The sequence below is a fragment of the Macaca mulatta genome, chromosome 7 (genome assembly GCF_049350105.2).
Source record: "Macaca mulatta isolate MMU2019108-1 chromosome 7, T2T-MMU8v2.0, whole genome shotgun sequence".
Classification (NCBI taxonomy): Eukaryota; Metazoa; Chordata; class Mammalia; order Primates; family Cercopithecidae; genus Macaca; species Macaca mulatta.
The window spans coordinates 73,513,270-73,635,832 of NC_133412.1; the positions used below are offsets into that span (position 1 = coordinate 73,513,270).

Here is a 122,563-nt window from a genome sequence, read left to right on the forward strand (position 1 = left end):
GGCCTACGCAAATAATTTATGATTAAGTCCTCAAAAACAAATGCAATAAAAACAAAAATTGACAAATGAGACCTAATTAAACTAACCAGCTTCTGCACAGCAAAAGAAACTATCCACAGAGTAAGTAGACAACCTACAGAATGGAGAAAATACTCACAAACTATGCATCTGACAGAGGTCTAATATCAGAATCTATATGGAACTTAATTCAACAAGAAAAAACAACAACCCCATTAAAAAATGTGCCAAAGACATGAACAGACACTTCTCAAAAGAAGACATACATGTGGCCAACAAAAATATTTTAAAATGTTCAATATCACTAATCATCAGAGAAATGCAAATCAAAACCACAATGAGATACCATCTCACACCAGTCAAAACGGCTATTACTAAATGGTCAAAAAACAATAGATGTTGGCAATGTTGAAGAGAAAAGGGAATGCATATACACTGTAGGGAGGAATGTAAATTAGTTCAGTTTGGGGATTTCTCAAATAATTTAGAACTACCACTCAACCCAGCAATCCCCTTACTGGATATATACCCAAAGAAAAATAATTTGTTCTACCAGAAAGACAAATGTACTGGTATGTTCATTGCATCACTGTTCACAATAATGAAGACAGAGAATCAACTTAGATATCCAGCAGCGGTGGACTGGATAAAGAAAATGTGGCACCTATATACCACGGAATACTATGCAGCCATACGAAAGAACAAAATCACGTCCTTCCAGCAACATGAATGCCACTGTGGACCATTATCCTAAGCAAATTAACACAGAAACAGAAACAGAAAACCAAATACTGCATGTTCTCACTTATAAGAGGGAGTTAAACATTGAGTACATGTGGATACAAAGATGGGAACAATAGACACTGGGACTCCAAAAGAGAAGGAGGAAGGAAGTGGTGATGGCTGAAAACTACCTACCATGTACTATAGTCACTACTTGGGTGACAAGATCATTCATACATCAAACTTTAGCAACACACAATTTACCCATGTAACTAACCCACACATAAAAACTCTGAACCTAAAACAAAAGTTGAAAATAATAAAAACTAAAATGTAATATATTCATATTTTTGTCACTTTCTGTATTATTCTGGGACCTTAGACCTTTTTATTTCACTTACCTCAATCTCACTACTTGAGCCGGGACAGCCTGTAATCCCAGCATTTGGGAGGCCAAGGTGGGCGGATCACCTGAGGTCAGGAGTTCGAGACCGCCCTGGCCAACATGGCGAAATCCCATCTCTACTAAAAATACAAAAATTAGCTGGGCATGGTGGCATGTGCCTGTATTGCCAGCTACTCGGGAGGCTGAGGCAGGAGAATTGCTTGAACCCAGGAGGCAGAGGTTGCAGTGAGTCAAGATGATGCCACTGCACTCCAGCCTGGGTGACAGAGTGAGACTCTGTCTCAAACAACAACAACAACAACATCCACCCTCACTATTTGTGAATTTTTAATTCCCCATATATATAACTGAAGTAAGTGATCATTATGTAATTTTATAGTTTATTTTTCTTTAGATTTTCTCAAATATTTATTCTATTGTTCTTCATTTTGACCTGCATCTTGCTGTTTTTCTGGGATCATTTTCTTCCCACCTAACTAGTTCCTTTCAGTATTTCATTTAGTGCAAGTCTGCTGCTGATAAATTCTCTAGGTTTATATTTGTCTAAAAATTCTTTCTCTTTTATTTGAAAGATAGTTTGCTTTCGAATTTTAGGTTGCTAGTTATTTTCTTTCTGTTGATTAATCAGCTATCATTCTTTTTGCTGCACCTTTGAAGATAATGTGTTTTTTGCCTTCGTCTTCTTTTTATATATTCTCATTGTCTATGGGTTTCAACAATTTTACTATTATGGCTGCTGGGTTTTTTTTTTTTTTGAGACAGGGTCTCACTCTGTCACCTAAGCTGAAGTACAGTAGCACAATCACAGCTCACTGCAGCCTCAACCTCCCAGGCTGAAGTGATCCTCCTACCTTAGCCTCCCAAGTAGCTGGGACTACAGGTGCATGCCACCACTCCTGGCTTTTTTTTTTTTTTTTTTGTTAGAGACAGGGGCTCATTATGTTGCCCAGGCTGGTCTCAAACTCCTGGGTTCAAGTGATCTTCCTGCCTTGGCCTCCCAAAATGCTGGGATTATATGCACGAGCCACCACATCCAGCCTCCTATTATTTTCTTAGGAGTGGTTTTTAAAAATATATCATGATTGATCTTCAAAATACTATTTAATCTATGGCTTGATATGTCTCACTTAATTTGGTTTGCTATAACGAAAATACCATAGACTGGGTGGTTTAAACAGACATTTATTTCTAACAGTTCTGGAAGCTGGGAAATCCAAGATCAATGCACCAGCAGAGCTGGTGTCTGGTGAGGGCACATTTCCTGGTTTGCACCATCTTCTCACTGTATCCTCATAAGGTAGAAGCAGAGAAAAGAAGCAAGCTCTTGGCCTGGCACAGTGACTCATGCCTGTAATCCCAGCACTTTGGGAGGCCGAGGCGGGTGGATCACCTGAGGTCAGGAGTTCTAGATCAGCCTGGCCAACAAGGTGAAACCTCGTCTCTACTAAAAATACAAAATTAGCTGGGCGTGGTGGTGCGTGCCTGTAATCCCATCTACTCAGGAGGCTGAGGCAGGAGAATCACTTGAACCCAGGAGGCAGAGGTTGCAAGGAGCCAAGATCATGCCATTGCTCTCTAGCCTGGGCAAAAAGAGTGAAACTCCATCTAACAAAAAAAAAAAAAAAAGAAAAAGAAAAAGAAAGAAAGAAAAGAAAAGAAGCAAGCTCTTTTGTATCTCTTCTTATAAAGGCACTAACCTCATCATGAGAACTCTATTTTCATGACTTAATTACCTCCCAAAGGCCCCACCTCCAAATACCATCACATTGGGGATTAGAGTTTCAATGAATGAATTGGGGGTGGGAGGATACAAACATTCAATCTATAGCTGTATTGTTAATCAGTTTTGGCAAATTCTTGACCATCATTGCTTCAAATACTGCTTCTATTCCATTCTCTCCCTCTCATCATCATTTGGGACTTCGTATTAGATTTTTCACCGTATCTCACAGAAAAATAATACTAACTTACAAATACTAGCTAATACAAAGTTGGTGTGAGTATACTGTTCTTTTCTGGTTTTTCCTCCCTTTTATTCCTCTGAGCCTCTGTCTGAATATTTTTCCTTTTGATCCATCTTCCAGGTCACTGGCTCACTTCAGCTGTATCTAATCTGCTATTAAACCCTGCTTCTGTTATTTGTTTCTACGTAACAAAACAGACCCAAATTTTGTGGCTTAAAACAGCTGCCATTATTTACTTGCCATGGTCTGTGATTTGGGTAAGGCTCAATGATGGTAGTTTGTCTCTGCCACATAGTGTTGGCCAGGATAGCTTAACTGAGGTTGGAGGATCCAACATGGTTTTGCTCACAAGTCTGGCTTCCAGTCAACAAAGAGACTGGAAGAGTCGGGGACTGGTTGGGCCTCTTTCTCCTCTCTTTCATTTTTCATTCTCCAGGACCTACCTCTCTCCATGTGCCCCACTCCTTCTCCATACTAGCAAGGTATTTATGATTCTCTCCATGGTAGGTCAGCACTTCGAGAGCGTGAAATAAAAGCTACTAGGCCTCTTCATGTCTAGGCCTCGAACTATCAAAATATCATGTCTCCCACATTCTTCACTCTATATGGTGGCCCTTCAGATGGTTAGATATAGATACCCCAGCCTCCTGTAACACTACTTCATTTGGCATAGTTTTGATTCCTTCATTATTCCCTATGGGTCCTAGATCTAGAACAATGATGATACATAACAGTACTCAACAAATATTTATTCAATAAATGAATGAATGCTAATGAATAATATAATTGTAATCTAATGCTCCCTTCAGCAGCATATACACTACTACTGAAACAATACTAGCACAAATGGTAGGCAAACTTGCAAAAATCTTCAAACCTTTAATATTTTCCACATCTTGAACCCCTTCTCTCCAATTAGCTAGTAATTCTGTCAAATCACCCAGTTTGCTCCTCAGCCTGCCACACAACAGTGAAGAGGTGAGAATGAAAACAACCTCAATGAAATAGTCCTTAGGCTCACAGTCTCAGAACTCCTAGGACCTAAAGCAATCTCTTTTTCAATCCCCAAATAAGGTCCCAGGTAGCTCAAGCAGTGCCTTCCAAGATCATTAATATTTCTGGGGTTATGATTGAGGTGCCATCTGTATCTCTACTTAGTAGCCTAAATGCAGTTGCTGCTGTTACCCATCCCTACTCAGGCAATTCTGGCTGACCCCAACATTTAACCCCAGCCCTCTCCCTTCATGGCCCATATTGACTCTACGGTGCCTTTTATCAACTTAGAACTGCCCCTGATGCTCACACCAACATGGGAGTTGTCTCTGTCACTACAGGTAGTATATTACAGTTCTTATATTTGACTCTCAAGAGTTAGTATCTTACAGCCCTTTCTCTTTCAAGGAATGTGAGACCAGTCCCCTGGGGATTGGGTTAAAAGACATTTAAGAGATACCTCTAGTGGCAAAAGTAATGGAAATGGACTCTGATGCAAGGCCCAGGGAGCTCTCTTCTAACATGGTGAGTGAGTGTGTGTGTGTGTGTGTGTGTAACACCAAATTTTCCTGAATCGCTTTCCACAGTTCTTTTCACCACACCATGTAAGTAACAAAGATAACAATATCAAGTAACATTTAGTGAGCATTTACTATGTGCCAGACACTGTTCTAAGTATCTTATATGTATCACCTCATACATAACTTGGACAAAGGAATAGATTTGAGGCAATTAAAGCATTATGGAATGGGTGAATTTGGGGGCAAGATTTGAAGGAACTGTTAGAGTTTTACTAGGAAGCTAAGTGAAGATATGAAAGGAGAGTGACAACAGGATCACATCAACAATATACATATATGTGTATGATTGAGAAGAGGATGGCAAAAATAGATCAAGAAGCCAAAGGCAGGGAGAAGTACTAGCCCACAGGGATTTGAGGATGCTGAAATAAAAAGTGATCAAAGAAAGTTGATATTATCACCATTTGTGAATGGATTTCCTTCTACGTTTCAGAAGTAAAATTAATGTATGCTATTTTGATATAGTAAATAGAGCAGCTCCTGGGGCCACACTGACTAAAATAAATCAGACTCTTTTAATGGTCCTAATCATATCTTTAAAGAGTTACATATTATCTGTTAAATATTTGAATAGAGCATTGTTCTGGAATAGCCACAGCTTAGTCCTTTCCATAAAGTGGAAGAACCAGTCTGAAAGCTCTGTCTGAGTGAAAGCCACAGAGCAATGCTTCATCCCCAGTAGCAATGTGTTGACAAGGTGGTCTGCATCCATCCTGGCTGCAGAGACAGATGGGCTCTTAGCCAAGAGCATTAGGAGATTCCTGATGACCAGCCAGAGGGAGACCATGTGGGTGTATTATTAAGTCTGACTTGGTTAGATGAGAGATTGAGAGTCAGGCAAATGACGTGTGCCGAGCAAACCTGAAACCAAAGCCTAGATTGGGATAAATTTTCACCTTCTCAAAATTACCAAACTCCATCAATTATGCACTCTACTGGCTGCTTCTCCTCATTACAAACTAAAATTTCTCCTAGCCTCCACATTTTCACCTCTTACTCACATCTCAATCCACCACTCTTTGGTGTCTTCCCAATACCATTCAGTGAAACAGTTCCCAACTGTTTCATCAGTGATTTCTCAATCACCAGGTTCAACATACTTATCTCCTTCCGTATCACACCTGACCTCCTTGTGGCATCTACCCAGACATTTCCTTCCTTCTGGAAATTCTTTTACTCCTTGGCTCCTATGACACTACATTCTTCTTTTACCTGACCCTTAGATGTTGGTGTTACCTGGTTCCAAACTTGGGCACTGCTTTTCTCATTCTACAGTTTCCAGGGCATCCTCCGTTAAGGTTTCAGTGACCACTTATATGCTGATATCACTCAAAAGTCTATATTCTGTCTTGACCACTTTCTCTAAGCCATGTATTTAGCTGCCCACTAACTATCTCTCTGGATGGCCCATGGAAATCTCAACACATCCCAAACCACTCAAGATCTCATCTCCAAACTTGCTCATTCTTCATGGATTTCTACACCCTGGTGAGTGTCAAAACTAATCATCCTGCTGCTCCAGCCAGAAACCAGGGAATCAGTTTCTACCCTTCCTCCTTCCTACCCACCTGCCACCCAAAGAATCAGCAAGCTTTATCTCAGCCTGAAGGGGTGGCCTGCCCCTCCACACCTGTGGGTGTTTCTCGTTAGGTGGAACGAGAGACTTGAGAAAAGAAATAAGACACAGAGACAAAGTATAGAGAAAGAAAAGCGGGGGCCCAGGGGACCGGCGCTCAGCTTACAGAGGACCCACGCCGGCACCGGCCTCTGAGTTCCCTTAGTATTTATAGATAATTATCTTTACCATCTTAAAGATAAGGGAGTGGCAGGACAATAGGATCATTTTTAGGGAGGAAATTAGCAGTAAGACATAAGAACAAGGATCTGTGACATGAATAAGTTTAAAGGAAAATCCTGTGCCTTGAGATAAACCTTTTAGCAACATTGTTTCATCCTATCACATGGGGATAAACCTTGGACAATACCTAGCTTTTCTAGGAACAAAGTCACACCCTGCACGCCCAAAATCCATTAAACCTTGAGTTACCACATGTCTCTTGCAAGGACAAGGTTGGAGGTAGGGTCACAGATTAACAGCATCTCAAATACAGAACAAAATGGAGTCTCTTACGTCTACTTCTTTCTATATAGACACAGTAACAGGCTGATCTCTTTCTTTTCCCCACATCAGCCCTTGTTTTATCTCTCCTGGTGAGAGAAAATCAATGGAGGTCCTACTCCCAGCCTCTCACCCTCAAGTCTAGTCCCATGCTGGCCACCAAAGTGATGTCTAAACCTGAACTGTGATCATGTCCCTCTATTGCTTATTGCCCTCCTCTGGTTGGCTTCCAACTGACAACCTTTCCCCTCTCATTTCTCTCCTCTTCCCTACATCCACCCCGTGCCCACAGGGAGGCTGGACTATAGATGCAAGCAGGCAACAGCTAGGGCTTTGGTGGCTAGTCAGAGGGATCTGAGTTTGATATATGAGGATACAGAAATCATTCTACAGCTTCATGAGCAATGTGTGACATTATGGCAGCTGCATACGGTAGGTTCTAGAAGAGAGATGTTAGCAGATTATTACAACTGAAGCAAAGAGGACCTAGACTCATCTTCCACAGTGAGAAAAGAGGAAAAAATGAATCTGTAGGACAGGTAAGTACAGGTCAATACCAAAAAAAGAAAAACAAAAAAAAAAAGGAAAATCATGAGATGCAAGTAGCAAGGAAATGCATTGGTAAAGTAATGTAAAAGCACTACTCACAAAGTAAACAATCCACAGGAAATCTAGAGACTTTAAAGCCCCATCATAGGAAGCCCAGCACCACAGAACAAGAGCAGGGGTTAAAACGCACACACCATTCTACAGGGCCAGCGAGGGAGGCCAATGGTGGGGAAAACTTTAGCTTCTGTAAAAAGGAGAGAGGATAGACACAACTAGCAGAGAATACAGACACAAATGAGAACTGTCCTTGTGACAAGGTGAGGGCCACAGAAAGCCAGCAGCATTTAGGAGGTATGCCAGCTGACCCCTTAAAGAAGGTGGGCTACAGCATGATTAAAGAAGCAGCATTCATTCATTGGGCAGACTCTAAACGACTTATTCATTCTACTTACTCCTCACAAAGAGGGTGTTAGGAAGATTCTTACTCTCAAAATGTCTTTGAAAGCGCCCAGCTAGGAACTTTAGAGTAAAATAGTGGTAAATGAACATGTTGTTCTAGAGCTAATGAACTGTATACGTACATAAATCTTCAGAAAGGGATGCTAATTTCAAAAACGTTGTCCAAAAGGTTGCCAGGATTGGAAACAAGTGACGGGCCAGAGTAAGTCCTTTTCACAAACACTGCAGGCCTATGAAACGCACAGAGAGAAACATAACCGCTTATGGACTTTGGACTCATGTAGTTCCAGGTTCGAATCCCGTCTGTGCCATTCTGCAAATCAGAAAACCTCCCAGGACTCCAATTAAATAGCTTGCCCTAGGTGGGTCACACTGCATTGTTAAGGGCAGACCTGGGGCGAGAACCCAACAAGGTCGCTGACTCCGGAGCGGTGCTCTTTCCGGCAGCTTGGTGCCCAGCAAAGGGTCCCCCGGGCCTGGAGCACCTTTGTCCCCGACTCACCAGAGAGCACCCGCGGAAGTGGCTGACTGGGGGTAGCCAGGCAGGGGTCGAGTCAGTGGGAGGTGTGCGTGGGACCGGGGGGCGCGAGTGGGGAGAACCCCCAGAGTGGCGCGGACTGGAGGGGAAGGGGGCGGCCGGGTGGTGATTGGTTGGGCTGCGGCAGGCAGCTCCCGGCCAAGAACAAAAGAGAGCAGGCGGCTGGCGTCCTCCGGAGTAGGCGCTCCCGCCCGCCCGCCCGGCGCGGGCTTCCGTGCTAGGGAAGGACGCGCCCACCGCCCGCCTGCCGAGCAGCCGGGCTGGCGCGCTCGGTTTCTCCGCGAAAGCCGGCCGTGTACCTAGGAATTAACCGGCCGGCGCAGGAGGGGAGGGGAGCGGGAAGCGGGGTGGGGGGGGGATGCTGAGCGCGCGCGAGAACAATAATAAGATCGTGTTTGCGGTCGCTGCCCGAGGAGGAATTCGGAGCAGACGCGAGGCCCGGCGCTCGCGCTGCGCCCGGGAGCCCGGTAGGGAGGCCGGCGGCGGCGGCATGAGGCAGGCGACGCGGCGCTGGTAAGCAGCGCGCGCGGCGGCGGCGGCGGGGACCTTGGCGCGGCCGGACGCGGGCGAGCGCCGAACGGCCGGGGGCTCCCCTCCCCCGCTGCCGGGCCGTGATTTGCCGGGCCTGCTGCGCCCCCCGCCCACCCCTTGCCTCAGCCGCCGCCTCGCTGCTTCCCCTCGTCGGAGCGGCCGCTCGTCCGCCCGGCTTGAGGCCCGCGGGGAGTGCGGCGCAGTCCGTCGGCCCGCGGGGGGGCGGCCTCCCGGCATCTTCGCGGCAACCAAGGACTACCAGGAAGGGGAGCGGCTGGGATGGCGCGTCCGCGGCCCCGCGAGTACAAAGCGGGCGACCTGGTCTTCGCCAAGATGAAGGGCTACCCGCACTGGCCGGCCCGGGTGAGTACCGCGGCCGCGCGCGGGCCCGCCCGCCCACCATTTTCCCCTTCATGATGGCGCGCCCACCCCCTTTCCCCATCGCCTCAGCCGCGAGCCCGTAGCTCGCGGCCGGCCGTGGTGAGGGCTGAGGGCGGCGCGGCACCGAGAAGACGGGGCCGGGGCTGAGGCAAGGGCTCCCGGCCGCGCCCGCACTCCGCCAGGGCGGCCATCCTTCCGCCCACTTTCGAAGGCGGGTCCGGCCCCCGCAGGCCCGACGCTGCCTTCCTCCTGGAAAGCCGGTGCCGACCGGGAAGCCACGCCGCCGGGCAGCGGGCCTGGGATGGAGGCTTCGGCTTCGGACAGGGTCGTTAGTGGATACCCTGGGTCCCGGGCGAACGTCGGGGCAGATACGGCAGCGGGGTGAACGGCTGTCCGCGAGCCGGCGAGTGCCGGCGGGCAGTAAATCCTGGAAAGGGGTAGTGGTCATCCAGAGGCCAGCAGGAGCCTCTTGGCAGTTATTCATCCATCTCTTTGCTTTCCAGACTTGTTGAGTTTTCCCTGAGCGTGATTCCCGGTGCCCCGCCTGCCCTATCATTGTCCCGGGGTACGTGCCTCTCTGGTGCCTGTCGTTCTTTTAAGCCGACCTCTGATAGCCGAGAGCTAGCAGCCTAGCTCTGACTGGTGGGTCCAGCAAGCTTCTTGTGCCTTTCCACCTCCATATTTGTTTTAGGTAGACTCTCAAACCTTATTCTTGGCCTCCTACTACAGTCCACAATAGCTCTCTCTTCCTACATAACAAGGTTGTCGTTGGGCTGTTTTTCTAGAAAGCATCTGCATGTAATACATAGCATTCACAATTTTTATTGAGCCCTTTGAGGAAGACACGCAACACTGCCATGTATGCTTTGTGTTTTAGAATAAATCCCTTTTTTTTTTATTTTTGTATGGTTGGCAGTTGATTGCTTGAAATAAATCTTGTGAAAAAGAGGGTCAAGGCATTCTGGAGATTATATTGGTATCCTTTAGGAACGGAAACAGGCATGGAGAAAATTGGCATAAATATAGAGTGTGAGCTCTAAGGTGTTATATTGTAGTCAAGTGAAGATAGCAAGACCAAGGAAAAAAAAATACACCCATTCACAAAAGGAAGTGACATCACGAGTGGCCAGACTGAAATTTAGTGAAGTTGAAGTAATGGATGGACATAATCACTTTTTAAATATTTGGTTTGGCACGATTGTCAGATGGAAAGAACACTAGGCCAGGAATTGGGGGACCTGCTGTCTGGTTCATACTCTGTTATGGACTAATCATTTCAACTGTCTGCATATCTATTTCTGCAACTGTAAAATCATCTCTAGGATCCTTTCCAACACCAACAACCTCAGATATCAAGAGGAAAAAACAGTCTTATTCAGGTTCCAGTAGACTGAAAATAACTTCACATCTGAACTGTAGGTTGTCCTTAAAATAAGACAAAGTTTTTAAGGTAGAATAGCTGGTTATTTTTTATGCTGTAATACAATATTGCTTAGAGAGGCAAGATTTGTGACTTTAGGAGTCCCTGAATATATTTGTGACTTTAGAAAATCGCGGAATCTATTTGCCAAGTAAGAAATGTATAGCTTTAGGGCGTATGTGTATAAAGACAGCCAAAGCCAATTAAAGGTTACCATTACCAGTTAGTCATTTCCTAGTAACATAATGGCTTTTCAAATTTTTCCTTTGAAAAATATCTTCTGAGAGTCAAAAAGAAAATAGACTTAAAATTTCATTAACATGTTGCTTGCACAGGTTGGCCACCTGTAGTAATTTGTGAAACAGAAAAATCCTACAGAAGTGGTCCTAGTTGTATATCTAATTGTACATAAAATCCCTCTAAGTGATAATTCCAAATCAAGGCAAAATGGAAAATAAAGTGAGGAAACAAAATTTTTAGATAAAATAAGTACACAAAAGAAAAATCTGTATCCATTCACATTTAACGAGCTCTTCAAGAAACAACCTAAGACTCAAAAAAAAAAAAAGTGTTTTCTCTTGAGTGGCATGCTGCAATTTCCAAAGAAAGGTAAAGATTAGAAAAAGAAAAAGATTTGAGTCCCCTTTTTTACAGTGCATATACTTCACATATGTTTTCATTTTTTTATCCCAATTCTATGAGGCATTATTCCCATTTTACACCTAGTTATAGCTGTGGAGGTGATAATGTTATAAAATACTAACGGGGAAAAAAAAGTCTTGCTTATTGAAATTTCAAATTCTATCACTTGATATGAAGGCCAGTTATGTGGGAATTAGATACTCTGGGGCCCCAAGGACTCAAACTTAGGAGGAAAACCAGGAGGAGACAAATTTCAGAGTACAGGTTGTAGGAAGGAACTTTGTGTTAGAGCTGGTTCATGCAGGAATGGAGAAGCAACTTCCCTGCTCTAGGGAAGATGTTTGGTCCTAGGCAGCCCGTTGTGAGGAATGTAGGTCAAGAGGATTCAGAATTCCTACAAGTTGGATTCAGCTCTTGGCTGGGCTTCACACTGTGACCTTGTGCATGTTCTGTAATCTTTCTAAGTTTCCATTTACTCGTCTGTAAAATAAGGATAATTCTCACCTCACAAATACAGAGTATCTAAAAGCACCAAGTGATGGTACTTGTATGTTCCTACCATTTCCCTTTTTGAATTTCTTTTTTTTTTTCTTTTCTTTTTTTTTTTTTTTTTGAGACGGAGTCTCGCTCTGTAGCCCAGGCTGGAGTGCAGTGGCCGGATCTCAGCTCACTGCAAGCTCCGCCTCCCGGGTTCACGCCATTCTCCGGCCTCAGCCTCCCGAGTAGCTGGGACTACAGGCGCTGCCACCTCGCCCGGCTATTTTTTGTATTTCTTAGTAGAGACGGGGTTTCACCGTGTTAGCCAGGATGGTCTCGATCTCCTGACCTCGTGATCCGCCCATCTCGGCCTCCCAAAGTGCTGGGATTACAGGCTTGAGCCACCGTGCCCGGCCCCCTTTTTGAATTTCTAACTTTCCCTTGTATCACTACACTATTTTAAATTATTATTTGTCAACTTTCTTTTTTTTTTTTTTTTTTTTTGAGACGGAGTCTCACTCTGTCACCCACGCTGGAGTGCAGTGGCTGGATCCCAGCTCACTGCAAGCTCCGCCTCCTGGGTTTACGCCATTCTCCTGCCTCAGCCTCCCAAGTAGCTGGGACTCCACCTCGCCCGGCTAGTTTTTTGTATGTTTTTTAGTAGAGACGGGGTTTCACCGTGTTAGCCAGGATGGTCTCGATCTCCTGACCTTGTGATCCACCCATCTCGGCCTCCCAAAGTGCTGGGATTACAGATTTAAGCCACCGCGCCCGGCCTATTTGTCAACTTTCAACTCGTTATTTTTCCAATTTTTATCCTGAAAAATTTCAAATACATAGATAAGTTTAAAAAATTATACTGTGAAGACCCATTTATCTACCACCTAGATTCTACAATTAAATTTCATTCTACTTGCCCTTTCATGCATCTGTTTGTATATTCATCCCTCTATCTACATAATAGTTCCTCTTATTTTAATGCATTTCAAGGTAAGTTGCAGACATCACCATAATTTACTCCTAGGCACGTGCATACTGTTACCTAGTGGTTAATACTTTGAATGGATCCTTTTCTCTTTTGAGGTAAAATTTACATAGAATGGAATGTAATTACCATTCGATGAATTTGACAAACGTGTACATTGGTATAATATAAATATACCTCTGTATATAATATGTGTCTGATATATATAAGTATATGTGATACATATCATATGTAATATAAATACATGTAGATATACATTGGCATAATACCTACCAAGCTATAGAACAGTACCTACGAAAGTACTCTCATGCCTCTTTCTAGTAGATTCCTGTCCTCCTCCTTCCTTCTCCCCCACTGTTCAGATGTATTATTCTAACATTAAATAGCAGCTGGGCTGTTTCTCATTTAGTATGCCTAATTTTGTATGGCTTTAAAAATTAGAAGTTCCTCTGTTATGGATTATCTAGCTTAATACTAAAAAATGCTGAGGCTAAAACAAGAGTCTCTGAACTCTTCTGTTTGTGTACCCTGTTGGTAAAATAATTTGAGCATACATCCCTAATATATGTAAATTTTCTTTATGTATGCATGTACTTTCTGTTACTACTATATACAGCATAAAATAAACGCAAACTAAAAGGGATGACTTGATGAAAACGATGTTTTAAAATTTTCATTGCACAATATCGTTAACAGTAATAATACTTATTACTTATAGGTTAAATTCATATTTTTTAAAGTCTTAATTTTTGAAATATTTTCCACCTGCTTCTTGTGAGATTTGACTAGATGGATGGTCATAGTTCTTAACTTCTGAAGAGATTTTCTAGAATGGAAGTGTCAGTTTAGACATTTCCTTGTTGTTTGCTTGTATCTATGTTACTAATATTATTTTTGTGTAGGAATCTTTCTTTTTTTTTAGCCACCTGTTCCTTTGGTGAGAGCTAGTTCAGTTAGAAGTAGATATTCCATAATCCTGCTCACACCAAATGGCAGTAAATCACAGTATACCCAATGTGAATAAACATAACCATCTGAATAAGAATACTATTAGTAGTGTCAACTTGCATAAAAAATATTAGTAAAATTTACTTTTTAGCTAAAAGAGTAAGAAACTGAAATCGAAATTCTATTTTCTTCCCACACCCCGCCCAAACCATTCCCTGAGATGTGAGCACTCTGTTTATGTTACCCCCTACTCTAAAAGGTCAGAAAACAATATAAACAAAAAGCCTCAAAATTCTTGTGCCTCAACTAAAGCACTTTTTTACATTTAAAATGTTATATGAGAATTCTCAAACATTGCTAGTAGAGTGTATTGATACAGTTACTTTAGAAAACTGACTTAATCTACATATGCTTACCTTGTGACATAGCAGTCTGTTCTAGGCATATACCCAAGAGAAATGAGTGTTTATATTCACCAAAATACTGTATACATAACAACTTTCTTCATAATAGAACAGGAAACAACCCAAATGTCCATCAACAGGAGAATGAGTAAACAAATTTGTAGTGTAATTCACACAGTGGAGTACTATTTGACCATTAACAGGAATAAATATACAGTGGTCACTGGTTTGCGGTGGGTAGAAAGGAGTTATTGAACGGGAGAAGGCACTGGAAATGTTCCCTGTCTTGATCTGCATGGTGTTACATGGGTGTATGTATGTAAAAATGTATCAAGCTGTACATTTAAGATTTGTGCACTATACTGTATGAAAGTTATACCTCAATTTAAAAAACACATTTTAGATGAGTTAGGGAGAAAGGAGAACTAATACTTTTACATGGATTAAATTTCACTATTTTTAGCTTTCAGTGAGTTTTTTTTTTTCCTTTGAGTCCTCACTCCTACCAAGTGGCATCTTCCTATTCCCTTTTGACTTATTATAGAAACTTCATTTTCTACTTTAGAGTGTTCTCTTTAGACTTTCTTTGAGTTCTGGTTTCAGCCTGTCTGATTTGTTTACCTGCATCAGTGTCTTTCTCTTCCTTTAATACTAAATGACTGCTTAACATGTTTTTGATCTAGCTTTCTTCAGCCTCTCACTTTGTAAAACATGAGAATAAAACATTTGACCTTCCTATTTATACAGCTTCAAGAGCTGAACTCTTATTGAACTTTTGTTGAGCACCTACTCTGTGTGAGGCATAGGGATATAGTTTTTTCATATCTCTAGCAATAGATTAAATTTGCAGCAATTCTAAAACATGATTATGAAGGGTTTCCATACCCTTTATTAATATAAATATTTGTTGGGAATTCGGTTTCTGATCCATAGCACTTTCAGGTTTTTTGCATTTGACAATGATCTATTAGAAGGTGATAAATTTATTTCTGGAGACCAGGCCACGTTATTTTCAGAGAATCATTTGGGACTTAAGTTCTTTATAATCTCAACATAAAGTAAGGTGTTTATAATCTTCATTACTTTGGCCTAAGAAGTACCTCAGTGGTTCAGTCCTGGCACAAGCTCACTCAGTCTTTTTCCCAGGGACTACTTTCACTTTGCCAAGGAATTGGCAAATTGTCTCATTTTCTCCCTTAATCTGGGAACTAATAGGAACTTTAAACTTTTGATACCAATATGTACATTTTCCAATGCTCCCGTTTTAACCAGATGAGTCTCTATTCCTGGCACATCCCCTTTGGAATGCTCTAATGACTACTGTTCCTCCATAATTTGGAAAATAATATTAATTCTCTGAAGTCAGGTTTCTACTATTAGAGATTGTATTTGATTCTTTTGGAAAATAACTGATGGTTTAAAATTATGTACAACTTCATTGAAAAGCCTGTTCGCATTAGAAAAGCATTATAGGCTAGTAAGTACAATAAATATAATAGGAGTACAGAAAAGCATTATAGGCTAGTAAGTATAATAAATATATTATTATATAATATAAATTACATAATAAATATAGTTTGAGCTAGTCAAATATCTTTATTTATTGGAGAAAGTTTTCTATTTCAGAAGTCTCAGATGTTAGAATCCAACCCACTTGATGTAGTTATTCGTCCACTACAAAAAGATGTCCTAATCACTTGCAGTGCTACTGAAAGCATGTCCTGTGAATGTTACTTGTCAGTGACAAAATAGGTACAGAAACTGAAATAAGAGTTTGAAATTTTTTAGAGCAGTTTGATGGAGTAGCTTTGTTTGTGACTCTAATAATTGAGGCTTACATTTTGAATGTCTTTTTATTTTTCTCATAATTTATTTTTATTTCATAAACATGTCCGTTTGCAACTCATTAGAACTTTAAAAAAGAAAAAAACAACTAGTCATTCACTACAGGTAGAGTAGAAGTACTGACTATAAAGGATCTTTAAAGGTCAATAGTGGTCCTAGTACCTAAAACAATTTGCTCGTATGGTGTATTTAAACTATTGGCAACTATGTAAAAGGGGGAATGGGTTGACCTTCATGTTATAAATATTAATTTCTCCTGCACAAAAATACCCTCATTAAAATAGAAGATAGAGATTGTAAATTATTTTTTTCTGTCTTCTTTTTACCTAGATAAGAATTTACCACAATTAGTCTGGTAAATAACCATCTGTATGGTCACAGAGAGCCACACAGAAGTGGGAAAAAAAAAATAGAATAAAGTAATCTAATGATTGGTGAGCACAAGCCTTCAGAATGACATCCTCCAAATTTCTGAGGAAGCCCTGCAATGAAGAGAAAGAGAAGCAGACCAGGGGTTAAAAGACAAGTACTTCATTCCACCACTATCTTGGTTTGTTAGGCTGGGCATCTTTTTTATTGTGAACCTCTTTGTACAATAGGATGGATAATTCTTAGTCTTTCCCTTCTTTTTCCTAAGGATCAAATGTTAAAATGTATATGAAAGAACTGTTTGCTAATTAAGTTCCAATTAAGTTGCTAAATAATTATCTCCCAAGAACACAAAGCTTCTTATTTATACAGTGAGGGAATGTAGTCAAGTCTCAGTAACTGCTTCTGTGACTTGGAAGGTATGTTTTTCAGGAGCTGCTTTGTGGCTTTGTAATAGTGAGTTGGCTGTAGACTCTGGGAATCTGGGGACTTCCCATTGTTACCCATCCTATAGATTCCTGAATGTGATAGGCCATTTCTTTTTTTTCTTTCTTTTTTTTTTCTTGAGATGGAGTCTCGCTCTGTCACCGAGGCTGGAGTGCAGTGGCGCAATCTCCTCTCATTTTAACCTCCGCCTCCCGGGTTCCTGCCTTAGCCTCCCTAGTAGCTGGGACTACAGGTGCCTGCCACCACACCAGGCTAATTTTTTTGTATTTTTTTAGTAGAAATAGGGTTTCACTGTGTTAGCCAGGATGGTCTCCATCTCCTGACCTCATGATCTGCCCGCCTTGGCCTCCCCAAGTGCTGGGATTACAGGCATGAGCCACCACACCTGGCTTTTTTTTTTTTTTTTTTTTTTTTTTGAGACGGAGTTTCGCTCTGTTGCCCAGGCTGGAGTACAGTGGGGTGACCTCAACTCACTGCATCCTCTGCCTCCTGGGTTTAAGCAGTTCTCTGCCTCAGCCTCCCAAGTAGCTGGGATTATAGGTGCCCACCACCATGCCTAGCAAATTTTTTTTTTTTTTTTTTTTTTTTTTTTTTTTTTTTGAGACGGAGTCTCACGCTGTTGGAGTGCAGTGGCGCGATCTCGGCTCACTGCAAGCTCCGCCTCCCGGTTTCCCGCCATTCTCCTGCCTCAGCCTCCTGAGTAGCTGGGACTACAGGCGCCCGCCACCGCGCCCGGCTAATTTTTTGTATTTTTAGTAGAGACGGGGTTTCACTGTGGTCTCGATCTCCTGACCTTGTGATCCGCCCGCCTCGGCCTCCCAAAGTGCTGGGATTACAGGCTTGAGCCACCGCGCCCGGCCTTTTTTTTTTTTTTTTAAAGTAGAGACTAGGTTTTACCATCCTGGCCAGGCTGATCTTGAACTCCTGACCTCATGATCTACCCGCCTCGGCCTTCCAAAGTGCTAGGATTACAGGTGTGAGCCCCTGCACCCGGCCTGTGATAGGCCATTTCTAGAAGTTCCACAGGGCTTCAGGATTTGGGGGCAAGATAAATTGGACCACATTAACATAGAAAAAGGGTCTAAGAATAAGCTATTCTTCTCATCCGATCATTGAAACTCATATTCTGAGTAGATTCTCTAAGTCTGAATATAGAGTCTATACAGCTACCCAGAAGTAGAGGTGTCAGTGTAGGGGAGTCAGTGATAGCTGCCAGGTTGCCTGTATGGGGACTGGAAAATTTCTGATCATATAGTAGTGACTTCTCAGTTTCTATTGCAAAATACGAGATGAGAGTGGTTTTAAGTGATAGTTTCAGTAGTGGTTAGCACACATAAAAATAAGTTTCACAGAAGATTAAGGACTTTTTATGATGTAGACAGATCAGAAAATAAACTCAACTTCAGATCTCTATTTCCTTTTCCTTTGACACTGAGGTAGTACTTTAGTATTAATGACATGTTTGATTTTGGAGGAAATGCTTGTTCAGAGGGAGTAGTATAAATTCTCAGTTAGATTTTAGAGTTATATGTTGAATGGTTTGAAAATTAATTCACTCTAGACCACTATTTGACGTTCAAAATGAAACCAACTATTTTATTTTATTTTATTTTATTTATTTATTTTTTGAGACGGAGTCTCGCTCTGTCGCCCAGGTTGGAGTGCAGTGGCCAGATTTCAGCTCACTGCAAGCTCCACCTCCCGGGTTCACGCCATTCTCCTGCCTCAGCCTCCCAAGTAGCTGGGACTACAGGCGCCCGCTACCTCGCCCGGCTGGTGTTTTGTATTTTTAGTAGAGACAGGGTTTCACCATGTTGGCCAGGATGGTCTTGATTTCCTGTCCTCGTGATCCGCCCGTCTCGGCCTCCCAAAGTGCTGGGATTACAGGCTTGAGCCACCGCGCCCGGCCCGAAACCAACTATTTTAAAACAAGTTATAACTTTTCTTATCTCCTTCACTGGACTATTACATGATGATGAAGTCAGTAATTTTGAAAAAAAATATTTAGACTTTGGAAATGAGTTGTTGCTGATTGATTGCAGTCTAATGGCTTTCAGGTTTTTTGACTATAACCTACAGTGAGAAATAAATATTAATTCCCATCCCAGTATGTGCACATGCATGCACACACACACTCTGCTGAGATTTTTATATGATTCGTTTGTCCTCACCAAAACTCATGTTGAAATTTTATCCCCAGTGTGGCGGTGTTGGGAGGTGGGGCCTAGCGAGAGGTGTCTGGGTACTGTTGCTGGTCCTGTGGTAGTGAATTCTTCCTCTCTGAAGACTAGATTAGTTCTCTGGGAATAGATTAGTTCTTGCAAGAGTGAGTTATAAAGCAAGTTTTTTCCTCCTGTTTGGTTGCTTTTCATGTGTCCACTTTCCCTTTGACCTTCTTTGCCATGTTTTGACTTAGCATGTGGCCCTTACCAGAAGCTGAGCAGATGCTGGCACCATGCTTAGACTTTCCAGCCTGCAGAACCATGAGCTAAATAAGAGTTTTTTTAGCTCATGTAAAGAAAACTCATGGTAGAGTGATGAAAATGATGAAAACTCATGTGATGCATTCTGATATTTTTGTATTTCATTTTATGTAAAGTCAGGTTGCAACCTGCTAGATCAGTTTCATTACCTACAATTTGAAAAACGCTGGTCTGGTCAGTAGGCCAAAGGGAAAGTAATCTATGTGAGTTGTATGCGTTTATATAGAACACAAGTTGGATTTTCGAGATGATGATTTGTTAATAGTCCTGAGCTTTTTACTCTGCTGTGGCCACAGTCTTACATGAAGGTCACGCGAACATAAATTAAAGCAATAGTGTATTGGGTCATTGAACTATCCAGGCCAGTATTTCCTCTGATCCCAAAAACTTATATAGATTTTCATTCTCATCTTCCTTTTAATCTTTGAACTGCAAATGTATCAACAACTATATATATAATTAATTGGCTTCTTTTTTTCTTTTTTTTTTTTGAGACGGAGTCTCTCTTACCCCAGGCTGGAGTGCAGCAGTGTGTTCTTGGCTCAGTGCAAGCTCTGCCATCCTCCTCACCCCCACCGACCCCCGCCCCACAGGTTCTCCTGCCTCAGCCTCCCAAGTAACTGGGATTATGGGTGCCCGCCACCATGCCTGGCTAATTTTTCCTATGTTTAGTAGAGATGGGGTTTTGCCATGTTGGGCAGGCTGGTCTCAAACTTCTGACCGCAGGTGATCCACCCTCTTAGGCCTCCCAGAGTGCTGGGATTACAGGCGTGAGCCACTGCACCTGGCCTATAATTGACTACTTAAAGGTAGTAAGTTTCACACATTTGCTGACTACCCAGTTATATACACTGTTTGACAAACTAGTGTTCCCTGGCTGATGATATTGAGGCTGTGGGGTTTTCCTGGTTTGTGGGACTAGACAGTGGAGGTATCAAGCTATCTATGACTGAAGATGCTGAGCTTTTATGAAGGTCAGAAACTTGAAGATAGGACAGGTTTGTGGTACCCTTTAAAGTGGATGTGAAGTTTTTGCGATTAACGCATTTCTAACGGTTTTGTATTTCCTTTTTAATTATTTCCTTGCTACTATGAGATACAGCAATCTGAGTAGAGAGAACCTAGTATTGATGATAGGAAGGCATTCTTCGATTTTTTAAAATATACATTTCTGAAAAGTTATTGTAAGCACAGTTTTATGTCTTACATCTGGCTCACTGACTCATGTAAAATATGTAAAATTTTATTAGAAAACAGACCCACTGTACTATTATAAATGAAAATATTTTCAGGTAAAAGAAATAAGATTAGATTAAATTTTATGATACGCCAGGTGTTCAAGAACTCTGGCTATTCTCCAGCTCAGCACTGACCCTATCTTATGCTATGTGTGGTGTCAGGGGAAGGACAAAGCCTTTGGTAGAGTTATGAAATATCATGGTCTCCATTCTTCCTTTTGAGTAAGCTCCTGGGACAAAGATTTATTTAACTACAAAGGATCAGGTAACCCAGAACAAGTGTGTCCCTTATTTTTATATTGTAAAAGCAAATGACAAAAGTGGTGCGGCTTAACAAGAGTGGGCATGCCCTAGGTCAGTTCCTTGTACATCTTCCTCAGATGTTAGTAGATACATTTACTATTCTTTTTCAGCCTTTTCCCCTCATTTTCAGCAAATTGTTTTACCTTCATACTTCACAGAGAAAATAGATGCCAACAGGCTTGAACTACACCTTCCTGTCCTTTGCTTATAAATGAAAATCACCTCTCTCAAACCCTCCCTCCCTCCCCTCCCCTTTCTCTTTCTCTGCTTCTTTTCTTTTCTCTGGCTGTAGATCACATTTGTACCCCTCTTCTGGAAGACAGTAAGGTAGGGGAACAAAAGCCTTGTGGGCGGATGAAACCATTTCTGCATATTGCCTCTACCCCTCAGCAGATGAGTGACCTTGGTCAGATTACCTAATCTCTTAGTCTCTGTGGACTTACCTGTAAAATGGAGACAATAATGCCTTCCTTTCGGGATCTTTTCAAGAATTATGAAGATAAAGAGCCTGGAGATAGACAGTTGATCAGATGTTAGTTTTCCTCCCCTTTACCCCTTTCCTGTCCTCCTTACTGAAACCCTCTTCCTGTTGTTTGATGCCACCCTTTTCCTTCTTTTATTCAACATTTTATGAATATTTTTTGAATGTTTGATATGTTCCAAGCACTCTAATAGGTGTTGGGGTAGAAAAGTGACTCAAAGTCTGTTCTCATATAATTTAAGCCTCTTCCCCTCTACTAGCTCTTTCTCTTCAGACTGGAAATAATTTATCTCCTCTTTCAGGCACTGCCCTCTCTGCTTCCCTTGATAGCGAAGCTTCATAAAGGACTGGCCTTACTGTCTCTTTCTCACCCCTCTCCCAGAGGTCATCATGACCTGCCAAGCCAAATAACACATTTCATTCATTTTTGCCTGTGTGGAATTTAGTACCCTGTTAAAAAAATTCTCTTCCTTTGGCTTCCCTCATGTGTTTCTTTTTTTAATGAAAAGATTATTCCATTTCTCTGATGGTGCTTTTGCAGGTTCTTTGGCTTCTGCCACCACTCTTTAGGATGGTATCTTTCCAGATCTGTGTTTCTGGCCCAGACTTGCAATTTTTGAGCTTCAGATCCGTGATTTCTTGCAATAGACAGTTCCATCCAGCTGTCCTTCAGGTATCCCAAGTTTATTTTCAAAAGTAATCTAACTGCCCCTCCCCACCCAAGTATTCCTGCTTTAAAAGATAACTATCTAACCAGTCACTCTAAAAAATAAACACCTCAAATCATCCTAGATGTTCCTTTTACTATACCTCCCATATTGTATTGACTACCTAATGATCTCATGATTCCCATACCCTTGGAGGCCTGGTGGTAGTTCTGGTGGAGAAAAGTGGTGTGAGGTTTGTTTTATTGTATAGCTCAGGACAGCGTAAGGATGCTAAACTCAAAAGAACCTGAGGCATATTTATATTTTAAACAATATAATTTCAGAAGAACAAAGTTAAATTAATAGTATTAATTTGAATTTTATTGGTGTTATAATTTTGTTTCTATTTAATAATTCAGATTTTTGTCTTGGTTTTATAGTGTGTGGTTATAATATTAGGTTAGTGCAAAGTAATTGCACTGTAACATAAGAAGTTTACATCTTTTGTTATATTTGTGCATATTTTCGAACATTATGGAACTTGTATATATCACATACCACATTTTGTTTATCCTTTTATCAGTTGATAGGTATTTGAGTTGTTTCTACTTTGTCATTATTTGGTTGAATAATGCTGCAGTGAACATTCATGTATAACTTTTTATGTAGACTTAGGTTTTCAGTTCTTTGGGTATATACCTAAGAATAGAATTGCTGGATTATATGATAACTCTGTGTTTAACTGGTTGGAGACTTGCCTGACTCTTTCCCAAAGTGGCTACACCATTTTATCTTCCCAACAGCCTAATTGCCCTGGGTGGAACCACCAGTGCAATGTTGAATACAAGTGATAAGAGTAGGTATCTTTGTCTTGTTCTTATCTTAAGGGAAAACTTTCAGTTTTCACCATTAAATACGATGTTTTCACCATTAAATATGATGTTAGCTGTGAGTTTTACATAGATGTCTTTTATCAGTTTGAGGATATTTTATTTTATTCCTCGTTTGTTGAGTTTTTTTTTTTAAATCATGAAAGGGCATTTGTTATTATTAAATGTTTTCCTACATCTATTGAGATTATTAGTTTTTGTCCTTTGTCCTGTTAATACGGCATATTGCATTGATTGATTTTCATATGTTAAACCAACTTATATTCCTGGGATAAAACATCTTGGTCATTGTGTATAATCCTTTTTCTGTGTTGCTGGATTTAGTTTGCTTGTATTATTTTGGAGATTTTACATCTATAGTCATAAAGGTTATTGGTCTATATTTTTCTTATGATGTCTTAGTATCTGATTTTGGTAATAGGGTAATACTGACTTGAAAAAATGAGTTGGGGAATGTTTCTTCCTCTTCCATTTTTGGAAAGAATTTGTGAAAGACTGGTTTTAATTCTTCTTTAAGTATTTGGTATAATTCACCAAGGAAGCCATCTGGTCCTGGGCTTTTCTTCATGGGTAGTTTTTTGATTACTTGTGGTAAGTTTTTTGATTACTAATTCTCTGTACTTGTTGTAGTTCTTCGGATTTTCTGTTTCTTCAGTCAGTTTCAGTAGTGTGTGCCTTTCTAGGAATTTGTTCATTTCATTTAGGTTACCTAATAGTTTGGCATACAGTTGTTCATAGTATTCCTTTATAACCTTTATTTCTGAAAGATTGGTAATGATGTTTCCCACTCTGATTCCTGATTTTTGTTTATTTGAATCTTCTCTTTCTCTCTCTTTTTATTTTTTTATTTTTGTTATTTTTTTTTGGCGAGAGGGGATCAGTCTAGCTCAAGGTTTGTCAATTTTGCTGATCTTTTCAAAAAAACTTTTGATCTTGTTTATTTCCTCTACTTTTCTCTTTTATTTATTTCCATTCTAATCTTTATTCTTTTGTTCCTTCTACTTGTTTTAAGTTAGTTTGATCTTTCTCTAGTTTCTTAAGGTAGAAGATTAGGTTATTGATTTGTGATCTTTCTTCTTTTTAAATATCAGTGTTTCCAGCCATAACTTAAGCACCTCTATAAACACCTCTTTCACCACATCCCATAAGTTTTGGTAAGTTGTGTTTTAGTTTTCATCACCTAGAAATATTTTCCAGTTTCCCTTATGATTTCTTCCTGTCAGCGGTTGTTTAGAAGCATGCTGTTTAATTTCTACATATTTGACTTTCCCAAATTTCTTTCCATTGTATTGATTTCAAATTTGATTCTGTTGTGGTCAGAGAACATACTTTAAGTTCATTGAAACATGTTTTATGACCTAACGTATAGTCTCTCCTGGAGATTATTCCATCCTGCACTTGACAAGAATGTGTATTCTGTTGGGTGGAGTGTTTTATAGATTTTATTTGTTAGATCTCTTAGGTTTATAGTGTTTGTCTTATGTTTGTTTGTTTTTTGTTTTGATCTTCTGTCTAGCTGTTCTATTCATTATTTAAAATGAGTTATTGAAGTCTTCACCTATTATTGAATTGTCTATTCTCTCTTCAGTTCTATCACTTAAGGTAACTCTTTTTGTTTGATTTTGTTGTTGCAGCTTTGGTAAGCTTTCCAATTTTTAAATGCTGTAAAATGGTTAATATGTAGCAAGCAGTTATCAATGACTTCAAAGTTTAAGAACTCACTTTAAAACCACTTTAGGCCTGGGAACTTTTTGAGATTGCCTTGGGTATCCTTCCAATTAATTTCATGACTGTTGCCCTGTTCACATTTCATTCTTCTTAGATCAATTCTAACCATTTTCATTTTCGTAGAAAAGTGTAGGGATATGGATGCAGCTGGAAACCATCATTCTTAGCAAACTATCACAAGAACAGAAAACCAAACACCGCATGTTCTCACTCATAGGTGGGAACTGAACAATGAGATCACTTGGACTCAGGAAGGGGAACATCACACACCGGGGCCTATCATGGGGAGGGGGGAGGAGGGAGGGATTGCACTGGGAGTTATACCTGATGTAAATGACGAGTTGATGGGTGCAGCACACCAACATGGCACAAGTATACATATGTAACAAACCTGCACGTTATGCACATGTACCCTACAACTTAAAGTATAATAATAATAAATAAATTAAAAAAAAAAAAGAAAAGTGTTTATTTCATGTGCACTGTAAAACATCTAGCAGAGAGTGAAAAATACACTATTCTAATTTTTAAGCCTCAATAATCATACAGCTTTTCAGTACTAATTTTCTATTATTTCTGTTTTTCTATTTAATTCGATTTGCCAAAGGTATGTCAACTTTAATGGTATTTTTTCCTCCAAAATTCTAGCTCTTGGATTTTTGTTTCCCCCTTTTTTGTTAATCAATTCTTTTTTTTCTCTAAATCATTACTTTCTGATCTCATCTTCACTACCTTTCCCCAAGTATATTTTTCTTTTCTTCTATTTCAAACATAGTGAAATAAAGTCTTACTTAATTTCTTTGAAATCTTTTTGAAAATGAAAACTTTTAAAGGTAGTTTTCCTCAGGTCGTATTTGGCTTCATGATGTAGATTTGAATAATTGGTGTTTTATAGTCATTTTCAAAATAGGTTTTGTGATTTTCATTTCTAAGTTGGCCCAAGAAATGTTTAGGAGAGAATTTTAGGAATTATAACTGGCTAAAGAGTTTTTATGTAATGCTTTATTGTTTTTTAATATGGTTACCTTGTCAGATTATGTATCTTTTTAAACTATTTTTTAATTCGTTTCTTTTCATATATGATCAACTTTTAAAAAATGGTTTTTGTATTCCTGAAAAGAAAGCTGCTTTAGGAATCAATAAGTATATTGACTTAATAAATAAGTCAATAAATATAATGGACAAATATAAATATATTTATATTTACTAACATATTTTTAAAAATTTTTAATGTTTATTTTTTGTCAACTACTCTCTAAAATGAAGAGGTATATAAATCTAACATAGCTATTATATTTCTACATATCCGTCCCCTTTTTTAACTGTTTATTTAATAAATGTCAGGGCTTTATTTGGCACATAAATGTGTGTAACTTGTAACTTCAGGATGGAGTCAAAATATAGTGATCTGCTATTTCATACTTTCTAGCACATAAGTTATAGTACTTTGTTGGATCTTAGTCTTGTAACCTGTTTTCATTTTTGTTTATATTTCACTAATACGTCTTTATCCAGCATTTTACTCATAACTTTTCTGTTTTGTTTTAAAATATAAGTATATATAACTTAATTTTTTTAACCATTCCTAGGAGATTTTTTTCTCTTTTTTCATTCTTTGCCAAATTTTGTAAGAACCTGGTTTTAAGCAGGTTCTTATATAACATTCTTAATTTCTGTCATTGAAACTTTTACTTTTTGAATTTTCAGTTATTTCCATGTGATGGTAGAGCTGTGTGAATTGGGTAACATTAATGTTCTACCATTATAATCTCATTAGGTATTTATTGAGTATCTCTTCTGGGTTAGTAACTGTGATAGACTTAGCATTATAAAAATTAATAAGACATGATTTTACCGTTAAAGAGCTTGAGATAGATTAAGGAACAGAAACATGTACCTAGAGGAATAAAAGTGCAATATATGTAGATCTTGATGACAATATTTTTATTTTTATTTTTTTAAAAAGACATTCAGCATCATGATAAGACCATTACATTTAACAATCAACAGGATGGGTGCAAAAAAAAAAAGAAGTCTACATTAAAAAGCCTTTGTTGGAATGTTTTACACTTTCCACAGAACAGAAATGAAAATAACCTGTTATACAGTTAGTCACAAATACAGTCAAGTTTTTTGCCCAGTATTTGTCTGAAACATGATGACAAGATTTTTCTATCTTTGCAATTAGACTAAATGAACAAGAATGAACTAAACTGACTAAGAAAGAACATGGAAAAGAGAATACATGGAGACATTTTTAATTGGCAATTTGTTACAAAAAGACTGGGTTTCAGCTTTTTTTGGTCATAAGACATTGAAATGTAGTTTTTAGAACTGTCTACATTATTTGTAATACAACTATATAGTCTTACCATTAGAAAGAGATAACACTGCATCCTGAATGAACCCTCCTTTACATTTTGTTCTGTTGCTTTTTCCTTCCCTGCAGACAATTTCAAAAGTCTTCAATGAAAATTTAAATGTTAGTACCTTCTGAGACATAATATGTAAGATGATTTTCATTGTTGTTATTTTGGAATGGATGAGAAAGCTAAAATGCATTAATCTCTTTTACCTACTGACTTGCTCAGTTACAGGGCAAGTAAGTGGAAGGGAACTGCACTAAAATTCATTGGCGTCTGCACCCACCTCCATAGGATGCCAGGAGGAAGTAAAAGGAAAATAAGGAATTCACGCTAACCAGTTGGACAATTAGGCAGAAACCCTGAATTTATTTTAGGTAAAGAAAGGGTGAAAACCAGACTTGGAATAAGCTTTTTGTGTGCTCGTTGTAATTTTTTTAAAAATGTTTAATTGTGGTAAAAATACATAGAATGTAATTTATACCATCTTAATAATCATTTTAAGTGTATAGTTTAGTGTAATATTAAGTACATTGTTTTGTAACCATCACCACTCTCTATGTCCCGAACTCTTTTCATCTTGCAAAACAGACTATACCCATTAAAAAATAACTCTCCATTCCCTGCCTCCTAGTCCCTGGCAATCACCACTCCACCTTCTGTCTCTATGAATGTACTACTCTGCGTACCTCATATAAATGGAATTATACGGTATGTGTTTTTCTGTGACTGGCTTATTTCACTTAGCATAATATCCTCGAGGTTCATGTATGTCCAAATTTTCTTCCTTTTTGAGACTGAATAATATCCCATTGTGTATATATAAAACATTTTGTTTATTCATCCGTTGATGGACACATGAGTTTTTTTCACCTTTTGATTATTGTGAATGATGCTGTTATGAACATGAATGTACAACTATCTCTTCAAGACCCTACCTTCTGTTCTTTAAAGTATGTAGCCAGAAGTGGAATTACTGGTTCATATTGATACAGGACAGGTGAGTCCCCAAATTGGGGCTTAGCTTGGGAGGGTTCTTGGCTTTGCCCAGGAAAGAATTCATGGGTGGGGTGGTGGTGGTGTGAGTCAGCAGTTTTTATTAACATGGCAGTGTTTAGCAGCAGCAGAGGTACTGCCCCTTGCAGAGTGCAGCTACCCTATAGGCAGTGTACCCAGAGTAGCAGCTCAGGGGCAGTTCTGCAGTCATATTTATATCCACTTTTAATTACGTGGAAATTAAGGGACAGATTATGCAGAAATTCCTAGAAAAAGGATTTAACTTCTGGGTCATTGCGTCGTTGCCATGGAAATGGGCAATAACTTCCAGATGTTGTGCTGGCAATGGTAAATTGACATGGCACTGGTAGGTGTGTCCTACGGAGAGTTGCTTTCGTATTTTTCCTGTTTCTGCTAGTCTTCAATCTGGTCCAGGGTCCAAGCCCTGCCTTCTACTTCAATATGGTAATTATGTTTTTAATATTTTGAGGAAACGCCATACTGTTTTCCATAGGGACTGCACCATTTTACATCCTCACCAGCAATGCACAAGGGTTCCAATTGCTTTACTTCCTCGCCAATGCTTATTTTCTGTTTTTTTCAACAGTAGGAATCCTAATGGGTGTGAGGTGGTGTCTCATGGTTTTGACTTGCATTTCCTTAATGAGCAGTAATGTTGGACATCTTTTCGTGTGCTTATTGGTCATTCATATATCTTCTTTGGAATAATGTATATTGTCCTTTGCCCATTTTTTAATCAGCAAAAAAATGGTGGTTGTTGTTGAGTTGTAGGACTTAGTCATATGTTTTGGATGTTAGCTTCTTATGAGATCTATGATTTGCAAATAATTTTCTCCATTGCACAGATTGCGTTTTTTCACTCTTGATTTTTGTGCTTATTGTAATTTATTTAAGCAAAGAACGAGACTCTGGGAGATGTCCCAGGATAGTGAGTTTTTATGGAAGTCCATATGTGGTAAAGGCAGGAGCAATGAATTAAGGTCCTGTGGGTACATTGTGATACATGGAATAGAACAAGAGAGGAAGTTACTGGAAGATAAAGAGCTAAGACTGAAGACAAACCTCAGAAGTTTGCCCAGGCCTGTCCTTAAATGAGGCAGCTGGTTGGAATTGAGAACAAGGAAAGTAAGATAGTGTTCAGAAAATGCCTGTGTTTGATTATTTAAATGATTGAATCAGTTGTTGTACATATGAGGTGGTCAGATGGATTGGTTGAGCTACCACTTTTATTTAAAACAGGCATATCTTAAGACTCCAAAGACCCAAAACTTAAGATTTTGTTTTATGCCTAGAATTTTTCAAATTTTCCTGTGATGAATTTTGTCCCTGAGACATAAACTGAAGGAGATTATTTCAGAAAAAATTATCCAAAAATTGCTGTCTTTTCTGGACATTTTTGTTCCCAAAACCAAGTCTTAACCTGTACTTATGGAAATATTACAATTCGCTCATTCATTGTGCCTGTTTTCTTATTTTATTGGGAACTACATTGTCTCATCAAAAATTAATATTAGCTTCCTAATCAAAGTACTCACCACGTCTGCTCTCTTAACTGTGGCATATTTTTGGTGTTTTCTTCCTGCTGTTTACTTTCCATTATTTAATGTTTGTTTAGCAACCCTGTCAGGAGTGCATGTCTATCAAAATTTGTTTTGTTTTGTTTTTTATTTTGTTTATTTTTAGATTGGAACTTTTGGCAGACAGACAAAACTATCTTCATATCTGTATCCTTAGGAAGAGATAAGTTACAGGCCAGACACTGTGGCTCATGCCTGTAATCCCAGCACTTTGGGAGGCTGAGGCAGGTGGATCACCTGAGGTCAAGGAGGTTGAGACCAGCCTGGCCAACATGGTGAAACCCCGCCTCTACAAAAATACAAAAAATTAGCTGGGCATGGTGGCAGGCACCTCTGAGCCCAGGTACTTGGGAGACTGAGGCAGGAGAATTGCTTGAACCTGGGAGGCAGAGGTTGCATTGAGCCAGGATCGCACTATTGCATTCCAGCCTGGGTGACAAGAGCGAAACTCTGTCTCAAAAAAAAAAAAAAAAAAGAGAGAGATAAGTTACAATAGGATGCATTTAACAGATGGTTCTAAATCCTTACAGTGTTATTAATGCTACCATATGTTAAGTTTTTGAGATATTTGATGGATTATCGTACTTGTGCTTTGATTCGGTGATTTTTGCCTTTTGTCTGGTATCAGTCTAGGGTATACATCCAAGGGTAACAAGCAGAAGAATTGATGTTACTGAAAATAAATTAGCCAAATAAGTGACAGACTTTGAGGAACATTCCAGAGTATAATAAAAGAAAGTTTTCCTCACGTTAATAACAGACATGGTTGGAAATTGACAAGGCTTATAACATGTTAGATTCCAAGACATACTTTGGTTAAAGTTTTAAACTTACAATTTTATATGTTTCCAACCAAAAATTGGGACAAACAGAATTAGCTTGTTGAGATTCACAATTAACTGTTGGAATTTGGATTATATCTTTGGATTAGTATGGGAAGAATTGACATCTTACAATATTGAGGCTTCTAATCCATGACTGTGGCTTATTTTTATATTTATTTAGGCCTTCTTAAATGTTTTAAGATTGTTTTGTAATTTTCTGTACATATATTTTAGATATATTCTTAGGTATCTTTTAGTCCTTGCTGATTTTATAAATGTGTGTTTAATTATCTTTTCTTTTTATTTCTGTTCTTTCAAATGCATGTATAAAGACAGCCAAAACAAGACATTTCTGAACAAGGAGAATAAGGTGGTGAGACTTGTCCTATCAGTTATCAAAACACAGAATTGTTCAAATAGTAATTAACAGTAAATTAAGACCGCTTTTGGCTCAGGGAGAGATGTATTAACCAGCAGAATAGAAAGTGAATTGAGAAACCGGCCCACAGATAGATGGAATTCCTGATAGGGAATTCAAGATCAAGGGGAGGAAAGGAGAAACTTTTTTAAAAACACTGGTATGATTAGTTATCCATATAGGTTAAATATTCATATGAGTTAACTTTCATAGTGTCCATATGAAATTAGATCCCTAATTCACACCATGTACAAAAATCATTTCTACATAGATAAAAGTGTGGAAAGCTTTTAGGGCCTGTGGGAAAATGTCATTGTGTCCCTGGAGTAAGGAAGAATTTCCTGACAAAACATAGAAAGAACTAGCCATAAAAGGAAAGATTAATAAAATTGTGTACATTAAAATCAAGTGCTTTTGTTCACTGACAAACTCTATAATGAAATTGAAAAGATAAGCCACAAAATGGGAGAAGATGCTTACCATACATAGAACCAATAAAGCTTTAGTATACAGAATGAATCAGTAAGAAAAAACAAAAGCTCAGTAGGAAAATGGGCAAAAGACATCAACAGCCATTTCATAGAAAAAATACATAAGGCCTATAAATATATGAAAGAATGTGCCACCTCATAAGTAATCAGGAAATACAAAGTAAGATCAATATGAGACTGCCAGTAATTAAAAGGTTTGCCAGTATCATATGTTGAAGAGGATATGGGTGAACAGAAACTCTTATACAATACTGAAGGAGTATATATTGGTCCAACCCCTTTGGAAAACAATTTCACTTTATGTTGTAAAGTTGAATTTTGCATACTTTCTGACTTAGCATCTCTAATCCTAGTTGTACACTCTAGAGAAATATATATAGCGGAAGATATGTACAAGAATTTTATAACAACAGGATTCATAATGGTGAACAAAATTTGGAAATGACCCAAGTTTTTTTTTTTTTTTTTGAGACAGGGTACAGTTCTGTTGCCCAGGCTGGAGTATAGTGGCACAATCATGGCTCACTGCAGCCTCAAACTCCCAAGCTCAAGCAATCCTCTTACCTCAGACTCCTGTTCCTAAATAGCTGGGACTACAGGCACACACCACCACACCCAGCTAATTTTTCTGTTTTGTAGAGATGAGGTCTTACTATGTTGCCCAGGCTCATCTCGAACTCCTGGGCTCAAGCAATCATCCCACATTGGCCTTCCAAAGTGCTGGAATCATAGAACCCAAGCTTTTTGATGGAGGATAAAAAGTTAAATTGTAGTGTATTGACATAACAGGATATTATACTGCATTAAATATGAATGAGCTACAGCTATACATTGGTTGCTTTCAATGTAGTTAGAGAACCTTTGCAATTATCAGTGTCAAAAAATAATAAAGCAATATTTACCTATTATTAAAAAAAAATTATTGAATTCCCGCTGTATGCCAGATTACTGTTCTGAGTGCCAGGGATTTAACAGTGAACAAGATGGACACATCTTCTGTCTTCATGAAGCTTACATTTTAGTTTAGAGGGAGAGAGATGAATTAGTAAGCAAGCAGAGTAATATGTAATTTTAATGTAGCCAGGAGAGGTATGGAAAAAGATGAAGCAGAGTAAGAGGCTAGCATATATGTGATGTGTGTATGTTTCTGTATAATAAAGGAAGACTTTTGTGAAAATGTGACACTTAGCAGAGTTGGATGTTCTGAGGGAAAAGTAGGAATGAGCTCAGCATAATCAAGGAAGAGCAAGAAGGCAAATAAGGCTCAGAGAGAGTGAGCTAGGACCTGGGGGAGAAGGACAGAAGATGAATTCAGGGAGGTAGACAAAGCCATATCATGTAAGGCCTTATAGTTTAGTAACAAGTTTAGAATTTTTAAAGTATGATGAAAAGTCATAGGAGAGTTTTAAGCAGGGGAATTACATGATCTGATTTATATTCAGGGACTGAAGAATTGATTGTTGGGGGCAAAGGGAGGGGTGGGATAGGGGAAGGTAGATTCAGAGGTCCCAGTTGGGAGGTTTTCATAGAAGTTTGGATGATAGTGGAATAGACAGGGATGGGGTAGAGTAGCAGTGGATGTAGAAAGAAGTGGTTAGTTTGGTGACATGTGTTGGGGTATAACTGAAGGACTTAGTGATGAATGAGATATATCTGTGAGGGGGAAGAACAAATCAATAATGACTTCCAGGTTCTGGTAAGGGCAGCTGGATGGATGGTGATGCCCTTTACTCACATGGAGAATCTTGAAAGATAAGTAGATTAGACCACAAGATATTAAGAGTCCATTTTAGAAATGCCAATGAGACACCCAATGTGTAAGTCTGAAGCTCATATGAGAGGTCTGGAGTTTGAAGATAGAAATATGAGACTCATCAACATACAGGTGGCATTTAAAACCATAGAACCAGATGAAATCACCAAGGGAGTAAGTGTAGGTAGGTAGAGAAGAGAAGAGGGGCTATGAAAGGAGACTCATAAGAATTAGATGGTAAGATAGGGAAAAAAATATATTAGGAGAGTATGGCATCCTGGAACTCGAGAAGAAAATGTGTCAATGAATACATTACATAAAGAATAAATATGTATGCAGTGGAAATTGTACATATCAGATGAGTGTATTATAAATTAATAGTTGTTTTTAAAAAATATTGTGATGCCAGCATTTTGGGAGGCCAAGGCAGGTGAATCATCTGAGGTCAGGAGTTCAACCTGGACAACAATGGTGAAACCCCATCTCTACCAAAACATACAAAAATGAGCTGGGCATAGTGTTGCACACCTGTAGTCCCAGCTAGTCAGGAGGCTGAGGCACAAGAATTGCTTGAACCAGCAGGTAGAGGTTGTAGTGCGCTGAGATCACCACTGCCCTCCAGCCTGGGTGACAGAATGAAAACCTGTCTCAAAAAATAAAAATAAAAATAAATAACCCTCTAGGGAAGTACAAAAATGATATTAATAGGCAGTTTACTGAAAGGCCAATCTTAATGGCCAGTAAACTTATGAAAAGATGCTTAACCTCACCATTAATCTGGGAAATGCAAATTTAAAAGACCAATAATGTCTAATGCTGTCAAAGATTGGAAGGGAAGTCATTTTCATACTTTGGTTGAAATGTAAATTACGATAGCCTTTAAAAAATGTACTCTGGTAATATCTGCTAAAATGGAAAATACCTCTAATCTGTGATCCAGCAGTCTCCTAAAAGTCTATCTCATGTAAATAGAAGCACCAGTGCATAAAATGTAAGTGTGTTTATTGCAGCCTTTTCTTTTCTTTTCTTTTTTGAGATGGACTTTCGCTCTTGTTGCCCAGGCCAGAGTGCAATGGCACATCTTGGCTCACCGCAACCTCTGCCTCCCAGGTTCAAGCAATTCTCCTGCCTCAGCCTCCCGAGTAGCTGGAATTACAGGCATGCGCCACCACGCCCAGCTAATTTTGTATTTTTATTAGAGACAGGGTTTCTCCATGTTGGTCAGGCTGGTCTCGAACTCCTGACCTTATGTGATCTGCCCACCTTAGTCCCCCAAAGTGCTGGGATTACAGGTGTGAGCCACTGTGCCTGGCCACTGCAGCCTTTTTCTAACGGGAAAAGCACTGAAAACAAGGTAAATGCCCATCCCTGGGGAAAGGTTAAATAAATCATAGGTTATCCAATCACTGTATTAAAAACAAATTAATTAAATTTATGGCAATTGACTCCAAGGACTTTTCATGATGCAGAGAATTTTATAAAGTATGATTCCTGTGTGTATATTTGTAGTGGTGTGTGTGTGAGAGAGAGACACACACAGAGAGTAGTCCTCCTCCCCACAAAAAAAAAAAAAACCGGGCCAGTGTAACATCTGTATATGATTATGTATGTGAACATACAGAAAAGCATGCTTTGTTTTATAACAAAGTAGTGATTACCTGGGGAAGAGTAAGTCTGGGGGAAGATATAGAGGTAAGCCTCCACTTACTCAATTAACAAACAAACAATGTCTGTGTTTAAAAAAAAAAAAAAAAAAAGAATTTCCAAGATAAGTAGCTTCTGTGACATAAAGCCTGTTTATGTAAAATATATGTATGTATATATATGACATGAAAAGATAGTCACCAAAATGAGAATCCTAAAGTATAATTTTTAAAAGTAAAATGCTAAATTGGGATATACTTATCACCATTTTTTTTTCTCCTTTCAATGCTGGTTCAGATGGAGAATGCTAATAATGATCAGATAAATCCAATTTACAGATAGAATAAAGATAATTTTGTTTTTAAAAAGTGTATTTATTTACTTACTTTTCAGTAGCTTTATGGGGTACAAGTGGTTGTTGGTTACATGGGTGCATTATATTGTGGTAAAGTCTAGGATTTTAGTATACCATCACCTGAGTATGCATTGTACCCAGTAGGTGGTTTTTCAACCCTCACCCCCCTTCCACTCTCTTCCCTTCTGAACCTCCAGTGTCCATTATACCACTCTGTATGCCTTTGTGTACCCATAGTTTAGCTTTCACTCATAAGTAAGAACATGTAGTATTTGGTTTTTGATTCTTGAGTTACTTCACTTAAAATAATAGCCTTCAATTTCATCCAGGTTGCTGTAGAAGATAGTATTTCAGAATACAGAAAATTTTGAAATAAACTTAAAGGATTACTATTTTATGGTCTTCATTAACTTCTGTTTGGACATCTGTGTTCTTTTACTGTCTTAACTTTCCATCTTTAACCAATAGTTTGAGTATAAACTAAATGAGACTTAGAATGGAAATTAGAATAGGTTAATATCAAATCCATAAGCAACTACTAGTAGTGTTCAGTTGAGTGATAATCTTAACTGAATATCTGAATCATGAACACACTTGTATCTACTGCTTTCTTCATGAACTCTTTTTGTAATTTCTTCAGAGCTACTCCATATTAATTATATTTTGCTATATAACATGTTGCTCTAAAACTTAATGGCTTAAAACAATACACATTTAGTCAACGATTTCTGTGGTTCTGGAATCCAGGCATGGCCAACCTGGATCCGCTGGCTCTGGGTCTCCCACAAGGGCATTCATCTTAAGGCTTGACTAGAGGGTAGATCCTCCTCCAAGCTCACTTAAGTAGTTGTTGATGGGATTCAGTTCCTCATAGATTGTTGGCTTAAGGGCCTCATTTCTTCATGAGATGTTGGCCAGAGTCTACCTTAGGCTCCTTGCCATGTAGGCTTCATAGAATAACTGACAACATGGCAGCTGGCTTCCTCAGAGCAGACAAGCAAGAGAGCAAGAGTCAGCAAGATAGAAGTTACAGTTTTTGTAACCTAATCTTAGAAGTGGCATCCAATCCCCTTTGCCACGTTCCATTCATTATAAGTAAGTAACTAGATCCAGCACATACTCAGGGAGAGGGGATTTTATGGAAGGACATGAATATCAAGAGTGAGGATCACTGGGAGCCATTTTAGAAACAACCTGCCACCTCCATCGCCAGTGTTCCTGGGATTATCTCATCTTCACTTCTCAATACAGGCAAATGCATCTCTCTTGAAGTGGTCACTTATAACTCCCTCTTCCCAGGACATCTCATGGTATTTTTTCTGCTATGGTCCCCTCACCTCCAGGTGGCCTCTTCGACAGGATTTAAGATAACTTCACACTGTCTCTAGCTGATGGTCTGTGAAAAACTTACATTCTTTACCACAAGAAACTCTCAAAGTGCAGGCCAATCCCAGTGCAGTCACCCATTTCACTCTGCCATCAGACCAACTAACCAGAAAGTTCTGTGCTCTTAAGATTTCTTGGGCTTGAGTCAAACACCAGCATTCTATGACTTCTAGGCTCTTGAAGACTTATCTTAAGCTCTCCAAGCAGTTTTCTTAAAGCTTCTAGGCCAGGCGCACTTTTGGAGGCTGAGGCGGGCAGATTGCCTGAGGTTAGGAGTTTGAGACCAGCCTGACCAACATGGTGAAACCCTGTTTCTACTAAAAATACAAAAATCAGCTGGGCATGGTGGTGGGCGCCTATAATCCCAGCTACTTAGGAGGCTGAGGCAGGAGAATTGTTTGAACCCGGGAGGCAGAGGTTGCAGTGAGCCGAGATCGTGCCACTGCACTCCAGCCTGGGCGACAGAGTGAGACTCTGTCTCAAAAAAAATTTTAAAAAGGGTGCTGAGACCCACAGCGTACACATAGCTTTTTCCAGAAATTATTTCCTAATAACCTCCAACTCTCCTCTTACCTTCTCCGAAACCCTTTGTTGTTGTTGTGTGAGAGTGAAAGTTTACAAGGGTCTTTACCACATTCTTTGCAAGTCTGGCAATGGTTACCCACCTCTTATTGGAAATGTATTATCTGTTGTCTTGGATTTTCCCCTGCAACTGATGCTCGAGTAGTTCCAAATTGACATCCCATTTCATCTGCCATTTGCCTTCTTCCTGCTCTTTTTTTGAAGACATCTGTCCTGGGTAGTCTCCTGAAGTTACTGTAGCAATAAAAGTGATTACAGGCCGGGCACGGTGGCTCACGCCTGTAATCCCAGCACTTTGGGAGGCTGAGGCGGGCGGATCACGAAGTCAGGAGATCAAGACCATCCTGGCTAACACGGTGAAACCCCATCTCTACTAAAAATACAAAAAATTAGCCAGGCATGGTGGCAGGCGCCCGTAGTCCCAGCTACTCAGGAAGCTGAGGCAGGAGAATGGCGTGAACCCGGGAGACCGAGCTTGCAGTGAGCCGGTGACGCTGCACTCCAGCCTGGGTGACAGAGCGAGACTCCATCTCAAAAAAAAAAAAAATAGTGATTACAGCACTACCTAATTTATTACACAAAACAGTGGAACCTAGTAGAGAAGATGGAGGAAAGATTCATAAAGAATGGGAAAGGGAAGGGAAGAGAGGAAAGCACTGAGTACCTTATTTCAGATTGGAATAGATAAAATATTTTATAATAGTAATTATATTAATATTGATTATATTGTATAGGTTGTTATAATAGTGTTCTTGAAATATCTAATTATAGAATGAAGAATGAGGTGTCTGAATACCTTATTCATAGAATAAACATGAAGAGAAAAAACAAGCATAAAAAGACATCATAGTACAAGCATAAATGGATTCCATTTGGACTGATAAACAAAATCCAACAATATGTTGCTTATAAAACACTGACTTAACACAGATAGTAGAAGGCAAAAATTACCTCCACATTGGAAAGCCCTATTTATCAGTCTTGAATAAAACAAAGAGTTGAATAAAACAAAAAGTATTTATGTAAGAGAAAACAGAATTCAAGGGTAAAAAAGTTGATATTGCATATCATTTTTGTGTTAACAACTTAAAGCTCTCTGAAATTGACACCAAAAATAAAAGATGTGCCCAAATTGGCACAACTGTTATGAACTGGATTTACATGTATCTGAATTTAGCTTTCTGTACATGATTATCTTTCTTTAAATTTTTTGGTGGGAGAGGCAAGGCTTGGAAGATCTGAGTAAAGCAGTGAATTCTTTTCCCATTAAAATGAAATATATAAAATCTTGCATACAACTAGGGAAATTTTGCTGGAGGAGGGCCAGCTAAGAGTCATTATTGGAGAGATGGCAAAGGTAAGGTTAAAGTTCTGCAAATAAAGGTTCCTAGAAATTTAAACCAAGTTTAGAACTGGAAACCCCTACTGAACTCCCTTTGCAGTGGGAAAGGGTACTTTTTTTTTTTTTTGAGATGGAGTCTCACTATGTCACCCAAGCTGGAGTGCACTGGCGCGATCTCTCCTGACTGCAACCTCCGCCTCCTGGGTTCAGGCAATTCTCCTGTCTCAACCTCTGGTTATAGGTGCATGCCACCATGACCAGCTGATTTTTGTATTTTTAGTGGAGATGAGGTTTCACCATGTTGGCCAGGCTGTTCTCGAACTCCTGACCTCTAGTGATCCGCCTGTCTTGGCCTCCCGAAGTGCTGGGATTACAGGCGTGAGCCACCATGCCCAGCCAAGGTGCTCTTTATATTCAATCAGACAAGGTTCTCATTGGTTCAGTTTCTTGAGGGCCTGTTTAAAGGAGAAGTTGTAGACAGCAGTGCACAATAAATTTAATTGTCCAATTATTTAACAAGAATTTCACTCTACAATTTTTGTTTTTGAATGACAGTTTTTCGGGGGCAAGCCTTATGTATGTATATTATTGGTTTCTTTTTAATGATTTTTATTTTTATTTTTAATTTCAGAAGAAAATGTAGTTTTATAACACTACCATTTATCTCCACTGTGGTAACTGGTATTAATAATCTGGTGTGTACCCTTCCTGTTTTTCTATGCTTGTATAAACATCCATATATACATACACGGGTTTATGGAATTACCATTTTTTATTCTGCTGTTTGCTGTTTTTACTTGTCCTTGATTTTTTTTATTATGATTATTACTATTTTGAGATGGAGTTTGCCCTTTTTGCCCAGGCTAGAATGCAGTGGTGCGATCTTGCCTTACTGCAACCTCTGCCTCCCAGGTTCAAGCAGTTCTCCTGCCTCAGCCTCCTGAGTAGCTGGGATTACACCACGCCTGGCTAATTTTGTATTTTTAGTAGAGACAGGGTTTCACCATGTTGGACAGCGTTGTCTCCAACCCCTGACCTCAGGTGATCCACCTGCCTCAGCCTCCCAAAGTGCTGAGATTACAGGCCTGAGGCACTGCGCCCGGCCTGTCCTTGATATATTACTAGCTTTCCATGTCAATACATATAGATTTTGGCTGTGTGATATGCCATAGTATGCACCATAATTTAGTTAACCATTTCTACACTGATGGCCCTTGGGTTGTTTCTTCTTTTGTCAAGAGAGCTTCAGTGAACATCTTGGTTTGTTTATCTTTATATACTCATGCTTTTATGCAGGATAGATTTTTCCCCTAGAAATATAATTATTAGGCCCTGTGGCATGTATGTTTCAAATTGTATAATATATGCAGTCATATCAACTTCTTAAATGTTTATGGCAATTTACCAGTAATCATTTATGTGGGTGCCCATTTCCCTCCACCCATTATTAGACACATTTATATCTTAAGAATTTATTAAAACCACAGATGTTAAGAAAGATGTGGAAGAAGTATTTGATAATCTTGGAATAGGAAAGGTTTTTTAAAGCAAGATACAAACCTGTAAGCCACAAAGGGGAAAAATTGCTGTTATAACTTTACAGACAAAACAATTTCTGCTGACCAAAAATTTACAAATGAAGTCAAGATAAATAAAAAACATTTGTACCATATGGAAAAAGTGCTGATCTATCTATATATATGTGTGTGTGTGTGTATATATACATATATGAGTGTGTGTATGTGTATGCTTTTTCCAGACACATAAAAGACCACAACCCAGTAGAAAAATGGATATTGGATGTGAAAAAGCAGTTTATAGAAAACAATACAAATAACTTACTAACGTATGAAAAGATGTTCAATATCTATAATTAAGAAATTATAAATTAAAACATTTTTCACATAGTGAAATTAGATAAGATTTTCAAAATTAGGCCAGGCGTAGGAGCTCACACCTGTAATCCCAGCACTTTGGGAGGCCAAGAGGCAGGTGGATCATTTGAGCCCTGGAGTTTGAGACCAGCCTGGGCAACATGACGAAACCCTGTCTCTATAAAAAATGCAAAAATTAGCTGGGCATGGTGGCATGTGCCTCTAGTCCTGGCTGCTCTGGAGGCTGGAGCCTGAGAGAATTGCTGGAACCCAAGAGATTGAAGATGCAGTGAGCTGTGATCATGCCACTGCACTCCATCCTGGGTAGAGTGAGACCCTGTCTCAAAAAAAAAAAAAAAAAAAAAGCTGCTGTGGCTATAGTTCTAGCTACTCAGGAGGCTGAGGCAGGAGGATCCGTTGACCTCAGGAGTTTGAGGCGGCTGCACTGAGCTGTAATCGCACCACTCTACTGCAGCCTAGGCAACAGAGCAAGACCCTGCCTCTAAGTAAAAAATTAATAAAAAGATGTTATAAGATATAGGAAGATAGGGATTCACACATTATGTTTTAGAGTATAATTGGTGCATTCCCAGTAATTGGCAATTTGACAGTTTAAAAAATTTTTTAACATTTAGATTCAGGGTACACATGCAGGTTGGTTACATGGATAAATTGCATGTCATGGGGGTTTGGTGTACAGATTGTTTTGTCACCCAGATAATAAACATAGTACCCAGTAGCTACTGTGGTTTCAACCTGTACAGGGTTTTAAAAATCAACCTCAGCTTATAATGAAGCATAATAGTCTCCTGTCTCATGTTGATTTATTGACTAGATGATATCTGTTGACTTTACATTTTAAGAGAAAAGGATATAGCCAATTCGTTACACTACTCTCATCCTCTCTTCCCTGTTTGTATCAACATATTATTTTGAAAATACTCAAATATGCACAAAAGTTGAATATGACGGTGAACACCCATACACCCAAGACCTAGATTCTATAGTTAGCATTTTGCTAAATTTGTTTTATCACATTTCTGTCCATCTAACAATCTCTGTTCATCCATCAAGCTATCTGATTTTTTGTGTATTTTAAAGTGTAAATTGGCGTACATTAATTTACTTCATCCCTAAATACTTCAACATGCGTATAATTAACTAGAGTTTAATATTTATTTAAACTTTCGAGGTAAAATTTACATACAGTGAATGCACAGATCTTAAGTGTTAAATTTCATGAGACCTGTATAAAATGTTACCATTACCCCAGAAAATTCTCTAATACCCTTTCCAATCTCCAGAGGTAATCATATTCAGATTTTTTTCACCATAGATTTGCTTTTCCTTTTCTAGAACTTAATATAAGTGGAATCATCCAATATGTACTCTTGTGTAAGGCTTCTTTCATTTAGCATAGTGTTTTAAAGATTGATTCATGTTATTGTATATATTAGTAGTATTCCGTTTTATGAATATGCCATAGTTGATTTGGCCACTTTCATTAGGACACCTGGTCTATTTCCAGATTTAGGCTATTATGAATAAAGTTGTTATGAACATCCTTGTACAAATCTTTGTGTGGACACACCCTTTCATTTATTTTGAGTAAATACATAAAGCATTGTAACACTTTAGTTTGTTAAAAGATATCCACAGAAGATACTACTTCACACCTACAAGAATGACTAAAATTTAAGACTGGCCATAAAAAGCCATAAAAAGACTGTGAGAAATGGGAAATAATCTGGTAGAGAGTACAGGGAAACTGTCTGAGATGACTTAAATGTTCTGTACTTGATTAGGTATTGGTTATATAGGTATATGCATTTATCACATTACCAAATAATGAAATATACATTTAAGATCAGTGTATTTTACTGCATTTAAGTTTTACCTCAACAAAAGTAAAAGTAAACCTTAAAAGCAAGTGTGTTTTATTTTATGCCTGTTCAAAATAGAATCTATGTGGACAATTGCTTTGAAGACCAGGGGGGATTGTGGAGGAGGGGGGGTGCAGCATTGGGAGAATAAGCCAGATCAGACAACTCAATTTAAAATGAGACTCTAAGCGCCGGGCATGGTGGCTTATGCCTGTAATCCCAGTACTTCAGGAGACTGAAGCAGACAGATCAGTTGGGGTCAGGCGTTCAAGACCAGCCTGGCCAACATGGTGAAACCCTGTCTCTACTAAAGATACAAAAATTAGCTGGGCGTGGTGGCGCATGTCTGTAATCCCAGCTACTCAGAAGGCTGAGGCAGGAGAATCACTTGAACCCGGGAGGCGGAGGCTGCAGTAAGCCAAGATCGCACCACTGCACTCCAGCCTGGGCAACAGAGTGAGACTCCATCTCAAAAAAAAATGACTACAAGAATTAAAAAAAGAAAAATGATAAACCCTGGAGGTTTAAATGAAGATCATAAATCAAAATGCCTCACTTTTAACTATTTGAGCTGTGTTTTTTCAGTTGTCAGAGACCACACCTCTCCCCAGGTATACTATGAGACGGAGTTAATGCCCCACATATATTCTTCCTCCAGAGTCAGCAATGTAACATGCTAATGAGAGACCTCAATAAATCATCTGGCCCATCCCCTTTATACAGCCTGCATACCTCCCCTGTACATCCCCTATATACAACTTAGTTAAAAGCACTAAGTTCTAAGTATATTGTGACCTCTCAAAATTATTTATAGTTAAAGATTAAAATGACAATGTTTTTCAAGGTTTTATTGAGTGAAAAAAATGTCTGTAGCTATAAAATTGTTCTATCACTAGTAAATGGTCGTTTTTATATATTTGAAGATAACTCAGCCTGATATTTCATACATTTTTTCAAACTAGTATTTTGGAAGGTGTTTCCATATCATCATGATTGCAGTTCTTTTAACAGTGTTCTTTTCAAATATTAAATTGCCGGGCGTGGTGATTCATGCCTGTAATCCCAGCACTCTGGGAGGCTGAGGTGGGTGGATCACTTGAGGTCAGGAGTTCAAGACTAGCCTAGCCAACATGGCAAAACCCTGTCTGTACTAAAATTAGCCAGGCATGGTGGTGTGCACCTGTAGGCCCAGCTACTCAGGAGGTTAAAGCGGGAGAATCGCTTGAACCTGGGGAGTAGAGGTTGCAGTGAGCTGAGACCGTGCCACTCCATTCCAGCCTGGGCAGCAGAGTAGGACCCCGTCTCAAAAAAAAAAAAAATATTTGATATGTTTCATGTTTATTAAACCAAACAGACTCATATTTTTTAAATTCTTTCCCCTTTCTCCTGTATGCATTTCCTTTTTCATACTGTGCTTTCCCCTTCTGCCCCTATGGTAAATTTGTTGGCTGATTTGAAGACTTCTCTTTATCCAAGTCCATTTTTATAACAACATCACAAGTTTGGGGTTTTTTCCCCTTTTGTGATTTACCACACCTCATAAACTTTTCAATAGCTAAAATGCTTTTTCTCTGCATTTTTTGTCAGCTAGCCCAAAAAATTCTTCTCATTGGCATGCTCAGAGACAAGTTTGCTTGCCCTTCTCATACTCTTTTCTTATGCATAGAGACTCCTTTATTCTATAACCTCATAATAATTTCTTAGTAATTTGTTATTGAACGTTACTCCACAGCTCTCCTTTCTATTCCCCACCACAGCAGGGATTATGGATTCCCTCTATGTGTAAATGTGGGCATCGTCATATCCAGAGGCAGTCAGGACACTTTGGTCTTCCTTACTTTTTTTTTCTCCTTTTCCACTACTGAATCCTGAAACAAATTCCTGAGGCTAGGTTTGGCATCTACTGTTTCAACTGTAGTCTTGAATTTCCACCCACCACCTCCCTCTGCCCCCTGCCACACACACCCCAAGTGACATTCCTTATGCTTCACTACTTAGTTTATCCCTTTCTCTGTTTTCTTTCACACACAAAGAGTTGGCCAGGTCCATAAGACTAGACTTATAATACCATGCATTCAAGAAATATTATGCACCTACCATTTTGTCAGGTACTGCTTTAGGCAGTAGTGCTACAGTGATGAACAAAGCAAGTCATCCCCTCATGGAGATTACTCTAATGTCAAGAGACAAACATATACTGAATGTTAGAGAAATGCTAAAAATAAAAATCCATCAGAATAAGGGAATAGTGAATAATAGGGGAAGAGGTGCTACTTCAAGTTAGGTTATAAAGGAAGTCTCTGATGAGATGATATTTAAGCAGAGATTTGATTGGACTAAGGAAGTAGGCCATGAGCGCTTTTGAGAGAAGAGGCTTTGCCTATGGAGAACCTTGGTATCCTTGCCTAGCCCTCTGGCTCTTAGGACTTCTCACCTCCAACTACCATCTGGACTCCTACAATGAACAAAACCACTAAACTACCACACATAGAAGTTTGAGCCATGTGGAATTTCCTTGCCTCTGTTTCCTAGATTATCGTCATGTTGGTACCTATCCGTGTTTTAATCACCACCTATTTATTAGTAAAGGAGGGATTCCCACCGTATGGTTATAGGGATGGCTGAACGCACAACACCCAACACTGGACAGATGAGACAGACAACAGTTTATTAGTTACATATACTCACAACTCGGGAGAATAGGACACTGCATGCTACACGGGCCACATGGGAATTGCACTTCAAAACAAAATGCCCCACCAGGGGCTGTGGGAAGCATTTTTTGTAGTGTCAAGAGGGTAGGGTACCATCTGGTTCCTACAGGAGAATGTGATTGGCTTATTTGAATAATTCTACAGGCTGGCAGGAAACTGAAGCCTGCTACTTAGGGGTAGGTAGGAACTGTGCCTGTTCTCTTTGATAAGGAGGGCTTTTGGCTAGGGGTCTTTATCTATGGGAGATAGATAAGAGTAGGGAGGAGAACTTGCAAATAGGCTTTCCTAACAAGGCAACACTAATATCAAGCTTTAGGTCTTACACCACAGTCTTAAGCCTGATCTGTTTCCCAATGAATATTGTGAACTCAGTGACACTGGAAGAGTTATCAGAGAAGATTTGATCACTGATTTAAGGTAGGAGTATAGACATATGAGAATAATAAATAATGAATTAATTGAAACAACAATATAATGTTTTAAATAGACATAGAAAATGGTAACCCAATTTTTCTCAAAGAAACCTAGCTCTGTTAGAAGTGAGGAACTTACTGTTTTAATTTTTTATTTTTTGAGACAGGGTCTCACTCTGTCACCCAGGCTGGAATGCAGTCATGGCTCACTGCAGCCTCGACCTCCTGGGTTCAAACAATCCTCCAACCAAAGCCTCCTATGTATCTGGGACCACAGGCATGCACCACCACACCTGGCTAATTTTGTTGTTGTTATAAAGATGGGGTCTGCCTATGTTGCCTGGGCTAGAAGTGAGGAACTTTTGTTCATTTAAAAACAAGAGTATGATAGGAGTCAGCACAAAAGTTCAGGAGGTTATTCTAGTGAAATATATCATCTCTGCTACTTAGATTATTTAGAGGGTGAAGAGTAACCCTTACTATATCTTTTTAAGATCAGACAGAATTCTCCAAGGCCAATTTGTTATTTTAACACAGAAAACAAAATTCTAGCTTTGTATTAACAAATATTTGACATTAATAGATTCAGAAGCTTTCCCTTTTTAATCTTATGAAGAAATTCATTAAAACTGAGCCAACTTCAGCAATTTACTATTTCATTGTGTGTTTTCGGACTGTTATTTGTAGTTATTATAGTTCAAAGCAAATAAATTTTCCTTTTCCAAACCTTCACAGCTTTCAGTATTCATACAGGTTTTGTCCTTCATTATCCTTTTGCACATTTTGAAAGAAACCCAGATAGTTTATGAACAAAACTAATCTTTTCCCATTGATAAACAAAAATATATCCTTCATCTTGCATATGCAGTTGTACTTCTGTACCACTATTGTTTTAATATTGTCTCAATCTTCATGTTAATTGTAATAACCAAAGCAACTAGTTTCTGTTTCACAGAGTTAAGTAACTGAGAAATTATGTCATATGAAATTGTTGCAGCAAACCAGTAAAGTTCATGGACATGCATAATACACATATAACACATCCTTTCTGTATCTTCCTAAAGTGCAAAAATAGCCACTACATAACATAAAAATTAAAAGTAGATACAGATGACCAATGGTTTTATATTTCTATCTTAAAACTTCAAATATGCAAAGATTATCTGTTAATTAACATGACTTAATGTTAGTGTAGGGTCTTGAAGTTAACTAGGAATATTAGAAATTATGTTTAACAAACTACAGAACATAGTTACTGTTGAAATTTTTTAAAAGTGTGTCAGAATTCGAAGTTTATATTTTGTAATTCAAGTTTATATTTTTATTAATCATTAAATGGAAGTAATACTAGCTTAACAGTGTACCTTATATAAGAAGTTCTAAAATGTTATTTGTGTCTTTATGGGCAAACAACCCAAATCTTATTTTAAAAAATAAAACATTTGCTTATATTACACACTCCATGGCAATTAAATTCAGACAAGGACAAATAGGTGTTTTAAAACCAAAAATTTGTCAAACCAGTCTGATTTGTTCAAGAATTCACTTGGATTATTTGAATTTTGATTCTTATATAAAAATGCAAAATGGCTCACGCGTGTAATCCCAGCACTTTGGGAGGCCGAGGTGGATGATCACTTGAGGTCAGGAGTTCAAGACCAGCCTGGCCAATATGGTGAAACCCCATTTCTACTAAAAATACAAAAAATTAGCCAGGCATAGTGACATGTGCCTGTAATCCCAACTACACAGGTGGCTGAGGCGGGAGAATTCTTTGGACCCGGGAGCCGGAGGTTGCAGTGAGCTGAGATCACACCACTGCATACTAGCCTGGGTGACAGAGCAAGACTCTGTCTCAAAACAACAACAGCAGCAACAACAACTTCTAGCAGTTTTTGTGAGAAGGGGTTTTTCTTAAAAGGAAACCACATTTAATATAGTTATCCTTTAATAAAAAATAGGAAATTTGACATTTTTTACTTTTTTTCAAGATTTGGGGAAACCAACTTGCACCGATGCATTTTTGCAGTCTCAGTGCAAAAATCCTGCTGAGCTTGAGGATATGCACGTTAATTACAAGAAATGAAAGCAACCTATCCACAGGAACTCACAGCAAGAGGATGAAACTCTTATAATATGCATCAAAATCACCTGGAGGCTCCTAAAAACACTGATTCTTCCCCAAAGTTATAAGCCTGTTTTTGGACTGAGAATAAGCATTTCTAATGAGTCTCAGTGACACTGATGGTGAAGGTCCAGGGATGAAACTCTGAGAATAAGTTTTCTGTGGAAAATGAGGCTGCCTCCCCCTGGGCCCCAGTCCATGGGGCTGCAGATTTGCAGGCTGTAAGGGAAGAGCCTAAATTTCTAATCTGTATATCCCCTTAGTGTCTCTGCAGTGAGCAAAGCAAGCAAACAACAAAAATGCCACCACATTTTAAATATTCAAAATTCAGTTTTTTATTTCCTGAGGATTCTTATATTCATTTTATGTTAGATTTCTTAAGCCTTACCAGTGTCTATAAACCAATTAAAAACACCTTTTTTTTATTTTAAGAGATTTATATCTAATTTGTTAATACTCTTTCCAGAGGTAAGACAATGTTTCAAACTCAAAGAGGGGTGAAGGCTTTCTCAAGTACAGTCACACTGAGGCTTACCTTCAGGTGTGCAACTTCATCTACAAGTGAAATAAAACACAGGATACACATAGCAGTCTAGATCTCAAAGCACTTTTCTTCTTTCCAGTTGTTGAAGCAAGACATATTCCTCTGCAGGCCAAAAGACTAATGTATCAGATTATTTGCCATGCTGCATCCAACAGAGATTAGGTCCCTATCATCCCATTATAGGGAATAAACTTACTGTCTTTGCAGAACCAGAATCAGAACCAAACATGACTAAGAATCTGTCTCATCTTTCCAGTGTTGGCTGTTGTGTGTTCAGCCGTGAATGTTTTAACTTTTGTTTTTGTTTGAGATGGAGTCTTGCTCTGTCGCCAGGCTGGAGTGCGGTGGCGCGATCTCGGCTCACTGCAAGCTCCGCCTCCTGGGTTCACACCTTTCTCCTGCCTCAGCCTCCCGAGTAGCTGGGACTACAGGCGCCCGCCACCACGCCTGGCTAGATTTTTGTATTTTTTAGTAGAGACGGGGTTTCACCGTGTTAGCCAGGAGGGTCTAGATCTCCTGACCTCGTGATCCGCCCACCTCGGCCTTCCAAAGTGCTGGGATTACAGGCATGAGCCACCACGCCCGGCCAGCCATGAATGTTTTGTTGCATCAGAACAAAAGTAAAAATACAAAGTCAGTAAAACAGAAATAGTAGAGAAACAAAGTCAATAAAAGTTCTGTAGCCACTTGATAATCACTCTAGAAGCCAAGAAAAACTGTGCCTGGGAGGTGCACAGTTTAAGTGACTTAGGAAGTCACTTAAAGATGTAGATACTTAGGAAAATGTAGATACTTGAACATCTTGGTGTATTTCCAAAGTTGTCAAAGTATAATTTTCAAAAAAGTTAAAAACAAGACTTATAAAAATATGAAGTGAGTGCATGTCAAAACATTAAATTCATGAGAGAACCAGCGTAATGGCAAGGCTGACTTCTGTTTTTTACAATATTTGTTCCAGGGGGTACAAACTCAAATACTCAAAGGGGCTAAGCAAACCGTATAAATAAGGAAAGAAGACACAGTGTTACAGAGAGACTGGTAGAGAGTGTGACAAACTTGAGAGCACATTCTTTGTCTAAAGTGGGCAACTGTGGTTGACCATCTTCAGCTAATTGTTACCATGTGGGAATGCAAGCTTAATGTTGCTAGATTTTTTCATTTTCATATTTTTTTCACAGAAGTCATTAAACTGGATTTTAATGTGAACCTTCTAGTTTTTAAGTGTTTGTAACTAATTCAAATGTTTAAAAACACTGTATGAGCCAAACAAAACATATTTTCAGGCCATAAATGGCTTGAGGGCCACCAGTTTGCAACCTCTGCAGTAGATATTATTAGTTACGTAACATTATAGCAGAGGAAGAGCTTAACCAAAAGTTGTTTTTGTTTGAAAGAAGTTTTAAAAGATTATTTTAAAGCTTTCATTTTGTTTCTCACAAGAGTAAAATAAGTATATGATGTGATAATGTATCAACTAGTAATTCAGTGCCTATCACATAACCATGTACATTTACGTTTGGAGATCTGTTTCACAGTAATGTGAATATACTTAATACTACTAAACTGTACATTTAAAAATGGTTGATACATTTTATGTCATGTGATTTTTTACTACAATTTATATACGGATTCATTTTGAGTTTTTTTTTTTTAGGGTGGTACTCAATGTAACACATACAAGGTTTTTACAGAAGTTTTATAGTAGGTAATGGGAAATCCTGGGAACAAGGAGACAGTTTGAAAAACTGTTACAATAGCCTTGCCAAAAGATAACTTGATAGAGAACTAAATTTAGTAATGGGAATGGTGCTCACTTTGAGAGACATTTCAGGAGTTAAATTGACAGGATTCAGGGAACAGCTGAATGTGGAACTCGAGAAAATACTCAGAAGATCAGAGCATGACAATAATTAAAGTAGGAGGAAAAACAGATTCAGATGAAATTAATTCAGTTGTAGCCAAGCCATGGAATTTCAGGACTTGAAGGAAATCTAGAGGTTACCTGATCCAGCCATCTAATTTTACAGATTTGAAACTCAAGGCCCCAAGAGATTGAGTGATACCTTCAGTATCACAATTTAAATCAAAAGGAGGCTTACTTTAATAATAAGTTTCTAGACTCAAAGTCCATCTTTTCTTAGTACACCAGAGCATCTTTGCTCTGTGACAGATGGTTCATTCGGTTCAAAGATGAATTTGGGATGGTACAGTAATCCTCAGGCTGTTGCCGTATGTTACTTAAGAAGGCCTGCAGACTTCAAGAGGATGGATACCAGAGCCTTTTTCTTACTGCTTAAACTGTAAGTGTAAAGGAGATGGTTTGTAGATGTTTCTCATTTCATCCCTAGAGTTCAAAGGAAAATTTGAGGCTAGAGGTAGATTTGGGAGTCCATAAAAATAATGGCAAAGTTAAAATCATTTAAGTAAATGGGGTTTCTTGGAAAGAGAACATAATTTCAGAGTAGATGAGATCCTGGAAATGAAACCTAGAGAAACATCCAAAATCACTAGATTTAGAAGGAGAAAAACCGGAGAAACATATTGGTAAAAGTAGTTAGAAAATAAGAGAACCAGACAAGAGTACAGATGTTCCTCAACTTACAAGGGATTATGTCCTGATAAACCCATCTTAAGCTGAAAATATTTTAAGTCAAAAATGCTTTTAATACATCTAAACTACCAAACTTCTTAGCTTAGCCTAGCCTGCCTTAAATGTGCTGAGAACACTTAACATTAGCCTACAGCTGGGCAAAATCGTCTAACACAAAGCCTGTAACAGTGTTGAGTATCTCATGTAATTTATTGAGGCCGGGCGCGGTGGCTCAAGCCTGTAATCTTAGCACTTTGGGAGGCCGAGACGGGTGGATCACGAGGTCAGGAGATCGAGACCATCCTGGCTAACATGGTGAAACCCCGTCTCTACTGAAAAAAAAATACAAAAAACTAGCCGGGCAAGGTGGCGGGCGCCTGTGGTCCCAGCTGCTCGGGAGGCTGAGGCAGGAGAACGCCGTAAACCCGGGAGGCGGAGCTTGCAGTGAGCTATCTGGCCGCTGCACTCCAGCCTGGGCGACAGAGCGAGACTCCGTCTCAAAAAAAAAAAAAAAAAAAAAAAATTGAATACTGTGCTGAAAGCAAGAAATAGAATGGTCGTAAGGGTATTTGAAGTATGGTTTCTACTAAATGTGTATGAATTTAGCAACATTATAAAGTTGAAAAATTTTAAGTCAAACCATTGGAAGTCAGAAACCATCTGTAGTACTGTGGAAACCAAGAGAGGAGAAAGTTGTCCAGAATGATAAGGGTTTGTTTTAGGCTGTTTTGTTTTGCCACGACAAAATATATGAAACAATACAGTTGACTCTTGAACAACATGGGATTGAAGTTAGTGGGTCCACTTCGTGAATTTTCTTCCACCTCTGCCACTCCTGAGACAGCAAGACAACCCCTTCTTTTACTCCTCCTCCTCAGTCTACTCATTGTGAAGACTACAAAGATGAATACCTTTATGATGATCCTTTCCCACTTGACGAAGAGTAAATATAGTTTATTTTCTTTTTTTTTTTGAGATGGAGTCTGTTACTCTGTCACCCAGGCTGGAGTGCAGTGGTGCAATCTCAGCTCACTGCAACCTCTGCCTCCTGGGTTCAAGCGATTCTCCTGCCTCAGCCTTCTGAGTAGCTGGGATTACAGGCATGAGTTTTTGTATTTTTAGTAGAGACAGAGTTTCACCATGTTGGCCAGGCTGTTGTTGAGCTCCTGACCTCAGGTGGTCCACCCACCTCGGCCTCCCAAAGTGCTGGGATTACAGGCGTGAGCCACCACACCTGGCCTGTGATTTTCTTAGTAACATTTATTCTCTAGCTTACTTTACTGTAATAATATATAATACATATATAAAATATGTGTTAATATACTGTTTATGTTATTGGTAAGGCTTCATAGGGTATTAGTAATTAAGTTTTAGGGGAGTAAAAAGTTACATATGATTTTCAGCTGTGCAGGAGGTCAGTGCCCCAATCCCTGTTGTTCAAGGATGAATTGTGAAATTTATTTCTTCACAGTGCTGGAGGCTGAGAAGTCCAAGAGGAAGGCACTGGCATCTTGTGAGGGCCTTCTTTGTGTATCGTTACATGGCCAAAGGCAAAAGGGCAAGAGAGAACCAACTTCTGTCTGTCTTGGTCCAGCCCCTTTATTTATAAGCATTGAATTTCATTCATGACAGAGGAGCCCTCAAGGCCTAATCACCTCTGAAAAGTCCTACCTCTTAATACTATTACATTAACAACACCTGAAATTTGGAAGGAAGCCCTTCAAGCCATCACAGAGCCATAGAGAGGGCAAGATCCTTTCCCGCTTGACGAAGAGTAAATATAGTTTATTTTCTTTTTTTTTTTGAGATGGAGTCTGTTACTCTGTCACCCAGGCTGGAGCACAGTGGTGCAATCTCAGCTCACTGCAACCTCTGCCTCTTGGGTTCAAGCGATTCCCTCTTGGGAAGGGGAATGTTACTGGTGACCTTTGAGAGAATTACTTTAGTATTTTGGTGATAAATTTAAATTGCCATGGATGAGGAGAAAAGGGGAGATATTTAAAAAGAGGAAACCACCATGTTCATACAGTGTTCTTTTTTTCTTTTAATTTTCAACTTTTATTTTGGATTCAGGGAAATGTGCAGGTTTGTTATCTGGGTGTATTGTGTTATGCTGAGGTATTAGGTATGAATGATCCCATTACCCAGGGATCCAACGGTTAGTTTTTCAACCCTTGTCCCCCTCCCTCCCATCCCCTTTTGGAGTCCACAGTGTCTACTGTTCTCTTTGCATCCATGCATACTCATTACTTAGCTCCCACTTACAAGTAAGAACATGCAGTATTTTGTTTTTCGTTCCTGCATTAATTTGCTTAAGATAGTGGCCTCCAGCTGCATCCATGTTGCTGCAGAGGACATGATTTTGTTATTTTGTATGACTATGTAGTATTCCTTGGTGCATATGTACCACATTTTATTCCACCACTGATGGGCACCTAGGTTGATTCCATATCTTTACTATTATAAATAGTGCTGCTATGAACATGCGGGAGCAGGTTGTCTTTTTGGTAGAACAATTTGTTTTCTTTTGGATATATACACAGTAATGGGATTGCTGGGTCAAATGGTAGTTCTATTCATAAGTTCTTTGAGAAATCTCCAAACTGCTTTCCACAGTGGCTAAACTAATGTACAGTCCCACTAACAGTGTGTAAACATTGTTTTCTACACAACCTCACCAGCATCCGTTTCTTTTTAATTTTTTAATAGTAGCCATTATGGGGTGGGGGGAGGGGGTGGTATAGCATTAGGAGATATACCTAATGTAAATGACAAGTTAATGGGTGCAGCACACCAACATGGCACATGTATACGTATACATGCACGTTCTGCACATGTACCCTAGAAGTTAAAGTATAATTTTTTTAAAAAATGGTAGCCATTATGACTGGTGTGAGATAGTTTCTCATTGTGGTTTTGATTTGCATTTCTATGATGATTAATGACGTTGAGTTTTTTCATGTTTCTTGACTTGTAAGTCTTCTTTTGAGAAGTGTTTCTTCATGTATTTTGCCCATTTTTAATGAGATTATTTGTTTTTTTTGCTTGTTGAATTGTTTAATTTCCTTATAGATTCTGGATATTACAGCTTTGTTAGATGCATAGTTTGCAGATATATTCTCACATTCTGTAGGTTGTCCGTTTGCTCTGTTGATAGTTTCTTTTGCTGTGCAACTCTTTAGTTTAATTAGGTCCACTGGTCAATTTTTGTTTGTACTGCAATTGCTTTTAAGGACTTAGTCATAAATTATTTCCCAAGGCCTGTGTCCGAAATGGTGTTTCTTAGGTTTCCTTCTAGGATTCTTATAGTTTGAGATCTTACATTTAGAACTTTAATTCATCTTGAGTTAGGTTTTTTTATATGGTGAAAGTTACAGGTCCAGTTTCATTCTTCTGCATTTGGCTAGCCAGCTATCCCAGCACCACGTATCAGATAGGGAGTTCTTTCTCCAATGCTTATTTTTGTCCACTTTGTCAAAGATCAGATGGCTGTAGGCATATGGCTTTATTTCTGGGTTCTCTTTTCTATTCTATTGGTCCATGTGTCTGTTTTTGTACCAGTACCATGATGTTTTGGTTAATGTGGCCTTATAGTATAGTTTGAAGTCAGGTAATGAGATGCCCGCAGCTTTGTTCTTTTTGCTGAGGATTGCTGTGGCTTTTTTGGTTCCATATGAATTTTAGAGTAGTTTTTTCTTGGTAGTTTGATAGGAACAGCATTGAATCTTTAGATTGCTTTGGGCAGTCTGGCCATTTGAACAATATTGATTATTCCAGTGCAGAAACATGGAATATTTTTCCATTTGTTTGTGTCATCTGTGATTTCTTTTAGCAGTGTTTGTAGTTCTCCTTGTAGAGATCTTTCACCTCCTTGGTTAGATGTATTCCTAGGTGTTTTATTTTTTGTGCAGCTGTTGTAAACAGGATTGCATTCTTGATTTGGCTCTCAGCTTGAATGTTATTGGTATATAGAAGTTCTACTGATTTTTGTACATTGATTTTGTATCCAGAAACTTTACTGAAGTCACTTATCAATTACCAGGAGCCTTTTGATAGTCTTTGGGGATTTTTGTTTGTTTGTTTTGAGATGGACTCTTGCTCTGTCGCCCAGGTTGGAGTGCAGTGGTGCAATCTCGGCTCACTGCAACCTCGCCTCCCGGGCTCAAGCGATTCTCGTGTCTCAGCCAAGCGATTCTCGTGTCTCAGCCTCCCAAGTAGCTGGGATTACAGGCACGTGCCACCACTCCCAGCTAAATTTGGTATTTTTAGTAGAGACAGGGTTTGAGCATGTTGACCAGACTGGTCTCTAACTCCTGATCTCAAGTTACATTCCCGCCTCGGCCTCCCAAAGTGCTGGGATTACAGGTGTGAGCCTGGCCTAGGATTTTTAAGATACAGACTCTGTTGTCAGTGAAGAGAGATAATTTTGACTTCTTCTTTTCTTATTTGCCTTATTTAATTTCTTTCCTTGCCTGATTGCTCTGGCTAGCATTCCAGTACTATGTTGAATAGGAGTGGTAAAGGTGGACATCTTTGTCTTGTTCAATTCTTGAGGGGCATGCTTCCAGTTTTTACCTGTTTGGTATGATATTGGCTGTGGGTTTATCATATATGGCTCTTATTTTGAGGTATGTTCCTTCAGTACCTAGTTTCATGAGGGTTTTGATCATGAAGGGATTTTATCAAAAGTGTTTGAGTCTTTTGACTTGATCATGTGGCTTTTGTTTTTAGTTCTGTTTATGTGGTGAATCACATTTATTGATTTCTATATGTTGAACCAACCTTGCATCCCAGAAATGAAACCTGCTTGATCGTGGTGGATTAACTTTTTGATGTGCTGTTGAATTCGGTTTGCTAGTATTTTGTTGAGGATTTTTGCATCTGTTTTCATCAGGGATATTGGCCTGTAGTTTTTTCCTTTTGTTGTGTCTTTGCCAGGTTTTGGTATTAGGATGATGCTGGCTTTGTACAATGAGTTGGGGAGGCATTCCTCCTCAATTTCTGTGATTAGTTTCAATAGAATTGGTACAGTTCTTTGTACATCTGGTAGAATTTGACTGTGAATCCATCTGGTCTGAGACTTTTTTGGGGTAGGTTTTTTATTGCTGATTCAACTTAAGGATTCAGTATTGGTCTGTTCAGTGTTTCAATTTCTTCCTGATTGAATCTTTCCAGGAATGTACCTGTTTCTTCTAGATTTTCTTGTTTGTGTGCATAGAGGTGCTCATAATAGTCTGAGGATCTTTTGCATTTCTGTGGAATTGGTTATAATGTCACCTTAATTCACTTCTTTTTTTTTTTTTTTTTTTTGAGACGGAGTCTTGCTCTGTCGCCCGGGCTGGAGTGCAGTGGCCGGATCTCAGCTCACTGCAAGCTCCGCCTCCCGGGTTTACGCCATTCTCCTGCCTCAGCCTCCCGAGTAGCTGGGACTACAGGCACCTGCCACCCCGCCCGGCTAGTTTTTTGTATTTTTTAGTAGAGACGGGGTTTCACCTTGTTAGCCAGGATGGTCTCGATCTCCTGACCTCGTGATCTGCCTGTCTTGGCCTCCCAAAGTGCTGGGATTACAGGCTTGAGCCACTGCGCCCGGCCAGTATGATTCTTTATCTTTTATTTTTTAGTTTGTTGAGCCTTGCTTTATGGCCAAGAATGTGATCTATCTTGGAGTATGTTCTGTGTGCAGATGAGAAGAATGAATATTCTGTGGTTGTCTATTGAGTTTAAATCCAGAATTTCTTTGTAGTTTTCTACCTTGATGATCTATCTAATGCTGTCATGCTGACAGTGGGGTGTTGAAGTCTCCCACTGTGATCGTGTGGCTGTCTTTTCATTGGTCTGGAAGTTCTGATTTTACGAATCTGGGTGCTCCAATGTCGGGCATGTACATATTTTGAATGGTTAAACCTTCTTGTTGAATTGAACTCTTCGTGATGTACTGCCCTTCTTTGGACTTTTTTTGTTTTTTTCTTGAGATGGAGTCTCACTTTGCCACCCAGGCCTAGAGGTGCAGTGGTGCAATCTTGGCTGACTGCAACCTCTGCCTCCTGGGCTCAAGCAGTTCTCCTGCCTCAGCCTCCCAGATAGCTGGGATTACAGGTGTCCGCCACCACACCAGCTAATTGTTTTGTATTTTTAGTAGAGACAGGGTTTCACCATGTTGGCCAGGCTGGTCTCAAACTCCTGACCTCAGGTGATCCCTCTGCCTCGGCCTGCCAAAGTGTTGAGATTACAGGCGTGAGCCATCGCACTTGGACTTCTTTGTCCTTTTTTTTTTTTACTGTTGTTGATGTAAAGTCTGTTTTATCTAAGTATAGCAACTCCTGCTCTTTTATATTTTCCATTTACATGGTAGATCTTTTTCCAAACCTTTAGTTTGAGCTTATGGGTGTCGTTACATCTAAAATGGGTCTCTTGAAGACAGGTGACAGATAAGTCTTGTTTTCTTATCCAACTTGCCACTCTGTGCCTTTTAAGAGGGGCATTTAGACCATTTACATTCATTGTTAATCTTGATATGCAAGGTTTTGATTATATCATGAAGTTGTACGTTGCTGATATGGTTTGATTTGTGTCCCTGCCCATATCTCATGTCATATTATAATCCCAGTGTTGGAGGAGGGGCCTGGTGGGAGGTGATTGGATCATGGGATTAGATTTCCTCTTTGCTGTTCTTGTGATAGTGAGTGAGTTCTCATGAGATCTTCTTTAAAAGTGTGTAGCACCTTCCCCCTTTTCTCTCTTGCTCCTGCTCTGAACATGTAAGATGTGCCTCCTTCCTCTTCACCTTCCACCATGATCGTAAGTTTCCTGAGGCATTGTAAGCCCCCTGCAGCCATGCTTGCTGTACAGCCTGCAGAACCATGAGCTAGTTAAACCACGTTTCTTTATAAATCACCCTGTCTCGGGTGGTTCTTTATAGCAATGTGGGAACAGACTAATATAGTTGTTTTGTACTTTCTATTGTGTGGTTTCTTTATAGGGTCTGCAGGCTATGTACCCAAGTGTGTTTTTCTGGTAACAGGTATTATTTTGTTTCCATGTTTAGAACTTCCTTAAGGATCTCTTCTAAGACTGCTCTAGTAGTAACGAATTCCTTTAGCACTTGTTTGTCTGGAATATATATATATATATATATTTTTTTTTTTGGACATGGAGTCTCACTCTGTCGCCCAGGCTGGAGTGCAGTGGCACGATCTCCACTCACTGCGAGCTCCGCCTCCCGGGTTCACGCTGTTCTCCTGCCTCAGCCTCTCGAGTAGCTGGGACTACAGGCGCCCGCCACTGCACCCAGATAATTTTTTGTATTTTTAGTAGAGATGGAGCTTCACCGTGTTAGCCAGGATGGGCTCGATCTCCTGACCTTGTAATCCGCCCGCCTCGGCCTCCCAAAGTGCTGGGTTTACAGGCGTGAGCCACCGCGCCCGGCCTCTGGAAAATATTTTCTTTCTCCTTTATTTCTGCTCATGAAATTTAGTTTGGGAGGATATGAAATTATTGTTTGGAATTTATTTTCTTTTTAGAATGCTGGAAATAGGCCACCAGTCTCTCCTGGCTTCTAAGGTTTCTGCTGAGACATCTGCTGTTAGCCTGATGGGGTTTCCTTTTTACATAATCTGCCCTTTTTCTCTAGCTGCCTTCAATGTTTTTCCTTTGAGTTGACATTGGACAGTTTAATGACTGTCTGCCTTGGTGATGTTCATTTTGTATAGTATTTCACCAGTGTTCTCTGGATTTCTTGCATCTGCATGTCTACTTCTTTACTAATATTTGGGAAATTTTATTGAATTATTTCCTCAAATATATTTTCCTGGTTGTTTCCTTTTTCTTATTCTCTCTTAGGAGTGTCAATAATTCATGGGTTTAGTCATTTTATATAATTCCGTATTTCTCAAAGACTGTTCATTTTTTATAATTATTTTTTCTTTATTTTTGTCTGCCTGGGCTAGTTCAAAAGACCAGTCTTCAAAGCTCTGAAATTCTTTGGTCTGCTTGGTCAGTCTATTTCTTTTTTTTTTTTTTTTTTTTTTTTTGAGACGGATTCTTGCTCTGTCATCCAGGCTGTAGTGCAGTGGCGCGATCTCAGCTCACTGTAAGCTCTGCCTCCCAAGTTCATGCCATTCTCCTGCCTCAGCTTCCCGAGTAGCTGGGACTACAGGTGCCCACTACCACGCCTGGCTAATTTTTTGTATTTTTAGTAGAGACGTGGTTTTACTGTGTTAGCCAGAATGGTTTCGATCTCCTGACCTCGTGATCTGCCCGCTTTGGCCTCCTAAAGTGCTGGGATTACAGGCCTGAGTCACCGTGCCCAGCTCTGGTCAGTCTGTTTCTAAAGCTTTCAATTGTATTTTGAAATTCTTTTTGTTTTAATTCCAGAAGCTCTGATTTCTAAGTTATTTATCTCTTTTTTCATTTCCTGGATTGTTTTAGAAGTTTCTTTATGTTATTTTCAAACTTGTCTTGGATCTCATTTAGTTTCTTTACAATCCATGCTTTGAATTCTTTTTCTGTCATTCCTAAGTTTCCATTTTGGTTAGGGACCTTTGTCCTTTGGTAGTATCATTACATTCAACTTGTTCTCATGGTGCTAGAATTCTTGCACTCGTTCTTTCTCATCTGGAGATGCTGGCACTTCTAGTTTTTGTAATTATTTTCGTGTGGGTAGGATTTTTTTCTTTTTCTTTCTTTGTCGATGATGTTATTATTTTCTTTCCCTTTCCATTTTATCCCCTCTCTAAGGAGTATGACTGTAGAGTATGCTGGGTAGGGTTTTTTGGCTTTGCTTTTATAGCCCTATGCACTTCTTTTGGTGGGTTTTACATTGAGCTATGCAGTTTGACTTACAAGCCTGTAGACGGCACTTATAAGTAAGAGCCGGCTGCAGTCAACATGGCTGGGTATATACTTGATCCTTGTTTGCTGGTGGAAGCTCTCTGTTGCCTCAGGCAGTGGACTGAGTTGTGGAATGCACAATGGTCTGAGCTCCCTCAGACCACTGTGGGAGGGTCATGAAGCGGGGGGCTGGACCAGGTAGGTCCCCTAATGGCGGGCACAAGCACCAGTACAGAGGGAGAATCCAGTGGGCAGCCACCAAGCACCCAGAGGTATACCTAGGCATGGAGCTGGGAAGCCTCCTCAGCCCCAAGTTCTCTGCCCAGGAATTGAGGGTGGCCTAAATGCCTAATCCAGGGGAATGGGTGTTCCAGATGCCTGGAGATCTGCCTGGGTATGAAACAGAGAGGGCCCCCTGCACCACAGTCTCTGCACAGGAGGGATGGAGCAACTCAGGCTGCCGATTCAGGCAAGCTGGTGCTTCAAGTGCCTGGAGATCTGCCTGAGCATGGAACAGAGAGGCCCTCCCTGCACCAGGATCTCTGCTCAGGAATAGTAGGTTGGGTCAGACTGCTAATCCAGGTGAGTGGGTGCTCCAGATACCTGGAGATCTGCCTGGGTGTGGAGTAGAGAAGGCCATCCTACACCAAAATCTCTGCACAGGAGGGGTAGAGTGACTCAGGCTGGTGATCCAGGCAAGCTGGTACTCTGATTGCCTAGAGATCTGCCTGAGCAGAGAGGCCCACTGCACCAAGATCTCAGGGGAGCAGGGTAGGGCACCCAGCAATGGCACACACAGATCACTTCCAAGTCACCAAGCGTGTGTGTGTGTGTGTGTGTGTGTGTGTGTGTGTGTGTAGTATTATTAAAAAAAATCAGTAAGCTAAGGTTAATTATTTATTCAAGAAAGAAAAATTATTTTTATAAATTTAGCATAAGTCTACGGTGCTTATAAGTCTACAGTGGTATACAGTAATGTTCTAGGCATTCACATCCTCTCACTACTCACGCACTGACTCACCTAGAGCAACTTTTATCATTGTGAAAACAAAGATTAAAAATCACTATGTGCCAGATATTGTGCTACATAGTAGGGACAGACTTTTTAATAAGACATGGCTCCCACATTCAAGAATTTCATAGTCTAGTAAAGAAGAATAAATTGGAAATAGAGTAGCACTAGGTAAAAAGTTCAACAATAGAAGCATATACAGAATTCAGCAGTTACGGCAGTGAAACAGTAAGTTCCACAATGGGCAGTGTGATAAGGCTTCCCAAAAGAAGTGACTTTTAAAATGTGTCTGCACACAGACATGTCATGTGGCTTCACAGGGCAGACAGGAACAATGGGGGAAAGTCAGAGAAGTCAGTCGATTAGAGGCGGGCAGTGGAGGGTTTTGTAAGCCACATGGGGAGAGCTGTTCTTTCTCTAGGGGCTCTGATAGCTAATATTAACAGTTAACAACTACCTGTCATTTATTAAGCAGCTAGTATGTGCTAGAGATTCTAAACCACCATTCATTTGCTCACAGCAACCCTATATGATGAGTGGCAGTAGTTACATGTGAAGATATAAAGAAACTGCAGTTGAGTGACTGGCCCAAAATCACACAGCCAATAAGTGACAGAGTTGTACCCAGGACTTGCACATAGATCCTGCTTCGAGAGAGTGACATGCAGAGATGGATTTACCATGAAGCTAATGAAACTTAAATTTCAGGGTTCCCCAGTTGCTAGATGCCTGTGAATGCTGGGAGTTGTCATGATTGAAGTAGAGAGGGGAAGCTGGGGTATAAACCAGAAAGCATTTCTGTGTAAGCATTTCTGGGAACTTGCCTGATGACATCTCAGAAGAAAAGTTCTGGCAGTTTTTTTGTGGTTTATTTTCTTCTTGTAAATACTCACTTTTGTAATTGAACATTATATGTCTGAAAGATGAGAAGTTCAACCATCAGAGAAGGCTACATGAAAGAAAATAGCATGCTTATAAACAACTCCATGCAGTTTCACACTGCCGAATCATGGCATGAGGAGAGAAAAGTGACAGGAGTTTAGACTGATCAAAACTGTTTCTTGAAACATTCTAAGGAATAATGTATGTGTAATTATATACTATTCTGAGGAATTTTGACTTTATCCTATCAGAGATTCTCAACCTCAGCTATAAATAAGAATTGGTATATCTGAGGAAGGGCTGAAATATCTTTATTTATTTATTTATTTATTTATTTATTTATTTATTGAGATGGAGTCTCACTCTGTTGCCCAGGCTGGAGTGCAGTGGCACGATCTTGGCTCACTGCAAGCTCCACCTCCCGGGTTCACACCATTCTCCTGTCTCAGCCTTTCAAGTAGCTGGGACTACAGGCACTTGCCACCACGCCTGGCTAATTTTTTGTATTTTTAGTAGAGATGGGGTTTCGCTGTGTTACCCAGAATGGTCTCGATCTCCTGACCTCGTGATCCGCCTACCTCAGTCCCCCAAAGTGCTGGGATTACAGGCATGAGCCACCACGCCTGGCCATATCTTTATTTTTTTAAAGCTCCATAAGTAAGTCAGATGTACAGCTAGGAATGCTGTAAGCAATGAGAAGCTATAGACAGATTTGAAGTAAGGAAGTGACATAATCAGATGTGCATTTTCAAAGGGAATTCCACTTTAAATGGGTGGGAGGAGAGACTTGTAGTCCAGGCAAGAGATGATGTCTTTTAATGACTGCATAATAGTCAAGTTAAATTTTTATAATTCTGTTATGCATTATTTATGTTTCTAGGGATGTATATGTATTCACCATTACTCAAAAGAAGTACATCTTTTGATGTTCTTTTTGTTGTTGTTGTTACTCTAGTTTTTCACTAGGACAGATTCCCCGGAGTGATTCTGTTGAGTCAAAGGAAATGAGTAGTTTTCGTTCCTGCTTGTAAATTATTATAATGGTTGCAATCCATTCCTAGAGTTGACTTCCATGTGGTGGGCCAAATAGGAATAGAATCATTTTCTAAAGTTCTGAAAAACTATTTGAGTTTTGATTGATTTTATTTTGAAATTAGCAGTAAATTATCAGAACAATGCTCACATTGTATTTATGGTAACCACTCACTCAGTAACTAAATTTGTCTTTCATAGATTGATGAACTCCCAGAGGGAGCTGTGAAGCCTCCAGCAAACAAGTATCCTATCTTCTTTTTTGGCACCCATGAAACGTAAGTTAGCAAAAATAGTTCCAACAGCTCTAACTTGACTCTGCTATGCTACATTGTTATGGATGATCTCTGACATCTTACATCTTGTTAAAATCATTATAATCAATTATATAAAATTACCAAACAATGTATTTTTCTTAATGTAAATAGTTTTCGTGATAGAAGTCTTTATGACTAAAACCATATCCTTACTTTTGAGTATCATTTGTGTTTCTGCTTAAATGTTGGTCATCACCCAGAAGTCTCCTCTAGGACACTTTTAAGTCCTAGAATGGTTTCTATACCACTCCCAGTAATTTCTTGTGTTGCTCTTATATATTTCCCTTCCAGAGAAATTTTTTCCATTCATGTTTCAGAGAACAAAGTTATGTTCTCTCAGGCTCTTTCAGCTTGTTGGGCCCTCAAGGAAATATACCACCTTTTTTAGGTTTTCTAACTGTATTTGTTGGTGTACAGACTACACTGATGTAATAAAGGAACCTAGAAATACAATGTCTCAAATAATATAGAAGTTTATTTCTTTCTTTTGAAATAATTCAGAGGTAGGCAGGTAGATGGGGGTAGGTAGACTACTTTGCTCTAGGGACCCGAGCTGCTTCTGTTTTCCTGTCATGTCATTGAGTGCTAAAACAAACAAACAAAAAAAAACTGACTCAGCAACACACGTGCATCTTGCAGGCAGTGGGAAGGAGGAAAGAGAAGAGGTGAAGAACAAGTAGTTCCTTGTAAGAAAATGACAAGGAAGTTACATACAGTAGGTCTTCACTTAAGTGGATAGATTCCTGGAAACTGCAACTTTAAAGGAAACATCAGACAGCAGGCTGTCAACTAACATCTTTTTGTTCAGTGTTGTCACAGTTTCCAAAAACCTATCAACGTTAAGTGTGGACTTACTGTATATCATTTACACTTGCATTCATTCTAGTGACAAGAACTTGGTCATGTGGCCACATCTAGCTACAAGGAAAGCTGAGAAATAGTCTCTAGCTGGGCAACTCTGTACCCTGCTTTATCCAGTATAGGAAAAAAGAAGAGCATGAATACTGTGGAATAGTTGGCAATCTTTGACACACTGGGAATGGATATGGTTATTTACAACAAGAAAACAAATGGAACAGAAATTGGAAATGTGGAGAAAAGCTAAAAACTGTCACAAAATTTTAAAGTCTTCAAATTCAGGGTCATCACTTATGTTCATCTGAATGTTAGTAGAGCCTAGCATGAACTTTGTTAGCTTGTTGTCTCTGCCACCCAACATCTTCCTCATTCTTATCTTGAAAGAGTCAGGAGAAGCCTCTCAAGACAAATTTTTTTTCATGTGAGAAATAATTGTAGTTTCAGGAAGTTTTATTTACTTTTATATTATTTTTATGTAATAGACATTATGGACTATGTAACTGATCATGTTTTCCTCCTTAGAGAGGTTTCTAGAAAGCTTAGAAATAAGTTTTACCTATAATAAATGCATAGGGCTCTGTGATGCATATTTTTGCATTTTCCTTATTTCCCCCTCCCCATTTTGTTTTTGTACCATTGGTTTGATTTTTTTAGACCCCATCTCCAAGTGATCTGGTTGTACTGTAGTCCATATGTGATTTTTTGCTGGTTTGATCATCCAGAGGCAGATTTAAAAATACCTGGGGGAGAATGAACTTCAAAAAAACCTGTCATAACATTGGTTCTGTTGAACTTAGTTACTAAGTATTGGGTGTCCGTAAACCTGAGATTATACTTGCCATAGCAAGTATGAATGTTCACCCTCTCCAAAGGCAGAAATTATGTCAGTGTTTCTTACTCTTACTTACGCAGTGCTTAACACAGTGCCTGGCCCATAGTAGGTGTTTAAAAAATAGCTGTTGATTAAATTAAAATTAGTTAAATGATGCAGGGGAGATATGTGAAAAGTGATGTGAGCTTAACAAGAAGGCTATGTTTGGTTCAGCTAAAGGAGTACCCTAGGCAGCACCAGAATTTTCCTCAGAACATGATTTTGAATCTGTTCTTATTCTGAGATAGGTGACTGGAACCCCAAGTTCTTCTGCTTCGTGTAACATAAACCCAGTAGTTTTAGTCTAGACAATTTTCAAGGAATCCTTAACATGGAAAAATATGTCATCCTCAGTGCATTTAGCTTTGAAAAAATGTATTTTCTTTTCTATGCTTAAAAAATTTTAAAACATATGCAGTTAACCAATTGAGAGAGGATTTGATTTATACAATCATCTGTAATCCAGAAAAAACAGGGTTGTTTATCAAAAAATTACAACTTGTTTTAGAATAGTTCATTCAGGCTCCCTCTTGCCAGCACTAGCTAATAAGGCCAGTTGTCAGTTAAAGTCATTCCTGCGGAATGCTAGTAAAAATGTATCATTTATTCATAAAAAGAATGCTTTCTGTTCTCTGTAGCATGAAGACATCCATCTCGTACATACAAAAGTGGTATCCAAAAGTGGGACAAGATAAAAATAAAGAAGGCAAAAATTGTTAACTCTTTCGTCAAAAAATAATGACCATTAGCCCTGACCCTTGTGGCATTATTACAGTATAGGCAGCTGAGTGCAGTGGTTCATGCGTGTAATACCAGCACTTTGGGAGGCCAAGGCAGGAGGATGACTTTAGCTCAGGAGTTCGAGACTGGCCTGGGCAATATAGTGAGATCCTGTCTCTACAAAAAATAACATTAGCCAGGCGTGGTGGCTGTAGTCCTAGCTACTTAAGAGGCTGAGGTGGGAGGATCACTTGAGCCTGGAAGCCAAAGCTACAGTGAGAGACCCTTTCTCCCCTGCCCAAAAAAATAAGTATGGGCAAGCTCTGGTTAGCATCAAGTAGCTGATGTGAATACCAGGCACCTTAGCCCACAGTTATTTCTTAAGCATAGTGTCAAAGACTGGGGAAGGTCAAAAGCTAGTGTCTAATAATTCATGACAAATTCCTCTAAAAGTGAAGTTGCCATACACAAAGTCCATTTATTGTGTTCAGTTTATCAGGCAAGACTTTGACTTTTTTTTATTAAGATGTCCAGTAATGTAACAAATTATTTCTGGGTTCAATGAGGTGGAATCATGCTGACTGAGCAGTGAAAGGTGAATACTAAGGAAAAGTTTGGTGCTTCTTAAACCGCTCTGGGGTCAGCAAGCTTACCCAGGTGTTTTAATGAACTTGAAGGTTTTGATCAGCTGGACAATGCGAGGAGGGATCAACACTGAGACCCAGGCAGAAAATGGAATTTACAGAGATCAGTAGTAAACTGTTAACCTCTTGTCTGAAAGCTTTCAGTATCTTCTCTTTACTGATAATTTCCAAGTTTACATCTCTGGCTTACACCTTTCCCCTCTACTCCAGAGTCCTCTCTCCAACTGCCTGACATCTTCACTTGGATGTCTTAACTGGATTTTAAATTTTGGATTTTAAATTCAAAACTTGAGTTTTTTGCCCCCAAATATTGTTCCCCCCAAAAATATTTCAATTTTGGTAAATACCAACTCCGTCTTATTTCTCAGTCTAAAACCTTGGAGATGGCCGGGCGCGGTGGCTCACGGCTGTAATGCCAGCACGTTGGGAGGCCGAGGTGGGCGGATCATGAGGTCAGGAGATCAAAACCATCCTGGCCAACATGGTGAAACCCTGTCTCTACTAAAAATACAAAACTTAGCTGGGCATGGTGACACACGCCTGTAATCCCAGCTACTCAGGAGGCTGAGGCAGAAGAATCGCTTGAACCAGGGAGTCTGAGGTTGCAGTGAGCCGAGATCATGCCACTGCACTCCAGCCTGGCGACAAAGTGAGACTGTGTCTCAAAAAAACAAACAAAAACAAAAGCAAAAAAACCTTGGAGCTATCCTCAACTCCTCCACCCTTTCTCACATATGCCATATCCAGCCCATCAACAAATCTTGATGCTCTTTCTTGAGAATGAATTCAGGATCTGACCATTTCTTACCAGCAGTACTGTTTACACCCTGGTTCAAGTCACCATCATTACTTCAGAAGCCTTCTAATTAGTCTCCCTGCTTCTACTGTAGCAACTAAGTCTTCAGTCTGTTTTCAGTACAGCAGCCAAAGTTATCCTATTAAAACATAAATTGCCACTTCTCTTCTCAAAACCTTTAATGGCTTCCCATCTCACTCAAAGCCTTTATAGTGGCCCTCAAGGCCCTAAATAATCTGTGCCCCCATTCTGTTAACCTCTCTCACACTGGTCGTCCAGAAATGAGTGTGTCACTCATTTCACTCTGGCCACACTGACCTCTTCTGTTTCTCAAACTTATGAGGCACTCTTCCTCTCCCACCTCAGGGACTTTGTACTGCTGTTTCTTCAACCTGTTCTTTTCTTCTCCAGGTAACTGCATGAGTTGTTCCTTCACTTTCTTTCTTCTGTACTTAGCTGTTCCCTTTGCCTTCCTTGATCTGTATATCTATAATAATAAAATCCACCTCCTATTCTTCCCATCCTTCTCTGCTTTTTTTTTTTTAGCACACATACTATATATTTTATTTATCTTTCTATTGTCCAGGCCCCCACCCCTGCCACTATAACATATGCTCCAAGAAAACAGAGATGTTTGTCTCTTTGTTCCCTGTAGCTCCTCTGGAATAGTGCCTGACACATTGTATTAACAAATGTTCAATCAGTGTTGTCTTGTCGAATGAAGGAATATGTGAATCTCAGTTTGAAAAGTAAGCTCTAGGGGTGTCAGCCAGAACTGTGGCCTAATGCTAAAGACTCTGATTTGAATGCTCAGATCTATTAGATTCAGAATTTGTTCTAATTTCTTTTTTTTTTTCTTGGTTATGATTGATTTAGGATGTGGTTAAAATTGGATAAGAGTCTATCTGCTTTGTCACTTCTAATTTTTTCCTTACTTAGTGCCTCATTAAACACTAACATGATTTTTTAATTTATAGAAATAATAGGCCAGGCACGGTGGCTCATGCCTGTAATCCCAGCACTTTGGGAGGCCAAGGCAGGCGGATCACCTGAAGTCAGGAGTTCAACATCAGCCTGACCAATGTGGCAAAACCACGTCTCTACTAAAAATACAAAATTAGTCGGGTGTGGTGGAGCATGCCTGCAATCCCAGATTTGGAAGGCTGAGGCAGGAAAATCGGTTGAACCTGGGAGATGGAGGTTGCAGTGAGCTGAGATCATACCATTGCACTCCAGCCTGGGCAACAAGAGCAAAACTCCATCTCAGAAAAAAAGAAAGAAAGAATAGTGAATAAATATACTACCGTAATACAGTAGTACCTGCTTTATCTGTAGGGGATACATTCCAAGACCTCCATTGGATGCCTAAAACCATGGATAGTATGAACCCTATATATACTATGATTTTTCCATCTGATAACAGAGATAGCTACTAAGTAACTAGTGGGCAGGTAGTGCATATATGATGGATATGCTGGACAAAGGGATGATTTATGTCCCAGGTGGGATGGAGTGGGCGTGAGATTTTATCGCACTACTCAGAGGGGTGTAATATTTAAAACTTAAGAATTGTTTATTTTCCATTGACTATATTTGGACCACAGTTGACCATGGGTAACTAAAACCACAGAAGGCAAAACCACAGTTAAGTGGGGAAGTACTATATAGAGAATTAAAATCTTTTTTTCATTCTAGTATTTATATTTTTACTGTGAATTTCATAAAACCCTTACCTGTGGTAACATTAGCATAGATAAATCTTAGTTTAAGATGATGATTTAAGTGGCCAAAGTAGACATATTTAGTTCTACTTATGTAACTAAAAATTGGTTTTTAAATGAAGATATTGATAATTTAAAATCAAAGTAGCACAATTCAGGTGGCTGTAGGCTTAACTATCCATTTTTTCTGCCTTGAAGTATGTGTCTAAAACACCTTGTAATATGTGCCTAACTTGAAGGGTGTGTATGTACTTTACATTTGTTTGCTATGATATGCTCTGACATCTTCATTGATACTGATATTTAAAATATCTTACCTCTGAAGGTCAGTGTGTCAATTATATTTCTAATATATCTCTGCAGTGCATTTCTAGGTCCCAAAGACCTTTTTCCATATAAGGAGTACAAAGACAAGTTTGGAAAGTCAAACAAACGGAAAGGATTTAATGAAGGATTGTGGGAAATAGAAAATAACCCAGGAGTAAAGTTTACTGGATACCAGGTAATGGTTTACTTCGTTGTCACTTGCTATATCTCATTTCTTTGGTTTTAATACTCTTTCAGATCTTTCTTATATGTCCTTTCTACTAATAGTAGTTACCTTGAAGTCAGAATTCTTTTTGACTCCAATAGCATTTTGGATTAAATGTAATTCTTAATCAGAAGGGTTCAGATCAAGTGTCCATTGGAAAATTCAGTTTGACAGCCCTTTGTTTTTCACAATCTTCCAAGTAAGTGGAACCCTTTCGAATTAAAACAGAGTAGTTCTTTTCAGTGTTTGTTCTTTGCTATTTTTTCAAAAATGTAATGAGTTAATATTTTATTATTTCTTAGGCAATTCAGCAACAGAGCTCTTCAGAAACTGAGGGAGAAGGTGGAAATACTGCAGATGCAAGCAGTGAGGAAGAAGGTGATAGAGTAGAAGAAGATGGAAAAGGCAAAAGAAAGAATGAAAAAGCAGGCTCAAAACGGAAAAAGTCATATACTTCAAAGGTTACTAAGAAGCTTCCCGTTGTTATTAATGTTACATGCATTTTCATTAAACAGTTTTAGATTATTTTCCATGTGTTTATTGGGTACATAGAAAAATACTAAATTCTATGGAGCCTCTGCCTTTAGAGACAAAATACAGCAGAGGGAAGTCAGGTAACCTTAGATACTAGAGCGATCTGACTATTGACTCTTTAGGGCTGATTTGGCCCTGAAAATACCACCTTTTTAGTTGGAGGGGGACTGTTCTTTAGTTAAGGCTATATGAGTAGCTTTGCCTCCTACAATAACCTCCGGACAAGCTCTAAAGAATTGAGAAATGTAGGAGACACAATATAATTCAAGACTGTGTCTATGTACTATATGTATAAATGCATCACATGAAACTTAACTATGGGGTTCTAAGACATGCGTCATTAGGCAATTTTGTCATTGTGCAAACAATATAGAGTATACTTTCACAAACCTAGGTGGTTCAGCCTATCACACATCTAGGCTTTGTGTATGTGGTCTGTCACTGACCAAAACATTACTATGTGACATGACTAAAAAGATATATTTTTACTTGTCATTCTGCTTCAAAGAATGTACTTTGGCTCTTTATTTATTCAGTTCTTTTATTTCCTGATCACCTAGTCTATTCCAGACACCAGACTAGGTATACAGTGGTGAGCAACTCCATTCCTGCCTTCACATAAATTATAGTACAATAGAGAGTGGGGGTAGCACACAGTGATCATGTAAATAATAAATTGTGAAAGGGTGTGAAGGAATTCACCCTATTTTAGACAGGGTGACCAGGGCTTTCTGAAAACGTGTAGTTTATGCTGAGACCTGAAAGAAGAGAGTGGGAGAAGCAGCCATATATGGCAGAGGGAAAGGAATGTAGCAGCAAAGCTCTGAGGCAGGGAAGAGTTTAGCATGTTTTTCCTGTATTGAAAGAAGGTGTGGCTGGAGAATCATGACCAAGGGGGAAAGGCTGGCAAAGGCCTAATAATGCAGACTTGTAGGCCATAATGAGAAATTTGGATTTTATTCCAAATCTAACAACACTTGAAGGTTTTAAACAGAGGAATGACATGATCCTAGATTTACAAATTGAAAGTCTAGGTTTTTTCATGTGGTAATTCAGAAATACAATTGAAAGAACTCTGAGATTGTGAAAATTATTCACCTTTTAGAAACTGAAAGCAAGATAAATGGATCCTTGAAGACCAGAGATTGGTACAGGTTTCACTATAATTGGTCTGTCATATAATTGAATACCTGGATAAATTACTTCTATTTAAATTCTGGTATTTAGTGGCTGAATATACTTAGGAAACTCTAAAAACAAGTACCTAGAGTTTATTAGACTACCAGCATTTTATTTTGGCGGTATATAAAATCTTTCCCAACTACCCAACTGGCATACAGGCAGAATTGTGTGAATGCAGCATTATTTCCTGTGTACCTAATGAAAAACATGTGATTGCCTTGGATGGGGATAAAGTTTGCAAATGACAACAAAGTAATTAGAATTTTCTTTGTCAGACTTTATCTTCCATTGCAATTATTTTTTAAGCTGAATTTCTTTTAGCATTTTGAACTTCATTTAAACACCTACTTGAATTGATTTTACTTAATTTACGATTGCCTGCTGAGCTTCCACGTAATGTGTTGTGCAACCCTAAATTATTTAAGCTACCTAATGTTGCCTAGGCATTTAATAGTGTGGATATGTGGCTTTTAAATGCCATTATTTTATTGCTTGTTAGAAAGACCAGAAGTAATGGGGCTCCACCTGGGTGGACTTAAAATTCAAAGCAGAGAAAGGGTAAAGACACACTTAGCTTACTAATGTTTGTCTATTTTAAATTAAGGGATCGTTTCCTTTGCTTTCCTTGAAGATTACAACTTCATGATCATTGAATAGCCTTTTGGCTGGGCACAATGGCTCATACTGGTAATCCCAACACTTTGAGTGGCTGAGACAAGTGGATATCTTGAGCCCAGGAGTTTGAGACCAGCCTGGGCAATATAGTGAGACCTTATCTCCACAAATAATAAACAAAATTAGCCGGGAGTGATTGCTCACACCTGTAGTCCAGCTACTTGGGAGGCTGAGGTGGAAGGATCGCTTGAGTCCAGGAGGTCCAGGCGAGTAGTCAGCCATGATCATGCCACTGCCCTCCAGCCTGGGAAACAGAGTGAGACCCTGTCTCAAAAGGAAAAAAGAAGAATAGCTTTTTATTTTTAATATCAATGAAATAACCTAGCATAATGGTTCTCAAACTGTTACATGTTTTAGAATTACATGGAAGGCTTATAAAGACAAGCTTACATTGTTTGACAAGCTTGCCACTTTTAATAGTTATGCTATATTTTTTAGGAGAACAAAAAGTTTTTTACTTTTACTATCATTCTTGATCTTAACTGGAAACACTCCACATTTGTATTATTAAATTCCTGTTTTCCCTTCTTGTAAAAAGTAAAGATCACCACATTTTAACGTGACATTTTAGGCTTGGTTGGTAGTTTCAGTTAAGTAAAATAGAAACATTGTTGAACCCCATCCCCAGAATTTCTGTTTCAGAAGGTCTAGGGTGGGGTCTAGGAATCAAATTTCCAGGTGAGGCTGATCCTACTATCTGGGAATCACATTTAGAGAACCACTCACCTAGGGTAACTTCATTGTTCACTTTGGCTTCCCAATTGCTTCCTTTTTAAAAAACAAATACGGTGATTTTTCCTTTTTTTTTTTTTTTTTTCTTTTTTTTGAGACAGGGTCTTGCTCTGTCATCCAGGCTGGAGTGCAGTGGTGCAATCTCAGCTCACTGCAACTTCTGCCTGCTGGGCTCAAGCTACCCTCCCACCTCAGCCTCCCCAGTAGCTGGGACCACAGTCGTGCACCAACCACTACACACAGCTTTTTTTTTTTTTTTTTTTTTTCATTTTTAGTAGAGACCAGATTTTTATCTTGTTGCCCAGGCTGGTCTCAAACTCCTGAGCACAAACAGTCTGCCTGCCTCAACCTCCCAGAGTGCTGGGATTACAGGTGTGAGCCACTGTGCCCAGCCAGTTTTTCTTTATGTCTATTACTTAGAGTTGAATAGTCTTCCTTTGCATGGAAAATTAATGGCTCACAAACTTTTTTTTGCTACATTCCAGTTGGGTAGAAGGAAAGGCCCCACACCTGTCTCCTCTACCTCACCTAATTTCAGTTTTCTAAGGAAAACGCTCGGTAATCATAATGAAAAGTCATACTATAGCAGATTTGAGGGAGATTATATGTCTTCTTTCTTTAGCAGTAAGGCTATGGATTATTCATATTTGAGTCATAACAGATACTGGAGAATTATAGGTCAAAAATATTTTGTGTACAAATTATTTACTATATACAATAGGACTAATGAGAGGCTCACAACAAACTAAACTGGCGTTGATAAACCACCAGTAATTTTAGTTAAAAAAAAAAAAAAAAAAAAAAGCGAAAATCAAACACACAACCAATTTAAGACCACACTGATGAAACAGAGTCCTTCTCCAAAATTACAGGAGTTTCAGTAATCTGAAGAACTTTTCAAGGTTATCGAATAGAGCTTAGCTGCCAGATTTCTTCACAGAATACTGAATGTTGTGACTCACTAATAAAACTTTAGTAATGCCCTAATTCTGTTCTGTATATCTCAAATACATGCCAAATTGTAATACTTATAAACTAATTTATAAGGTTACTCATAAAGATCCTTTATGAGCATTATAAATTTTAGGGAGTTGTTCATTATTATAAGAACTACTGGGGGCCGGGCACAGTGGCTCACACCTGTAATCCCAGCACTTTGGGAGGCCGAGGCGTCCAGATCACGAGGTCAGGAGATGGAGACCATGCTGGCTAACACGGTGAAACCCCGTCTCTACTAAAAATACAAAAAACTTAGCCAGGCATGGTGGCGGGTGCCTGTAGTCCCAGCTACTCAGGAGGCTGAGGCAGGAGAATGTTGTGAACCTGGGAGGCGGAGCTTGCAGTAAGCTGAGATAGCGCCACTGCACTCCAGCCTGGGCAACAGAGTGAGACTCCTTCTCAAAAAAAAGAACTGCCTATGGAGGACTATTATTTGAAAATTACTATGTAAAGCAGTTGCTACATTTTAACAATTATACTATAAGGAGAAAACTTTTCACTTTTACTGTTGTCATTCTTGATCTTCACTTGAAATATACTCCACATTTATATTATTAAATCCCTGTTTCCCTTCATGTAAAAAGTAAAACTCACATTTTAAACTGACATTTTGGGCTTGGCTGGTAGTTTCAGTTAAGTAAAATAGAAACAGTTTAATTATATATTCTGCCACACAGCTAGATGATGTTTTCTCTTTTTTTGTTTTTTGTTTTTTTGAAATAGTCTCACTCTGTCACCCAGGCTTGAGTGCAGTGATGCAATCTCCACTCACTGCAACCTCCACCTCCCAGGTTCAAGTGATTCTCCTGCCTCAGCCTCCCAAGTAGCTGGGATTACAGGCTGCCCACCACCACACCCAGCTAATTTTGTATTTTTAGTAGAGACGGGGTTTCACCGATGTTGGCCAGGATGGTCTGAAACCCCTGACCTCAGATGATCTGCCCACCTCGGCCTCCCAAAGTGCTGAGATGAAAGGCATGAGCCACCGTGCCTGACTCCAGTTAATTTTTGTAGTTTTAGTAGAGGCAGGGTTTTGCCATGTTGGCCAGGCTGATCTCAAATTCCTGACCTTAGGTGATCCGCCCACCTCAGCCTCCCAAAGTGCTGGGATTACAGGCATGAGCCACCATGTTTTCTCTTTGAAAATTGCATTTTAAAAAACTGATTATCTGAAGAAGCTTCAGTTTGCTCATTCGTTTCTGGAAGACCAGAAGTAACTTGGGAAAATCAGTTTTACTTGCAATGTGCCTGAAGATTCTTAAAATGTCTCAAAGAGGAAGTGTAGAAAAACACTATATTTTACTTTCTTAAGGTGCATAATTGGGGCCAGCTTTCTATAATTTTAATGCTATGCTGCCAAGCAACTCTTGAGGCAAACTAATTGTATTTTCATCTTCCTCTAGAGTTCATCTTGTTTTCAAATGCAAAATGACAAGGAAAAAGGACTGGTTCACCATTATAGCCTTGAGTTCTTAAATAACTCTCCATAATTGAAAAGAATAGTTTATATCAAACAGTTTTGTCAAGATGATTCTGGGTATCCCACTAGCCAAACAACTTCAAGAGGTGTTCAGCATGAATATCTGTATATTCTCTTGGATAGTTCACCTCACTTCTTTCAATTTCCACTACTATAAAATGATGGGGAGGACAAGATGACCTTTAGGGTACCTTCCAGTTCTGTAGCCTTCTTAAGGTGGTGTCCTTCCAGCTGTATTTATTCATTGACAGTATTCTGGGTACATTAATCTTCATTTTCTGCTTTTAATATCACATTGCTGGAAATAACTAAGAGGTCATCTAGCCCACTTCTGCTTCCTTTCCAGCTAGTTAAACTGAGGCACAATGAGGTGAAATAATTTGTCCAGTGTCACCTAGCTGAGCCTTGGCATACTGCATGTTGTGTCAGTATATCCTCTATCAACCACTAAGACTAGATGCAAGTCAGCTATTTCTGCGTCTCTTACTTGTACATTTGGATTTCTGGGTTTGACTATAATATTTAACTTGTCTGAACATTTAGAAATCCTCTAAACAGTCCCGGAAATCTCCAGGAGATGAAGATGACAAAGACTGCAAAGAAGAGGAAAACAAAAGCAGCTCTGAGGGTGGAGATGCGGGCAATGACACAAGAAACACAACTTCAGACTTGCAGAAAACGAGTGAAGGGGTAAGGATGTGCTTATGATTTCTGTTACCTTCTATTAGAAGACATTTTGCTTCAGATTCAGCATTAATATATCAACATTAGTAAACATTGTGTTAATAAATGGAAAGTATTCTCAGCCTATTATATGCATCCACTCAGCTCTTTAATATAATCAATTTAATTCTTAGAGTCTGAGAACAAAAGAGCCAAGTGAGAATTACACCTGCCTGTCAATTTGGAACTCTATGAACAGGTCTATTATTCTTTATACTAATTTTAGCAACTTTAGAGTCTTTTTAAAGTAAAATGTGAAATACTGAAATTATGAAATGCCACCTCAAAATTCAACAGTTGTATTTCTTTTATCACAAAATCAATGGCATGTTCAAAATAGAGTATTACGTACTGCTGCTTCTTTCCCAGAAGCAATGTGTAATTCAGTGTGCCCATGAGGACTTTAAAAATGCAAACAATGTTTGAATATTGATATTTAAAATACCCCTAGGGACAAATTTGTCTATGTTGACTCTTCATAACTTTTGTTAACCTTTGTTAACTTCAAAGCACAGGTAAGTCCACCTTTGGAAAAAACTGTTAGTGAAGGCAAATTTTGCCCCCATTGGATTTTATCCTCTATGAAGACTGGTTAGACAATGTTAAATCATTTAAAAATAATGACCTAAGAAATTTATCTGGTTTCAGCTGAGTTATTGCCTATTCATGTCAGTCCTGTTTACCTCTCAACTCTTTTCTTCCTTCGTCCCAGTTATCTATAATTACTCCCAAAGTATTATGATTCTGATTGTTCTCTTATTCCTCTCACCCAGGTCAGCCCTACTCTGTCCTCTGCTTATCTTCATCCTCTTGACTTTTCTCTAATAAGTAGTCCTCTATCACTGCTTTTGCCAGCAGCCTTCCCAGGGACATATACCTGCTAACAGTCACTGAGAACTTGAACACCTACCTGGCTCACTTGATTTTCTCTTTATTCCACCTGCTACCTGTATGTCAGGTAGCTTCAACATGCAAATAGCAACAACTCCAACAATTTCTCTTCCCTTTACTACCAAACTTATTTCTAGATGCACTTCTCATGACAAAGGAAGAGTTGTCCTACCCCCTTAATACTCAAAGAGTGTGGTCAGTGAACCAGTAGCATCAACATTATGTGGGAGCTTGTTAGAAATGCAGAATCTCAGACCTGCCCCAGACTCCAGATTCTGAATCAATCTGCATTTTAACTCAACCCCAAGTAATTCATATGCAAATGAAAGTCTGAGAAGCACTAATTTACATCTGTCTATTGTCATGGTTCAGAATAGTATCTCCTCCTGTTTTCTCCAAAGCACACCCAGTCATTTGTCCCCTTCTTCTGTACTACATCTTCTTTTCCACTGGCTCCTTCCCCTCTGCCTATAAACAGCCTAAGGTCTCCCTTAATCTTGACAATACCTCCCTTCAATCTTATATTCTACCCTTTTCACTTTTCCCTTCATCTCTAAACTTCGTAAAAAGAATGATCTTTTCTCCCAGTCTCCATTTCCTCTCCTCCTCATGACTTAACCCATTGCACTCTTATTTCTTCTTTGACCACTTCATTGAAATTCCTCTTGTAAAGGTTCCTAGTGATCCTCTTCTTGCCCAATCCAATGTCTCATTTAGTCTTCATTTTCACCTCTGCAAAATTTAATTCCATTAGACATTTCTCCTCCTCAATTTTCTTCCAGGTTACCAATCTCTTCTGCTTCCTCTCCCTGTTCCTTCTTAGTCTCTTTCTAGAGCTCCTTTCTTCAGTCTGACTTGGCACACTTCTACTCCACAACTTCTTGTGTTCATCTTATCCATTCACATGATTTCAACTTTACTGATGACATTTTCATTCTATATATCCTATGCATTGTAGATTCATTGTTCTAACCACTAATAAAACCATTTCTTTTTGAAAGCACCTTAGAACATAATAGCTGCTACTAGCTAGCACCAGTAACCTGCGTGGCACATATTGTGCGTGCTCTGCATGCATTATCTCATTTAATCCTCACACAAACTTCAGGAGGTAGGTGCAGGTATTGCTTTTGCTTTTTAGTTGGGGAAACTGAGGCTGAAAGAATTGGCCTAGGATCACACAGCTAGTAAGAGCTTAAGTGGGAAGCAAGAGCCTATTTTTAATGATATATTTGTTATATACTAAATAATATATATAAATATAAGGTTATAAAGCTATAAAGTGACCCTACCGCTGAACCTAAAAACTAGAACATCACAATTAACTTGTATCTATTTATGTATTCTTTCCAGTCCCTCTTCCTACGCAGAGATGAGCACTAATGTTGTATTATTTCCTTTTCTTTTTAAAATGTTAGCCCATACCTAACATATAGGTGTATACTTAACAGTGTATTGTTTAATTTTGCTTATTTTTAGCTTTTTAAAAACTTACGACATTCACTCAGCACTGTTTTCCTAAGATTCCTTCATGTGGTTATGTGTAGCAGTAGTCTATTTATTTTAACTACTGTATAATATTCAGTTTTGTGGGTATACCACAACTTATCCAGTCTCTTGGGTTGTTTCCAGCTTTTTGCAATTTTTTTTTCTTTTTTCAAAATGGAGTCTTGCTCTGTTGCCCAGGCTGGAGTGCAGTGGTGCGATCTTGGCTCACTGCAAACTCTGCCTCCCAGGTTCACGCCATTCTCCTGCCTCAGCCTCCCGAGTAGCTGGGACTACAGGTGCCTGCCACCACGCCCGGCTAATATTTTTGTATTTTTAGTAGAGACGGGGTTTCACTGTGTTAGCCAGGATGGTCTTGATCTCCTGACCTCGTGATCTGCCCGCCTCAGCCTCCCAAAGTGCTGGGATTACAGGCGTGAGCCACCATGCCCGGCCCCCGGCAGTTCTTATAATAATGAACAACTCCCTAAAATTTATAATGCTCATAAAGGATCTTTATGAGTAACCTTATAAATTAGTTATAAGTATTACAATTTGACTTTTTGCAATTATTATGAACTGTGTGACTCTGAGCATTCTCATGCCTGTCTCCTAGTATACATGTACACGAGTTTATTTAGCATATGTAACTAGAATTGAAAATACTGACTTGTGAGTTGATGGATTTTAACTTTACAAGATAATGCCAAATTATTTTCCTTAGTAGTTGGACATTCTCACCAGAGGTGTAGAAGAGTTCCCTGTGATTAACTTGGCATAGTCAGGCTTTTTAATTCTTGCCAATATAGTGAGTATAAAATGGTCATTATAGTGCTAAGTTATAATTCCCTGATTAATGATAAGGTTGAGCTGCCTTTCATGTTTATTGACCACCTATGTTTTCTCTTCTGTACAATGCTTGTTTTGGGTTTTGCCCATTTTCCTATTGGATTTCATTTCTTACTGGTTTGTAGGACTTCTCTACATATTCTGGCTTCTAACTAACATGGATCGTCACATTTCTTGCAGATATCCTCTCCGAGTTTATGGCTTGTCTATTCAATTTCTTTCTGATTTTTTAGTGAACAGACTTTTTAAATTTTATTGTATTATAGTCAACTTTATCAAACTTTCCTTTTTATGGCTAGCATTTTTCTGTCTTGTTTAAGCATAACCACTTGAACCAGCACCATTTATTGCATTGTCCTTCCTTTTCTCTCTGATCTGCAGTGCATCTGTCATAAATTCATAGGTCTCTCTCTGGCTTCTCTATTCTGTTCCATTGGTCAATACCACACTCTCTTAATTACAGTAGCTTTATAATGAGTCCTGATATCATGTAGGGCTAATTGCCTACTTTTAGTTTTCAAATATTTAATAGTCATGATCTGGGATAGAAGTTCAAGGAAGGTCTTTTTTTCTTGATGAGAGAATTTACATATGCTAGTAAGAGTAATCCAAGTCAGAAATGATCACAAAATGATAATGTAAGAAAGAATTGCTGAAGCAGTGTCCTTTAGAAAGCAAGAAGGTAGGGCCAGGCGCGGTGGGTCACACCTGTAATCCCAGAGCTTTAGGTGGCCGAGGCAGGTGGATCATGAGTTCAAGAGATCGAGACCATCCTGGCCAACATGGTGAAAATACACCATACTAAAAATACAAAAATTGGCTGGGTGTGGTGGTGCGCTCCTGTAGTCCCAACTATTCGGGAGGCTGAGGCACTAGAGTCGCTTGAACCCGGGAAGTAGAGGTTGCAGTGAGCCGAGGTTATGTCACTGCACTCCAGCCTGGCGACAGAGCGAGACTCTGTCTCAAAAAAAAAGAAAGAAAGAAAGAAGGTATAAGATCTGGTGCACATCTGGAGGGGTTACCTTGGTTCATCCATTAAATTGGAAGGAAGGTATTTGGGCACAGATACAGGTAAGTAGATACTTGGGGTGAGAGCTTGTAGAAATTCTTACCTGATTGCTTCTATTTTCTTATGGAACAAGGTTAGCATTTGAGGCTGAGAATAGGAGAAAATGTTGGAAGATTCAAGAGGAGGAAAAGGTACAAAATAGTCATTTAGAAGAATAAGAGAATGAATGAACTTGGGAAATGAAGTTGAATTGCCAGGCAATACTAAAGGCTTGCTTGAGGCCATTGGTCTTGAATTTGAAGTGAGAGCGGTCACAATGGCTGTGGTTTTTTCCAGGCATATTCAATTATGCAGTCACAGAGAGGACAGATAATTGAATTTAATTAGAATGAAGGTTTTCCCAGAGAGTAGGGTAAAGAGGATTAGAAGCCAGGGAATCAAGGGTGTATACAAGGATTATAACAATGGACCATGGAATCCAACATGTGTTAAGAGGAAAGATGTAAATGAGGAAGAGATAGAGTCAACAAATTTTAAGTATGACCTGGAAATATAAATGGTGATAGAAGAGTGAGGTATTTGAATAGAATCGTGGAAAGGTTGCAGTAGTTGCCGATGACAGTGCAGGTGCTACTAGTATTTCCAGTGGGACACTTAATTCTTCGTTGTAAGAGCACTGTCTACATCACAAGACATTTAGTATCCGTGACCCCATGCATTAAATGCCAGTAGAACCCCAGATTTCTTAATAATAACCTAAAATGCCTACATAATTTTGCTTTCAAAACAGTGGCTTAGGACAGTATTTCCAGTTACTCCCAGTGGTTGTGAATCACTTGTCTTCAGAAAGAACCATGGACTCTGGGAGGCTGAGGTGGGCAGACCACCTGAGGTCAGGAGTTTGAGACCAGCCTGGCCAATATGGTGAAACCTTGTCTCTACTAAAAATGCAAAAATTAGCTGGGCATGGTGGTACACACCTGTAGTCCCAGGTACTCGGGAGGCTGAGACATGAGAATCACTTGAACCTAGGAGGCAGAGGTTGCAGTGAGCCAAGATCGAGCCACTGTACTCCAACCTGGGCGACAGAGTGAGACTCCATCTCAAAAAAAAAAAAGAAGAAGAAAGGGAGAGAGAGAGGGAAAAAAAAGAGAAAGAAAAAAAAGAGAAGAGAAACCATGGGAGCGAGTGACTGAGGTAGGGTCTTAGAAGACAGGATCTTTGGCAGAGAGGACACCAAGGAACTGAGATACCAGAATGTTAGAAAGATAATCTATGTGCATATTGAAATCACAGGAATTATGATGAATGACAGAGGGCCAGAAGTGAAATCTTTAAAGAGTAAGGAGAGTAATCCAGGGAGTCTATAGATGATTGCAGTAAGGAGGGGAGTAGCTTACACTGAGATTCAAAACTGGGAGGCTTTTATTTTCAGGAAATGTGGGGCACAACGGAGAGAATGAATAGCTTATAAATAGTAAGGAGGAGCAAGAAAGACACCTTCTCCACCTCCAGGGCAAGTAGTAGTATAAGAGCTGTGGGAGAGAACAAAGCTACCATTTGAGAGGGTTAAAGGGAAAGAGGCAGCACTGCCCTTAGAAGAAAACAGGTTTAAAACAAGTTGTTGAGTGGAATATCTTGGAAATCCAAATTGGGAATATAGGAGTTTTGCTAATGGCTAACTGTGGTTTTCAGGGGGCCCAGTAGAAGAGATTAAAGAATGGGGTGGGGGGTTCTGTTAAGAAATAAGGCCATAAAAGGATCTGTGCAAAGCTGACTGGGGATATATGTCCAGGAAGTGATGGGTGCTCTGGAGCCCATCTTGTAGTATCCAAAGTAAGCGAGGATAAAGGGCATAATAATAAAAAGCCTGATGGTCTCAAAGCAGATGATGCGTTGATGTTACGCGTATTGTAAAGGGAAAGAAGAGATTTTTACGAGGTTCCCTTTTTGCTCCCAGAGGCTCTCTGAGTACTTCTTCCCTCCTGCCACTAGCAGCAGGAGGCAGAAAGGAGCAGGCACCCTTATCTAGAATACTTGGAGTTCCTTTGATTCATATGGATAGAAGGTGGAAGTTACTCATCTGTGGCCAGGAGGACACCATGCACTGATTGGCTTACACCTGCTGTATTAGTTATCTATTGCCATGTAGCTGAAACCTAGCGACTTAAAGCAGCATTTATTATCTCATCTTTTCAAGACTCATCAAGAGTCCGTGCAGGTGCAACTTGCTAAATCCTGTGTCTGGGTCTCTTGCAAAAGAAAGTGAGATGCCAAAATGCAGTCCAGGTGTCAGCAGGGACTCAAATCATCTTAAGGCTCAACTGGGGATGGATCCTCTTCTAAGATCACTCAAATTGTTCCCGGCAGGATTCAGCTCCTCACAGTTGTTGGACTGGAGGCCTCAGTTCCTCATGAGTTATTTCCCAGGGGCCTCCTTTGATGCTTTGCCCCACGGATCTCACCATGAGGCAGCTCATAAAATGGCAGCTGGCTTCATCAGAGTAAGCAGTAAAGTGTCAGCAAGAGAGAGTGCTGGCAAACAGAAGTCAGTCTTTTGTAACCTTCTTAGAAGTGACATCCCATTACTTTTGCTTCATTCTGTTTATTACAAGCAAGTCACTAGGTCCAGCCCACACTCAAGGGGCAACGATTACACAAGAATGTGATGTAGAGATACTGGAGGCAGGAATCATTGGAGACTGTATCAGAAGGCTACCCATCCCTAAACCAACTACTGATACAAGAGGATTAGAACTGGCTCACACCATTCAGGTTCTCCACACCCCTGGAGCTGGATTCAGGTCCCCAAATCACAAGACTACCACACAGCTATGGCATCCACCTGTAGTCCCAACTAGGGCTGAGGCGGGAGAATTGCTTGAGCCCAGGAGGGCTGCAGTGAAAGATACTAGTGGTGGGCAGCCTTGTCTGGTGCTGACGATTGCCTGGCAGTCAGTGGAGGGGAAAGTCTGAGAATCGTGCAGTATCCGTAAATTGAGACTTACAATTTCTAATTATTCCAATATATTTACTAGAGATTATTTGGAAAACAGACCCTCAAATGACAATAAAGTCTTAAATCATTTAAAAAAAAAGGCTCCACACAATTGGAGGGAGGGACAGAGGATAGAATAAACATTGGGATGATAGCTATAATGTTTACCCTATTTACCATGTGGCCATGCCTTTGTTCTGACCCTGAACCAGTTCTTTCTACAATACAGTGGCTGCCCCTTTATATCTCTTCAGTGCCCCACAAGATTAAGTCTGAGTTCCTTATTCCATCATATAATGCCTTTCACAACTGACCCCAGTTTATCTTTGCAGTCTTACCTCTCACCGTTTACTCTCATTTATTCTTGGTCTCAGGACCTCTTTAATACCATTAAAAGTTTGTTTGTTTGTTTGTTTGAGATGGAGTCTCGCTCTGTCGCCCAGACTGGAGTGCAGTAGCACAATCTTGGCTCACTGCAACCTCCGCCTCCTGGGTTCAAGCGATCCTCCTGCCTCAGCCTCCTAAGTAGCTAGGATTATAGGCACTCACCACCACGCCCGACCAATTTTGTGTTTTCCGTAGAGTTAGGATTTTGCCACGTTGGCCAAACTGGTCTCGAACTCCAGACCTCAAGTGATCTGCCTGCCTCAGCCTCCCAAAGTGCTTGGATTACAGGCGTGAGCCACTGCACCCGGCCCTGTTTAAGGGGCCTGTAATCTCAACACTATGGGAGGCCAAGTTGGGTGGATCACCTGAGGTCAGGAGTTCAGCACCAGCCTGGCCAACATGGTGAAACCCCATCTCTACTAAAAATACAAAATTAGCTGAGCGTGGTGTTATGCGCCTGTAATTCCAGCTACTCAGGAAGCTGAGGGAGGAGAATCGATTAAACCTGGGAGGCAGAGGTTGCAGTGAGCTGAGAATGTGCCACTGTACTCCAGCCTGGGCTACAGAGCGAGATTCCGTCTCAAAAAAAAAAAAGTTATTGAGGGCCCCAAAGAACTTTGTTTTTATGTGTTATTGTTAATGATATTTATTTAATTAGAAATAAAAACAAATTTTAAAAATAATTCATTTAATAAATCCATTACTTAAATAGCATTTAAGTAGCATTTTTATGAAAATAACATTTCACAGAAAAGTTTGCAGAATGACATTTTTACATTTTTGCAAATCTTTTTGATGTCTGATTTGATAGAAGACAACTAGATCCTCATATCTATTTCTGCATTCTCTTTATTGTAATATGTAATTGTGGTTGAAGGTATATGAAGAAAATCTGTTATTATACAGATATTTAATTGAAAAATGGAGATTTGAGTATCTTAATAGTGTTGCCCTTTTTTTTAACTTCTATTTTAGGCTCAGGGGTACACGTGCAGATTTATTATAAAGGTTAACTCATGTCATGGGTGTTTGTTGTACAGATTATTTTGTTACCCTGGGTTCTAAGCCTAGTATCTAATAGTTATTTTTTCTGATCCTCTCCCTCCTCGCCTTTACCCTCAAGTAGGCCCTAGTGTCCATTGTTCCCCTTTTTGTGTCCATGAGTTCTCATCATTTAGCTTCCACTTATAAGCAAGAACGTGCAGTATCTGGTTTTCTGTTCCTGTGTTAGTTTGTTAAGGATAATGACCTCTAGCTCTATGCATATTCCCACAAAAGACGCACTGTCACTCTTTTTCATGGCTGCATAGTATTCCGTGGTATGTATGTACCACTTTTTCTTTATCCAGTCTGTCATTGATGGGCATTTAGGTTGATTCCATGTCTTTACTATTGTATAGTGAGTGCTGCAATGAACATTCGCATGCATGTGTCTTTTTTTTTTTTTTTTTTGAGACGTAGTCTCGCTCTGTCGCCCAGGCTGGAGTGCAGTGGCTGGATCTCAGCTCACTGCAGGCTCCGCCTCCCGGGTTTACGCCATTCTCCTGCCTCAGCCTCCTGAGTAGCTGGGACTGCAGGCGCCTGCCACCTCGCCCGGCTAGTTTTTTCTATTTTTTTTAGTAGAGACGGGGTTTCACCGTGTTAGCCAGGATGGTCTCGATCTCCTGACCTCGTGATCCTCCCGTCTTGGCCTCCCAAAGTGCTGGGATTACAGGCTTGAGCCACTGCGCCCGGCCGCATGTGTCTTTATGGTAGAATGATTTATATTCATTCGGGTATATAACCAGTAATGGGATTGCTGGGTTGAATGGTAGTTCTGTTTTTAGCTCTTTGAGGAATTGCCATACTGATTTCCACAATGGTTGAACTAATTTACACTCCCACCAACAGCATATAAGCATTCCCTTTTCTCTGCAACCTTGCCAGCATCTGTTATTTTTTGACCTTTTTTTTTTTTTTTTTTTTTTTTTTTGAGACGGAGTCTTGCTCTGTCTCCCAGGCTGGAATGCAGTGGCTGGATCTCAGCTCACTGCAAGCTCCACCTCCTGGGTTTACACCATTCTCCTGCCTCAGCCTCCCGAGTAACTGGGACTACAGGTGCCCACCACCTCGCCCGGCTAGTTTTTTGTATTTTTTAGTAGAGACGGGGTTTCACCGTGTTAGCCAGGATGGTCTCGATCTCCTGACCTCGTGATCCGCCCGTCTCGGCCTCCCGAAGTGCTGGGATTACAGGGTTGAGCCACTGCTCCCAGCCGACTTTTTAGTAATAGCCATTGATTTGTGTGAGATGGTATGTCACTGCCGTTTTGACGCGTTTCTCTAAGGATCAGCGATACTGAGCTTTTCTTCATATGCCTGTTTGTCTAGCACTTTGAATAGCTTTCCCCCATTTAGAAAATATAGATTCTCTGAATTACTTGGGTTTTCCAAATATTAACCCATTTCAGTACAAAATATTTTTAATCACATTTTTAATATCACTACCTATCTCATCAGAAAAGTCTTTAAGTATTGGGGCCAAGTTTGGTGGCTCACACCTGTAACCCCAGCACTTTGGTAAACTGAGGCAAGAGGATAGCTTGAGGCCAGGAGTTCAAGGCTGCAGTGAGCTGTGATCACACTGCTACACTCCAGCATGGGCACCAGAGCAAGACCCTGTCTCTAAAAAAAAAAAGTCTTTAAATATTGGAAAACTTATCAGTCATGGAGGATTTGAAATTCTAGTTTTCACTAAACACTCAAATTTTATCATTGGCAAAAAATAGTTGTTTTTCTGGAAGTAATAGGTTACTTATTATAACGTGCCAAATTGCTGAGTCTGCAAAGCCATATTGAATATCATCATTCCTTCATATCAAAATGTTACTCCTTGAAAAGATCCTTACAGCTTCTATTGCTTCATAGCTTCTGCTTATAGTGTTCTGGGTATCCATCAGCTTTGCTGCCACCCTACAGCCTCTCAGTGTGCCTCACATTTAGATACCTCCAGAGAGAATCTGATTGGATTCTCCAGCCATTATCTAATATAGGGATGCATGGCAACCAGTGCATAAGGAACCACTTGTGGCTACTTACTCAGAGGAGACTTCAGATCTAGGAGACAGTCAGAGTACCATGTCCAGAATGTATACCATGATGAATTAGCAAGATGTAGTTTTCAATACATGGATGCAAAGTGATTATGGTATGAGAATTTTTTAATCTCAGATTTTGTAATTTGCTTTTACAAAGCACCCATTTGACAGCACCTTGTTTAAAGACCAAAAAAAAGCATATCCTTAAAACTGTAATCACATTCTTGGTGCTCCCTTCACTTTGGGTATTAATACTACTCTGAGACTGCCATGGGACCACCTGTTCCAAAAATATTCTTTGATGTGGATTGAGTAGTTTTTACTGTGAGTGTTCTATCAAGATAAACATAGAATTTATTGCCTTTCACAGTAATAAGAAGATAACATTGTTAAAGAGGGTTTCGGCCAGGCATGGCAGCTCATGCCTGTAATCCCAGCACTTTGAGAGGTCGAGCAAGGCGGATCACAAGATCAGGAGTTCAAGACCAGCCTGACCAACATGGTGAAACCCCATCTCTACTAAAAATACAAAATTAGCCAGGCGTGGTGGCACACACCTGTAATCCCAGCTACTCAGGAGGCTGAGGCAGGAGAATCACTTGAAACGGGGAGGGCTCACTTGCAGTGAGCCGACATCATGCCATTGTACTCCAGCCTAGGTGACAGAGCAAGACTCTGTCTCAAAAAAAAAGGCCGGGCGCGGTGGCTCAAGCCTGTAATCCCAGCACTTTGGGAGGCCGAGACGGGCGGATCACGAGGTCAGGAGTTCAAGACCATCCGGGCTAACACGGTGAAACCCCATCTCTACTAAAAATACAAAAAATTAGCCGGGCGTGGTGGCGGGTGCCTGTAGTCCCAGCTACTCGGGAGGCTGAGGCAGGAGAATGGCGTAAACCCGGGAGGCGGAGCTTGCAGTGAGCTGAGATCCGGCCACTGTACTCCAGCCTGGGTGACAGAGCGAGACTCCGTCTCAAAAAAAAAAAAAAAAAAAAAAAAAAAAAAAAAAAAACATTTCTTTGGTTGACTAACAATTTTTCATTGTTCTAATGGGTGTCTTCCTCCTTCACAAGGGAGGAAGATCCTCCAAAGTTTCTGTGAGTATAATCTTATAACTGGTGTTTTTGTTAAGAAATAATTAGGAGTCACCAGGCACTCCATTGTTTAAGTTCACAAATTTTAAACTTTTTTTTTAAGATTTACTTCCTCATTTTGGTTGGTACAGAAGGCTAAAAAGTGTATTTCTGCCATCTTAGGGGGATAGAAGGTTTGGCAACTCTCTCTCCTTTGAAGGTCCTGGAATCATTTATTATAATATATACCATTTAGTATACATGTTGGCTGTCTGAATGGGAACATACCCATGAGCATGCACATGTGCTTACAAACATGTTCATTCATTTAGTAAAATTAAGAATGGAAGCAGGCTGTTTTTAGAAAAAAATATTTGAGGGCTGAGTTCCCTCTTTCATTCATCCCATGAGGGTATTACTAGGGGGTTTAATATATTTGGGTTAATGATGAGGGGAAAAAAATAGCATCCTTTTGGGGAAATAGAACCAGACACAATTTAAAGTGGGACCCAAATCGAAACATAATCCTTTTATGAAACAAATGTTTTATTTTCTGTTTGTCACATGGATGCCATCTGAATTTTAAAAGAAATCTAGGCTTCCTCTTATCCTTTATGGTTTTTTTTAAAAGCAAGAAGTCAGAGACTTTGTACATCTTGATTAACTCTTATGTTTGAGCCATGTGTCACAAGTAATTACATTATAAATATTCTAAAGAGTAATTCGTGCACACTCTAACACTCTAAGGGCTTTTTAAATTTTACACAGCTTACCTTTCTTTCTGAAGAAAGTCCTCACAAAGATAGATTATATCAGTTTCTCCATTGATGATGTATTCCAGCAATAAACATAGTCCTAGAATTGTAGAATGTGCACTGCTGCACTCTGTCCTGACAGACAGTAGACAAGGTTTATAATTTTTTTCTATGGGGCACTAAAAATACCCTAGTATTTCCTTTAACTTTTTGCACTGACAGGTCTAAAGCAAAGCCACAGAAGCTGCTTTTGCTCAGTAAGTATTGTTAATGCTGCAGTGCATATTAAAATTTCAGAAAACCCAATTATATACTGTCTAGGTGTGGATAGCTCTCATTGTTAGTATCCTAAATCATCTAAAGGCTTGTTTTCTTTCTTTTTTTTTTTTTTTACAGACCTAACTACCATAATGAATGCTGCATATTAAGAGAAACCACAAGAAGGTTATATGTTTGGTTGTCTAATATTCTTGGATTTGATATGAACCAACACATAGTCCTTGTTGTCATTGACAGAACCCCAGTTTGTATGTACATTATTCATATTCCTCTCTGTTGTGTTTTGGGGGGAAAAGACATTTTAGCCTTTTTTAAAAGTTACTGATTTAATTTCATGTTATTTGGTTGCATGAGGTTGCCCTTAACCACTAAGGATTATCAAGATTTTTGCGCAGACTTATACATGTCTAGGATCCTTTTATCAAGGCAGTTATGATCATCATTTTCCTGCCTTGACCCCACCATCACCAAACACTCAGTTAAATATAAATTAACATTTTTTAGATGACCACTCAACATAATGCTTAAGAATGGAATTTCCTCTCTTTGACAGACCCAGGAATTAATTCCTAAATACATAATGTTGGTATATTGAAGACGAAATTAAAATTGTCCTTCAGTTTTGAGGCCATGTGTAAAGTTTAACCATATTGTAAAATATCTATTCCGTATTAGAAATAGCTAGTTGACAGCTTATACTTCTCAAAATTCATATTGTTATGTACACAAACTAAGTTTCTATATGTGAAGTTAGTGAGTCTTTTTGTGTTACTCCAAAATAAAGGCAATGATTTATTTTTTCCCAGTGCCAATACAATTTTGAGCTAAGCACTCAAGGTGGATACTTCACATTTTAAAGCTGGAATCAGCAACAGCCCTATGGGAAACCAGACAAAACATTGACTTTTAAATGTAGACTTTTAAAATAAACTGTTTTCTTTTGGAACTACAATTAGAATAGTTAATATTCATCCATAAACCATTATTATGTGTACATTATTGTTGCTATTGTGATAATAGAGAATTTTATTTATTTTTATGCCAGCTTATATTGTGAGAACACATTTAGTCAGTTTGGGTTTTATCAATCCTGTTAATGCTTGTCCTTGGAACATCTTTCGCGTATTCAAGGTTTGTAGTTGAAAAGTTTACTGTAAAAAAATCAAAAACAAAAAAATGTATTGTTTTTACAGAATAAATTTATTGGAATGTGTACTGGGAGTAAGATTTGAGGTTGTAAGCAAACTAAGTTAGTGTAATTTGGCTTCATATATGTAATGTGAGGTATTAATGTAATTCATATATTAAAGCAAAAATTGTTCACAGCAAGCTGACAATAGAATCAAGTGCAGGTGAGGGTTTTTCTTTCTTTTTTTTTTTAAACACTCGCTGGGTTTTAGATTATTTGAAAACACTGTAGGGGATGAAGGGGAGATGACTACATGATTTGCTTACACATGCATATTTACCAGCCCTGTGGACCCTAGATTTTGTAACTTGATATTATCCATGCATTGATTTGTATCCCATTTTCTTTTGGTTTTCTTTGTGAGAGCTAATAAAAACATGAGAAAATGTGAGCAGACCTAAAAGCCTAGGGCCATTAATGATGATGATGATGATGATGGCAGCTAAGGGTATGAAAGCACCAGTCCATTGATCATTCCAGGGCACAGTGAGGAGGTGGCTGTTTGTATTTTTGGTGTGTTTCTTTCATTTAGTAAATACTGATTTTCTCTAGTATATTCAACATACAATCCTAAACATGGAAAGTTCATAAAAAGATAGTAGGGATGTCAATCTAATACTTTTTCTTTAAAAGATACTTTTTAATTTTGAATATTTGAATGTATTTTTAAATTAATGAAATTTAATTCATCAAAAGGCCTCTTCATTGCTCACACTGAAACATAAGGGGAATGTAGATGACGTTTTGAATTGGAATATACAACTCACAAATTTTGTTTAAAAGCAATTTTATGTGTATATATGAAATGTTTCAAATTTAATAAGATTTGTCTTCATAAGAGGCCAAAAATAATTTTATTAAAAATATACACAGAAATACAATAGAAATATTTTCAGCCACCACTAAAACAAGTGTTCATTAAGGGTAGAGATAGTTATTGATCCCTATTTAGCTATTTAAATTCACACAAAAAATTTTAGTAAGAGTAATTTTCTTAAAACAGCAGCAAATAATGAACTTTCCTTGGGAAAACATTTTTCAAACAACATTTACAAATATTCTGATGATTTGCCTTTTATATTGAAGTTAATAATGAAGCATATTCATCTTATTTGCAAAAGTTATTTCTCCAGTCTGCATTCACTGTTTTGAATTTTTTAATATGCACAGGCCATATTCTCTATATTCTCTTTTGAATAATTTCATGCTCACTACTGTTGACACTAAATTGTAATTTTTTACACTTATAATTATTTCATATGTCAAACAGAATATTGAGATGGACGATCAAGTTTATTCACAAATGATTTTGAATATATTTCTTTAAACAGACTTTCTCAAGAATTTCCATTTTGCTTCAAAAATTTACACAGTACCATATAGCTCACACATACAGTGCAGAGCAAGAATGTACATATTCTTAAGTATTCATGTATGAGAAGAGAATGAAATGGGACATAATATCAGTACCAGTATAACAAAAGTTAGTAATTTAGAAAGGAACATGAAGTAATATTTTTATTCCACTTTTTCTTCTGCCTTTGTTTTTATGAAGAACTCTGGTTTGTAGATACAACGATAGACCAAGAGCTGAGGAAGAACTCCATATGCTATGTTTAATGCTAAAAAAAGGATTTTTGCTTCTTCGGGGACTCTGTAGACATAAGCAGTTCTAGCATGAAGAGAAGCACCAATGTGAGAAAACTGAGCCTGTTGCATAAAAAAAAAAAAAATGGGGTAAGCATGAAACATGTTCAGTTGGATGCACGATGAGTTCTGAATGGTTCATTCAGGCTACGTTTCTGTGCCCTCAAAACCAGTCTCACCTGCAGGCAAAATACCTTCAAACAATCCAGAGTCTTTAATGTGAGAGTCTTTCATTAAATTTAGTCTTTGATTAAATTTAGGGCCATTCTTGATATGACTGTTCAAATAAAGTAGATATTATTTCGTGTAGTTTTATCATGCCAGTTGTGTTTTTAACCATCAAGTGCCCTTTACCAAACATTAGTGGCTCAATCTAATAGAAAAATCTGAATAAAATCTCAATTTTTTTTCTGATTTGCATTCTGGAGATCCTACATAGAGACTCAGTTGTGGTTCACAAATTGAGTTCCAATAAAAATGAGGAAAGTGCAGAGTTTTAAAAAACTAAAATATTTTTAGCATAACAAACTATTGAAAGGGAAGCACTGGGGGGACCTCAGCTTCATTTATCAGTCTTTCATCTACTCCTTGGAGCAAGAGCTTCTACCCTTTCCCTATGTGTTTTTTGTTTATTCATTTATTCATGTATTTGTTTTTTCTGCGGCTTTTAAAATATTAAGGGTTGTTTGTAAGATAAGGTCGTTACCAATTTGGGTGGAGGTAGGAGTACAGTTGCTCTTTGTAAAATGGCAAATGTACATGCAGGCAACCTTTTTAAATCAAATTATAATTTATTTGGAAGTATGACTTGTCAGCATTATCTGCATTTGCAAAATGGCCTCCCTCTCTACTTATATACTTGTTCAGAAAACACATTCAGAATGTGCCAACTGGTCTTTTTTGATATTTTTTGCAAGCACAGAGGAAAACCGTATTGGAAAGGGTAAAACAGACCACAGCAGGATTAAAAGCTCCTGTCAGAAAATTTCCTCAGAAGGCTTGTATCATTACAAAATGTACCCCTGGAGTCTGCATTTTCATATCTTGCTGAAATTCAAGATATACATGAATAAAGGATTGGGAATCTAAATGTATTAAGTAGTAAATTATCAGTTCATCAGGATCAAAGAGACAAAAGACGGAACTATAGAGAAGGCATAGAAGTAACAAGAATGAAGAATTAAATAATTTGCTTTAAATACATATAAGTTATTTTATATTTCTTTCCGTATGAAACCAATGTATTCTGCTGAGTGATTCACAGATAAAGGTGTTTACTCATCACTTGACTTCACCATGGCAAGAAAAGGACAAGTTTTTTTAAGTAGCGTCTTTATGAATTTTTTATCAGTGGCAAATATTTTAATGGGCTGCATTTTTACAAATTCCTGGTATATTCTAGAGACCTGTGGTACATGTTTGCTACTCTGGAAATAGAAATTAGCATGATGTATTGCCAAGGACCAACACGTGGATTGTCTACATTGTGATCCATGAGGCACTGAGAGGACTCGGCCCTCAGATACACCTCCCCTGGGTAGATGCCCAGGCAGAACCCAGCAAATGTATTTGCATCTCCGGGCTCCAAGGGCAAAAAACCTTGAGAGTAAAGGGCACTTTCAGGGCTGCCCTGAGGAGGTGCATTCTGGACATTCTAGGAACTCTGAGCAGGAACATGGCTCCCATACTATTTTTCCTTAGGGCCTGTTTTGAATAATAGTGTTTTTCTGAATATATAACCAAGCATTTTCTTCTGGACTAGAAGCCAAATTCGATCCCTGGTTTTCAGAAATGTGGGTTTGGTGGTTCTATCTTTATAGATACTTATACACATCACAAAATCACCAAATTTGGGGAAATGCCAACCATACTTTAAGAGAATAAAGATGAGCAGTTGTGCCTACTTGCATAGGGAAGCCTGCATAAAAAGTCAGTGATTCCTTAGGCTCTTTTCCTGCACTAACCAGTGCAGTTAATACCTCATTTTCATGAACAGCAAACTCGTGGCAACATTAAATGAATCATGGCCGGGCACAGTGGCTCATGCCTGTAATCCCAGCACTCTTGGAGGCCGAGGCGGGTGGATCACCTGAGGTCAGGAGTTCAGGACCACCCTGGCCAACGTAGTGAAACCCCATCTCTACTAAAAATAAAAAAAATTAGCCGGGCGTGGTGGTGGGCGCCTGTAATCTCAGCTACTCGGGAGGCTGAGGCAGGAAAATTGCTTGAACCTGGGAGTGGAGGTTGCATTGAGCCAAGATTGCACCATTGCACTCCAGCCTGGGTGACAGAGCAAGACTCTGTCTTAAAAAAAAAAAAAAAAAAAAGATTCATGTCCTTAGATTGTAAGCCCACTGGGCAGGTACTGTGTCTAATGTTTTGTGTGGCACCTATCACATTACTAGAGCTCAATAAACATTCAACAACAATGGACTTGTGACTGTCAAAATACATGAAGGGTCTACAAAGCTTTTCTCTATTTTTGTATGTATTTTAGTAGGCCTCTTTATTCAGAATTATTAAGGCACAAACATTTTAACATTCATAATCAAAAGAGGCATTTGTATGTGAGAGAACTCTAAGGCCAGTTGTGTGCAGCTCCCAGTACTGCTCATAGTCCTAATGGATGTACTTATGGTAGCCACACTTCTAGCTGAGTGAGTACCTGACCATAGCTTTCTCCTAAGGCATAAGATGTTAAGTGTTCAGGAGGAAGTTCAGATAAACCTCAGTCTCACCTGAGGAGGTTTCTCTTCCCAAGCACATAGCTAATAAGGGGCTGCAGGTTGTCTCCTGGGTGGTGTTCCCAGCAGCACGAGACCTCTCATGTCAGGACCTGAAGAGCTCAGCCTGAGCCTGTGCTGGGGTCAGGTGGCTCAGTGAACTCAGTGCTGCTGAATTAACAGGAGGCCCAGGATTACAGATATGAATTGTTGATCCTAGAAATTTATCCAGAATTTAGCAATGTGAGGTTGAGTCTCTAATAATTTTTCTTCTACTTCATTCTAAATCATTTTCACCTTACAGAAATAATTAAGAGATATATCTGATTTTTTTTTAAAGGATGGAGTGGCAAATGAGACAATAAGGTGAACAAAGGTTAAATTTTAAGAGCTGTTTTCTTACATGTATAGCGACAATCTGTAAAGGATAACTAAAAAAGTTAATGCTTTTTCCAGAAAGAAGAACTGAAAGAGTGTTATATGTCCATGTGAATGTTATAGGCAGAAAACTTAGGTGATCATTGGGATGACAGCCAGGGTCTTTTGCTAATACAGTATAAATAGCTAATCCAGAACTGTATTATCTTTTCTTAGAGTTTTTTGAGCAACATAGCTTATTGGTTCACAACACTGACTTTGGAACTAGACATCCAGAGTCAAATCACAACTCCACTACAAACCAGCTGTATGGCCTTGGGTGAGGTGTGGAACCCACCTCATAGGTTGTTTTGAGGGTTCAGTGAATTGATGTTTGTGATATGCTTAGACAGTGCCAAGCACTTGGGGCTATTCTGTAGACACAAATACAAAACTAAAATACCCATTCATGATCTGGTGCTTGACTCTGTAGAAAACCTGGGCCTTTGTTTTTAGATCCTCTTGACCTTTTGACCTTTTTACTGTTAAGTGTCTCCATGAAAGGATAAGCACATAAAGATATTAAATCCAGTATTGATTTAATACTAAATAAAGATGTTTAGCAATGAATCACACCAGAAGCAAATGAAGAAAACAAGATTTGCATTAGTATCCCAACTTAGCCGTGTTCTTCCTAAACCTTTACTTTCAGATTTTTCTTAATGTCTCCATGAGGGAAAAACCATATGAAATTTACTTCCAGGCTGAGCATGGTGGCTCATACCTGTAATCCCAGCACTTTGGGAGGCCAAGGCAGGAGGGTCACTTGAGTCCAGAAGTTTGAGACCAACCTGGGCAACACAGCAAGACCCTGTCTCAATTTTAAAAAAGTAAATTTACTTCAGTAGAGTTAACTCTTCACAACCAAATTATTCACACATAAGCTTCCATATCACTTTGTGAGAAAAAGACATGGCATAGCACCTACATAACCAGGGAGTTAGAGAGTCTGAGGGCCACACCTGACTGAAGTAACTGAACCTGCTTTGCTGGCTGTGGGATGGCAGGCTCCTTACCAAGCCCATGGTGAGTCTGTCCCAAAGCTTTCCCCCAGTTTCTTTGTTTTCTTGATAATTATATACAATACACATAATTTAGTTTGTCTAATTTGTAACAGGTTACAACATAAGGCATTTCTCCAAACTCTTACTGGGAATCTTCTACTAGTAATAATAGCAACAAAGAGTTTACATAGCTGTTATGTGCCAGGCACTGTTCTAAGCCCTTTACATATATTACCTCATCCAGCCCTCACAGCAATTCCATGAGAAAGCTACCGTTATTATCCTCACTTTACAGAAGAGGAAACTGAGGATCAGAGAGGTAAAGTAGCCAAGGTCATTGTGCTCATCAGCAACAGGCTAGAGTCTGAACCAGTCCACCTCCAGAGCTTATGCTTCTAACTATATGAACTCTACTGGCTCTGACTTTTTTTCATTTTCATTGATATTTTAGCAGAGAAAATGCTTCAACTGAGGAAATGCTAATAAGTGGATCTAAGCAGCCTCTAATGCCTTTCAGATTACACTTGCAGCTTTAATCCTATAGTTAGCATTTTATATGAAAAGATACCTGGGTTATGAGTAAGTCCCCAGTGGAACTCTTTGGTCTAAAATGTGTCCTGGTTTCATTTTATTCAATCTTCTTTTACTCTTTCCTTGATCTTTTGATTTCTTAAGGCAGCAGATTTGGCAGACTCCTACATGGTCTGAAATCAAGGCCCCAGTAACTACTCACTCTTTCTTTTTTTTGAGACAGTTTCGCTCTGTCACCCAGGCTGGAGTGCAGTGGTGTGATCTCGGCTCACTGCAGCCTCCACTTTGTGGGTTCAAGCAATTCTCCTGCCTCAGCCTCCCAAGTAGCTGGGATTATAGATGCCCACCACCACGCCCAGCTAATTTTTTGTATTTTTAGTAGAGATGGGATTTTGTCATGTTGGCCAGGCTGGTCTCAAACTCCTGATCTCAGGTAATCCACCTGCCTCGTCCTCCCAAAGTGCTGGGATTATAGGTGTGAGCCACCATGCCCGGCTACTACTCAATATTTCTTGCATTGGCCTATACTGATCAAGAATGAATTCAAAGGTGTGTTTTTTTCCTTACTAAGTTGCATAGATTCTTCAGAGTTTGCTAGATGTTTCAATAAAAGTAAGTTTTAGTAAAGTTAGTGGGATCATGAATGCATAAGGCTTCTAAATAAGAATGGCAATTTTAGCAAGCAAAGATGCTGATTAAAGTTACAGAAAAATGCTTTTTTTTTTGCTTTTTTTTTTTTTTTTTTTTTGGTAGTGGTGGAGAGATAGGGTCTCTCTCTGTCACCGCCCAGGCTGGAGAGTGCAGTGATGCAATCTCGGCTCACTGCAACCTCTGCTGCCTGGATTCAAGCGATCCTCCCACCTCAGCCTTCCTATTAGCTGGGACTACAAGCACATGCCATCATGCCAGCCTAATTTTTGTATTTTTTTGTAGAGACAGGGTTTTACCATGTTACCCAGGCTGGTTTCAAACTCCTGACTGCAAGCAATCCACCCACCTTGGGCTCCCAAAGTGCTGGGATTACAGGCGTGAGCCACCATGCCTGGCTGGAGAGTGCTTTCTGTGATGAATGTGTAAGGTACTCTCATAAGATGAGACTCCATTTCATAAGCACATACTTTTGCTAAGTGAAAAACAAATCACATAACTAATTCATTATTCTGGTCGTATACATTGTTTTGTTGCAGCATGGTTTCTAACTTTTCCTTAGTCTACACACTGTAAGTAGGTAGATATTAAAGCCCAGCCAAGAGCTATGGGAATTAGACCCATAATCCTTTACTCAATCTGTCTTCACCTACTGGGCTGGGAGAAACATCCTGACATTTACAGGATCTGGTCCTTAGCCTTAGGCTCTGGATCTGGGTATTCACCATCAAGAGGGGCTTCAGGCTGCCTTAACAAACTGGGCAATGATGGATAAGCCCCAGGATGCCTGATGTCTGACATGAATGGGGTAATGCCCCTGCAGCTGCTAGCTGCTCTGTAGTCCACACTGCCCTTCTCAGAACCACTTGGCTGGAGTAGTAAGTGCCCATCTGCAAGCTTAGCTTCACCAACAAATTAGGGTTCGTCTTACTGCTACAGGCTCACCACACCCATTTTCCTCCAAGCTATGACCTTCCTAAGCTTCCTGACTGTTGACCCTGGCCATGTGACTAGGCTTTTGTCTAGGTTTTCCTGCCGTTTCCATTTGTCTCCTGAGACTTAACCAGGCCCAACATCTGGTCTCTTTAACCAGCCTGCTGGCTGATGACACTTAGTGTTCCTGCCTCAGGGACTGGTACCAGGCTGACCAAGGCACATGGCAGGTAGAGGAGGCCTGATTGTGCAGGCAAAACACAAGGTGATAGGTGTCAAACAGAACAGCTGTCAAACTGAACAGTCTAATCCTCTAAAGAAAGGGCTGGCAAGAGTGAAGTGGGTATGCGGCCATCTGTCCTGAAGGATACAGGAGAATAAGGCAGGGGAACCCGGCCAAATAAAAGCCAAGACTTACTCTGCCATCAGACCTGCTGCGTATGCCCACACCTCAGTGTTTCCCTGGGTTATTCCCTGGAGAGGCTCAGCCTAATAAAGCCCCATTTGGCCCTCAGAGTCCAACTCAGAATGTCACTGCCTTCCACCCACAAGGTTCTCCAACACTTCATAACTACGTACAGTCTTTTGTGCTGTAGGACTCTGTGCCATAGTTCATTGTTTGCATGGGGTGGGCGAGATAACACAATAAAGAAGAATATGAGGTTTGGAGTCAGGATTTCATAACCCTATTCTGCCATTTAATAACTCTGTAATCTAAGGCAAATAATTTCAGGTGTCCTGAGCCTCCGCTTCCTCACGTTTATATTGGGATTTTTTTTCAAAGCTATTACAAAAGATAATACGATGTGTCCATTGTGCTGTTTATTATGAGGCAGGCAGGAAGACCACAGTAACCAGCCTCCCCTGCAGTTGACCTGGTGCCAGGCCTGGATCCTGAAAATATCCCACATGATCTTTGCATAAACAGGAAATGAAATTTTACTGTGTTAAGCTACACTGAGTATTTGTTACAGCAGCAGAGCACATAGCCTATCCTTAGACAAATAGGTAAGTAAAACTTTTAACGTGGTTTGCCTGGCACGAAGTAAGGTGATGAGAGCTCAGACTAGTGTAGGGGCAGCGGAACTGGAAAAAAAAAAAAATGGATTGGAGAATCACTGGAGTAAAACTAACTGGACCTGGTTGGGTGTGGTGGCTCACACCTGTAATCCCACCACTTTGGGAGGCTGAGGCAGGAGGATTACTTGAAGCAGGCATTTGAGAATAACCTGGGCAACAAAATAAGATCCCATCTCTTAAAAAAATTTTAAAATTAGCTGTGTGCAGTGGTCTTTGTCTGTAGTCCCAGCTACTCTGGAGACTGAGGCAGGAGGATTGCTTGAGCCTAGGAGTCTGAGACTGCGGTGAGCTATGACTATGCCATCACACTCCAGCCTGGGAGATGGAGCAAGACCCTGTCTCTTTTTAAAAAAAAAAAAAAAAAAAAAACCGAACTTAGTGGTGGTCTAGATGTAGAGGATGAGGAGTGTAAATAATTACTCCAACTTTCTGGCTTGAGTTGCTGGATGCAATTGGGCTATTTACACAGATAATGAAAAAAATGGAAGAGAAGTTGTGGGGAGGATCCGGTCCTATTTTATATATTAAATATGAGGTGCTAGTGAGGCATGCAAGTAAAAAGACTTGAGTTTGGAATACAGGAGTCTGGGAACAGTTTGGGCTGAAGGTAGAAAATTGGAAGTCATTAGCTTATAGTTGGTATTGAAAGATACAAAGATAAAGACCTAAAATATACAAATAAAGCCCAAGGACTGAGGAATCGGGTATTTAGAGGTCTGCAAAGGAAAAACAACCAGCAAAGAGCAATAAATGTTAGTTCTCTTCCTTCTTAAGCCCCTCGAGGAAAGGACAGGAACCATTGCTTCTGGATGCTACATCAACTTTTTTGATATTACTATGCTAATTTTGTAATTAAGAATTACCTCAAACTGAAAGGATTTAATGCATTGACCCCTTAAATACTATATTTTTCAACCCTGTGAATTCTAGTATGTCTTGCAATCGTAGTTATTATACCATGCATATAATTGACTGTACAAGCCTACAGTTTCTGGATGAACCTCATTTCAGTTTGAATGATTGTCTTCCTGAATAGGAAATTACAGCATACATCTAAAAATTCTCTTTTCTTCATTAGTAATCTCAAAAACATAATTCCTTTATGTACGATTTTTGGTTTCCTATAGCATTCTTAAAACTGCTTGAAAAGAACAAGATGGAGCTAAAGTTTTTAAACAATAAGTTCATTTGTTTTATTTCTAGTAAGAAAAAACAATGAAATTAATTTTCTTCCTTGTTCAGATTGATTTGTTTTGCTAATTATCTTGTAAAAATGTGCTTTATGTTATATATGAAGTTCTCCATAGATAATTTCATTTTCAGTCAAATGCAGTAAGCATTCACTGAACACCTACTCTAGGCCAAATATTTGGCAAGGTGCCAGTGGAAAAGGAATCAACTGATAGGCCCAGAACATTTTTTAAACCACTTTCCCTGGTTCTGTATAACACAGTGTAGTGGAATTCTGAAGTCTTACATTTGGATGGACATTTTGAAGGTAACAGCTCAATCTTTTTTTAGTAGCCATGGTATTCAGAGATTGTGAAACAATCCTATAAAACAATGCCGCATGCTGGGTGTGTAACCTTGGGCAAATCATTTAACTTCACTGGGCCTTAGTTTCCTCATCTGTGTAACTGGGTTGGCATATCTACCATATAGTTATTGTGAGATTTAAATAAAATGTACTTGCAGAAATGTCTTCCGAAGAACTGCAAAACCAAAGGTGACATGTCTAATAGCTATCTCCTACTCTAAAACACTGAGAAGTTTTTCATATATTCAACAATGACACCTAGACCACAAGTAAACCTTCTCAACAGAATATTCTTAGTACCTGAGCCAGACCTCCAGCATGTATCAATGTGATGTCAGGCATCCAGGAACATCCAGGAACCACTAAGCCATACAGTGCAGTCACAAAGTAAGGAACAGAATAGAACATATATGCCAGCATCTGTATAGAACAGAGAAATAATATCAGCAAATCAGCAGTTAACTTGGCCTGACTAAAAAGTACAAAAAAATAAACATTTTCATCTTTGAAAATATTAATTCCTATTTCCTATATGGGACCCATTTTTTTTACTTTTATTTTTTTTATTTTTATTTATTTGTATGTATTTATTTTGAGATGGAGTCTTGCTCTGTCCCCCAGGCTGGGGTGCAGTGGCGCGATCTCAGCTCACTGCAACCTCCACTTCCCAGGTTCAAGCAATTATCCTGCCTCAGCCTCCTGAGTAGCTGGGATTACAGGCGTGTGCCACCATGCCCGGATAGTTGTTTGTATTTTTTCAGTAGAGATGGGATTTCACTGTGCTGGCCAGGCTGGTTTCAAACTCCTGACCACATGGTCAACCTGCCTCAGCCTCCCAAAGTGCTGGGATTACAGGTATGAGCCACCGCACCCAGCTGGAACCCATTTTTTAAAAGAAAATTAATGTTAGAAAAATCTTAGGCCTCATAACTACTTGACCTGAATTTTAGGATAAGCAGCAGGATCCTTTAGATAGGGCTCTTGAAATTGCGTATATAATCGGCAGAGCTCAGATGGGCAATCCAAAGCAATCTAAGAACAAAAATAAACTCATTATAAAAATACAATCACATCTGGTTCTTAGGTTTGCTGATAAGGCTAAATGGGCCAGGTTTAGTCACAAGCTGCTTTGCTATTTAACAAAATGTGTGCATTGTAGAGACTCATCAATGATGGAAATATTTTACACATTTTTTCTAAGGAGATTAAGCAAAGGTTAATTATGGTGCAGGAAATGGTAACTAATGCCCTATTCTTGGGTACCTTTCAGATATTCAGAGTTTTAAGTATCTAGGTTTGGCTAGCCAAAGCACAGCTTGCTAAGTTATGAGTTTCACTTTTCCTGGAAATAACTAGCCCGCTATTCCCCACAGGAAGAAAAGTATATTTCCACACCAAATTCATCTTACTATGCATTGCAAGATTTGAAAATAGCACCTCCTGTCTCTAGTGCCTCATAGAGTATATAGCCTTTGGAGGCAGTAAAAGATAATGATTTGAAAGCAGCGTCCTCTTGCCTGAAAGTCTCTTTGGCACCTTACTAGGTCCCCTCTGAGTCACCTTCCTCCCCTCAGGCACCATTCCTCATGTCTTTGGCCATAAATGTTGTCCCACCTGGATGACATATATGAACACAGGCCAATGGCAGAGTGGTAAAAATGGCCCCAATCCAAAAGCCCCCTACCCACCTTGCATACACACTCACACATGCACACATTTTTCTCATGTGCACAGGGAAGGGGATATGTCTATGCAAGAATACAGGTGGGGCCCACTTTTTTTTTGTTGTTTGAACCTACAACAAACTAACCAAAGAATGGTTTCAGTGGCCCTGTGGTCCAAGCAAAGCTATGGCCTTGCCTTCTCTTCCCCATGCCCCTCCTCCTGTTAGCCAACCCAACTCTCCTCCAGAAAGTTTCTGACATTCCACAGATAAAGATAACTCTTAAAACAGCTTCTCCCCCTGAACCCAGCCTGCTGCACAGGCCCCCAGTAGCCCAAGACCCTGAAATGATAAAAGTCACCCACATGGGCTTACACTTGCCACTCTACCCTCCAACTGTTATGCACGCCAACAGGCTTAGAAGAGAAATTGTCACTGAAGCTGAATATAATTAACGATATAATTTTGATTTTCCCAAATGTATTTCTACTAAGAAGAAATCATCAAACTGGGCCATTGTGAAGGATCACTGATCAATAAAAATCCTAACAGTAATCATTTACTATGTATAAGAGCCTCTACCAAGTGTTTGGTGTACATTATTTAATCTCCAAAACAATACTGTTAAGGTGTAGGTAGTGTTATTTTACAGAGAAGAAAACAGAGTCAAAGAGTTAAGTAGTTTTTCCAAGGCCACACAGCTAGTAAATGGCCAGGATTCTAACTCCAAAGCCTGTGAGTCTTTTTCTTAACCTCTGCAGTAAAATATTAAAAAAGAGAAGATAGAAAATATGAAATGCCCACATGTCTTTAATGTATTTCAGTCACATCAATACAGTACTCCAGGCCTGAGCTGAATTTACTCAACACTATTCTTATCAGTGAGACATTCCCATAACCCAACATACACGTGAATTGTTGAGCTCGTACGCCTTCCTCAACCCCATCGCCCCTATCCCGAGAACGCAGGGATGCTCTGTGCCACAGTTGTGTTGCAGTCCTAGGGTGCCATCCTTACCAAAGATATTTCCATTTAAATCCGAAACATCAAAAGAATAATAGAGACTCCAATGGCTGATTTTTTAGATGCCCTAAAATGGGGAAGAAGATGCGTCTGAGTAGAGCTTGATCTAAGGAAGGAGGAGGTGACAGCAGGAGGCTGAGGTAGGGAGCAGCAGGAAGTAGGTCCGGGGCTCCAGGCTTTGATGGGAGGAATGGTTTGTTAGTTTGCTAAGAAGTCTGATGGAAAAACAAAAACATATTTCTAAGGTTTTTCCATTTGGAAATATGAGTAGTATCACAATGTTACATTATTATTATCTGTTATGCTTACCAAGCCTCTGAACAGGCAAAATCCAGTTGCCAGGAGGAGACACACGACCAACATTAAATCAAATGGTCTTCTCAGCAGGTCTTTCGCTTGGGCTTCTTGAATAACCTAAAATAGAGTTTGTACCTAAAGAGCAGGCCCAAAGTGCCAAAGAAGAATCTGAAATCTGAAACATTAAATGTCATGATGATGGATAAGAGAATTTTGAAGATTCACAATTTATATCATAAGTCATTGGCCATGGAACTTTAGGAAAATCATTTCCTTCCTCAAGTCTCAGTTTCCTTATCTGTGAAATGAAGAATTTGGGCTAAATGATCTCTCGAAGGGCCCTCATAGCTCTATGAGTCCACATTTTTTCTTGAAATGACATTTTAATGATAAGAAATTTTAAAAGCAAACCATAAACCTGCCACATCACTATTAACCATTGGTATACTTTTCCAGTAATACATGTAGTAGATATACACATACACACACACGCACGCACACACACACTACATACATATATACACACACATATATCTATATTTTTCACAAAATTAGGACTTAGTATAAACAATTCTGTATTTGTTCTTTTTGCCCTCAACATCTGCCTATGTTGTAAACACTTTCTTACATGATTAAAAATATTCTAAAAGTGAATACCGTATGGAAACACCACACTTCAGCCATTCTCCCACTGTTGGATATTTAGGCATTTTTCACTGTTACACTTAATGTAATGATGAACAATTTTGTATGTAAATCTTTGGTGGTATCAGTGTGATGATTTCCTGAGGATAGGGATCTAGGAGCAGAATTATTGGGTTCCAGAATTATTCAGGTTGATAACATCGCCAAATTGCTTTGCAGAACAATTCTGAATGTATGTTCCTGTCAGCACTGTATGACAATGCTGCTTGGCCCTGGCTGTCACTGTGTTTTCACATTAAAAATGATGATAAGCAATTCTGCATGCCTCATGGCATACCTACTCTGTTGACACACTGACATGGAAACTTTAAAAGCAGTGGAGCCGGGACTAAGCGTGGATTGACTATTTGCTTTTTCTTTTTAACAGCCACCTCTTTCCTCAGAGGGATGTAAGAGAGTACCAGCTGTCAGTGTGCCAGCCTGAGTTTACATAGCAGCTGTCTAAATGTTTACACATGAAGTATTTGTCAATTAAAATGTATTTTAATGAATTTTATTGAAAACATTTTATAAAATGAATAGTCGTATTCTGATTATCTCTAGTAATTCATATTTTCATATATCAGTTTTGCTTAAAAGATCTTGCTAAATAATCTAATGCCTAGAAAAGGGAAGGAAACAGAGAAACTAGCTTAGAAATGAAGGCCTTAACAGAGTATCTGCCAGGCCAGTGTTGTTTCACCTTGACCACCCTGGCTGTGAATGGAAGGGGAGGTGTCTCAGATGTCCTGTAGCCAGTCTCCTTGGGTCTGGATCTCTGGAGTCGAGATTGTATGGCTGTGTAGATTACCTTGAGGAGCAGTATCCCTCCAGTGTCCTCTTGGGGTAGTAAATGCATAGGTGTCACAGAGGAACCCAGGTGCTCAAAATCCAGGCCATTAACAACCCTAGATGAACCACATACTATGGACTTCACTTGACACACTAATGCAGAATCTGATGGTTAGAGGCAGTGTGACCACTGGCACAGGAAGCTCCCCAAAGTATGGCCTTGCCAACAGAAGCAGATGTATTCAGACAGAAACAGACCTTCTTGCCCACATTAACTAAGATGTAAGCTAATGCTGCATAATCAAAACAGTCACACTGTTTGGATACCCCAAATGCTCCAGTCCACAGAGGCACAGTTCAATTCAGCAGCCAGTGGATGCGAATGAACCCTATGAGTTTGAGAACAGGGTACATCAAAACTTAATAAAATCACCTTTGAGGGGTAATTATAATTTTCTGATGGCTGATTATAGATTCTGAAACCAGCCCAGACAGGAAGACAAGTATATGGTATGCTTAAGAAAAAAGCAGGGCAAATTCGTGTTCCATACTTCCCTATTTAAAAGAGAGAAAGAGAAAGAAGTTACCAAAAGCATATCTAACACAAGTAATATTTAGGATACCTCCCCATCTCAGGTCATCTAAAATTTTGCTATGGGCCAGACAATATTTTTAATGAGGCCAAATTAAAAAGGTCAATTTAAAATACTAGATGTATATTAACAGGCATGTCCTGCCTACAGTAATCTGCTTGAGCCCAGGAGGTCAAGGCTGCAGTAAGCTATGGCTGTACCGCTGCAACCCAGCCTGGGCAACAGAGTGAGATCCTGTCTTAAAAAAATATGTCTAGATAGATATCTATATATGTTTGTATGTAGCTATCTCCCTATATATATAATATCCTGATTTCCTGCATACATTAATAATGTACTTATAATTTCCAAGTACATTTTTGGAGTTCTCATCGTGTGTCAGGAGTTACATATTTGCACACTAAATATAGCCATAAACACCATACTCACTCCCTCGAGATCCTTCTAAAAAAATAGGAATCCCTGATACTTGACTGCCAAATTGTTCAATGCACACGTCTGGAAATTGCTCAAAAGCAGTTCTTAAAAGGTATTTTTTTAAAGGTGAGAAAAAGGAATTACTCTGCAAAACAGGTTTTTAGTAAGCGTGGAATCACCTGGTTCTATTATAACTAAAAGAGCTTCTCTATTTAAAAACAAGCCCCATTGTTTTAGAAAAGGAAAGTGAACTTTAAGATAAAGTATCTTACCTACAATGTTTCCTGGCACAAAAACAACAACACTCATAATAATAGATCCAACCCAATATAGGCCAATGGTTCTATATGTTTCCCTGTAACAACAACAAAAAAATCTTGACTTGGTATGTTTGTCTTAGAATACTAAGCAAAAAATGATCCTCAATATTATTTTTTATTCAAACTAGTAAAGTACATGAATCAAAACCTATTGAATCGAGAGGAATAAACACAGGGAGTCCTGGTTATCTAACTTCATTGCCACGTGATATACTATAGAACCTTCTTCGTGTCCTTTTAAATAGGAAATTATGCTTGCTATGTATTCTGTTAAACTACAACATGATCATCCCTGCTACAGGACTCCTGCATTTCCCTGTTGTGTGTGAAACTCAACAGCATGAAAGGAAAAAAGAAAGTTGAAAGAAGAAAGGAAATTGAATCCATATTTTTAATCATTGTAAGTATGAGTTATACTTACAATGATAATGTTAAATGGACTTTTCCTGGGGTCACAGAATATTGGCCAAAGCCCCAAAGGTGAAGACAAGTGACATGTACCCCATGTTGCAAAGGAGCTGCTAGACATATACCCCTAATCTTCAATGCTGACAAAAAGTTTGTTCAGGCAGGGCGTGGTGGCTCACGCCTGTAGTCCCAGGACTTTGAGAAGCTGAGGTGGATGGGTCACTTGAGGTCAGGAGTTTGAGACCAGCCTGGCCAACATGGTGAACCACCGTCTCTACTAAAACTACACACACATACAAAAATTAGCTGGGCATGGTGGCATGCACCTGTAATTCCAGCTACTCTGGAGGCTGAGGCAAGAGAAATGGTTGCATTCGGGAGGCATAGGTTGCGGTGAGCCAAGATCATGCCACTGCACTCCAGCCTGGGCGACAGAGCGAGAGACTGTCTCAAAAAAAAAAAAGTTCCTTCAATTGATAACCCCAATAACCCAGCTCCACACTATGTTAACAGGCTATGAGAAATTCAAAAGGAAATCCTCTGAAAGGAAACAAGGAGAATACTGTGTGGGTCCTGCCCCACCCTAGCCCTCAAGCCAAATGTAACTGGACCCCAAGAGGCCCATTCACAATGACTGGGATTGTAGGGAGGACAGATAAGAAGGAGCTGGAGCCGGGCGTGGTGGTTCACGCCTGTAATCCCAGCACTTTGGAAGGCTGAGGTGGGCAGATCACCAGAAGTCTGAAGTTTGAGACTGGCCTGGCCAACATGGTGAAAAAAATTTTTAGATTGTTGTACTAAAAATACAAAATTTGCGGGTGTAGTGGCACACGTCTGTAGTCCCAGCTTAGGCATGAGAATTGCCTGAACCCGGGAGGCGGAGGTTGCAGTGAGCCGAGATTGTGCCATTGCACTCCAGCCTGAGAGACAAGAGCAAAACCCTGTCTCAAAAAAAAAAAAAAAAATTAGCTGGAGCTGACCTTGAGTGCATGTTGGGAGTGAGGGAGATAGTTGGTTAAACTGCATTTCAACCTTGTATGGGGCAAGAATGCATGACTTTCTGTAACCCGGAAGCAAGTGGAGGCCTGAGAAGACGGCTGGACTTAAACGTTTTGAAAGGATCCCTCCCCAAAGGGTGCGCCTTCTGGGTTACAGGGGCCCCAGCAGAAAAAAGCTGTGGGTGGGCCACCATGGGCAGAAATTCAGCACAAGAGCATGTCGTTCACTTTAGGGATTAGTGCAATGCAGAAGCTCCTGTGGTTGGGGTCTCTAAAGAACTCACATGTGTGCCTCCCCAGACCAACCTCGCATATCATGATGGGGGTACTGCTACCCAAAAACAGCACCTTTCACATAAGACTCTTCCCCTGTTCCTTTAATCCCTTGTACATACACATCTACTCCCAAGGGGCCAGCTGCAGAGTGAGATGAGAGGAGTGAACGGACAGGCCATGTAGCCAAGCCTTAGTGCAAGCCAAGCCGCAGAGCTGTGCCTGATATGGGGAAGGACAGAAGCTTTAAACCAAAATGAAATTGCAGTTTGGAAATTCTGAAGTTTTGAAATGAAGTTTAAGATGTGCTTGGCTTTAATTGCTGAAAATAAAAATTATTCTTGTAAGACAACATAATCAGAAAGCGTAAAGGGTCTGCCCGAGCTATCACCATGCTGGGGAGCAATTCAGAGGGACATATTCAAAAGGCAGTGGTACAAGGAGGATAAAGCCACGTCTGACGTGCACCCATGGAACTTATATTCATGTCCAGTATACTTGCTTGCGTATTTGCCTCTATGCATAACGTTTCCTTACATACCCGCTTATCGGTTGCTAAGGTGGCAAAGGCACACACCAGGTGAACTGACTTACTCCCATGCTATGGCTGCCACCATCACCAGGTACATAAGATAATGAGCAGAGCCATCCCAGTAGCAGATCATGTGCCCATATGCAGTGTTCAGATACGGTTCACCCTAAAGAAAGCATTAAACAGAAGTACACTTTAAATAAGACCTGTAAATGCAGAACATCAGACCTGTATTGCAAGTAAAATAAAACAGCAGAAATAACTTGTGTTCATCTGCTAAGATGAAACTATTTCTTCAAAATTGGTAGGAACGTGAAAATACAACTTCATGCTGGAGCTGCCAAAACCAGGGTCTGGCCACAGAGGATGGAATTAGAGAATGCCTGGCCAATGGGCCCATGATGCATCAACATAGGTTTGTACTGTGATGCAAAGGCAGATGGCATGATAGGCAATCCCAGCTGTACGGCAAACTCATGGAGACCAAGCCAAATCTTTGACAAAAGGTGCTGGGCAGTGATCAGAGAGGTGATCAGGGATGACCCTGCTTTCCAGAGCCAGTGGCTGGCCTTAATAATTCATGCTGATCCCGTGGCTTGCTGGACTGGGCATGGCACAGCATGCATTCTCCACATACCGACACATAGGCAGGCAGGCACTGAACTCGGAGCTTCACACCCAACCCCTCCTTCTACCTTCCCAACAACCCAGTGGGATGGACAGGATTGAGTCCATTTTACAGATGAGGAAACAGAGGCTCTGAGAGATTACAAGACTTACCTAAGGTCACGTAGCTAGTGTACCTAGCAGAGAACAAGAAGAGCCGTACTTCTCCTGGGCAAATGTTAATGTTATGAACACGAGATTATATGACAAACTACAGTTCCCTTTTCTAGGTGGTTACATTTCCCTTTTCTAGGTGGTTACATTTCCAGGTGGCTTCTGGAAAGTCACTGGCAATTTTCCGTGCATTTCTACTTTTGTTTTGGCCCCACCTTGTTTTCCTTTCTTCTTTCTCCCCCGCTCATGCTGTCCTGGCTTGTTTCACACTGTAAGATGCCTTAAGTCCTTTCTACAACAAGGAAGAGTGCAGATCAACCAGCCCACCAATCAGCCAAGCAAGCAGGGCTTTCTTTCAAGTTTCATGCTCCCCTGGGGCAAGGACTGCTTTGTTATTTCTCCCACAGATCAAATCAAATTAAAATCAGAGGAGCAGGAAACAGAATCAAGGTTCTGCTTCTACACCCATGCCCGGCCCACGTCCTTTCTCTCGGACTTGCTGTGACTGAAGAATACATCCGATTTATGGTTTCAGACTTCCATTGCTAACACACCTGGCTCTCTGAGCCAGTGGTGGTCTCTCCTGGTAGCTTGATGAGCATCTTTAACTGCATGGTCCACAGGCCACAGGTTCTTTGAACTCGCCTGAACTCTTAATTCATCAGCGTCTCCCCTCAACTAGCCTCTCTCTCTCTTGCTCTCTCTGTACGCGTGTGTGTGTGTGTGTGTGTGTGTGTGTGTGTGTGCAGTGGCGCAATCATTGCTCACTGCAGTCTCAACTCCTGGCCTTAAGCGATCCTCCCACCTTTGTCTCCCAAAGCACTGAGATTACAGGCATGAGCCACCAGGCCAGCCATGGCCTCTCTATATTAATGATGATACCATTCAGCTTCCCAAGGTCAAAACCACATGGTCATTTTTTCATTCCTCATTCTCCTATGCAGTCTTTCAGCAAATCTATCAACTTTATCGCTACAATGTCACCCTGGCAATACTCCCTCTTCTTCACAGCATTAGGTCTAGCCCTCAGTGTCCCTCACTGGGCCACGGCTACATTCCCAAATGGTCTCCCTACCTCTATCCCCTCCTTCCAGCCCATGACACTCCTCCTGCCAGATGAAGATTCTCAAGGCCTGGCTCTTGGCATGTTGCTCCTCTACTCTAAAACTCCCCAAAACTTGTCACAGCCTGCTGAACCAAGCCCCATCTCTCTATCACAGCTGGGTCCCCAGAGCCTGGCCCTGCAGACCTTGCCACTACAGTTACACCCCAGTCCCCGTTCTGGTACCCCATCTGCCCCAATGCTTACCACCCTTGCCAGCTCAGCCTCCAGCCCTCTCATCAGCCGCCTCCTTCATAAAACCTCCCTCCTCTGGGTGCCATGGTCCCCACTCTCCAGGTTTTCCTTCTGCCTCTTGGCCTGCCCCCAAGGTCCACTTCAGGGGCTTCTCTTCTTCTGGCCATGGTCTCTAAAGTCCCAAGCTCAGCCCTTTTCTCTCTCTACCTTCTCATAGGCAAGCCCGTCTCCTCTCAGACCTTCAGGTACCAACTGCACTCAGATGGCCCCGGACTCTCTCTGCCAGGACTGCTCCTCAGAGCTCAAGACCTGCAAAGCCTTGCCAGCATCTGAAACTCTACCTCCCCATAGAAATTCAGCCTCATCCCTGCAGATTGGTGCCCCAGTGGGAGGCACATGCTCTTTCTCCTCTCCAGTCCTCTCCAAGCCTTTGCCCAAGCTGTCCTTTCTCTCCAGAATTTCTCCTGTCTCCCTGGTCCATCTGGAAATATCCATCTTCCACTGCCATGACCATTTTTTAAATGCTACAGCAGTGTCACCAACTCAATAAGCCTTCCCCGACTGTGCCCAGACTTAATTCCTCCTCCGTGTACTTCTGTGCCTGGAGTAAGTCTCTGTCACTGCACCTGGGACAATGCCATCTCCCCACCACATCAGGCAGGGAGCTCCTGGGGGGCAGGGAGCAGGTCTTCTGACCACAGAGTCCCCTTCAACAAATGTCTGCAGAAATAAATTCCTCCTCTCATCCCTCTCTGGTGTAATGTTTTTACATTACATGTTTGCAGCATTCTTGCAAATTCCAAAGCAGGAATCAGGACACTGTCTTAGGCCTCACCCTTCCCATCATTCCCAATTTGTCCCCAAGTCTTACTCATTCTAGCCACTCTGATTCTCTAAAGTTCATCCCTCTCTCTACTTCCCATGCGCTGCCTCTGCCCAGCCACATTTATGCCCCTGCTGGTCCCGAGGAATCCTCCTGACTGGTGCCCCAGCTCATGGCACGGACCCTTCCCTGCAAACCCATCCTTCCCAGAGTTACCTGTATTCTTCACTGACTTAAAATCTTCCCTCACAGACAGGATAAAACCTAAAATCCCACAGTGTACATACAAAGCTCCCCATTATTTGAACATGGATGAAGAATCTGCTTCGAGCCCTGTTCCTCATTTCCTGTGTAACCTTGAATGAGTCACTTAACCTCTCTGGGGCTGGGTTCAGCCCACCATAAAATAAGAAAATAGGACTAGCTCTCTTGAGTACCAGGCAGCTATCTAAAGCTATGATTTGGGCAGTGTGGTGAGGAGTGCCAGCCATCACAATCAAATGACTTCATCAAGTGCTTCTGTGTTTGGTACTTCACAAATTTAAGACTGACTTGGGGTTTCTGAGATAGTCATGTATTAACAGACACACAAATGCTAAATCCATTTAAGGTACCTTATTTATATTAAATACAAATAAAGGAGAAAAGCAGGTCATGTGTGGGGTCATGAGAGAAGCTATGAGAGCTGAACATTGGAGAGAATTGCCTCCCGTGATCTAACCGTCCTTTCTGCTCCACTTTCCATGTGAATAAGTGACCTAAGGCTATTATAGGAAGTCAAAGCCTGCCTATCATACCTGTTCACACTAAATGAGAGGACTTCTGGCTCAGAGTAATGTGATCTGGGTTGTGGTCTTTTGGTTGAAGCCTCATAATCACTAAGTGATCCCATACCTCTCTCAAGTAGTGTGTCATGAACCCGTCAATGATTCCATCTTGCTCCAGTCCTATGATGAGGTTCACCACGCTGGTAAATCCAAAAACTGCATACACTAGAGCAAAGAAAGCAGCAGTTTAAAAAGCAATAGCTCAGGAGGCAATTACACAAGCTTGGCATCAGCTAATAATAATGGAATGTTTTTCATGTTTTCCAGAAGATGCTGTGGACAATTATCGAGATAGACTAACAGAATACCCCTTCTACACACCCAGCTGGACCTCCACTTGTGTTTGCAGCTCTCCCCATTCCTGCCTAACTACTCTCATCAAGGCAACACTCATCACAGGAGTGGAGAATGATGGTCACCGCCGACTCAGTCACAGAAGATTCTAGCAGGCCAACTCCACCCATCCTCCACTCCCCTACAAGTGGCTGCCCAGAGCCAAACCCACATCCCACCTGGGCAGTGGGAGCAAAGCCAGTAACCGAGTGGCCAAGGAAGCATAGAAGTGACCGCTAAGTTTAAGACAATGACTCAGGCTGGGCGCAGTGGCTCGAGCCTGCATTCCCAGCACTTTGGGAGGCTGAAGCAGGCAGAACACCTGAGGTCAGGAGTTCAAAACCAGCCTGGCCAACATAGTGAAAGCCCGTCTCTACTAAAAATACCAAAATTAGCTGGGTGTGGTGGCACACGCCTGTAATCCCAACTACTCCGAAGGCTGAGACAAGAGAATCGCTTGAACCCAGGAGGTGGAGGTTGCAGTGAGGCAAGATCGCACTGCTGCACTCCAGACTGAGCGATAGAACAAGACTGTCTCAAAAAAAAAAAGACAATGACTTGACAAAGTGATTCATCTCAATGATTCCCAAGCAGGCCACCTCACAGCGTGTCCAGTGTGGTTACCCTATTCCACACAGCGTATCCTAGAGACAGACAGGTGGCAATGTGCAAGTGACAATGGCTTTCAGAAATAAGACTAGTGATGTTAAAAATGAATACAAGAGGGTATAATTGAATATGACAGAAGGAAATCTGTACCTATCAGAGAATCTTATTAGAGTTGTGAGCATCTCCTAAATGGGCTTAAAGCTACTAGCAACAAGAAATAATACTTTTTAAACAGCAGGTGATCAAATTTAATGCATGTTAGTTTGTCAAAGCTGCATTTTTAAGTTGTAACAAATTGGTGCCTTAGACTATGGGATGGGCATGAACAGTAGAAAAATCTGATGGTGAATATAAGAAAAGCTGTGTAAAAAGAAATGGAGAGGAGTGTGGGGATGGTTAATTCACAGAGAAGGGAAGGTGGCCTTGCCTGGAGTCAGCAGCCAGGAGTCCAGCACTCACCTTCTCCCCAGCAGGAACAAAAGGCCACATGTACATGAGGAGTCTGGCCTTGGGCCTGACCCTGGCCCTGAAGCTGCAGTATGCTCAAAGCTGTAGCAGACCAGGACAGAGGGCTGAGGGTACAGGAGAGAGGGTGCCCAGCCTTGAAGAGCCAGAGGGGCCAGAGCACAGGCCAGTGGAGAGAGCCAAGAAAAGGGATGTGGGCCTTGAAATCAGACAGACCCAGGTCATCTACTGACTGGCTGTAAAACCTTAGGCAAGTTACATCATTTCTGTAAGCTTCAGAGTTTCTTATATGTGGACTGGAGAAACTAGTTACTCACAATTCTTCTTTCCCACCTCACCTTTCCTAAGGCCCACTGTGGGCAGAGAATGCTCCCTATGCTGTTGCTGATGGGCTCGGCCCTATGCCTCATCTCAGCCAGTGGAATATGGGTGGGAGTAAGAGGGGGCAGCTCCAAGCCAAGGTCTTAAGAGCCACCACTTTCTTCCTACTAGCCCCACTGTGCCTCTGTATCTGCCCTGAGAAGGGCATGCCTGGGAGCTGCTGGTCCAAGAACAAGGAGTCAGAGAACAGCCCTGAAATCAACCCACAGCCTGATGCAGAGTGTCCCCAACCCACAGACCTGTGAGCAAGAAAAATAAATGTTTGTTGCTGTAGGACTTGGGGTGCATTTGATATGGAGCACTACTGAAGCAGAAACTATAGAACAAAATGCCCAGCAAGGTGCCTGGCACAGGAAGTGCTCAAAGGCCAGTAGTAGCTTGGCTGGGGCAGCATGCATGATGGAAGGGCATGGGCTTTGGGGGTCAAAAGCCACGTGACCTTTGCCACATTTCTTAGCATCTCCAAGCCAGCTGCTTCACTTTCAAGTGGAGGGATGGTGAGGATTAGGTAAAAGCCTGCTGCTAAAGTGCTCAGGGCCATACAAGGTGCACTATAGGTGCTTGTCTCTATGGCAGGTTCCATTATTTTCCTCTTCATGCATATGTGCAGACCCAGGCACCACACAGTTAAGTTCTGCACTAAGTCGGGGGGACTGCAAGTAGCAGGCTGAAGACAGGAAGCCCAGGAAGGAGCTGGCATGAGAGTCGAGGTCAGAGGTCAAAGCATGCTGGGGTTGGCAGGGTGCCTGCCTCGCCTGGCCTGGCAGTAACCCTCCACCAGGATGCCACCTGGGAGAGGGTGGAGTCCACAGCCTAAGAGGCAATAGCCAGAGGCGAGGGCCACATTATCCTGAAACACTCCTACACTTGCAACCACTGTTACCAAAAGGCTCAGAGTATTCACAACCAAGGAGGAATATGTGACTGAGGCCAAAAGTATTGTGTTATTAATCAGATACAAAAGATTTCCCTTTGTGGAGGCATACCATAGAACAGCGGGTCCCGGGGTGGTTTTCTTTTGACGAGGACACGAGCCAGCAGTGCTACCAGGAACAGGATGAGGGCAGCAACCCCTACAATAGTCCAGGAACTGCAACGACCAGAACAGGGAGGTGGTCACTATCAAAATAAACACATTGGTGCCTGGAATTTCCTGACTATTGAATGTATTCGCTCCTAGTCCTGCATAATTCATCCATAATTCTGCTTCTGCCTGCAGCTCCCAGCACTGTAGAGTTAGTGAAGTTTATCTGCACCTCTTTGGCCCATCTGGGCTGCAGCCCATGACTTTCAGGGACCGAAGCCATCAGGTCCTCCTCATTCTCCTCTTATCCTGTCTCATGTGCACAGATGACATGTCTGGAGCTCCCTCTGCCTCACCCCACCCTGATGCACAGATGACCACTGCCCCAGTGCCTCCACCTACCCGTTCCTCTAACCCCTGCTCCCTAGCAGCTAACAGGTCTCACCACTGACTCTGCCACCTCCCTCAGGGCCAGTCAGAAGCCCTCAGACTGAGCTCCAAGGAATATATAGGCATTACAACTAAACATGCCTTCCAGGGGACAAGAAAGAAGTGACCTTATGTTTTGTGTATAATCAAATGGGCCAGAGAATGGGGCCAGGAAATCCATGGAGGAGGAGTCTGGACTAGACCTGAGGCCAGAATGAAGATAGCCCAACACCCCAGAACCAGGACCAACAGATCAGCATCCAACCCCAAACCACAGAAACCAAGGTGAAGCTTGGTTGAGCACATCCCCTGGACGTTCTACAGGAAACGGAATGGCACCAAGGACAGCAGGGGTCAAAGACACTACTCAGTGGGGCAGCGCTAGGGCACGAGGCTTGGTAGAGTTATCAGTCAGGAAACCAGGATCCTGGTACCCATTCTGTTGCTAACTGTGTCACCCTAGGAAAGTCACATCATTGCATCCATCTGTTTATTAATTAATTCAAAAACATATCAAGGAAAAAAATGTATTGTGCACCCCTATGTGGTAGCCATTGTTGCAGGCCCTAGGAGACTGGATAAATAAGAGAAGTCCTTGCCTACATGGAGGAACCTATCTCAATGGACTCTTAGCTCTACCACCTAGGAGTTTTCCTGTAGTCCAACAGCAATACTCTCCCTCTCACACCTCCAGCATTGACAGAGTTTCCAATTCTAGACAAAATACTACCTGGCCCACTCCGATGGCTTGCTACACCAGGACCTCTTCAGCTTGGAGCAGCTACAAGCACCACTCCTCAGCTGAGACCCCTCCACACCACCACAGCCCAACATTGAGACCTTTGGATAACTATCACCATCCCTAGGAGAGAGAAAGAGAAGAATAGAAGGAGGGAGGGAAGAGGGGGACAAATAGATGATGAGTGGATGGATAGGTGGATGGATGATAGAATGAATGGATGGATGGATGATGGATGGATGAATGGATAGATAATGGATGAATGGATGGATGGATGATGGATGAATGGATAGATGATGGATGAATGGATGGATGATGGGTAAATGGGTGGATGATGGGTAAATGGATAGATGGATGATGGATGAATTGATGGATGATGGAGGATGATGGATAAATGGATGGATGGATGACGGATGGATGAATGGATAGATGATAGATGAGTGGATGGATGGATTATGGGTGAATGTATGGAGGATGGATGGATAGATGATAGATGGATCAGTTCTATGATAAGAATGAGAAGGCCAGGCACAGTGGCTCACACCTGTAATCCCAGCACTTTGGGAGGTTGAGGCAGGTGGATCACCTGAGGTCAGGAGTTTGGGACCAGTCTGGCCAACATGGCGAAACCCCATCACTACTAAAAATACAACATATTAGCCAGGCGAGGTGGCAGATGCCTGTAATCCCAGCTACTTGGGAGGCTGAGGCAGTAGAATTGCTTAAACCTGGGGGTTGGAGGCTGCAGTGAGCCGAGATTGAGCCACTACCCTCCAGCTTGGGCAACAGAGCAAGAGTCTGTCTCAAAAAATAATAATAATAAATTAATTAAATTAAAAAAAAAGAATGAGGGTGGCTGTTTCAATGTCCAGGTGAGAAACTAAAAAATAGGAGGTTTCTGGTGATTGCACATCAGTGGTTGCTCCAGGATCCTCCTGTGGGGATGAGCTGAAGAAGGAGGAAGCCAATGTGGGTCAAAAGTGTGATGCTGGGCTGAAGAATCCTGTGAGGAGGGAAGAGGTGGATGTGCTGGGTCAGCTGACAGGCATTTTAATGGTGAACAGCCTGAGACAGGTGGTGGTCGGGTGACAACTCCAGTCCTCCTACCAAGGGCCTGCACTCACTGCCAGCAGGGTCGCATGGCTGGTGCTCTTCTGGAGCAAGAGAGAGCAGTGTAAAGTGGTTCACAGCATCCTCTCATGTTCTTAGCTCCAGGAGAGGAGGGAAAAATGAAGGGAAAATAGGGCAGCAGATCATCTCTGACTCTTGGCACTGTCCCCAGAGACCCTCCTACAACAGCCAAGTGCAGGACCTGCTCACCACAGGAGAAAGAGGTCCTGCAGGGACTCGGGGACAGGTAAGGGCTGCGACTAACCCCAGGATGAGAAAGTTGCTAGTCTTGGGGGCTGGGAGGGCCTGCTGATGCCCTTTTATGGACAAACACCTACTGAGAGGGGACATGCATGGATGAGTGTGAGCAGTGTGTGTCTCAGTTAGAGAGGGAGACAGAACACGCTCAATCCTTTCCTGGCCTCTCAATCTAATTTTCTTTTTCTGGTTTTCAGAGTTGCATAAAAGGTTTGGTGGGAAGGAAACTCGATTTAACAAAGTCAAACATACCTGAGTGCCTACAATGCACACAGCGCTGGCCTGGGCAGGACAGTACAGAGGGGTTAGATATAGCCAGGGCAGGTAAGTTCTGACCACAGGAAAGTAACTCTCAGGAGAAAGGTGCAAACGAGGGACTGAGGGAGCTCAAAGGAGACAGAGGGAAGGTCTGCAAAAGGTAGAAATGGCCATAAAGTCCAGGTGCGGCTTCAACAGTCTGCGATAGGAGGAAGGCAGCATCCTGGTCAGGGAGCAGCAGGAGTCTGGGCTAGAGGCTGGAGAGGAGGAGGAGTGGTCAAGGGGCAAAGGCAGGCTGGTGTGGCAGGAGCACTAGTGCGTGGGCTGGGACTGGGGACAGAGGCCGAGAAGCACGCCGGGGGCTGGGCAGGGGGACTTGCACGGGAGCCTTTGCCACAGTCCAGGTCAGAAAGGGCCAGTGCCAGGGAGAACTGAAAGGAGAGAACAGACACTAGAGCCCCAGGACTTGTGGGGAAGGAGACAGTAGGAGGAAGGTAGTGGAGAAAGAAGAGAGAGGAATCAAAGGCCACTGGGGTTTTAACCTGCAAGAGGACAAGAAGAATGGCTGACACTAATTATTCAAAACGCTGTGCTTGCCAATGCGCTCCATCATGCACAGCAATACATAATTCAGTCTGTATTCAATAAATGCCATCATCATCTTCCCAGTGGCTGAGGCCAAAACCTAGGGCTCATCCTCAAATCCTCTCTTTGCTGCCATGCAGCCCTCTTCAGCAAGCCCCATCTGTTCACCTTCCAAAATACCAACTATGCCCCTCCAGTTCCTTCCCCTGCACTGCTCCATTTTCCTGCCCGACAAGCTCCATTCCCAGATCTTCCCATAGCTCAAGTGTCACCTCCTCCTAGAAGCCTTCCCCGGCCACCGGCCCCCTCCCCAGTCACCCTATTTTATTATCTTCATAGCATGTCACTATCTATGTATTATCTGTCTATCTCATTACCTGCCTCCACAACCTCTTCTGGCTTGTTCATAGCTGTGTCACCAACACTTGGAACAGTGCCAAACACACAGTAGGCACTCAATATATCTTCACTGAACTGCCCATAATGCTGTTTTTTGAGGGTCCCCCATGCCCTATATTGACAGGCATATAATATTTGGTGGCCCGGAGCAGCTGCCTCTAGGGGATGCCTCCAGAGACTGGGTCAGACCAAGGACAAACACTGCTGGTGCCTGGTGAGCACTCAGTGTGGGTGCTGCCTGGATCAGGTGGCCCGGCAGCTAGAGAAGAGGAAGTTACCACCCTGTGTACAGACACTCCAAGGCTTGACCAGCTGAAGGGGGTTTGCAGCCTACAGACTGATGCAATTTCCTTCGCACCAACAGCTGAGAAACATAGCAGGTTACTTCCTCCTCCCTCCAGACAGCAACCAACTTCAGCAGGCACAGAGGCCGGCGCCTATCCCAACACCCGGAGACCCTCAAGCCTTCAGCTGCCCCCTGCAAGTTGGTTGGTCAGTGATCCCTGCAGTGGAGTGGGAGGCAGGGCTTCGAACCCAAGCCCTATCCCCCTCCGACAGCCTCACCCATTTCCTTCGCATTGAAGTGTTCTGCCTCTGCTGCCAGTCCCCATCCTACCCCAGCGCAGGCACTGGGAAGCACTTCTCCATTCACAACGCCCCTTCACAAAAAGATCTCCGTGGAACCTTACAATAGGACGCACACAAAGTCCACTTGACCGGAAGACCGAGGCCAGACCACACCGTCAGTGCCAAAGCCAGGCCTAGAACCCACGTCTCTGCCTGTTGGTTCCGGGCTATTTCTGCTAGTCATTCACAACAGTTTCTAAAATTAATAAGAAATGATAAGTATGCGAAAGTCCATACATGGAAACGTTCCCGTGAGATGCAAAAAGAACAAGGCACACACGAGCTGACACGGCCGGCCAGGCTCATAGTGTCCGTGTTTGTTCCGCTCCCCACCGGCCCCTGGGCCCCTCCAGGGCAGGGGTATTGACCCCTATGTCCCCGGGCACCTGGCGCGGTGCTGGCACCACATCCCGAAATGCGCCAGCCTGGGCACTTCAGGGCCTGGCTCCAGGACCGGGCCCGTGCGACCCCTGGGACACCCCCCTCTGTCCCGCGGCGGACGGTCCCAGCCCCCTCGGGAAAGTTGCGAAGCTCCCGCCGCGCCGAACCAACTCCAGCCGCCCCTCGGCGCGACCCCCGCCGCCTCCGCTCACTCACTCGTGCTGGGCAGCCAGGTGGTTGAAGACATAGGTGACCGGGATGGCCGAGAGGGACAGCACGAAGACCCCGGTGGCCGCAGAGGCACTCATCGCAGCCGCCGCGCCGCTCGCCCTTCACCGCATCCCGCTGGGCGCCCCGCCCCAGCTTCCGGCGGCGCCCGCGCCCCCTCGGCGCTTGCCCTTCGAGGCGCCCCAGCCGCGCTCCGCGCGCCGCGCCCTCAGCGGCGTCCCCTCAGCGGTGTCCCCTCGGCGCGCCCTCCCAGCCCGCAGCCGCCCCCCGCGCCCGGCCTCGCCTCCCCGAGTGCGCAGGGCCGCGGTGCAGTCCCGGGAGGCGTCCTCGCAGTGCTTCTGCCAGGGGCGCCAGGGCTCAGCGGCGAGCGCCCGGCGGCGCCGAGGGGCGGCGACACCCCTGCGGGGGGACAGGTGCCCCTGGTTGCGCGCTCTCCGAGGGAGGGCCCGGGGCATGGCGGGAACCGGTCATCGACGAGCTGGAGAGGCGCGGGGTTGAGCTGCGGGCCCGGGGTGTCAGAGGAGGAAGGGCCCACGGGATCGTCTATGGGGGAGCCCACGGCCCAGAAGTGGGAAAGGACAAAATGCCCCGGAAACCTCGGAACCTCTCGGCTCCAGCAGCCATCCGCGGGCAGCAGGCACAGCCCCTGCACCGAGCCGGAATCCGGTTTTTAAACCCTGGCTCTCCACTCACCAGCTGTTGACTTTGGTCAAATTACCTAACCTCTCTGTCTTTTCCCTTATCTGGGAAATGGGGATAACCCACTTCATAGTGTGACCGTGGGGTTTCATAGTGTGACCGTGGGGTTAACTGAGTTCATACCTACGAAGCGCGTTATCCTCCGCTGCTCACTATACCATCTCCTGCAATTCCTTTTTTTCTTTTCTCTCTCTCTCTCTTTTTTTTTTTTTAAATTGAAATGGACATAAATGCCGAGACTTTCTAAGCGACTGCAGCGCCATTCATTGCTACTCCAGGAAGCATTCCTGGAGGCCAGGTTGCCACCAGCCAGCCTGCACTGGGCCCTGCAGGATACAAAGACTGGAAGATAAGCCTCTCCCTCTGAATGATAGATGCCTACTGGTATGGAAAATATTGTGTGTCAAGTGTGCTGACTACTCGAGCTGGCTTTCTGAAGGGCAGTGAGTTCCAGGAGGAGAACAGCTCAAGCAACCGAGGGAGGTACCGGCATGTACTTACTGTCCTTACAACTTCCAGGGAATTTAAGAGACCATTTAGGTGTTTTTGCTGTTGCCATTTGAGGGGTTTATTTTTATTTTTATTTTATTTATTTATTTTTGAGACAGAGTCTCCCCCTGTCGCCCAGGCTGGAGTGCAGTGGCGCGATCTCTGTTCACTACAAGCTCCACCTCCCGGGTTCACGCCATTCTCCTGCCTCAGCCTCCCGAGTAGCTGGGACTACAGGCGCCCGCCACCACGCCCGGCTAATTTTTTGTATTTTTAGTAGAGACGGGGTTTCACCGTGGTCTCGATCTCCTGACCTCGTGATCCCCCGCCTCGGTGTCCCAAAGTGCTGGGATTACAGACGTGAGCCACCGTGCCTGGCCTATTTTTATTTTTTTAAGACAGAGTCTCACTCTGCAAACCAGGCTGGAGGCAGTGGAGAGATCAGGGCTCACTGCAGTCCCCACTTCCCCAGGCCAACCCATCCTCCCAGCTTAGCCTCCCTAGCTGCTGGGACTACAGTCTCACGCCACCTCTTCTTTGTAGAGGCAGGGTCTCACTGTGTTGCCCAGGCTACTCTCAAACTCCTGGGCTTACATGATCCTCCCTCCGCGGCCTCCCAAGGTACTGGGATTACAGGTGTGAGCCACTGCACCTGGCCTCTAAAAGACCATTTGGCTCATTTTAAACATGAGGAAAATGAGCCACAAGGAGGCTAGGGCCTGCACCAGGGCCACTCCGCTTTTCAAAAGTCAGTTCTCCTAATCCCTTGTCTTAGTTCTTCTTGAAGGCTTCTCCATCTCTGAGTGCATAACGATAAAGCCTTGGCCCACACTGTGACATATCAAAAGTTTCTCCAAGAGGTGTCCTCACCTGTTACCTGCACATCACCCTCTTCCACCCCAACCTTTACCACTCTCCTTAAACTCCTGCTTCCTCCCTGACAAGAGACACCTCCTCCTATACCTCTGATCTCTCAGCCAGGTTCCCAAGCCAGCCTGTCCCTTCCATCAACACCCAACCCTGTTGGATCAATCTCACCTTCTCAGAGCTGCTCCCTCAGAGCCCACAAGAGACTCAAGTGACATGGCAAAGCTTCAAGGTATTGTGATATACATATTGGGAATTACATGATTTTTTTGTTGACAACAGTTTCTCTCTTAATGCTGAAAATATGAGTGGTCAGAATTCTTGTAGTTGGGAAGAGTTTTTCATAGGAACCTTCCCTGGCTTTTGGGATAAGTGAACCCCTCTGGTTGCCCTGGATCCTTCCCCTCAACCTAGACACATGCTCAAGTATCTTCCAATTCAGAAATCTGCTCCCTGAACCTGAGTGTCCTGTTTCTTTGTTTGTTTGTTTTGTTTTGTTTTTTGTTTGTTCATCTTTGAGACAAAGTCTCGCTCTTTCACTCAGGCTGGAGTGAAGTGGCGCGATCTTGGCTCACTGCAACCTCTGCCCTGCCCCCTGCCGGGTTCAAGCAATTCTGCCTCAGCCTCCCAGGGAACTGGGATTACAGGTGCCCACCACCATTCCCGGCTAATTTTTGTATTTTTAGTATAGATGGGGTTTCACCATGTTGGCCAGACTGGTCTCAAACTCCTGAACTCAGGCAATCCACCTGCCTCCGTCTCCCAAAGTGCTGGGATTACAGGTGTGAACCACTGCACCCAGCCCTGAGTGTCCTCTTTTGCCTACCATCTTCTCTCGTTTCTTTCTCAGACACACTCGGTTTTAATGGCCACGTCTATGATGCTAGATCCCAAATAACAAGCCCTGACCTGTTATTCCCTTAGCATGGCTGCCTGGGCATCCCGGTGGCACCTCACAATGTCAGAACGGAATTCCTCATTTCCTCAAGACACACTTCTGCTTTATCTCATCTGGTGGCACCACGATTCACCCACTCACCCAAGCCAGAAGCCTGGGAGCCATCAGTTCCCACCTCTCCGGAATTCCTTTGGTTACACAATTCTACCAATGTGACATTCCAAATATCACTCAAATCTGTTTGCTCCTCCCCATCTGCACCTCCTCTTAGTTTTGGTCTATACTGCCTTTCATCTAAATATGTTCTAGTCTCCTCCCTCTGATTCCTGCCTCTGACCTCAGTTGACTCAGCTGCTGTAGAAGGCCTTACCTGACCGCCCTCCTGCACTTTGGCCTATCAAGCGCCCTGCTTTATTTGATTCAGAGTGCTTTTACTATCTAAAATTATCTGGCTCACACCTTTGTATACTGGTCTGGATCTCTCCTCCATGATAATGGAAGCTCCTCAAGATTGGGAACCTTCTCTGGCTCATTCATTGTTCCAGTC

The 122,563-nt window shown here is 40.9% G+C and overlaps 2 protein-coding genes across 22 annotated transcripts; one reads left to right on the forward strand and one right to left on the reverse strand.

Moving 5' to 3' along the window:
- Positions 1-8,564: 8,564 nt before the first annotated feature.
- Positions 8,565-89,383, forward strand: HDGFL3 (HDGF like 3). Of its 2 annotated transcripts, none has more exons than XM_077940162.1 (7): positions 8,565-8,750; positions 9,008-9,244; positions 62,421-62,497; positions 68,510-68,648; positions 68,981-69,139; positions 74,824-74,970; positions 87,918-89,383. In XM_077940162.1, exons 2-7 carry the CDS (start codon positions 9,161-9,163, stop codon positions 87,921-87,923), a joined length of 612 nt encoding a protein of 203 aa, XP_077796288.1. In that variant the 5' UTR covers positions 8,565-8,750; positions 9,008-9,160; the 3' UTR covers positions 87,924-89,383. The 2 variants fall into 2 exon arrangements, with proteins under 2 accessions (XP_077796288.1, XP_077796287.1); XM_077940161.1 differs by lacking the exon at positions 8,565-8,750 and adding an exon at positions 8,764-8,825.
- On the reverse strand, positions 70,154-119,179 carry TM6SF1 (transmembrane 6 superfamily member 1). 20 transcript variants are annotated; one of them, XM_077940133.1, is made up of 11 exons: positions 119,052-119,179; positions 115,209-115,340; positions 114,012-114,115; positions 111,305-111,402; positions 107,573-107,676; positions 105,252-105,334; positions 104,403-104,524; positions 102,506-102,610; positions 100,449-100,541; positions 99,810-99,929; positions 89,825-90,699 (listed from the first exon to the last, which is right to left on the reverse strand). In XM_077940133.1, exons 1-11 carry the CDS (start codon positions 119,141-119,143, stop codon positions 90,508-90,510), a joined length of 1,245 nt encoding a protein of 414 aa, XP_077796259.1. In that variant the 5' UTR covers positions 119,144-119,179; the 3' UTR covers positions 89,825-90,507. The 20 variants fall into 20 exon arrangements, with proteins under 20 accessions (XP_028707081.2, XP_077796258.1, XP_028707083.2 ...); XM_028851248.2 differs by lacking the exons at positions 89,825-90,699; positions 115,209-115,340 and adding an exon at positions 70,154-71,333; XM_077940132.1 differs by lacking the exons at positions 89,825-90,699; positions 115,209-115,340; positions 119,052-119,179 and adding exons at positions 70,154-71,333; positions 118,517-118,743.
- Positions 119,180-122,563: the final 3,384 nt, after the last annotated feature.

Excerpts from the sequence above, each read along its gene's own strand:
- HDGFL3 (XM_077940162.1), top strand. The coding sequence starts at position 9,161 with ATGGCGCGTCCGCGGCCCCGCGAGTACAAAGCGGGCGACCTGGTCTTC. Across the intron at positions 9,245-62,420 it reads ACCCGCACTGGCCGGCCCGG|ATTGATGAACTCCCAGAGGG; the intron begins GTGAGTACCGCG and ends TGTCTTTCATAG. Across the intron at positions 68,649-68,980 it reads TAAAGTTTACTGGATACCAG|GCAATTCAGCAACAGAGCTC; the intron begins GTAATGGTTTAC and ends ATTATTTCTTAG.
- TM6SF1 (XM_077940131.1), bottom strand. The coding sequence starts at position 115,852 with ATGGGGTTTCGCCATGTTGGCCAGACTGGTCCCAAACTCCTGACCTCA. Across the intron at positions 105,335-107,572 it reads GTGGCAGCCATAGCATGGGA|GGAAACATATAGAACCATTG; the intron begins GTAAGTCAGTTC and ends TTGTTGTTACAG. Across the intron at positions 100,542-102,505 it reads TTTGCCTGTTCAGAGGCTTG|ATTGCTTTGGATTGCCCATC; the intron begins GTAAGCATAACA and ends TTTTGTTCTTAG.